Source organism: Ursus americanus, chromosome 22, assembly GCF_024610735.1.
Source record: "Ursus americanus isolate L20-20 chromosome 22, mUrsAme1.1.p, whole genome shotgun sequence".
NCBI classification, from domain to species: domain Eukaryota; kingdom Metazoa; phylum Chordata; class Mammalia; order Carnivora; family Ursidae; genus Ursus; species Ursus americanus.
This window is the reverse complement of record NC_142148.1, coordinates 4,632,590-4,767,504: the sequence shown is the minus strand read 5'-3', so window position 1 is coordinate 4,767,504 and position 134,915 is coordinate 4,632,590. Positions and strand designations below refer to the sequence as shown.

General features: G+C 50.8%; 1 protein-coding gene across 1 annotated transcript; it reads right to left on the bottom strand.

Annotated features, from left to right (window-relative positions):
- Nucleotides 1-13,646: 13,646 nt before the first annotated feature.
- Nucleotides 13,647-65,152, bottom strand: APCDD1L (APC down-regulated 1 like). The gene is made up of 5 exons (XM_045808408.2): nt 65,097-65,152; nt 64,443-64,602; nt 24,076-24,214; nt 20,662-21,214; nt 13,647-15,942 (listed from the first exon to the last, which is right to left on the bottom strand). The coding sequence occupies exons 2-5, from the start codon at nt 64,489-64,491 to the stop codon at nt 15,175-15,177; spliced, it is 1,509 nt and encodes a 502-aa protein (XP_045664364.2). The 5' UTR covers nt 64,492-64,602; nt 65,097-65,152; the 3' UTR covers nt 13,647-15,174.
- Between the last annotated feature and the right edge of the window lie 69,763 nt (nt 65,153-134,915).

Below are 134,915 nucleotides of genomic sequence, written 5' to 3'. Positions count from 1 at the left end.
CACATTGAGTCACAGTCCTCCTGAGCTTGGCCTGGGTGGAAGGGCCTTGGTTCTGGCCTGAGGACCTGATCAGGGACCTAGAGACTGGGAGCTGGGTGTCTGCGGCCTACGGAAGTAGCATCTGTCCTCATGAGAAGTGACTGTGTCCCAAGTGCTCCCAGGGAACATGGAGCAGAACCAGTTGGCCGCCACACGCCTGGTGCTCCGACGGCATTGAGTGCATGCACTTGGAGGGCTGCCGGAGTAGAAGTTCGTCTCCAGTGTTATGTTGTCCACATGGATCCAGGGACTTAGGGAACGAGGTGAAAAGACTGTGCCTTCTCCCATTAATTTTCTGTAAGTGGACTGCAGTCCAAGTGTGGGAGCTGCAGCAAACCCATCATGATAGCTTCCAGCCCCTCACAGCCTCGAAAGGACCAGGGTTAGGAGGGTCTTGGACTGTTCCTGGGAGTGCGGCATAGCCCCATTTCTCTGGAGCAGGGCTCTGCAGACTTTTTCTCAAGAGGTGTGGCTGTGTGTTCCCAGAAAACGTGATTCACAGAAACAGCTGGTGGGGTTTGGCGACTGAGGCTGGAACTTGCCCACGCTTGCACTGGGGCAGCTGAGCTCTTGAAAAGAGTGCCTCGGGTATCTGTTCTGTTCTAGGACTTGGGAAGTGACTTTGTGTTTGGTGTATATGCAGGAGATGGCATTCAGCTTGTCAGAAGATGTGGGCTTTTGTTTGTAGCTGAAAATCAGAATTTAAAATCCAGAGTTGTCTTCTTTCTAACTGATCATCCTGTAAAATCTTTCTCCTTTAGAGGCTAAGATTGGGTGAACGCATGTTAGTTTATGGAGCGTTTTGACTGAGCAGAAGAAGGGAACTCCCCAGGGAGAGAAGGAAGGTAATGATGGGGAGATTGGAGATTACGTAAATCATCCAGTCAGAAAGGAGTGTGCTGGGAGAGGGAGAGTGTACCACACAGCACTGCTCAGGGTCAGGGGCCGTTTGAAGAGCGACAGACACTCCAGATCTCAGACCTGGAGGAACTTGCACCTTTTGAGTGTCTGTCTTGGAATGAGGAAAGAGGAAGCATGAGAGTAAGGCAGAGGGGTAGAAGTGTGGTTCCGTCACGTGGCCTGGCCTGTCTCAAGAGGAAAAGAGTCAAATAATCAGAATAAACTGGCCCGTCATGAGCAAGGCTGACTCCAGCAAGGGTGCTGGTCAGGAAGTGAGCCCGAGCGGTCCGTGGTCAGGCCACCCTCCTGCCTGCCGCCTCGGGCACTGCTGTATAGCACCCCTGAGAGCAGTGCCTTTGTTTTAGAAATCTGCCACTGAGCCCACAAATATATAAGAGATGTAAGCAGTAGCAGAGTCCTGTAAATCTTTATTGATTGAATTTTTAAATTGATAATTTAAGCTCCCTCCGCACAATACAAAAAACTTCTTAAAGACAGCAGGCTGTATTATTTGTAGGTATGAAGACCCAGCTTTAATTTTTTTTTCCTTCTCCTAGTTTGCATGTTTTTCCCCCTCTAGTCTTCTAAATTGCTGGCACCAGCAGTAATAAATACTGATAAAATCAAAATTGATTTTTACCAGTGAACAGTTTATGCCCAGAGAGACGGCTTATACCTACATAACACAGAAGGGGGAAAAATGAGGAACCTCCAGTGATCCGTGAAAACCTAAACGCTTTCAAACAAATCCCAGGAACAGAACTGCTATCCAAAGATATCAGTGGGGACTTGCAGGCTGTGTTGGGTCAGATATAACTGAATGCGGTGATAGCTCAGCTAAATAGCCTTTCAAACTAATTTGAAAACAAACTGTGTGTGTGTGTGTGAGTGTGTGTGTGTGTGTGTGTGTGTGTAGCATATGTACCATATGTAAGTAGCTTAACATTTTTCAAATGGTGCCTATATTTTTTGCACACACAAATCTTTATATTTGCAAACTCAGAAATCTGTGTCAGAATACAATACCATTTGTCATTTTCAGTCCCTTCTCTAAACTGGACCATTTACAAGTTTCTGGTTATGGTTTGTGAAATTCTTGGTTTGAAAGAAAAAAATAAGGAGAGAGCTGGGACTCAGGCATCCTCATCACCGTGAGCACTGACGGTCCACCTGGGAGCCCTCCTCAGGTGAAGAGGCCGCTGCGCCCCCTGCTGGCGATGGCAGCTCACTGAGAGCGTCTCGCAGGGTCCCCCGGGTCCAGGGTGGCCTCCCCTGCCCCGGTCCGTGGAGTCCGTCTGGTTAGAGAAGGAGCAGAACTAGGTCCAACTCTGGAGTTATCCAAAGTGACCACTCCGAGGGGTCGTCTCAGTTAAGTGTGGCCATGTTTGCTGTTGCTGGGTGTGAATGCTTTCAAAGATCAGAAGAAAGGGACCTGTTCTTAGAAAGTCCCCTGATGAGTAGAGGGATGTCTCCAGTTCCTGCACCCAGATCTGCTAAGGCCTGTGATTACTGTCTGGTGCTTGAAGGTAGTTCAGGGACCACACGTGCCTCCTGTCGAGTGGGGCCCTCGGGGTTTCCCTGGCCTGATTGGGTTTGTGGAAGGCTTGTTTTCTTTTTTAATCTTCCTCAGACGGAGCTGCTTTGACAGGAACCTTTTAGGGAAAGTTGCTATTGTTCCAGTGCTCCCTCTGCCTTGTGCAGAGCACTTTCAGAATGTTCGTTCACAACAGCTGTGACCCGGGGGCGGGGAGCGGGGGATGAGGGCTCTGTTTTGCACAAGAGGAAATGAAGTCTCCAAGAGGTTACATTGAGCAACTTCTTAGAGCCTCTCATTCTGAACGAAGTCGGTCTCGGAGGAGGCTGTGATGAGGCCGGGATGGCTAAGACAGGGTCTGGACCACGGTCCCACTCAGGAGCAATGTGGAGGCTCTGGTGAGTGACCTTGCAGTCTCAGCCACTCAGACCACTTGTACCCCTTTTCTGTGCTTGCCTTCGTGCCTCGTACAGTTATTCTAAAGACGAAGTGGACAGAATCCGTACACGCATTGAGATGCTTTTTTATTTTTCTTTTTGAAACCAAACCACTTCAGACAGTGAAGAAAATGTGCGTTTTCCATTTTCTCGTTGCCTGAAGATCTCTGCCTGATGATCATGGGGAGTGAATTTGGGGGCTGCAGAAAGAGAACGCCCAGTCTGTGTCAGCGAGGCAGTGACGAGGATGCTTTCTGTGGGGCTTTACATAACTTGTAAATTAAACGTGAAGCGAGGGCAGATCATTAAAATTGGTATCACAGACGTGGCCTGCCCAGGTTTAAGAAGCCCAGCTGCGAGCCTCAGACCTCTCCCCGAATTAGCGCTGCCCTTCTCTGGGAAATCGTGGAAGGGAGCAAGTCCCAGCAGACCCTGGTGAGGAGCAACAGCCCAGAGGCGGGCCTGGGAGGCTGTGAAAACGGGCCTCCAGCGAGACTCCCAACCCTCTCACTCCTGTGCCCGAGTCTTATCTGCCACACACAGTCCACGGGCTTCACCTCCAAGCCTGTCATTCGGGGTACATGATCCCCCCACCCCCCCAGCCAACACCCTGCAGGGAGATCCAGACCTCTCTCCACGGGGTGTTAGCAACATCGTCTGTGCCCCCGGAAAATAAGGTTTCGTTTTACTTACTTTCATTACAGCGGTATTTTGGAAAATTTAGAAGACATGAACACACAGGAGCGGTTGTGTATAATAGTTACAAGTGAAACCCGTGGAGGTAGATGAGAGGTTGTCTTGAGCAATATAATTACTTCAGATTTTTTTCCTAATGGAATTAATTCATTAGAAAATGTCTGCATCGACTCCGTAGAAGAGGAAGAAAAAGCTAGCAACAAAAACATAGCTATTACCTAACTTGCCGTAGATATTTGCAATCATGATACCTTGGAATGTTGCCACAATATGGATTGCTTTGATTAAAAGATGTCAGTTGAATAAAACAGTACCATGGGATAATAGTTTTCTGCTGCTAGATAAATGCTAATGTTTATTTTTAAACCAGGAAACATTGATCCTGTGACAATGCCCTATTAGAATTACTTTATTATACCACAGGGTTGATGTATATTTAATCATTCGGCTAATGGACATGGGTGCAGGACTGCCATGCGCTCGCTGCATTCTGACGGGTGCCCGGAGCATGGCCCGGCTACCGCAGGCCGAGCCACGCGGAGTGTCCGCGTCACCCCTGCCCAGCACCGCGGCCGGCCCCAGCAGCACAGGAGACCGTTTACTTTTTGTTTCCCTTCAGGACATGCCAACTAGGGTGGACAAATCCCATAGCTCAGCACAGTTTCATTAAGGCTTAGTGCTAACAAGGATGCATAGCTTTTTGTGACTTAAAACAATGATAAACTAGCATGCATGTTTCTCACGTCGACTCGATGGTTTTCCATGTGATACGAAAAGGTCTGGTGCTTTCTATGAACCGGACACCTGCATTCCCATCTTTCTTTTGTACTTTGGACGTCAACTGCGTTCGGCTGTGGCCCTCCAACTGCGGCATTCATTGAAAGTGAGGTTTTTCCGTTGACTCTTCTAGCTGGATTCAGAGGTCAGAATTTATTGTCTGCATTCCCGACACCGTGTGTACAAGAACTGCTTGTCCTCAGCGTTCACGTATTTAGCAAACATTTATCGGTTTACCTTCTGTGTGTTAGCTACTGTAGACGTGGAGGAACTAATCAACAGGAGTGATTTGTTTTTGTGCGTTTCATTCGTAAGCAGCCTCAATAAAGTGATTCAAGCTTATGTGTAGAGAGCGGACTGCAAAGTACATTTGGTTCTCATTTCTGCTGCTAGTGTTTCCTTTTTAAAGAATTTATAAACTGCTGCGATTTGGAACTTCCTATAAGAAACTCAGTGATCTATTTAAATGTTCCCTTTACCTCCTCTGTCCTTTGTGAGTAAGGAAGTCATTTTCATGGTGCACACTGTCCCCCTCTGCTATACAGCTTTCTCCCTGTCTTGTGGTGGGGGGGGGAATCTCTGCAGTTTGTGGTGTGTGTTTTTATTCTGACTTCAATGTACATTAACATTTTGGGGATGGAGTCTTTTAAGAGATGTCTTAGAATGCTATCGTTTTCATAATTTTTCTTTTCTGTATTTTAAGTTGTATTTCCTGTTTTGACAGAGAATTCATTTAAAAAGTTGGTGCAGGAAAGGACTCTTTACCATCACCCATTCTGGTTATCTGATATGTAATAAATTCATGGTTTTATGGCTGACTTTACATTTCCCGGAGGGAAGGAGATGTATTTCTGCAGTGTCCAGATCGAAAGAGCCATTCAGAGCGTGTTCTCACATGTTCCGCCGTGTCGGCCTGATGAAACCCGCCCTGCCAAGGCATAAACTTTTGTACTAGCTGTCTCCGTATTCTGTTCAATAAATTCTGTGCTCTGAATATATTTAAAGGATGCTTCAGTGTAAAATTATTTTGAATGGATGGCTTAAGAGCATTTAGATATGCTTTAGAGAACATACCAGAGCCCATCGCTTTGCTCTGCCACTGATTCTTAGGAACATAAAATTGGTTTAAAACGAAACATCATAGATATCTGGCGTGACGGAAGCAGACCGAAGGGATGACTTAGGTCAACTTCCTCATTTTCCTGATGAGGAAACTTCTGCCCCCGGAGCCTCAGTGTGGGAGCCAGGCACGCATTCCTGTGCTTTCCTGCGTGTCGGTGGGGTGGGGAGGGTTTGTCACCAATCGATGGAGTCCTGACTGGTGGAGATGCTTCCAAGTTTGCAAGGGGGCGGCCTATCTGTAAGCAATGGTGGATAGTTCTCCATCTTACAGTGTTATCTTTGTAGAACGTTGATGACAACATTTTAACTTCTTTTGAAAAAGTAACACCTGCAAACGGTAAGACTTGACACCAGTCCAAAAGACGGCACAAAGACCCCCCCCCCAGGCCCAATCCCACTGCCCTTCCCCAGAGACTCCTGATTGTCCCGTTTCCTGTTTGCCTCTTTCCAGAGACGCTCTCTGCACGTGTGTCCGAGCATGCACAGCCCCGTGTTTCCTTACACATGCAGTACATGCAGCCCGCCCTGTCGTGAATGTTTTTTGACTTTGTAATATGTCAGAGATCATGTCCGCACACATTTTCTTAATGGCTCTGTCGTTTTCCTCTGTGACATGCCCGTAATTGACTTAACCAGCCCTCCATAGAGGTGCACTTCACCCGCTTCTAGTCTTGACTGCTATAAACACAGCTACAGCAATACCCCTGCACACAAGCAAGAATAATGTGGCACAGTTGCTAGAGGAGAAATGGCTGAGTCAAAGGGTGTCTGCATTTTAAATTTTGTCCCGTGACTTCCCCACCGGCTGCCGCGGAGAACATTCCAGCTCCTCAGCACTGTTTACCTCCCCCTCCCCTAGCACGTTGCCATGTCTGATTTTTGCATTTCTTTGCTCACATGGAAAGGGCACACAGTTTCTTGGTTTCAGTCCACAGTTCTTTGCATGAGGTCGAGCAGCTTGTACATGTAAAGGTCGTTTGAACACACGTGAAGACCTGGAATGATGGAAGTTTAATGGAAGGGGAGTCTTAACCACAGAAAGGGCCAGTGGTAGAACAGCAGAAATGCAGTTCTAAAGGGGTACATTTATGAATGTGGAAATAGGAACATACAGTATTTTACTCCTGGGAAAACTGCTTGCTGCAGAGGGTATAGAAATGGATTGGGCAGGGGGCGATAAATAAGGCTTTATTGCCAACTGATCGGATTCTCATTCCTGACCTCTGCTAGCGACGTCCCGATGGTGTTGGTCTAAATGAGTATATCCTCTTGCTTCCTAGGGGTCCTTATCACAGAGGGCAGAAGTGAGGCACATTTCAGTGTCTCAGACCATGGGGAGTTCTGGAAGAGGGACTAGAAATAGTGGTCATCCTTAAAGCTGTGAAGTACAGGTGTTTTCTACTCAACAAACGGAGTCTTTCTAGCATTATCTCTCATTATCGTCTCATTGTTAGTGCATCAAGAAGACAGATGCCGCCTGGGAAGTTGCTGGGGTCCTGCAATGGGGGAGACCTGCACTTAGAGTGGAGGCTTTACCTTGTCCAAGTAGAACTTCTCTTTCTGTTTTCTTAGCAATGCTTAACCACTAAAATCACTTCAAAGAAAAAAAGAGTAAAAATTTGGAGAAACACAAAATTAGTGTTACGGACTTTTTGAAAAATGTACCTTTATGCTACTTCAAAAATGTTAGGAAAATGTGTACGGAAGGCAGGAGGCTTTTAAAAGTCAGGCCAAGACCCCTTGTTATATTTCAGCCCCTGCCTTGCAGTCACATGGCCAGTCCTAAATGCGACTCCAAAGCACAGAAAGTGTTTTCTGTTCGTAATGATAAAACCATCAGAAGGTATCCATCTGGTCGCTGTGTGAGGAGGGGCTGACAGCTCACGGCCGGCTCTTTGGGCATTTTCTTCTGTGTTTCCCTCAGCCTCAGACCCTGAGAACGAGTCTAATTTGTACAAACCACTGCTACCCCCACCTCCACCCTGGGACGCCTGCACAAGGGCACCCTCCCTGCTCCACCACCCCTGTCCCCCAAGGACTTTGAAACCTCTCTTGCCATAGTCTGTCCTTACTGGATTGAAAGCAATTTGAAGGGAAGTTCTAGGTTTTGCTGTTGGATTTGGTTTTGCAGTGGTTTTTTTTTCTTCTGAGTTTTTATTTAAATTCCAGATAGCTAACATACAGTGTTACGTTAGTTTTAGATGTACGATACAGCACTTCCATGCGTCACCATACGTCATCGCGACAAGTGCCCTCCTTCATCCCCATTCCCTGTTTCCCTATCCCCACGCCCCCCTTGGAACCGCCAGTATGTTCTCTGTAGTTAAGAGTCTATTTCTTGGTTTTCTGCTGTCTTTTTTCCCCTTTGCTCATTTGTTTTGTTTCTTAAATTCCACAGATGAGTGAAATCATATGGTATTTGTCTTTCTGTGACTGACTTATTTTGCTTTGCATAATATTCTCTAGCTCTGTCTGTCGCATTGCGAATGGCAAGATTTCACTCTTTTTTTGTGGCCGAGTAATGTTCCCTCGTATATGTATATACCATATTTATCTATTCATCTATCGATGGACACTTGGGTTGTATTCATAATTTGGCTCATTGTAAATGAGCTATAACCATCAGGGTGCATGTATCCCTTTGAATTAGTGTTTCTGTATCTTTGGGTAAATACCTAGTGGTGCAATTGCTGGATCATAGAATAGTTCTATTTTTAACTTTTGAGGACCCTCCACACTGTTTGCCACAGTGGCTGCACCAGCTTGCCTTCCCACGAACAGTGTATGAGGGTTCCTTTTTCTCCACATCCCTGCCAACATGTGGTGTTTCTTGTGTTGTTGATTTTAGCCATTCCGACAGGTGTGAGTGAAGTGGTATCTCTTTGTGGTTTTGATTTGCATTTTCCTGGCGATGAGTGGTGTTGAGCATCTTTCCATGTGTCGTGTGTTTTGCAGCATTTTTATTTTTATTTTTATTTTTTTTTAAAGATTTTATTTATTTATTTGACAGAGAGAGAGACAGCCAGCGAGAGAGGGAACACAAGCAGGGGGAGTGGGAGAGGAAGAAGCAGGCTCATAGCGGAGGAGCCTGATGTGGGGCTCGATCCCAGAACGCCGGGATCACGCCCTGAGCCGAAGGCAGACGCTTAACCGCTGTGCCACCCAGGCGCCCCTTGCAGCATTTTTAATTTTACCTTTTACCAAAACATTTCGTGTGCATCGTGTAAAATTCAAAGTAGTTCTAGCAGGCTTGTAGTGAGAACCAGTGCCTCCCGGCACTGTGCCTCCCCTTCCTAGAGGCAGCCATGTTAGTGCTGTCTTCTCGTATTAACATCTGTATTTCTCAGTCCTGTGGCTATATTACTTTTCTTGAGTTTTCACTTCTAGATCTTATCTGTTGATTTCCTTCTAAGGAGGGTAAGGATTTGGCTTCAATAACCTTTCTCTCCACCTCTGGCTGAAGCACAGTCAGTCTCCTTCCCCTCCCTCTCATACTGTTATGGCACGATTTTTGGCTATGACAGTATCCTTTTGCTTGAGGAAGACTTAAATGTTGTTCGCAGCAAGGTATTTTATATTTCCCTTTTATACATAAGCCTTCTCTCCCTGTTTAGTTTCTTATATAGCTTTCATTAATTCAGCCCCAGACTCTGACAGAAGTGTAAGACCATTCACACATTTGGTACTCTGTGATTCTTATGTATTTTCTCGGGAAGGTCCGTCCTGGAGCATTCTGTTCTCTTGCTACTCTCTGGCCCGATTGGTCTCCAGACCTGCTGCCTGGCTCTCATCCCAGGAAGGCCCTTCCTTCACCATCATCTGGGGAATTCCCTTTGTTCTCTTCTGGGTGGATCTCCCTGTTTTCTGGATCTCTAGCTTCCTCTTTCTTGTTTTACCTCCTTGTTGTGGTGGAGTACAACCTTAAGCTGGTTTCTGAGAAAGGAGTGTGTGGGAGATAACTTTTCTGAGAACTTTACGCATCTGAACGTGTTCCATTCTGCCCTCCCACTTAATTGATAGTTGTGCTGGGTATAAAAAATCAAGGTTGGAACTCATGTTGAGGATTTTGAGAACATTTGCTGGTTGCCAGCTTCCAGGGTTGCCCTTAAGAAGTTTAATACCATTAACTCCTGATCCTTTTTTTTTTAAATTTAATTTCTAAAGAAATTCAGCTTGAAGTTCCAACTTTGTCTTGATTTGTCTGTCATCATATTTATAATTTTCAAGAATCCTTTCCTTTCTCAATACTATTATTTGTATTTAACAACCTGCTCTTGCTAGGTGTATACTTTTCACTGAGGATATTCTAGTTGCTATTGTTGTTCTTCTCCTCCTCCTCCCTCCCCCTCCTCCCCCTACTCCTCCCCCTCCTCCCTTTCCTCCCCTTCCTCTTCCTCCTCCTCTTCTTCCTCTTCTTCTTCTTCTTCTTCTTGTTCTCGTTCTTGTTCTGTAAGTAAGAGGGACTGAAAAATGTTGATGGTCTTTAAAAGGTTGACATTATTTTCACCAAGGTTGGTATAGTCCTTTTTGTTGTTCTGTCCCCTGCATCATCTGCTTCTTACTGGTCACTTTGGGGTAGGTTTTTGTCTCTCACATTTTGGAGGCTTTCTTAAATGCCCGCCGATCCTTGCCTGCCCTGGAATGGTTATGAGTGAAGCACTAGAGAGCTGCATCTGTGTTGGTGGGATTTGCTGAATGGTGGGTGTCTGTGCAAGCTAACGGGGTGGGGACCTCACAGACATCTCCTTGGGGGAACTTCAGCTGTCAGTATCTGAAGTTGGTTTGGTGTGGGCTCATTTCTCTGGAATCTTCCTATCTCCTGCCTGGCAGCAGAAGCCTGGCCACTATCTCTCAAGGAGAAGGAGGCTGTGCAACCCAACCGTTTAATGGGCAGAGTTTTCTTTGCTGCCACTGTTTTTAGCATGACACCTTGCCCTGGATGATCTCCAAGTCCAGACATCCCCTGATTACACTTCCGGTTTCATACAGGGGTTAGGAAGAGGATCTGAGGGTAAAACTCCTTTGTAGACTTTCAAATAGTCCTATTTCCAGCCCGAGTATTCTCCCGCCCCCAGGGTTCCTTAGACCACTGCTTCCTAAGCACGAGTGGACTTGCTTCTGACCCCTACCCCTAAACCGGCCTGGCAACACCTTTCTCTCCACTCTCTCTCACCTGCTGTCAGCGTGTTGCCCATCAGCCCTCCAGACTCCAGAAGTTTGCTACCATCTCTTCTTGACACTTCTCCTTTCCTATGTATCCACGTGACCTTGTGCCTCTTCGTTCCTTTCCCATAATTTACTGGGGGCTTGAGAAGGAAGTAGATGTGAAAGCGTGTGTTCCACCCAACCCACGTCGGGTACTCAGTACCTACATGTAGTTCTTAATAAACGGACCGTTGACAACAGCAGTAATGACCAAGAAAAATTAGTGTTTTGTTAATTATTTTTCTCTAGAGGGATTAAAAAAATACCAAGCGAGAGTAGTAGGTTATTAATTAATAACCCTTAGGAAGTAAATACGACATCACTGGAAGAAGACCCATGCTTGCTGAGATTTTTGTTCAAAGCCATTCGTCTTAGAATACGACATTGCTTCTTCTTAAATTAACTCTTACCAGGCATGGTCTTTCCAGGTGTTTCAGCTTGTTTTCCTGGTGAGGAAACTGAAGCTGGGACGTCCACAGCTAAAGATGGAAAGTCTTGGGTGCCTACATGATGCTGAGGGTCTCCCCATCTCTGGGACCTCGGTACGTGGGAAACCTGAGGGGGCTCTCAGGGGATCCTGCCCGTGTCAGGCTGTGTGGACCCCTGTTCTGGGACAGCAGTTGCCCCCAGTGCCCTTCTTAGGAAGAGCCTGGGTAGGAGAAAACAGATTTCCTCAAGTTCACAGTCTGGGCTCTGCTCTGCCCATCTTAATAATAATAATAATAATAATAATAATAATAATAATAGCAATGTCAAAATTCCAAGCCGGATTTAGAGTATGTGGCTGTCCTCCGGCTGCTTGAGTTTGGAGTCTCCAGTCAGTACTCGGAGGGTTTACTCATTCAGCCAGTGTTTGCTGAGCTCCTACTATTGTGTCAGGCATCTTCCAGATGCTGGGGGCATGGTGGGGGACAAGACAGACGGGCGAGCCGTCAAGGGACTCCTGGAGGAGAGACGCTGACAGTAAGGAAACAAAGCATAGGGTCCTCAACGGTGACTGGTGAAAGCCAAGGTGCCGGAGCATTCCAGGCAGGGGGGGGGTGCGAAGAGAAGACCCTGACGGATTGGGGGCCCAGCTTAGCCGTCAGTCCTCACATCCATCTAGTGGGGTGTGTGTGAGGAGGAACCGTTTCCACGCACTTAGGCCCAAGCTCACCCCCAGGGAGCAGTAACGCCCCCCATCCCTCCGGGGAGCCCACCGGTGGCCCTGATGCGCTTCCCTTCATCCTCTGCGTCAGGAGCTGCTGCTCCCGCCCTGTCCCCTCCAGCCTCCCTCACGCCTGAGTCACCGAGGCCCCCTGAGACCGGCCTGAGTGCGGCAGAGCCCGCGTCACTGTGAGCTGCTCTTTCTCAGGCCGGTAGCACCACTGGGAGATTAAACACATTCGCTTAGAAAAAGCAAAGAAATAGCTTCTTTTGATAAGCAGCATCTGTTAGTTAATGGGCCTCTGAGAGCTGTATACAATTTAAACTTTTTATTAAAAAAAAAAAAGCCTCATTTACTCTCCTGGGAGCTTGCACTATGAAATTATAAACTGCATGGTTTTTTTTTCCTTCCCTTTTAAACGTGACTGAACATAGAATGGAGAACATTAATTTTGTTTTGTTTTGTTTTGAACTGAACTATGGGTTTTACTTTCCCCTCTGTTGATTAAAGCTATCTTGGGTTTTATGCGGAGGGTTCTCTAAGGAGCAAAGAAAGGGGCCAGAAGGCTGGTGTCTGTGGGCTTCTCACCCAGCCCCCTCGGCCCCCCAGGCCCCCAAATGACGCCTTCTTCTTTCAGCCCTGGAGGAAAGGGCTGCTTGTCCTTTCTCCAGCCATAGTTCTTTCTGTCAGCGTCCTCTGCTCCAGAACCAAGAGACCCTGGAAGGGAGGGCACCTCGGTCCAGGCAGGGGGCCTTTAATTAGAAGTGGCTCACGCTTCAGCCCACAGCAGCTCTGAATTGCTTTCCCCAAATACAGTCACGGAACCCCACCCCTGTGAGGGGACTGGAACCCCGGAAGGACACCCCAAGACAGATGCTCAGCCCTCGGGTTCTGGGGCCCAGCTGTTGGCGATCTTGGGCAAAGCCCTTTCTCCTCTCTGACCCTTTAACATCCTCACGAGCAGAGTCACACCCTCACCTCCCGTGTTGCCCCCCCCCCCCGGCTTCCCCCCTCCCCCTTGCCCCCGTCCCCCCCCCCCCGCCCCCCCGCCAAGGGTTGCTCCGCCTGGTATGTGCATGTGGTCTCGTCACAGGTCTTGGCGTAAGGATTAACTGGGATTGTAAACATTTATTTCCTCGACTGTATTTACTGAGCATGTGTAGGCCCTGCTGGAAAAGATGGCAGGCACTGACTCAGCCCTTCCCTGTCCCGCAGAGCTTATGGCTGTGGTAGAGGAGGTAGAGAATAAACACGAACAAATGAGGTCGTCTCTGATGGTGAGCAGTAAGCATTATAAAGGAGAGACTGCATGATGGAACGGGTGGATAGATAGAAGGACAGAAGGGGAAGGGAGGCTGCCATTTTGGGTTGCTGATGGTCGGCCTCCCTGAGCGGGTGACATCTGGTCTGAGACTTGAAAAGGCCAAGCTTCTGAGGATCTGGGGGAAGAGAAGCAGCAGCGACACATGCAAAGGCCCTGAGGTGGGAAACAATTTGTTGCGATCAAGAGCCAGAAGGAAGGCCGGTGCAGCCCAGGAGGGGAGGCACAGCTGGGCCTTGCAGGCATCACTGACCTGGGAGCGGGGATTTTATTCTGAGTGCATTGGAAGCTCCTGGAGAATTTGTAACAGGGCAGGGCAGTAGCCTGAACCGAAGGGGTGTAACAGAGAGCCGGGTTTTATTTACCTCCACTGGTTTTATTCTCTTTTGCTCATTCCCTGGAAGACACTTCACTTCCTTTCTTTAGAGCCATAATCCCCTTGGTTGACTTTAATAACCAGCAAGAACATTTTTCAGGCTGTTTAATTTTATTAAAAGATTCAAATTTGATGACAAATGGTGTCATGGTTGCCTCGAGCCTCAGATACAAGACCTGCTCAGCCATGGACACATTATCGCCACCCACCCTCATCCCCGCCAGGAACCGCACCCCTCCCATGCAGTCTGAGACCGTAAATAATCTAATTATTTTTTGTACTTTGGTAAATATGCCAGGAACACTCCTAGCTCTCTGAGACCTACAGAGAATATTAACTTGGTGAGTCTTTTTTCTTTTTAAGAACAATGGGTAGGTAAGTTAGAGCAATTTCAGCGGGCTGGTGGAACCCCACAAAATCTAACGGAGGACAAGGGCTTCCCTCTGAAAGCATCGTTAGCGTCACAGACAATTGTTGTTCGAGATCAGTGATAAGAGCCAGAGATAGGGATCGGGTGGAGGAAGGGAGGGGGCGAGTCATAGGCACAGAGTCCTGGAAACCCTCGAGCCCACCAGGATGCCAGTCAATTTCGCAGTGTACAGATGAGGCCCGGGGAACATGGGTAGGGTCCCCGCAGAGGCACAGCCTGTCTCCACCTGGATGACAGCCTCCTCTGAGCAGAGGAGGACATCGGGGCGAACAGGCTGCCTCCTCTTCCAGACGTTGCCGAGTAGCCTGGTGACCCCGACCTCTCCCTAGGCTGGTCCCAAAGACACATTTGGAGGTCTGTCTCCCTCCTTGTCAGTTGAGCACAGGGAATCTTGAAAACAGAGGACGCCTGTACGGGGCTAATTACAGAGCCCCTTGGTGTCACCGCTATCATTAGTATTAATTACTTTCCAAAGGCTGGCAACGCGGCGCACCTCCAAAGACCTGCCCCCAGCAGCCAGCCAGGTGTGGGCGAGGGGGGCGCTCTTGGGGGCTCTGGTGAACCGGCTTCCTTCGCATCCTGGCCCTCGAGGGCCCGATTCATGCGTGTGCGGTGTTGACAGCTTGAGGCCCGACTCGCAGACGCACAGGCAAGTGCAGACAAATGCCGGCAGAAAACTGAGTTGCCCCCGAAGAGACAAGCCCTCTTCCAGAAACCCGCCAAGTACCGAAAGCCCGCAGCAGCATCTTTAATTCATGGCTCTGGTTTGAGTTTGTATTGCTAAATTCAAATTAATAATCTTTAAACAACAGTCCACAGGCTCGGCATCCCCAGACAGAGCCTCGCTCCTGCTCCATAAAGCGCCAAGGACGGGGCGGCAGATGGGGCTGCGGGCCGCCTACTGCCCAGGAAGACCGGGAGCCGGCGTTTAGAACCACGCAGCACTTGACCTTGCCGCTCCCAGGTTCACAGTCAACGCGCGAGCTGACCTGCTGGCCGTGGCATAGGCCTGGCCGGTGCTGCTGGACTCAGGCGCTGAGCCCCCAGGGACCCAGGCCGGCTGACAACTGCAGGGCCCTGTGAGGATCCACAGCGGGGCAGAGGGAAGAGCGGGCCCTTCTCAGGGATACGTGGGGGAGTCTGTGCCCGGGGGGAGTCCCCTGGGGCGGCCTAGAGCTCAGAGACCAATTTCATAACCACTTGAGGAAGGGCAGCCCTAGAGCTAGGGGCAGGGCGGGGAGAGGGGCCACCGGAGGACAGGGCCCCCCACCACGGAGGGGCTTCCACAGAGGCCTGTGTGGCGGGGGCCCGGAGCCTCCCTCGACCACTGCGTCACAGAGCACCAGCGGCGCTTGGTAGGATGTGGGACGCTTCTCCGGGGTGTCGGGACTCGACCCGTCTGTGGGCCTTTGTCCAATGTAGAGCAGGCTCTGCCCGAGGGGGTCTCGCTCCATTTTGAAAAGCTCGTACTCCACGTGGGGGAGCCTGATGCCCAGTGGCAGGCACCCATTGGTGGCTGTGACGTCCCGTTCGGTCCCCAGGGACCAGGCCCCTGGGCCCCCGCAGCTGCTCGGTTCCGAGAAGTTGAGCATGGCCGTGGTGACCTGGTCCATGGGAGTCACTCGGGCCCGCGTGACCTGAAACACCAGCTCGGTGCCGCCGAGGACCTTGTTAGAGGGTGTGGCCCCGGTGTAGTGGCCGGCCGCGTACACAGTGAATGTGGGCCGGCGGCAGGCGGGGTCTGAGAAGTGCCGGTAATACCCTTCCCAGGAGCGGTTGTGCCCGTGGAAGGTGAAGAGCCTGGTGAGGAACAGCACGGCGGGGCGCACCTCGCACCCAGGGCTGACCCACCGGCCACCCAGGCGCAGGGGCAGGGCCACCTGCGGGGGCAGCACGGGTGGGTGGTGCTCGTCGGAGCGTGCAATGAGGCCGCACGCTGGGCAGGGGCGGGCATGGTGCTGGTGGAGGATAGACAAAAACAGAACAGTGATTGTCCAAGGTGGAGAGGGGTCAGGGTGCAGCCGGGAACAGGGGTCTCGCGGGGCCCGCCCGTGGGTCACTCCCTGCCTCCCGCCCCAAAGGCCACTTTGCTCTTCTTGGATCTCAGTAAGCTCCTCCCTCTTCTGGGCCTCTGCACCTGCTGTCCCTCTACCTGGAAATCCCCCCAGGTGTGGCCTGATGGGCTCCTTCTGGTCCTCTGTGTCTCAGCCCAGCGAGGCCTTAGCGAGAACTCTCCAGATCATAGACCTGCCACTTCCTATGTCCTCTTCTGTCCACCCGTCCCCTTCGCAGGATGGTAGGCCGGGAGGCCCCTGTGGCTACTCCATCCCCAGGGCCTGGCACGGTGCCTGGCTCACAGCAGGCACATACTGATTGAATGAATGGATGGATGGATGAAGGAAAAATGGAGTGGAGGTGCCGTATGCCCTGGGGTTTGGAAGGGGCCTTTCTCACACCCATCCTGCTTGGTCCTGAGATCCGACCATTCAAGTTTATTGCCTTTCTCCTGGCCCGCTGTGACTCCCCCTCCCCCCGCCCAGCGGTCACATTCAGGAGCCTCCTAAGCTCCAGGCATTGTGCTCAGCCCCGCTCGGGCAAGTGTTACACATTCAGACTGAAGATGCTGGACCTCCATGGGCCTGGCGGCCTGCTACGATCTCCAGCCTGAAAGTGGCGGAGATGGGCTAGAACGTGCCATCTGGCCCCTCTTCCCCATCCCTTCCATACTGAAAACTCCGCTGTCCTCACAGCGGTGCCCTCCCCACCTTGTGGTGGAGAAGAGAGGCTCCTTTAGCTTCAAGGACCTCCCCCTGGGAAGGTGAGTGTTGTTCCCTCGCTGCCTTGGAAAGTGCATGCGGTGACAGGGACGAAGGTCCGTTAAAATACTCCTGCCTGTGGAACCCCACCGCTTAGAGTGTGCGCCGAGGGGATGGTGGAGAAGAGATGCAGCACAAAGATGTTCGCGGTAGTGTTATTTACGATGGGGGGACCCGCCTCCCTCCAGTGGTCAGCTACAGCCTCGGCCCTCCGTCGCCCCAGGCCGTGCATGGGCCTTGCTCTCTCTTTGGCCTTATTTACAGTTGTCCCTGCTTTCCAGGGTCACAGAACTGGGCTTACAGTAAAACACATCAACGGGGAACAGATGCCAAACCAAAGCGTGTGGGAGTAGTCGGTCTGCATTTTGGAGGGAAAAAGCTCCGCAGAGGCCAAAAAGGAACCAGATAGAGACATCTTGATGTGGTTTTTTGTTGTTCGTTTTTTTGTTTTCGCATTTGTTTTTGTTTTGTGTTTTGAAAGGGAGCTGTTGCCCAGAATTTAGTCCAGAGCATGACTCTGAAAGGTAAATGTCCTGGGAACAACCACTTGTCAAAGCAAGGGTGACGTGGGTACTGACCTAGCAGACGTCCCCTGCTTTTGCCATTCCAGAAGGAAACCTCAGGCCAGGGGTGCAGGTGGGACGGACAAGGGAAAAGAGGGGTGTCTGGAGAGCCCGGCTGGGAAATCAGCTCCATTTTTTTTTTTCTTGCAAAAAACAAACGATTTCCACAGATTGCTGTTGGGTGAGTTTTATGCCAAACAAGTGGCGTTCAGGAGTTTTCGTCTAGAAAGAAACTATCGGATGATTAAGAAACAGTTTGTTTTTTTTCCTTTTTCAGATTGCCACTTTTTCAACTCTTTTTATTTGTGTCTGAAATGAACCTAAACTTGACTTGATTTCCATAATATGAAAGATTATATTATTTTTGGTTTGGGGGGATTTTGACTCGAGGACAGAGGCCTCGAAAGCAATTTGAAATGATAGTAAATGGCTGCAAAAGTGTGATGGGAAGAAATGAGCAGGCGGGGTAGTTAGCTGAAGTGCCGGTAATTGGCAGGCTGGCTGATAAGAGTCTAATTTAGGCATTTTAACCCACATTCCGACTGTGGTCACACCGGTGTGTATCGACAGAGTAGAATGCATTACATCAAAACAACACAAGGGCCGTCCTTCCCTACTCCCCCTGCAGAAGAGAGATCTTCTGCAGGCAGGACATTTGAGATACTGGTTGGTAATTTGGGGCAAGTGGTTTTCTGCATAACAGAGACAAACAGAGAGCTAGCGAGCCTTTCAGGTGAGCGATGAGAGCAAACAGGCGTCCCCTCCTCCGATGCCTTTGAGGTGGGGGGAAGATGGAAACGCTTTCTGGCGTCTTTCTGCAGCCGTCCGGAGCTTCACGTGTTAATAAACAAGGCCCCAGCCAGCAGAATTCATACTTGTGCAGAAGCCAAGCTCTTACTGGTTCAAACCTGTTACATAAAGTTATTTCTCAAACAGCACATAACAGTTTCTAATTAACCCCCAGAGGTGACACCAGGCTTAGATGATTTTGGTTGAGTGTTGGCTGATTGATTAGGATTCTACATCCAGGCAATGAATTTGGGGATCAAATTGGTTTTAAATTAACTGCTAAAAATGTTCATGTTTACCATCTGGTTTGGGTCATGGGCAAGGCTCGGACCCCAGAGAGCATAAGGTAACGACTAATTCGTTACTTGGGGGTTTATCTGCAGTATTTTCTTTGAAATTCTCTATCTCTCTCTCTTTTTTTTTTTTCCTGGGGAGGGGGCAGTTGCTGAGCAGATATTTAATTTAATGTCTGCACATCTGGCACTGCTCACGTCGGCACACATTCCTGCCCTGGCTCAGTCGCAGTGCAGGTTGCATTGGTCACCCTGGCTGGTCAGGCAGCAGGAGAGCAGGAGTCCGCGGCCCCAGAGCCCTGCCTGGGGAGACATGAAAATTGTCATCCTCTGTGCCCCAGGAGTCCGTCCTCTCTGTGTTCAGAGCAGTTTGCCCTCCTAACGAGGTGGTGGGCACCGGTAATCACCCCACTGCCAGTGCCTTCTCCTCTCTAAGTAGAATTAACGTCAGACCAGCCTAGAACATTGGCTGCCAAAAAGGGAATAATTTTGAGGTCATGAAAAGAACTCCGGCTGATTTTCTGATTATGAGAACTTCTTGTGCTTCTTCTCTGCTCCCCAGATCCTGGGTTGGGAGGAGGGGGTGGGAGAGGAGAAGAGGGTCCCAGGGCTCATCCCTAGTGCCCTTCTTTGGGGTCCCAGAGGTGAGAAGGTACCCATCTGGTTTAGCTCCTTAAGTGCTGAGTACACAGCAGGCACTCAATACATGCTGAATGATGTGAGGCTCGCCTAAGAGCTCACTTGATAGGGGCTCCCAAACTTAGGCCTCCAGTCTATACATTCTCACTTTTGAAGAATACTCCTTGGTACCTAGTAGAGACATTCTGCACACGGCATCCTACCTGGACTTCAGTTTCAATGAACCCTAACTGATAAAAGTTAACTTTTCTTGTAGTTGCCCAAACCCCTGTGACTTCTGGAACCTCTGACCTTGTTGCCTGTCTCCTAGTAACAATGTTGCAGATGCTGGGGACATGTTGACATTCAGGGAGAATAAAGGATTCACAGTCCTAGGATTCCTGTGTCACAAATAATGCTTTAAGACTTGGGTAACTATTTTAATGGAATTGGTTTCTGTTTAAATTCTATGTATTTTATTTTATGCTCCTACAAACATTTTTCTGAGGAGGGGGGTGGTCCCGAGGCTTCACCAGCTGCACTGGAGAAGTCCTGAGCCTCCACCCCGTGTGGGCCAGGCTCTGCGCTACGTGCCAAGAATATATCACACAAGGAAGCCCAGGTCTTTCTGCCCGTGTGCCCATCAGGCAGGGAAGGGCTACCAGATCTTTCCCGAACGGGGCCGCTGTGTTTGTAACCGCTTAATTTAAAATCTAGGTTAAGCACTGCGAGTGAGATTCACATTGGACTTGGGGTGGGGGAAGGACATCTCCCTTTATAGGGCAGCCTCCAGCCCAGAGAGCAGTCCGTGGGCCACCTGGGAGCCTGTTGGAAATGCAGAGTCCAAGGCCCCACCCCAGACCACAGGACCTGACTCTACATTCTGAGAAGATGCCCAAGTGATGGCATCTTGAGAACAGAGTCTGAGAAGTGCTGCGTTACCCGGCATTAGTGTGAAGGGGTGCACTCAACATCTGGAGCTTCAGACAGCAGAGAGGTCAACACACAGTTTTGGGGGGCACCTTCCACGGGCTCTGTGGCCGTTCAGCAGAGCCCTGGAGGAGGGCTGCCCTCTCCCTTGCTCGTTGACTAAGATTTATTGGCCCTGACTGTATGCCAGACCCCGGGCCATGTGTGGGGACACAGGAGGGAACGGGGCCCCACCCTTGCAGAGTCTACTTCTAGAGGAGAAAGTGGCAGTTAACAGGTAAATAAACCATGCAGCCCAGAGCAAGCTGAGTGCTGGAAAATGTGCCAAGTGGGGATTGGAGGATTGGAGGCAACAGCTGATCTGAGAACTGAGAGAGACCTGCCCACGCCCATGTGCCCAGCAGGAGCAAAAGGGGACCCTGTGGGGCCCACAAGAAGGATGTCAGGAGGATCAGACACAGACAAGCTGAGCAGTGGTTCCTTTGGAAAAAGCCAGCCCTATAAAGACCCGAGAAAAGATGTCTCAAGCAGAGGGAACAGCATGTGCAAATGTCCTGAGGCAAGCAGGCCAGCATGGGGATGCAGAGAGGGTCCTAGGCAGGGACCAGACTATAGAGGGCCCCCTGGGCTGGGGCTCAGAGCTCGTCCTCCCAGGGCCCCAGACTCACCAGGGCACTCTGCAGTGGGCGCTGGTAGCCCGTGGGCCGGTAGTGCCGCCTCTCCACTTGGTCGGTGTGGATGTCCCCCAGGTATAGCTCCTCCACTAGCCGGGGCCCGGCCCTGGGCTGCAGCTGCAGACGGCGCTGCATGCGGACCAGGCTGAGCTCATGCATGGTGAAGCCCAGGGCTTCCGTGCAGTCCCGCTTGGCCCGGGTGCTCAGCAGCTCATACAGTGCCCCGGGCAGCCAGGCCCGGGCCGGGGGCAGCCGCTGGGCACAGTCCCGGCCCGCCCAGGTCTGGTTGAGGCTCCTGGTGACATCGAGCAGGGCGTGGCGGCTGTGAAAGACGATGCCCACCTTGTGCAAGTGGTAGTCGGCCTCGGTGGCACCTCGGGTGACCCAGGAGGCCCGGCGCAGGCGGACCTTGCCCTTGATGAGCAGGGAGTGGGCAGGCTCCCTGCAGAAGGGGTCCCTGTAGTAGAACTGGTAGGCTCGGAAGAGGCGGTTGGGGTAGAAGGTGTAGGAGCGGGTGAGGAACTCGGGTCCTGGGCGCACCTCACAGCTGTCAGAGAGAGAGATGGGGTTTGGGCAGAGCAGGGAAAACTTGCGCGGTCAGCCCCTCTCCCAATGGGCTGGGCTCCTGCTCCCGGAGCCTCTATTTTAGACCTTGGGTCAGAGCTGGGCCCCGACAGCCTCCGTTTCCCTGAGCGGTCTCCGCCCCACCTCTGAGGCCAAGGGCCTTCCACTTACCTTGTGGCCTCCACAAAAGCTGCCTTCTGCTCCCTGCAATCCTAATTGCCTTCTTCAGCCGACATCCTCCCTCGTGGCATGGGTCCTCATACCTACTGGCCCAGGAAGTCCGCAGACTTCGCAACCCGAGGACCTGGGTTCAAATCCCATTCCTGCCCCTCAGCTCCTTCCTCTGTGACACGGGGGCATCAGACCCACAGTCAGGGTTTCCAGGAAGCATGAGGCACAGTGCCCGGGAGGTGCTTGGGAAACAGACGCTTCTTTGCACCATTTGGGGGGCCCCGTGCCATGAGCTCCAGGAGGCAGTGGCATCCCCATTCTTTCCCCAGTGAATCCCTGGCCCCTGGCCCAGAGCCTGGCACACAGCGGACCCTCCCCGGGGCCTCACTGAGGGACTCGTGGTTGATGGGCAGTTACTTCCAGCCTCCCATTCGCTAGGTTGACTTCCCTGACCAAGTCTCATTCATGCCTGTGACGGGTTTGTTGGTCTAAACCAGGGGTCACCCAACTTTTTCTGTAAAGAGTCAGATAATAAGTATTTTTGTTTTGGCGGGACAGGTGGTCTCTAGAGCTAAAGCAGCTGGAGACAATAAGTAAATGGGGTGGGGCGGGGCATGCTTGTGTGCCAATAAAACTTTATTTACAAAAACAGGCGGTGGGCCGGACCTGGCCCCCCAGAATAGCTTCTGCTGGTGGTGAAGCAAGCACAGGGTGGGGATGGGCACAAAGAGAAGCTAAATGACTCCTGGACCCATGGCTGCAGCCTGGACTGGGGGCAGGGGAGCTGCTGAGACTTTGCGCTGGGGATGCAGATGGGGTGGATGCTGCGTGAGTTCCAGGGGGAAACAGAGCCGGCGGGGCCCCCTTCACATGCCCCTGTGAACACGTACCACTGTTACTGTTACTTTCTCAGTAGTTTTCATAGCAAGGCTGATGGAGCGAAGGAAACATGTTCTTACCCAGCACGAAAACAGTTCGCTTTTCTTTTCTTTCAATCTTTCTGATTATGTTAAGGAGAAAGTCTCTGTGGGAGCTAACGTGTCTTTAACACCAACCTCCCTTTCCTCCCAGAGAAAACAGACTCAGGACCCGAGGCAGGCAACGGATCTAGTGAGAATTTAATTATGTTGTTTTGTTTTCATTGACTTTCTTCTTACAGTTACCTCCTATTTATGGCAGGTGTGGCTCTGCTCTCCCTATCTGGGGTGATATTACGCTTCCTTTAAAAATAATTATAGTACGCTGTAAATGTGTGCAGTTTACTGTATACCAATTATACCTCAATAAAGCTGTAAAAATAAATGAATATATTTAGGTAAACAAAAGCAAGCTGGTTTAAAGAAAAATGGTAAGGAAATGCCAGTACAGGAGGTGGTGGAAGATGGAGAGGGGTGACTCACACACCTGAAGGTGGGCTGCAGTCCTGTCCTCACCTGCATCTCAGACAGGGCTGGGGGGGAGAGATTTGCCTAATGGGACGCAGCAGGCCACAGTGGACAACCTCAGTGATTCCTAGACTCTGGATCGATCCCTGCATTGCCTCCAGGAAGCAGCAAACGCTGTCTGGAGAGCACGCAGAGGAACTTTCTAGGAAGAAAGTTCTAGAAGTTTCTAGAAGAACCATCCTGGAATGCTGTCGCCTCAGGGCAGAAGCAGACTACACCCAGTTCTGACCTTTCCCATAGCCCAGTTCTGCCTCAGGGTGACCCACCCAGTGGCGCCTGGATCTTACCTGGACTGTGGAGTCAGGGTGGGGGCAGAGCCTGGGAACGCATCCAAAGTGCCTTTACAGAGCTCATGTCCCCTCCCTCCACCCAGAGTGCTAACAGATGTTTGGCAGTCGAGTTTCTCCCTGACCCCAGGAGGTGCACGGAGGACGTGGAGAAGCCAGTCCGTGACCCCAGAACAGGGCTGGCCCCAAGGGGATGGGGAGGGGGGAGGAAAGGATGTACTAGGTGTGGAGGAGGCCACTGCTTCCCTTCTCCCTCACCCAGGAGGGAGGACTCTGACCGCTGTTGTAGTTTGCGCCCCGCGGATGAGGGTTAGAGCACAAGCCCATTGCCCCAGAGCAGCAAACAGGACTCTGAAATGTCAGGCAAGCCTGTCCGGTTAGGAAGAGAATTCAGCGGACCAGCAGGACACCTGGACCCCCTCTGGCCTGCCATGTCCTACCTCAGGACCTTTGCATCAGCCTCTCCCTCTGCCTGGCTCTTCCCATGGGTCTCTGGACGGCTGACTCGTCTTTCAGCTCTCAACTGGATGTCACCACCTCTGAGAAGCCCCCCCCCGGGTCACTGGCTATCCCATCCTCGGTTCTGTGCCCTTCGTGGCAGAGCTTAGCACTATCTCAAGTTTACCACACTTATTTCTGTGTCAGTGTGTTCGGGGCCCGTCCCCACAGTGGCTCCCCCATACCTAGTGGGCACTCAGCAAGTACTGTATCCTGGGTGCTCGGTGTGCTGCACACACGGATCTCATCCATGGCCGCGTGTGGCGAGGGCGCGTCCTGCCTGCCAGGCTCTCACTGTGGAGGCGGGCGGCAAAACCACGTGTTTGGCAGGTTGCGAGCCTCTTGGACAACGGGATGAATCGTGCCGTGGGGACACTGAGGCTCGGAGAGGGTCAAGTCTCCCTGCCCAGGGGCCTGTGATCAGGGTGACCTCAGGGTCTTACCCGGTGGAGACCCAGGGCCCGTCGAGGCGTGGGGGCAGCAGCACAGTGATGGGTGCTCTGTTGGGCAGGGGCTGTTGGCAGCGGGGTTCCCAGTGTAGGCGGCTACCCCCTGCCGTCCCAGTCGCCTCTGCGGTACGGACTGCAAAGCAGACAGACACGGGTTAGTGATCCCGATGTGCTCCAGAAACTCTGCCGGCCCCACCTGCCCTCCCAACCCATCCTGGGCGGTCGCAGGGTCAGAGGGCCAGCCAGGGTCTGCCTTCGCCCCCTTGCCAGGGGCACCCAGCTCCTCCTCAGCCACACCCAAGGCAGGGCGCCTCGGTCAGCGTCTGGACTCACCATCTCCCGGACCTCAGTCATGACCAGCATGGAATACTAGCCTTCTGGAGGGAGACGACCCCAGACTCCTGAGCTGGAAAGCCTTCGAGATTTACTGTGCCACACCAGACTTCCAGAAGGCCAGACCTTCCGAAGACTCACCTGCTGTGGCCAGGCCCTGCCACGTGGTGGCTGAAGGACTCTGCACTCCTGGACAAGGGGCCCTCTAGACTCAGACCGAGGTGCTGGGGCAGTGGGACTTCACCCCCCCATCTCCCGAAGAGCCCAGGTCCTTCTTGACCTCTGCCCTATGGAACAGGCCAGAACTGCTACCTGCCTCTGGAGGCCACTCACATAACTGTCCCTCCTTGGTGCTGGGCTCACGCGCAGTCCGTCTGCACACCACGGGCCCCAGGCCAGCACCTGGCACATAGTGGGTGCCCAGTAAATGCATGGTGGGTACTGGGGCTGATGTGCACTGCTGACCGGGGTGGGGGGTGGATTGGGGAGCAATCACAGGCTCAGGGAGGATGGCCGTGAGCAGCAGGGGCCTCAGGACCTCCTGAGTGACCCCCACATGTGCTCATCTTCTGGAGACAAGCCAGCCTTGGCCTTGGGACTGTTCACAATCTCTTCTGCTTGCTGTCCCAAGGCGAGAGCACCAGGGTCTTCAGCTGCTAAAGAGCAGCGATTTCCCCAGAAACCGTCATCTCCACTCAGAGGGTTGGGCTTGACAGAGCCCAGATGGCGGGATGTGTGGGAAGCTTGGCGGCGAGCAAGGTCCAAATATTACAGCAACAGGCTGTGTTCAGGGGCGGCCGGCCTCGACCCGCTGGCTGGCCCCTGCAGCAGGCTTTCCAAAGGCACTTCCTCCCACCGAGCCTGTGGGCCAAGTGCTCGGGGGCCGGCTCGGGGACACAGGCCCTGAGGGGCCGAGGGGGCCCCAGAAAGGCCTGTGGGCTGTGCAGAGAAGCAAATGAAAGGTACACTCTGCCCCTTCTCCACCGCACACCACACCTTCCTGGCACCACCAGAGAAGGCCTGGGGAGGCCTGAGGTCCCCACAGTGTCCCTCGGCAGCTGTCTGGTGGGGCATGGGGCCCCCAAACGCACTGCGCCCCAGCAGCTTCTCAGGAAAATGAGGCTGAGTAGATCCGTCACTTCCTGGAGGCCTGGGGTCTCATGTGGAGACTCTTGGGGTCCTCAGAGACCCGCAGAGAAAGCGCAGGTGAGGCCGGCCAGAGCAGTGATGGGAGCCACGGTTTCTGTTAACTGCGTATCAGTCCCACGGGTTTTAGTCGCTGCCTGATCTTTGCAACAACCCTCGGAGACGGCGTGAGCGTTAGCTTCCTCTCACAGGGCAGAGAGGCTGCGTGAGCCGGCCTTTGATGGCAGGGCGCACTTGCTGCCCAGATGTGACAGATGACAAAGCCCAGGTGGTCAGACTGGCCCGACGGTTCCACCGTGGGCTGTCTTCCATCCCAGTGAGGGGGAAGGGGCTGTTGTCCAGACTTGGGGCGATGAATTTGCTGAACGAACGAATGAATGAATGAGTGAATGAATGAACGAACGAACGAAGAAGCGCATGGGTAAAAATGCTGGTGCAGCACTGGGTCCTTGCTGTATTCCTAGTGTGCCCTACAGCAAATTCTTGGTTTTAACCAAATAGGAGAAATGAAAACCACCTTCCAGCCAGCCAGGGCTGACCTGGCCCCACACGGACCCGTCGTGGCCACTCGGGCTGCCCGAGGGCTCCCAGGGCCACTTTGCAGGGTGAGGGCATAGCAAGGGGAGTCTTGAAAAAGAAGCTTGTGGGCAGTTCCGTAGTAACTCGGGCACATCTCATTTCTTGAGGGCCAAAAGCAGGACGTTGTGGCGTGGGGGTGGGCACTGAAATTGGGCCAAATTGCCAGCGTGGCCCCATCAGGGGTCCTGAGCCAGGGCATACCTCCGAGTCAGCATCTCGAACCTTCTCGTGCTCCTGCAAGCACCCTCACCGGGAGACACGGGGTCGCCTGGATTCAGTTCTGCAGGTTAATGTGAACGTCACCGGCGTCAAGGAAACCTATCTGAACGTGTTGAGTTGGAGAAGCAGAGGGAAGGAAAGGACAAAGGGGTCAGCGTTACTTGCCTGGTAGGAAAATCGAGCTTGTGTCTCAGAGCAAAATAGCAAACGGGCCCTGAAAATTATATTGACATTGTTTCCACAAAGCTCTGTTTCTTGAGGAAATGTTTTCTGTTGAAAAGAAAACAAGCCTTCTCCCCCGTACTCTCTGAAGGCAAGAGAAGAGATGGCCCTGGGTGTTACATTTTGTGGTGAGTCCTCAGATAGCGTGTTCCTGCTGAGTGTGTTTTAGCTTGTCTTGTTTTTCGATGAGAAATTAGGATTTAATGAAGTCAGGAGACTACACGAAATCTCACTGTATTCAGAACAGACACACACAAAACACGAAACACAACTGGAGACCTTCTTTGCGGGAAGACCAGAGCGGAGCCTACCCTTGCCTCTCGGCCGTGTGCAGAGCTTCCGTTTAAAGGTGACAAAAATTAAATTAACCAGTTACAAATGAATCCACACACGTTGTTCTGTTGCAGCGTTTGCAGTAGCTTTTTGATTTTTTTCTTTCTCTCCCCTCTTCCTGCCCGCCCCCGCCCCCTCCTTTCACCCCCCCTTTCACCCCCCCCCCCGAAAAGTCTCAGCTAAAGGAACATGGGAAGCAGATGGTGCTGTGGGCCAATTGCACAACTTTTCACAGGGACCTGTTAGACTGAGTTCAATGCATGGGCCAAATTGATTTTTATCAACCATGGATTTTTAATTAACAGCGGTGTCCACTTACGACCATCCATTATTTACTGTTTACCCACTAATTAAAAATTATGCTGCTTTTGCACTCGTCAGAGCAGGGACATTTGAAATTAGATAGCATCGTTCAAATTACCTGCCGAATTACATCCAGAGCGCCCAATGGCTCAGACCAAGCTTCTGGGGTTTAAAATATTATCTGCTCCAACCTTTACGTGTTACCGTGACTCAGAATGCCAGAAACAGCCTACACAGGCCGACGCCGTGTGGAGCCTGCCTGAGATCTTAAGGGGAAAGGATGCTTGCTTTACCCTACTGAGCACAGGCACTCGGCTGAGATTGTTTCCAGATCGGCTGCCACGTCTTTCTAGCAATCCCAGAGGGAGCAGCCTGTCCGTGCGTTCCACATGCCCGGCTTGTCTGTGTGCAGCTGGAGTGATAGGTTCTGTGCATGCCCCCATTCTGCAGATGAGGAAACTGGGTCAGAGAGGTGGAGGGACTTGGCTGGTGTCACTCACCCCAGGCAGACGCTTCTTATCCAATTAAAAAATAAAATTCTGGTCAAATACACCTAACATACAACTCATCATTTTAACTATTGTAAAGCGTATAAGTAAACTCCAGCAGCATTCAGGTCATTCCCCATGCTGTGCAACCATTACCACTGTCTGGTTCCAGAATATTCTTATCACCCCAAACAGAGGCCCCGTACGCATCAGTGGTCACTCTGCACTCTCTCCTCTCAAGCCCAGCAACCACTAGTCTGCTTTCTGTCTCCGTGGGTTTGCCTATTCTGGACATTTCATAGAACTGGCATTAAAACTATGTGCCGTCCTCTTATCTAGCCTTCGGAGCACTTCTGTTCAGTGGACGTGGTGGTCCTCATTTTAGAGATGAAACTGCCTGCATTTCAGGCTCAGAAAGGTCCCCACCCAGCTCCACAATGCGTGTTTTCTTCAAAGATCGTGACAAGAGTGGGCCCGAATGGTAAGGGTAGGAGGTGGGGAAAAGACACGGGATTTGTAGCCAGAGAAACATCAGGTCTTCGGAGGTCTTTCTTTTGGAGGCAAAAAGCAACAGAAAAGCAGTCATCTTTCCTGTCCTCGGCTTGTGCGGGGGTCCTGGGAAGTGTGCCAGGTGACCCGGGTGCAGCGGCGAGCTCTTACCCCAGTGGTTCCACACTGATTTTTAGAGGGTGTTCAAAAGCAGCCACAGTGACCATAGCAAACTTGTGCTGTGCCGTCCACATTGCCGAGGACAAGACTGAATTTTAAAAGGGGGGTTGGTCTGTGCTTGATTTGAAAATATGAAAGAATGCTTTAAGTGAACAATCTTTAAGAAGTAAATGCATAAGTGACTCATGGATAGCCCGGGGAGAGGCGCACAGAGCGAAGGGGGACAGGCGTGAGGTTAACTCATCACAGCACTTTCACGATGCAGGACAGTGGCTGTGTGTCCTAGAGCGGCCGGTTCAGAAAGACCACGAACAGGGTGACCTAAACAACACAACTTTATTCCGTCGGAGCTGGCAGACCAGAAGTCTGAAATCAAGGTGTGGGCAGGGCCACGCTCTCCTGAGGCCGTAGGGGAGGAACCTTCCGGCGTCTTCTGGCTTCTGGTGGCTCCAGCCATTCCTTGGCCAGGAGATACATCGCTCCAGTTTCTGCCTCCATCTACACATGGTCTTCTCTCCTGTCTTCCCAGTGTCATCTGACAGATCCCACCATATTTCTCTATGGGGTGTTCTAGAGAAGAACAGGGATGAAACTGTCCTGCCTCAGGGCCATTGTGCATGCTGTTCCTTAGGCAGAGCACTGTTCCGTCTGCTTTGTGCTGGGTTCTCCCTCTGCACGGAGGTCCACGGATAAATGGCAGCTCCTGGCAGGTTGATGCCGAACACTGCCTTCTGCTATTTTCTGCTCCCTTTTTGTTCTGTGCGGCACTCATTGCAGCTAACAATTATTAACCTGCTTTCTGTCTTTTATTTACTTTTATTTTTGGACTTTTCCGTTTGAAATAATTTCAGACTTATAAAAACGTTGCAAAAGCGATAGAAAGTGCTAGCATACCCTTCATCTGTTCCCCAAATGTTACTGTCCCCCACAGACATCTTACTTGAGCAAAACCAGGACATCGACATTGATAAAATGTTACTAACTAGCCTGCAAACGCTAGGCAGCTCTCACTGACTGCCCCATCAGTGTCTCCTGCTTGGTGGAGGATCCAATTCAGAATCACACGTCGCATTTCTTTTTCACGTCTCTCGTCTCCTTTAACCGGAGAAGTCCCTTGGTCTTTGTCTTTCACAGCCTTGACACCTTTTGGCGAGTACTGTCCAGTATTTTGCAGTGTGTTCCTCAATTTGGGGTTGTCTGATGTTTCTTTGTGATTTAATTCAGCTTATGAAGTTTTGGTAAGAACGCCACGGAGGTGGCGGTCACACCACACGTGGGGTCCATTTGTCCCAATACTGGGGGTGCACGGAGGTGGCAGTCACACCACACGTGGGGTCCATTTGTCCCAATACTGGGGATGCTCACTTTGATTACTTGCGATAGGAGGTGACGGCCAGGTTTCTCTGCTGTGAAATTACCACTTTTCTCTTTGTAATTAATAATTCTCTTACGGGGATAGGCTTAGATAATGTAAATGGCTTGTTTTTCGTTATACCTTCCCCCCACTAATTTTGGCATCTATTGATGACCATTGATGATTCTTGCCGACAACAATTATTACTGCAGTGTTTTCCAAATGGGCGTTCCCTAGTCCCATCATCCCTTCTGAATTTACTGACTGGAATTGTGCTGTAAGGGAGCACTGTCTCTTCTCCCATTTATCTCTTTATTTAATTGTTATTTGCATTAGTATGAACCCAGATATATTTATTTTATAGGTTACAATCCATTGCTATCATCTGTTCATTTTTATTTGCTGTCTTGTCCCTGATTTGGTCATGAGGAGATCCTTCAACCTAGCTCCTGGGTAACTTTCTACATGACCTTGTCTTTTTCGTGAGCATTTCCTCATTTTCTGGCACCGGAATATCTTCCAGTCTCATTTTGTACTTTCCCTGCCGTTGTCCTGGAATCAGCCGTTTAGGAGTCCTGTTTCCTTTTTTTGGAGGATGGTGTTTAGAAACCAAGATCAGGGTGCTGTGTGTGCTCACTGCTGCTGGGGGTATCCCTCTAGGTTCCTCAACTTTTCCTTCCTTCCTTCCTTCCTTCCTTCCTTCCTTCCTTCCTTCCTTCCTCTTTCTTTCTTTCTTCCTCCCTCCCTCCCTCCCTCTCTCCTTCTTTCCTCCCTCCCTCCTCTTTTCTTTCTTTCTTTCTTTCTTTCTTTCTTTCTTTCTTTCTTTCTTTCTTTCTTTCTTTCTCTCTTTCTTTCTTCCTCTCTCTCTCTTTCTTTCTTTCTTTCTTTCTCTTTCTTTTTTCTTTCTTTCCCTTCCCTATTTTCTTCCTTCCTTTCTCTCACTGTCTTCCCCATTAGTCTGCCTGCTCATGAGGACAGGTCTTTATCTCCCTTGCTGACTGCTGATTCTTTAGCATCTAACACAATGCCCAATGGATGCCCAGTTCGTATTTGTTGTGAAGACATGAAAGCACTGAGAAGAATATCTGTACATAGTAAGTGCTCAATAAATGCTAGCTAGAATTGCTCCTTCAGTTGAATGAATGAATAAATGAATGAATGAATGACTTGTGCACCATAAGACTGATGTGCATGAGCTCCTTGTTGACACTTTTCCCACCCTTTGGGGTTTCCCTCCTAAAAATCAGTTGGTGCACGAGTGGCTATTGGAGTCAGTCGGGAAAGGGAAGCTGAGAAAGAGAAGGCTTACAGTTGTTGGGATCACTAACAATCCGGCTAAGTGTGAATGGATGGTAGGTAAGGGAGTTCCCAGCAAGCTTGCGATCTTGGATGACCCAAGCCAGTAGAGAGGAAAGAGAAGTAGGTGGAGATTTAAGTGTGAGCATTGAATCCTGCTGAGAGCTTTGCGGACGGGCTAGATCCAGCGTCAGAGCCTGACCCCAGGTGCTTTGCTCGAAAGCCTCTGTTGCACCTTGGAACCCATCGCAGCCAAACCAGGGCCCTGGTGCGATTGCACACCCCAGGGAAGGCTCCACCTAGCTCACGGCACTGTTCAATGGAAACAGAACGGGAGTCAACGATTGTGAGCCAGGTATGTGATTTTACATTTTCTAGTAGCCACATTAAAACAGCTAAAAAGTAACAGGTGAAATGAATTTTAATGATATTTTTATTCAGCCCCAAATATTGTTTTAACATGTAATAAACATGAAAACTTAGATATATGCTTTTTCTTCCTCCATAAAAGGCTGGAAATCAGGTGTGTATTTACAGTCTTAACCCCGTTTAGACTGGCTGTGTTTCAGGGCTCGGGAGCTGCATGTGGCTGGTGGCCGCCCTATGGGACAGCCTAGCTCTGGCTCAAGCATGGAGTCTATGTGTCACATTTTGTTGTACTGGAGGTTTGCAAGCTGGTTTCTGAAGACCACTGGCATTTTTGGAGGGGAGAAAAGGGGGAGACCCAGTGAGGGAAGCTCTAGCCCCCACCCCACCACCCCCCACTTTAGCCCAAGTAGCCCCTGGTTTATATAGTGGGATGCTGATTAAGATCTCCTTTGGAAAAAAAAAAAAGTGTTCTGTTGCCTAGAAAAAAAAAGCCTGAAATCCTCTGGTTTATTTCAAAATCCTCAGCTTGAGGTAATTCACCTAGAATGTTTGGACTTGGAAGCCTATGCGCATTTTAAATACAAATCCCCACCCCAAAAAAGAACCTCTCTTGATTAGAGGTGGCCGCCTTCTACAAATTGAGATGTGCTGGCGTGCAAGGGTACGCGCTGGCTGCTTGGCCAACAAGCTTCGGAAACCGGCTGTTGAGATGGCAGCCGTCGCTGTTGCTACAGCAGAAGATGTGCTTTGCAATGAAGTCATCGCACAAAAGGCACGCAGAGTTTCCATTTAACTCCCCCGAGAAGGTTACAGATTGTCATGCTATGACAGTACCAGCAAATCGCAGAAATATGAAGACAGACTCTGAATTCTAAGGAGTCTAAACTTCCCCTCTGGTGTGGATGGCTGGTCCTCAGATCCCTCGTATGTCCCTCATTTGGCCATAATTGAAACTCATCATCCGTCTAATCCGAGGCCTTTGTGTTCAAGGCCGAGTGGTGGGGGCGGGGGGAGAGATGGGCTTTGCGTTCTCGGGAAACTCAGAGATGGTGCGCGCTAGAAAAAGGACACTCCACTCTCCGCTCCCTGCAGCCTCCTGGACTTCGAAGCGTGCCCTCCTTTGCTTGCTGAGCTCAGAGAGTGGCAAGTCGCCCCGAGGAATTCTGGAGGGACTGGGCACCTGGAGAAGCAGATCCCCAGCGGGCGGGAAGGGAGACGGCATCCGAGTCGGATGTCCGTGTGTTGAAAGGCTGGTGAAGGGCAGAGCTTGGTTTGTCCCTGTTTCCCCAGTTCTCCATGAGAAGTCCCGGGTCAGGCCGGACCATGGGGTGGGTGGAGAAGGTGGGGCTCGCTGGGGGCCACCTGGGGGAGGTGATTGCTCTGTGCTTGCTTCCAAAATTGAAAACATTTCATAATGGAGCGGCTGGTCACGCAGACATCCCCCCACAGCCTGTGCTGAGCGTTTCCTGTTTCGGGAAAAGGAAATGTACAGCTCCTGGGATGGGAAAGGAATGGGGGGTTTGGGAGACAAGGCTGGCCCACCAGGCCTGGCTCATCAGCCAGTGTTTTTTGTTTGTTTGTTTAGGAATGTTCCAGTACAAAAACGGTTCACATCGAAACTCTCCCTCGGCCCCATGATAATGCTAATTACTCCTCGTTCTGGCTGGGGCTCCCACCCAGATGAAAACTGGGAAAGCCCAGCCAAAGCCCAGCTGTTTCCAAACAGCCAAGGCATTAGGGTGATTGATGGAAGTTTTTGCCTTTTCATCCAGATGTTCTGCTGTCTTGGAGACAAGGCCTCGTCAGCTCGACTCTAGCGCCTGTGTTCCCAGATCTGCACGTTGGCCCTTCGATGTTCATAATTGATGACAAGTCCGGTCAGTGCTCTCCACTGATATCAGCGTCGCGTCCCATGTGTTGAGGAGGGAGCGAGGGGCATGGGGGCTTGGAAGGATAGCGCGTGAGCTCCCCCAGGGCTTCCGAGTGTGCCCAGGCCGGACATCCTGGTGCCTGCCATAAGGGTGTAGTTCCAAGTCAGTATTTGCTCAATAGAACGTGTGTCTAGAAGTCTCCCTTGCTCGCCCTCTTGGCAGAAGACTGACGCTTTCATTGTTCTACAGAACAGGAATTTGGTAAGATAATCACAAGGTTTTGACACATTCAATAAGAAAGAAGACGTGTGTGTCATCGTGGTGAAGGCTCTGGAAAAAGCAAAGGAAAAGGGATCTTCGGGCCGTAGGTTGAAGAGCTTAACTCTTCATGGGGCCTTGGGAGCTCTTCCCTGGAGGGGCCAAGAACGTTCTTGTCCCACGGAAATGTTAGGTCCCGAAGAGAGAAGGTTGGAGGTTGGTCGTTTCTGTTGAGCGTCTTTGGTCCTGAGACCTGCCCGGAGATGTGTGGGGTCGCGGGGAGCAACCCGGCGTTGGGGGAAGGACACCACTTACCCGGCTGTTCATGGGAGTCTCCACAAGGGGGCCCTCTTGAGCTTTGGTTGGGGCGGTTGGGCGCCCTGGGTGAGACAGGGCACCACCTCCTCCGGCATCGGCCTCCAGCCCTGGGGCCGCCAAGGCTCGCTGGTCCACCCTGGCGTCGGTGAAGAGCGAACCCATGGAAGGCCAGCTCTGGGCCCCATGCTTTCTCCCACGAGGCATCATTTCTACTCCCACAGAGAACGTATTTGGAGACTGAAGGACATGGGTAATGGGGTCACCTAGCCTTGCCTCCTTTCAAAGAAGTTTGCAGCACGGAACAAAAACTCCAATGCGAACTACAAGAAAGAGCATCTAGGAAGCTTCGTAAACAATAAAACAAAACATCCTGGCCCCTTGAGCCTTTCCCTAGAGACACAGATGGGGGAGGGGGACCTCTGGGTCAGCGACGACGGGAAGCACGGAGATTTTAAATGCAGGAAAATTATTGTAATTTCACAAATCAATTTTTCTTACATTGCGTTGAGATTAAGTTTGTGGTCTCTTCCATACATTGAAAATAACGAATTTCCCTAGAGAGTAATTTTGTGGGAAAACCTACATCATGTTTCGAAAAACCCATTTTGTTAGGAGTTACCAGATTTTATTTTAAGAGAAATGGTAATATTTAATTATGGCATTATTTTACCGTCTAGAAAATTAATGTGCTTTCAGAGTTTCAGGAGAAAGGCCTGCCGTAAGTCCGAACCCTATTTTTAAATTACCATACAAATAGAAACCCAAAGACGCAGATATTGGCTTAAGTGTTGCAGACAAGGTCCAGGAAAATGCGTTCGCTCCTAAATGTTAAATAAACAGCCCTGTAATTCTTGCTTTCCCTTGCGACCCTGGGCCAGGGCAGTCTCATGCCGGGGAGGCACACACGGCTCACGGCGGGGACGCGGTTGGTACGCAGGGGATGGCCATCGCCAATTTGGTGTCCCTGTCCTGTGACGGTCCCGGGAATGAACCCACGTTTCTGTAAAGCTCTAGGGTCTGCAAAGCCCGTGTGTGCTTCTCTGCTCAGTCGTGCTAACAAGCCTCTGGGGGTGGGAACTGTGATCGCCCCATCTTACAGGTGGGGAAACAGAGGCACGGGGAAGGAAAGTCCGAGAGTGTCATACAGGTCGGTGGGTGGAAAGGCTCAAACTCCAGACCAGGTCCGTTACCTGTACATTCTGGTTTCCTTCCATCTCACCATTTATTGAACACCTACTGTGTACCTGGCCACGGTAGTGAAGATGCTTGTACGACAGCGCAGGGTCTGATATTCCGAGCCAGGGCAATCGACAGAACCTTGGAGACGTTCTGCCCGATGCTGATCCCGTTTGCTGAAGGGAGATACAAGGAGGGGCCTCCAGGAGGGGCTCACCGCCCACATGCTCCTTGAGAGCCTTGCAGGACGAGGAGCTGCTTGACAGGTGGACGAGAGCCATAATGGGCACTCGGGCTGAGGCTGCGAAGGTGGCAGGGAGGTGTGAAGCCGCAGACAGTCTGAGGGAGACGTAATTAGTCCCTGTGACGCACGGGCCCGGGGTGAGGGTTGTCAGGGGAGCGGGGGGGGGGGGGGGCAGGCGGCACCGGGAGCGACTCACGGGGTCCTGTGAGCCGCTTCGGGGGGCTAGAGTGTTCTTCAAACAGAGGGAGCCATGTGGGGGGCTGAGAGCGGGTGGGCACTCGGAAAGGCAGAGCCTTCCAAGGGCGCTGTGCCTACCTGGAGGGCGCCGGCCAGGACGCGGGGGGAGCATGACGGACAGCTGACATCTGATTAGTGACATGTCCGTTTTGATTCGGTTCGATGACTGACACATCAGGCCTGGGATTTTGTTAGCACGAGGCGAACGCATACAGGGTTAGGTTGTTTTAAAGTAAGTGAAAATGAGTTACTAGCTTTAGAGAGAAACGGCGACCCAATTATAGGACAGTAGCGGTCAGATGTGGCCACATTGCCGCGGTGGCATAGGGTGACAGGCAGGCGGGGGCCAAGGCTCGAAGGCCTCCTGCCTTGTGTAAGGGTGATCTAGTGTGCGGGTGTGTGTGGCGGGGGCTGGTGTTGGGGAGGAAGGGCTTGATCCTGTGAGAACCCACCTCAAATCCCAGGCACGGAGGCGAGGCTGGGGCAGGCGGCGTTGAGGGGCTGGCGCTGCTGAGATGTGGGGTGAGGTCAGGGAGGGGAGGTGGCGTGGGTCTGTGGGTTCTCAGCCTGGAGCCTGGAGGGGATGGTGGGGCCTCTCTGGAGATGGAGAACTGGGGGACTCTGTGTCTGGGCTGTGCTGTTTGAGGAGCTGATGGGGCCTCCAGGAGGAGGCGAGGGTGGAAGTCGGAGAGGGGCAGCATCCCAAGGGGAGCACCCCCCAGGGAAGGGCCGGGCGGGGCCCACGGAGCGCCACCCGGAGAGGAGCAGATGTGCTGGGGGCAGGTGGTTTAAAAGTAGGGCTGCAGGTAAAACACAAGACGTACCCTTAAATTTGATTTCCAGATACATAACGCAACATTTTTTAGTATCAGCGTATCTCAAATATCGCACGGATGAGTGTAGGCGTTTGGAGGAGAGAGAGACAAAACCAGAGGGATAGAGAGATTGTGTTTTATGACTTAATTATTATTTTTATATAAGATCTTTTATGCCATACACAGGGCAAGCCAAAAATGGATCAGAAGGTACAGAAAAGCGTAAAAGGTGATGTTAAAGCTTGCCCGCGGCGCGTTGCCACGAGCCTGCTGGTCCACACTGCCCTTAGATTCGAGAGGCTGGCTGCAGGGAGCGGTGGAGCGTGGGGACTCTGGTGCCTTTTGAACTCCTGTCTCTGTAACGATGCCTGGCCCATGGCAGGCACACAATACATTTCTGCGGAATGAATGGATACATCTTTCTAGACTCTTTTTTCTTTTATACACAGATACATGCATTTATTCTGTTATTGTTTACAAAAACGGGACGATGTTATGCATATTATTTGAAATCTATGTTTTTAACTTCATCATAGATTTTAGAAATCTTGGAGGAAGGTTGGCTTTTTAGGACTGGAGGGACTAAAGCATATTCACAGTTTTCAAGGGAGGAACCACAGGAAATAATGAAGTGCCACAAGCAGGCGGTGTAATGACCAGGGGAAGCGGGTTCCCTAATCAAGCAAAGTCCAATAAAAACAGGCGGAACTCTTCACACAAAAGCAATACGTGGCTTGCAGTGGAATTTTCAAAATGTATAAAAAGGTATAAAACGAAAAGCGAAAGTTGCTTTCTACCCCGAAGCCCCGGTTGCTTTCTCCAACGTGAATCATGTTAAGTTTCTTGTGCATTCTCCCAGAAAATGGTTTCATGCTGATCTCTGCATGTAAATGTATATGTTTTTTATTTGGCTATTAAAACTTTGTTTTATGAATGCAATCTTTCTATACACATCGTTCTGCATTTTGCTTTTTACACTTAAATTATCAGGGGTATCTTTCCACCGTGGACGTATCCCTTCGTGGAAAAGGTAAAAGAGGATTCCGTTATATAGATGAATCTTGACTTTGCTAGCTAGTCCTCTGCAGATGGCCATCTAGATATGGTCAGGTTTTTTGGTTTGTTTGTTTGTTTGTTTGTCTGTTGCTATTGTTACATGCGACAGTATGTTGGACATCCTTTTAATGTTTATTTTGGTGCACATTTTTCATGTGTCCTTTGGAGAAATCCCTAATGAAGAAATTGTACATTTAATATTCCACTAGATTGGACCAAATGGTCCTCCAAAAATGCTATTTCGATTTAGCCTCCACCAATGGTATAGAGAGAATTTGGCCACACTGAATATTATCAAAATTTTCACTTTCTGCTATCTAGCGTATGAACAGTGGAAGAGAATGCACGTCTGTGGCTAATCACACGTTTTTGTGCCTGTAAATAAACAAGGGACACAAGTTACTAAGCAGATACCCCATTAACTTGGATTCACACCCCTCTGTTTATCTCACTGCCACCACTCTGGGTCAAGCCACTATCATTTCTCACCTGCAAACCTGGCAGTTGCCCCTCACTGTTTTCCCAGCATCCACTCTGCCCCCTATAATCCACTCTCCATGGAGCAGCAAGCGCAATCTTTAAAACAATGTAGATCAGCGTCCTGGTTCTGCAGTGTGGCTCTCTGACTCTTCTGAAGACACTCTCACTACGCACAAGTAGATTTGAGGTAAAGTAGAATTTTTCAAATAGTAGGGAAGCCCCTGAATTCCCTGATCCCCAAACCGAGTTGAAGCAGGACCAATGGAGCCCGTCCTGAGGGCAAATGTCAAAGCCAGCATTACTTATGGTAAGAACCAAGGGGCAAACCAGAAGTTAGGGTGGTCCCAGGTTGCTGCTGCCTCTTGGCTCCTGGGAGAAACAAATATGAATGTTCTTTTGAGAACAGCATGATCGCTTTTTCCAAGAGTTTCCACGAATTAAGACCAAACAAACATGAGTTCCCAATTAAAGATCACCAGATACACAAGTAAACAACTCACTATAGACTAGGAGTTAGCAGAAAGAAAAAACTTACATCCCAAGAGCATCAGATATTGGAATTACTATCACAGAAAAAAAAAAGTATGTATGAGACGTTTAATAAACTAAAACTTAGAATAAAAGAAATGAGCAACAAACATGAGCCTATTAAAAAATGACCAAGCAGATTTGGAAAAAGAATCAAATAGAAGCTTAAGAAATAAAAAAATACAATCGTTGATACAAAAACTTAGTGGCTGGATCACAGAGCGGATTAGACACAGTTGAAAAGGAAATTAGTGAACTGGAAAATAGATGTAAAGAAATTATCCAAAATTCAGGAAAGAAAGAGAGGGGGCTGAAAACTTAGGAGAGGAGGTTGAGAGACATAGCAGCTGTATGGAGAAAGTCTAATGTCTTCCAGAAGGAGAGAAAAGGCAGGGTAGCAGAGAAGCAGCAGGTAGAGAAACAATGTCTGAAAAATTTCCAGAAGTGATAAAAGACACCAAACCACAGAAGCCAGGAAGAGCAGTGAATACCAAGCAAGATTAATAAAAATAAATCAACCCTTGAACTTGCAGAACACTAACAGTAAAAAGAGGAGAAAAGAGCCATCAGTCCACATTTGTGCATCTAGCCAAATAGCCTTTCAAGAACAAGGCTAAAACAACGGCATCTTCATTTAAACAATACTGAGTGTGGTACCAAGAGGACCACTACACAAATGACATTTTATACAAGGGAATTAAGAAAGAAGGTCTGATTTTTAGGAAGATTTAATGAGCAAAGAATTTGAAAATATTGTAAATCTATACACACACAAAACAAATACACTAATAATCTCTAATTTTGTGGGGTAAAAAGATAGACATGACTATGATACTGGAAACCAGCAGTTTGTGATTTTGGAGAGGACTATTTAGGTTAGTGTTCTAAATTCTTTGTATCAGGAAAACAGTGAAGATATTAAGTGTTAAGATGTTATAATTTTAGGGGTAGCCTCTAAAGTAATAGAAATACTGTATAACTTCTAAACCAGAAGAAAGAAAAAAGTAATAGGAACAAACACAACCCAACTCATCTTTTAAATATATATATGTCATATATTTATAATATGATTTAGGATATATATATGTGTGTATATATAGAATATATATGTAATATATGTATAATATGTATACATATATATGTATAATATGTATATGTATAATATATGTGGCATATATAATATGTATAATATGTATAATATATATGGCATATGTAAAAGTATATATATATTTTATGTATATATAATATGTATAATATATATGGCATATATAAAAATGTATAATATATATGTATAATATATATGGCATATATAAAAAGTATAATATATAATATAATATGTATAATATGTATGGCATATATAAAAAGCAATACATAAAAAGCATATTTTTAAAAAAGGAAAAAAGCATACAAGCACAATTTGTAGAAAATAACAAGACAATAGAAAGAATTTGTAGAAAATAAGAAGACAATAGAAACAAATCTGATTTACTTGCCAGTTGGCAGACATTATCAAATTGGATTTTCAGAACTCCTGCTATATGTTATTTACATACTTGAAGCATAAGGACACAAAAAGGTTGAAAGTAAAGTGAGTGAAAGCCACCTACTAATACTAAATGAAAGGAAACTGATGCCAGATAAAACAGGATATACAATGAAGAGCATTATTAAAGATAGAGGTCATTCCACAAATGGTCCAATTTGCCAGGGAGATATCATTAAGTAACATCAAAATATAGAAAGCAAAAATTGCTATAGACATAGAGAACTATTGACAAATTCATCATCCTGATGGAAGATTATATAGCACAATGTTTTCAATTATTTATAGGTCAAGCAGACAAGTTAGTAACATGCAGAAGATTTAAAAACACAATGAACAAACCTAATTCCTTTTATATGTGTGTGTACACGTGTGCACATGAATGTGTGCATATGTCTGTGTATTGTATGAGTGTCTGTGTGTATAGAACTGTGCCTAACAATTAAAGGATGCACATTCTTTCCAAGCACACGTGCAACATTTATAAGAACTGACCCTGTGCTATGTCAAAGAATAAGTCTCAACAAATTCAAACAATTGGTGTCAGACAGGCCACATAACTGATCAGAACGCAACTAAATTTAAAATCAGAAATAAAAACATTTCATGAAATTCCATGCATCTGGAAGTTAAAAACACTTCTTCTCCTTCCTCTTCTTCTTCTTCCCTTCCCCTTCTCCTTCTTCTCCTTCTTCTTCTTCTTCTTCTTCTTCTTCTTCTTCTTCTTCTTCTTCTTCTTCTTCTTCTTCTTCTTTAAAGATTTACTGATTTATTTTAGAGAGGTAAAGAGAGCACAGTGAGGAGGGGCAGAGAGAGTCTTAAGCAGACTCCACAGTGAGTACAGAGTCCAATACTGGGCTAGATCTCACGACCCTGAGATCGCGATCTGAACTGAAACCGGGAGTCAGACGCTTAGCCAACTGTGCCACCCAGGCACCCCTGAAAACACTTCTAAAACACTCAATTATCAATGAATGAATCAAAATAAAAGTTAAAAAAATACAGAACATACAGCCAAGCAAAAATGGGAAATAGTACCTATCAAAACTTGTGGAATGCAGAGAAAGCAAGACTTTGAGTTAAGCTTATAGGCTTATAAGCTTATATTTAAAAGAGGAAGGCCTGAAAATTAAAGGTACTTATCCGACTTAAAAAGTTAGAACAAGAAAAATAGAATAAGACCAAATAAGGGAAAAGAGAAGAGATAATAAGAAAAAAAAAAAAAGCAGACGTTAATAAAAAACAGAATAAGTGAGGCTTAAGTTGGTTCTCTGAAATCCTTAATAAATTTGATACATCTCTGGTAAGACTTACCAAAAAAGAAAAGAAAGAAAAGAAAAGAACAGTGGATGGATGGGAGAGAGGAGAAGAGAAATAAAATCAGGAATGGAAGGGGGCATAACTACAGATCCAGCAGAGATATTTTTGTGAAAAGAAGCTTACGATTCAGTGTATGTAGCTGTGTGAATAGCCCCATAACTGAGAAATTGAGCAGTGATTTGAAATCGTCCCCTCCCCCAAATAAACAGAAAACAAAACAGAACACTAAACAAAATAAATAAATAAATAAATAAAAAGCAAATGAATGGAAAACCCAGGCCAGAGTGTTTTTACATGAGTTCCACTAAACTTTAAAAAAGAGTTTGTTGCAATTTTACATAAACTCTTGCCGGAAAGTAGAAAAAGAGGGGGCATGCCCCACCTCCTGCGTGAGTCCTCTCTACCGAGGGTAGAGCCCAAAGTGTATTCAATTTGGGAGACCCTCTTCAGAAAAAAAGTGCAAATGTATCAAATGTCAAATAAAAGTAGATATTGACTTCGAAGGAGAAAAATATCACAAGAAATTACAAATTTTATAAAGTCGAAAGAGACCACCAACATTACAACAGCCAGGAAAAAGGCACACTGTCTTTATCAATCAGACTGCAGTTTCTTCCAACAGTTTTTGGGATCATATCCTCTTCGATCACCTCTTCATATGACAAAGATTTTATACTTTCATTTTCTATGGCAAGAGTAGAAAGGTCATTCAGGCTTTCTTCTGCTTTTGTTGACTGAAACTATTTTTGGTTTTTGATAATTTAGAAACTTTTTTTTAGCCTCGTGAACTCACTGTCATAGGTCATACGTCTCTTGCGGTGTTATCAGAGTTTGGGAAATCTCTACCAAATTTCTTTCACAGATGAGCTATGTGATTCGAAATAACTTTGCATATGCTAGCTCTGGATCTCTGTTTCATGCCTTGTCTCAACACCACCTGTGTGGTTTTGGTGACTGGTACCAGAGGACAGGTCCAAACGCATGTCCTTTCATGAGAGTAGCTCCCACTACCGACCTGGGGATAAGAGTTTTCCTGAAGCCAGTTCCACACGGGCTCAGATAGCAGTAGTTAACTATACAGAGAAGTGGCTGCAAAGCCCATGAACATATCCCACTAAGTAAAAGGATCCCCAACTCACCTTCTCATTAAGCTGGATCCCCCAAATGCCCGTGGTCACTCCAACACTTTACAGCACGAGGCAGGGATGGAAGGAGGTCAGGGTGGACAGAGCCAGCAAGGAGCAGGGAGAGACCGTCTCCCATTTGCCTAATGTGAAAATAGTTTCCGTTTTCAAAGTCTGCAAATACTGATGTTCGTGTGAACACGTTGCTAGGGTTCCTGCCCCTCTCCGGGTTTTGGAAAGGAGCCTCACAAGAGAGAGACGCTGAAGCCTTTTGAAGACAGTGTGAGGAAGGAAAATTAAGGATGGGGTGAGGAAGGAAACTTACGAGACAATCTCATTTATGGACATGGTTGCAAAAGTCCCAAATAAAATATTAGCAATGGAATGCAATAGTATATAAAAAGACCGTGCATTCTGTTCATGTTGGGTCTATCCCAATAATGCAAACACACTTAATACTAAAAAAAATTGTTGGTGTCATTCATCACATTCACAGATTAAAAGAGGAAAACCATATGATCTACTACTCATAGATGCAGAAAAAGCATTTGATAAAATTCTATACCCATTCACCATTTAAAAAACTCTTATCAAAAGAGAAATAATTTTGAAATATTCTTATGCTGATCAAGGGCATTACTAAAATTTGTACATTAAGTGACATTTCTTAATGGTGAAATACTGAACTTTTGAGATCAGGAGTAAGAAAAGATGTCACCAGTTAGTTTCAGCATTTACTGAAGGTCCTAGGAGTAAGGGGGGAAAAAGGCATAAGGATTAGAAAAGAAATAAAATGATCACTATCTGTAGATGATATAATTATCTTTGTACAGAACTCAACGTCTACAGAAAAATGGTTGGAAACAATATGAGTGTTTAGCAAGATGACTGGATAAAAGAAATCAATGTAAAAAAATCAATTCCATTCTGTAACAGCAACAAATAGTTGGAGGGAAAAGACATCATTTATGATACTAGTAAAAAGTATAAGGTACCTAGGTATAAATCTCATAAAAGGAAGCAAGACACAGTTAGAGAAAATTATAAAAACGTATTGTAAGACAATAAAGATTTAAAAAAATTAAGTGACATATTAATGGATAGGAAATATTGAGAAATGTTTATTCCCTTCTGATCCATAGACACAAGGTATTCAAGTCAAAAATCCCATTTTTTTTCCTTAGGATCTTGACAAGGTGTTTACAAAATTTATATGGAAGAGCAAAGTTGTCAGAAATTGAAGAAAAATAGGATATGGGGGCATGCTGTATCAGAGATCAAGATTTATTGAAAACTTGTATATTCTGTGAAGAGATAAATTGACCAATAGAATAAAGAGCTCAGATACTGACTCATGAAGTTTATGAGCTTGAGACACGATGGGACTCCTGATTAGTGGGGAAGAGATGTCTGTTCAACAAGCAGGACCAGGACAATTGGTTATCCACAGAGAAAACGACAAGAAATTGGAGCCCTTCCTCACACCATACCCCAGGTCAATTTCCAGTGGATAAAAGACTTAAATGTAAATGCAAAACACTGGAACTTTTAGAAGAAAATGTAAGAGAATATGTTTAGGACCTCAAAGTAGCAAAGTGTTTCTTAAGCAAAATGCTGAGAGCGTTAATGCTGAAAGACAAGCTGATAAATATGATCACATTAAAATCGGGAACTTCTGTTACTCAAAAGACACCATGAAGAGAATGAGAAGGAAAGCCACAAACCAGGAGAAGATGTCTGCAACACAATAACCAGCAAAGAGTTAATATACGGAATATGTAAAGAAGTCCCACAAATCTTAAGGAAAAGGCAAACAATACAATAGGAAAAGAAGCATAAGGCGCGAGCCACTATTTCACAGGAGAAGAAATGAATAGTAAATAAAGCCGTGTGGAGACATTCAGACCCATGAATAGTCAGGGCCATGCAAATTGAGACCCAACGAAGTAACATTTTATACTCATTAGATTAGCAAAAATTATAAATTCCAAAAATAGCGAGTGTGGCTGGAGATCGGTGGGAGCCCTGCCAGGGGGAGTGTAAATTGGGATAATTCCTTTGTAAAGCAACCCTTGTAAATCAACTTTATAAAAGTTTACAATGGGAGATCATGGCTTACAAACCGTTTCTATGACTCGCAGTTAGAAATAGACTTAACATTAACACCGACCAGGCCGTGCACGACTGCACACACATGCACGTACAGACACACACGAGCATATAATGGAACTAGAAGTTTTAGGAAACAATACTGGCTCTCACTATGTCTATGCGGTAGCATTCTCTTCTCTTTCACTGAAGAAAACACATGGGTGGGGCCCCACTAATGTGATTTCCTAACCCATCAGTAAATCACCACTCCGATTAAATAACTCTTGCACACCTGTTACACACACGTTACCCATCCAGTGACAAGTACCAGAATGTTTGTGACAAACTTGCTTGTGATAGCCCAAGACGGGAAACAAATAGAATGTTTGTAGACCCAAGAATGGAAGAATAACCTGTAGCAGCCTTATGCACTGGAATATTATACAGCAGCAAAAAACTGATACACTGTGGCCACACCCACATCCTAGAAACATTCTAGAAACACACTAGGGGGTGACAAAAGTGGGTGCAGAAGAAGAAACACAAGCAGGTCCCCATCGCTCTGAGATAGCTGAAGTACAAGCATAGTTAAAAAATACATTCAGGGCATACCTGCCCTGAAGAGGCAGGGAAAGGACAAACAGAAGGAAGGGAAGGGAACTTGACAGGTGGATAAAGTCACTGGCAAGGTTCTGGTTCATCGTGTGAGAGGTGGGTTCCCAGGGGCACATTTTATGTTGTATTTCAGAGGACACAGAGTTTTGCTGTTATCGAGTACTGGATGATAAAAACATATATACGATCGAGTTGCTCTCCTATTCAAAACTCTTTGCACTTATAAGTCCTACAAAATCCGGTCTTTGCCTGGGATTCCTCTGCTTGTTTTCTGCTGGTGCTCTGTGCACCGCGCACGCTGACCTCCGGTGAATGTCTTATATCATACCCGGTGTGACACGCTGAGTGGTCGTGCCCTCCCCAAATTCACAGGTTGACACCCTGTTCCCCCGGTGTGATGGCCTGTGGCGGTGCGGCCTTGGGGAGATATGAAGTTTAGACGTGGTCTTGGGGATGGAGCCCCCATGATGGGATTAGTGCCCTTGCAAGAATAGCGAGACACCGGTGTGGGAGCAGCCAGAAGGTGAAGCAGGAAGTGGGCCCTGACCAGACCTGACCAGACCTGAGGATTTGTTGGCGCCTGGGGCTGGGGCCTTCTAGGCTCCCCAACTGTGAGAACTACACGTTTAAGCCTGTCTGTCTGTGGTGTTGCTCTGCGGCCTGAAATGACCGACACACCCATCTCGTACTCTCCCCAGGGACTTTGCACTTTGCACTTTGCTCTTTTTGGACCTTCTGGCTCATTCTCATCCTTCAGCTCCAGTGTCACCTCTTCGGTGAGAACTTACGCATGACCCGATCTCACGTTGGGCCTTCTGGTGCCCCCTAGAGCCTGTGCCCCCCCATCCCCCTCCCCTCATAGGGAACAGCGGGAGTGCTGGTCACTCCTTCCCAGCACTGAGCCGTGTTAGTGCAGGTCAGGCCTCTTCCGCTGACCGCGAGCTCGGGGAGGGCTGGGAGGCGGCGTGTCATCTGCCCAGCCTGGTGCCGAATGTGCCAGAGCGTCACAGCAAACATCGGCTGCCGGACCAGCTACGTGGTTTGCGGGGCCCAGTGCATATTTGAAAATGCAGGGTCCATGTTTTGAAACCAAGGAATTTCAGGACGGTGACAGTGGACCACTCAACCCGGCGTGGGGCCCTTCTCAGCCTGGGACCCTGTGGGCACGCCCAGGTCACACGGCCACCAGGCCGGCCCTCTTGCCGATAACTATGGGAAAGAATCGAAACCTTAGCACAACACAGGGCCTTGGAGTCACGGTGGGTGACCTAACCGTGAGCATGCGTTAAATCCCTGCTAAAGGCTGGCTTCTCCAAGGGGAGCCGGGCGGGGGCCTCACGACTTCCCAGGCCCTGGCACACACTGGTCTTCACCCTCCCTGTGCCTGCGGCTCCTTGAAGGCATGGGACATGGCCGTCGGGCCCCTGGCTGGAGCCCAGGCAGGGCCAGCCAAAGCTAGCTTGGAATCCAGCTTATGTGGCTTTGCGGGACATGCCCATGCTTTGCCCAGGAAGGCTCAGTTTCCCCATCTGTTCAATGGGTTCAGGAGCTTGCTGTGGGGAAAGAGGCAACACAGGGGAGGTGCTTCCTGTGGTGTCTGACTGTAGGGAAAGTGCGTGGGGTCCCGTGCTACACAGAAGGAGGAAGGTGTGGCCCCCTTACTCTGGGCCAGGGTGTGACACTCTGGGCTAGGGTGTGACCTCCCGGCCACCGCTGCCTCCTGGCCCTCAGCTGGCTCCGCGGGGGCCAGGACCCCCAGCGCAAAGGTCACCGCTTACGTGCCTGTGGGCTTCTGGCCCCCTCCCCACACCTGTTCCCTCATCCCGGGCCTGGGGCTAATGCAGCCCCATCACTCATTCCTAGAGCCGGGAGTGCGGACCACATGACAGAGGGCGGCGGAGAGCTGCTCACTCTTTATGACTATTTTTACGAGCAGATGAGGGCAAGGGGCATTTCTATTCAGTCCTGCTTCCCCCAAGGTTAATGAGTTCAGGTTGGTTTTCTGAATCCTGAAAAGAAATTTTAGTGTATGCAATTACAGCTTTTATTTAGCTGTAACCTGCGCCAAGCTCCGGGTCAGGCGTGGGCGGGCCACGAAGGGGGATAAGACACGTAGCGGCGCCAGGGGGACTCCCCGCCCTGCCTGGAAGCCAGACCCCAGAGAAATCGTGGCTGTGTGGTGGGGGAGCGGAGGGGGGTGCCGCGGGGCGGGGGCTGGGCTGTGTTCCCCACATGCAGGTGCCCTGCTGGGGGCCTGGTGAGAGCCCGTCTGCCCGCAGGTGTATAGGGGGACAGATGTTGTTCAAATAATCTCGCGGATCAAACACAAGGACAAATACTGGCGCGTACATGCAGATAAGAGCAGTTCCTTTGAGGAAGACGAGCCAGGAGGGCTCTCCATAGTTGGGGCCCTGGGAAGTACCTTTGGGGTGTGACACACGGGGAGTAAACCGGGGCTGCCCAGGTGGGGCCCAGCATGACCGGGGGTGCAAAGACCCTGAGAGGGGTCGGGTGTGCTGAGCCGGGCACGGACAAGGAAGAGAAGGAGCTGGAGGCTCCTGGCTGGACGGTGGGGCCTGCAGGGGGAGAGTGGGGCGAGAGGCTGACAGTGGCCAGGGGCAACAGGCCCTGAGGCTCGTGTATGGGGCAGTTTGCACTTTATCCAGAGGCATCAGAAGGCCTTGGAGGGCAGTATGAGCTGAGGCAGCCCAGAAGCCTGAGCCTACAGAGTGGAGGGTGCAGGGGCAGGAGACCCCTGGGGGCTTTCTGGTGAGCCAGACAAGGATGGGGGAGGCCTGGGCTGTGCACAGAAGAAACAGGGTGTCAGTAATAAGACTCTGATCTACTGTGAAGTGGGAAAAAAAAGTAGGTTACCCAAACACTATGAAACACAAAAGCCACTATTCGAATTGCGTGTATGTATTGTAATGCCTGAGCTCGCAGACTGGTCCTGAGGTCCCCCTGCAGAGCGACGCTGCAGGAGTGGCTCTGAGCAGGGGCTGCAGGGCCAGCTGCAAGGGTGGCCCTGGGTCACTGCGTGGGCTGGGCGGGGGATGGCTCAGGGGGCCTTGGAGCTGAGAGCCCTAACGGCAGAGCAGGTCTGGGGGGGGGAGGTGCGGTGATTGGGGTTTGGGGGGTTGAGTCCGCCTGAGGGGTGGAGGCTCGAGTGGCAGGTACAGGCCTGAGTCTGGCCTTGGGACTGACGTCTCTTTGGGTCTCTAGGGAGGCCCACTGGGGTGGGGTCCACTGGGAGGGCCTGAGGAATGGACTGGGAAGGACGCACCCGAGCCGTTCTTTCTCTGAGGCCAGTCTGGGCAACGTGGGTGTCCACGGGAGCAGGGAACAGTCAGGGCACAGACGCTCAGAGGCGATGGGGCCAGCTGGTGTGGGCACCTACGTCTGGCCAGTGTGACCGAGGAGCTGAGACTTTGAATTAGTAACAAACTTTAAATTGAGCAGAGTTTCAGATTTACAGAAAAGTTGGGAAGCTAGAACAGAGTCCTCATATACCCCCTTCCCGACCGTTACCGTCTTGCATTATATTGATACGTCATCATTAACTGAAGTTTATACTTTATTCAGATTTCCTCAGTTCTTACTTCAGGAATGGGATTTTAAATTTAATTTAAATTTGAAAACTAAAATTCGGTTCAGTGATCGGAGAACGTACATTTTGGGACCCCTTGGGTAGGTGCCTGTCTTTTCCGACTGTGAATTGCGTGAAAACTAGAGTATTTCTGATGGAAATCTTGTGTCTGAAGTGGGATGTGCTGTAAGTGGAAAACCACACACCAGATTTTGAAGACTTACTGTGAAAAAAGAATGCGAACCGTCTCAATAATTCTAAAATATCGATTACATGTTGAAATAACAATATTTTGGCTCTGTTGGGTTAAAGAAAATGTCGAATTAAATATATAATTAAACATGAGTTAAAATAGGTAATTATATAATTTCATCTCATTCTGTTTACCTTTTAAAAACGTGGCTGCTAGACCATTTAAAATGGCAGAAGTGGCCAGCATTCGGTGCCCGCTGGCCACACTGCTTTAAGGGGCAGCAGCCTGCAAGAGGAGCGTATTAGGAGAGTAGGAGCAAAAGCACAAGGAAGCAGGGGCATCAGAGCAGACGATGCGGAGCTGGGTGGGCCTCCGGAAACAGGGAGGAAGGAGGAGGGCAGGGCACGCTCAGAAGGAGCCCCACGGAGACGGCGGGGATGGGGTCAGTCTGGGGAACCCTTGGAGAGGGCACAGGAGGCTTGACAAATGTTCCAGGGATTTAAGGGTCTGTCCAAGGACTGAACAAGAGAAGGCAGAGAACGGTGTGGGTCTCTGAAATTGGCCAGTGTGGGTGAGATCTGGTGATACTGATCCTTCCCAAATCACTCACAGCATGTGCAGGAAGCTGGCCCAGTGGTGCTGGTGGGAGAGCAGGTGGAAGGGCAGGCGTAGGGCAGCCTGAGTGGAGGCTGGAGGAGGCGGTTGTAGGGGGACGAGCAGGAGACCTGTGTAGGGTCACGTCTGCGGCTCCGTGTCTAACTTGGGTCCACTCCGACACCCCACTCCACAGACGAGGAACCCGGACCTCCTCGTGGCTTACTGTTAGCTGCCCGGGGCAAAGCACCACGCACTGGGGGGTTCCACCACAGAAATGGATTCTCTCCCAGTTCTGGAGGCTGGAAGTCCCAGATCAAGGCATGGGCAGGGTTGGTTTCTTCCAGGCTTCTCTCTTGGGCATATAGATGGTTGCCTTCTTTTTCCTGTGTCTTCATATGCCTTCCAGGTGTCCCCTCCTCCTAACACCAGCCGTGGTGGAGTAGGGCCCACCCCAGTGACCTGTCTTACTCCATCAGCTCTGTAAAGACCCTATTGCAAATAAGGTTGTATTCTGAGGTGCTGGGGTTAGCGTTTCAACATATGAACTTGGGGGGGAACACAGTTCAACCTGTATCACTTGCCTAAGCTCACACTGCTGGTGGGAGGCAGGACCCTATCCGGCCTCCACTGATACACTCTCATTATTAAAAAATAATCCAACATAGGGAAGCAAAATCCCCTATTAGTACACTCAACATTCTTCCCCCTTCCTGGCAACAACCATTATTATTAGTTTGTGTATCTTTCCAGGCCTTTTTAAATGGAGGAATATACATAAATATGTATTGTTAGGTTGAGGGAGGGGGCAGGCTGTTTTTAAAATAAAATTTAAATCCTTGTTACAGTGAAAAATCTGGCTAATGAAAATTATGTTTCAAAACAGACTGAGGCATTCTTTGTGCTAAATATGGTGTTCTTTGTCTCATTTGCAATGGAAAAGTCCCTTGTTTCAAAAAAAAAAAAAAACATTATTAAGAGGCCTTACAATACAAACTACATTTTCCAATTCAATAGCGTACAAGGTCAGCCAAGCAAAGACAATGTAAACTAGCTTCAAAAGTGTCTTGTTCAATAATGAAATTTGTTCCGAGGGGCCAGCATTATAATCAGAGCCTGGTGTAGGCTGGCCGTGCGCCGCTCAGGTCTTAGCCTCCAGAATGAACGCCCTCACTGACCGGGAGCCCATGAAAGGCTGCTTAATGCTGTTCAGACATCACAGTGCCTGATTAACAAGGATCTAATTTCTTGGCTTTCAAAACAAAAGAAAAAGGATGCCGTTCACATCCCCCGTTTTCCTGAATTGGCCTCTGAAAACAGAAAGGCCACGTGCCACTGGTCCAGGTGGGAGCGGACGGGGACGCGCCTGACCAGGAAGAGGGTCCTAAGGGGCCGGCAGGACCAAGGGAGCACTTTTAGGAGAGCCCTGCGAAGTGGCCACCGGAGTTCTGTGCGGGTCTGGACGCCAGCCGAACCCGCAGCCCCGTCCCCGATCACCTTGGTCTCACCCGCGTGCCGCGTCCCCGACTGCAGACCCTGAGCTCCTGCAGCTTCTAGAATGTGCCTCCTCCTCTCTTGGCCCAAGGCACCTTGCCCTTGGAGGCGTCCCCCCACCCTGCCATGGCGTCACCTCCTGGTGGATGTCATCTCCAGCCACCGGCACGGCTCTCACATCTCCCCCCCCTTCCTTAGAGTCTCAGGTCCATCGCGTGTCCAGCTGTGAGGCCGGTCCCCGCCTTGGCTCCAGAAGCCTCTAATTCCTCCCTCCCCGCACCTGCTGTGCTCATGAGCACACAGCTGTGGCTGCTGTGGCGGGACGCTGAGGGGCCGTCGAGGAAGCCGGGTGGAAGTCTGTTTCTGCTCTGCCCCATGCCTAGATGTGACCGTCACCTGTGTGTCCCGCCGGACGGGCTCCGAGCGTGTCTGCCTCTCCATCAGGGAGGGAGGAGGGACAGGAGTGCCCGTCCTGTTAGTTACACACAGGGCCAGGCTGGTGGCCCGCCGGCTTCGAGGGAGGCTGGAGGGCGCTGTGCTGCCTCCGACGGCCACGAGGCCAGCAGAAGGGGCTCCAGAACAGGGGGAGGGAGGGGGAGGGGGGATTGGGGGCACCTCCCCCGCCGACCACACCCACACCAGCCCCCCGATTTCTCACTCTCATCGGCCACCAGCCTTCCCAGAGCCACCTGGGTGTTTGGTTTCATAAAGAGCGGTCACCGGACCCACCTTCCTTGCCCAGGAGCTGCTGGAGAAAAGCCCCCAGACGTGCTGGCGGTCGAGCTGTGGCCCCTCGGGGTCCCTTTCAAGCCTTCCTCACCTCCCAGAGCTGCTTGGCCCACTTTGGGGGTGACATCCCACCTCCCTCAGCAAGACACGTTCTCAGAGTCACGGAGTGTAGGGACCCCTGGGCTCCCGAGTCCCGCTTTCCCTGCCCCTCCCCCACAGCTCCTCTCCCAAGCTCTGTGCCCCTCTCCTTCTCCAGAACCTTCTACCACCTTTCTCTGGCCCTTTTCAGAGATACTCAAGCCTGCTAAGCTCTGTCAGCCACCTTGGCCTCACTCCCACCTGGCTACACCGTAATTCCTCCACTTAATCTTCCAACAGATGTTCTAGGAGCGTGCCTACTATGAATCCAGGCGTTTCTGTCTCTCAAGAGATCCTGTGATGGAGAAATCTGGTATTTTGGCTTTTAAACAAAGACAGTACCTAGTTAGAAAACAACAGAAAGCCTCCCACTTCGACCACGCAGGCTGTCAGAGTGAGCTTGGTACGAGCTTGCTGTGCCGACCCAAGGGTGTCGCTCCTGGGCTATGCCCTGACAGGCCCCCCGCTGGGATCGGATGGAACCCAGGCTCCTGCACCGGGCTGGGGGCCACTGCGACATGCCCTCTTCTGTCTGTCTACCTCCTACCACCGCTAGAAGCCAGAAATGATGGTGGTAGGGACACCCTTCCTCCTGTCCTCTTGGCCGACTCCTACTTGTCCTCCAAGACCTCACCCAAACACCTGTGCTCGGGAGGCCTTTTCTTGTTCTCCAAGGGGGGCAGCACGCTGTCTTAGAGTGTCTCTCACCTGCACTGGGATTTTGTAACTGCTGCCATTAACACATCTCTCTCTGCAGCCACCTCTGTGAGTTCTGTGAAGGGGGGACCATGGCTTCAATCAGGACACAGAGCCTTCTGGGTGTGCTAACATAGCTAAGAACATCCCCGCTCTTGGGTAACTGGAGCACCATACAGCCAAATGGGGTTCTTGATTTTCCCCCACCTCCAATCCAATCCACATGGGCTACAGCTAGCCCGTAAGGCTAGTAAGGAAGTTAGAAAGTGAGTTAGAAAAAGGTGACCCTCTGGTCAGGCACAGCCCCCACCAGAGCCCCTGGCTGGGCTTGTGGAGCACAGACAGCATTTCACTCTTGTAGAGTGAACAACCTACCCAACAGTACATGGTGGTCCAACCACCGCAGTCTTCATCCCCCTTCCCCAGGTTCCATCATCCTCCTAATATCAGACCACACATCTGGGAGTCATCTCTTTATCCCATGTTGTGGGTTGAATTGTGTTCCCCAAAAAGAGACAGCAAGTCCTAACTCCCAGGACCTGTGAATATGATCTTGGAAATGGGGTTTTTGCAGACGTCATCAAGCTAAGATGACGTCATGCTAGTTGAGGGTGGGCCCTGGTTCAGTAACTGGTATTCTGAGAAGACAGAGATTTGGACACAGACCCAGGAGACACAGAGAGCAATGCCGTGCGGAGACAGAGGCAGAGGCTGGAGGGACATGGCCACACACCGAGCAACACTTGGACCCTCCAGAAGCTGGAGGGGGTGAGGAAGGAGCCTTCTGGGGAGCCTCTGGAGGGAGCATAGCCCTGTGGAGACATTGACTTTGGACTTCCAGCCTCCAGAACTAGGAAGGAATACATTTCCGTTGTTTTAAGCCCTCTAGCTGGTGGTACCTTGTTCCGGCTGCCCCGGGACACTCACACGGCCCCACATCCAATCCAGTGACAAGTCCTGGTGTTCTGCCTTCGCATCTGTTGGGAGATAGTTCTAGCTCTGTCCCTCTCTGCCGGTACAGCCCAGCCTTCCTTGCTGCCTCCCAGCGATCCATCCTCCGTCCAGCAACCAGAGAGCCTTTTTGAACCCCTAAACTTGCCACTGAACTTGACCACAACCTTGTCTGAGGCCTTCCACTCCCACGCGAGCGGCCCTGCCCACCTTTCTGACTTGTCTCCGTCACCCTCTCCCACGCCGGCTGCTCTGATTTTCCTCTCGTTCCTTAAACTGGCCAAAGTGACTTTTTTTTTTTTTAAGATTTTATTTATTTATGTGACAGAGATAGAGACAGCCAGCGAGAGAGGGAACACAGCAGGGGAGAGGGAGAGGAAGAAGCAGGCTCCCAGCCGAGGAGCCCGATGTGGGACTCGATCCCGGAACGCCAGGATCACGCCCTGAGCCGAAGGCAGACGCTTAACGACTGCGCTACCCAGGCGCTCCCAAAATGACTTCTGTCTTAGGGCCTCCGCACCTGCTGTGCCCCTGACTCAGGTTCCTTTCGTCCCAGATCCTTCTGTGACCGACTTCTTTACATTTTGTCTTTTCGGAGCGAGCTTCAAAGTCACCTCCTTCCAGGGACGCTTCACCTGGCAGCCCCAGTCGATCGCACCACACCTTGCTTTTCTTCTTTTCACAGAGATGTCATCGCTGGTCATTTTCTCATTCGTTTTCTTATTTACTGCCTGCACCGCCCTCCCTGCCCCAACCCCAGCACCCAACTAGAATGTGGACCCCACGAGGGCCACGCCAGGCCCATCTTGGTCACTGTCGTGTCACCGTACCCCAGGGGGTAGAAGAGTGCCTGGCACACAGTATGCACCCCTGAATGTCTGTGAAGAACAGAATATTCGAATGGAGAAATATTTCCACCACTGAGCTGAAGTTACATGAAGTTATCTGAAAACCCAGTAGAAACATGCTCATTCATCTGAGCTCCTCGAATTAGGATTTGGAGGAGGGAGAGAGAGAGGTTTGTCTTTGTACTTAAGCGGGATTAAAAAAAGAAAAGAACTTTCCAAGCAAATTATCTCTGTAAACAGGGAGTATGTTCCACCCTGTTAATAATGAATCCCAGCAGCTCTGGCCTCAAACACGGGGAGGGATCTCTTTGGCGATGAATATGCAAATTCCAGGTGACTCTCTGTCCTTGGTGAATCCCTTACAGCCTGTGGGGGGGCTCAGAGTCCCAGCCTGTCTTTCCCAGGGCAATACTGAATGCAATAGTGAATGCCCTGGATAGGAACGGACTTAGCCCTTCACGGGTACCCTGCACGCCGACGTTTTGGGAAGCCAGACTGTCCCTTTGCCCCATCAGCACCAGAGCCACAGTTTCTGAGTTGCCCCAAGCAGGCACTTACAGTCCCTGAATGCTTGGGGTGCGGTTTGCTAGGAAACCTTCTCTGAGACGCCTGAGTTGATACCTTCTCTGAGATACCAATGGTTACCTTATTATTTTTGTCCCTGGTTACTTTAAATCGATCCTTTTTGTAAAAGGCAAATGAAGACGAAGTGTTGTGAGACCGTAGAAGACAAAACAAGTCCGAACGTCAATCACTGTAAAACGCCAGGCCCTCTTAATCACTGGCAAGTTGGTTTTCATTTCAGTAACTGTGGGTTGCTGTTAAGGAAATTAGAGCCCAACAGATTTGGGTAAAGCTGATGGGCTAAACAGTAGACCTTAGTTCCAAACTATCTAGAAACCACACCCAACCACCAAAAACACATGTTAAAACAACTCTAATTGTATATTTCAAAGAACAAGTAATTTAGCTTTACTGTGGTCACTGGCGATTCCAAGCTAAATATATCCGTGTCTTGCTCTCTGTTTTTATGCATTTTTTTTTTTTTTTTGGAAAGAGTGGGGTTGGGTGTGAGCTATTGCTTTTCTTCCCCTTCTCTGTATAATTTAATACTGAGTCTGGGGGACGGCAGCTCAGATTTTGTAATGCCCGTTGAGCTCTGGGGATAGCTAACAATGGGGACCAAAGCATGGACACCGTTTAGCAACTGTGCAAAGAGCATGGTCTCAAAATGGACACTGGAGGCTTTGGTTAGGTGCTGTGGTTGTAAGCAACAGAGGCCACGCCGGACTCACGTAAACTGAAAGGGAACTCCTTCGAAGGGCGTGGGTCCTCACTGACCTGAGGGAGGCCCTGGGAATCCAGGTGGTGGGAAGCACTCTTGAGTTTCTCTAGTACACCCTCTGTGGGCGTGATGCATTCAAGCTTCTCGGCGCTGCACGAAGATTCGAGGTCCTGGTGCAAGTATCGCGTACTTGCCCAGCCTGAGCCTCCAGCCCAGCTGGAGGGGAGGCGCCTTGACTGCCACGTCCTCTAGGATGGGAGTCAATGAGGGGAATTTTGCTGTTAGCAGAAGGGGGCATTTGTCCATTGCAATTTGCTTCAAGCCAAGAAGACTCGAGAAGGGGGTCGGGGTGTGGGGATTCCTCAGGGCAAAGGGACTGACAAGTAGCACAGCGACTCTCTCTGGTGTTGGTGAAGGGCCCCACATCCCCGGGTTCCTCTCTGTGGTCAGTGGTGGGTCTCCCGGCCCCTGGGTGGCCTGCGCAGAGACCGTCCACACCTCAGAGCCGCAGGGAGCCGTGAGCTCTGGGCTTATGGGGCCTGGCGTCCGCATGCTCTGGATGGGTCCTGAGCACCCAAGAGCCTGCCACGTTGCAGTCTTTCCATGCCTCTGTCCTTCTGAAGCCCCCTAACCCAGTTGCCTCCATTTCCTCGGCGGTCAAAGGACAATGACAGCGGGACCAAATCCCAAGGTGGCTGTGAAGCAATAACGTGAGGTCCGCTACGGAGCTCGATGAGAGCACGTGCCAGGGGACGTTAGCTGTTGCTGTCACTGGTCCGTCCAGAGCTCTGGCCTGGCCTCAGGTGCCCTAGATGGATGGACTCCAGTTCCCTGTCCTGAAGCCCCATCTGCTTGACAGGACACCTTTGGCATCCCCGTCGCCTTATAGCACAGAGGGGGCAGGGGACTGTCCAAATGTCTGGATGGTTCCCCAAATCAATTCCTCGGGAACCCTCGCCTGGCGAATTGCTGCTCTGCGGCCCGGGACCCTGGTGCCCTTCGGGGGTGAGTGTCCGGCCAATACCAGGACGCCCCACCCTGCAGCCAGGGCGGGTTCAGCCAGCCCCACCCCCCACACCTTCCTCACCAGACTCTCCTGCCGGGGTCCTGGCAAACCAGGGAGGGGGGCTGCCAGTCTGGGAGGCGGCGAACCCAGCCCACATGCAGCTGACCCTGTAGGACGTACGGGAGAAACAGGGAGATCACCCCTCACTGCCTGTGTTTCCCTCTAGTCTATTTTCTTGAAATGTTTTTCAAGAGAGGGCAGGAGGGGCAGAGGGAGAGCGAGAAAAGCAGGCTCCATGCCCAGCACAGAGCCCGACTCGGGGCTCGATCGTGACCTGAGCCGAAATCCAGAGTGGGACCCTTAACTGACTGAGCCACCCAGGCGCCCCTCTTCTAGTTTATTTTTACAGAATAAGGACTCCCCCTGGATATGGCTTGACGCTGCCGTCCCACCCAGCAGCAGGCACTCAGATGCAAAACCAGGTGTCGTGGGCTGATTTTCTTCCCTCCCCCCAAATACATTCAAGTCTTAACCCCCAGGACCTCAGGACGTGACCTTAGTTAGAAAGAGGGTCATTACAGATGTGAATCGTGAAGATGAGGTCCTGCTGGAGCATGACGAGGGTGCCCTCATCCAGGGAGCCCGGTCTCCATACAAGAAGAGGTGAAGAAGCAGACGCACAGGGACAGGCAGGTGCTGGAGGGTGCACTGAAGTCAAGCAGAGCCACGGATTGCCAGCAAACAGCAGAAGCTGCAAATGGGCTTCTGGCCCCCCTCCCTGTACTCTGCACCCCCATTTCCTCTGACCCCGTCCAGCCACCATTTCTGACCCTTCCTCCCCAGCCATGCTCCTTTTGTCCCAGAATGCCTTGCAGCTGGCCAGAAGAAGCAGTGTAGCTAGGTCCCAAGGCTGGACCCTGCAGGCAGCATCCTGTCCCTCAGTGATGGTGGGAGTGACCCCCACCAAGCACTGTGCTAACCTTCCGCCCACCCCGGATCGTCTCACCTACTCCTCACAGCACACACGGTGTAGGCGTTATTTTGTAAAGGAGGAAACTGAGGCAAGAAGGATCAAATAATTAGCAAGTCAGGGGAGTAGCTGGAGTTTGAATGTGGGAAGGGGCTTCCAGAGCCCAGCCCACATTGCCACCTTCACAGAGGGACAGTTAGGGTCCTTCCCGCTTCCACGACTCTCTGATTTAGCATGTAACTGGCGGATCTAGCGAGCTGTCCTGCTGGCATGGCTGCAGTCTCTGCCCTGTGCTCCCCTTGTCAGGTCATGCATGGAAACCACGGGCCCAGACACCTTGGGCGAGTGCATCTCCTGGTGCACAGACTTGGTGCTGAACCCTGGCTCTTTGAGGAAGGCAGCAGGGCAGGGATTCCCTTGCTGGACTTGGAGCTGGACCATCACTGGCAGGAGGCAGCTGAGGCATGAAGCTCTGTGGCCCACAAGTCTGGGCCCTGGGCTTGCTGCTGGATGGCCCTGGGTGCCTGGTCTTGCTTCTGTCTTCCGTAAAATGTGCCCATCGCATGGTGTGTGTGTGGGGGGGGTGGGTCACGAGAATCAAACAAGGGAAAGCGTTCAGTGCGCTTGGCACGGCGCCTGAGCTCTGCCCCTCTCCCCAGAGAAAGTCAGTCTGTCTCTCTCTCTAGCACATATACTCAACGTGTGGTCATTTATGTTAAGAATATCTTCCCATCTGTTCTCCCCTCTGGGGAAACATGCACATTAAGCTGATAGCATGTGTCGCTGCACAGGCTCCAATAGATGTGAGAAGGAGGAGGAAAGCTTGGGTGGACAAATGGTAGGCTGGAAAAAACTGCAATATACACAGGACACAATTTATTTTCTATATATAAAGAGCACTAACAAATCAACAAGAAGAAAAGAGTTTTTCAAAAGTCCAATACAAAAATGGGCAAAGGCTATGAACAGACAGACCCTAAGAAAACCAAAAAAGGGGTCCATAAAAATATAAGTAGATGTTCCTGTTTGCTCATAATCAAAGGATTGCAAATCTAAACAACCAAGATTTACTGCTGGCAAGATTTTTAAAGAATGATAATGATGAGGGTCGGCCAGGATGGAAACTGGCCCTTCCGTGGGCCATCTGTGGGGAGTGTTGACTGGTGCAACCCCTCGGGAAGAAGGGCCAGTGAAAGAACATCACACGCATTCTGCCACGGCAGTTCCACTCTTAGGAATTTATACCCAGATGTGCAGGTGAAGGGAAGGCTGGGGGAAGGGAACAGTGTTGTAAGCAGAAGGAACAGCATGTGTGTGCGTGGAGGCTGCAGTAGAAAGGACTTCCCTGTGACTGCATCACGGTGGTAGCTGGAGACCGCCATCTTCTCGGAGGTGCAGAAAGCTTGTCTGTGACATGTGTAGGGATGAGGGTCAAATGGAGACAGAGGAGCACCCGAAGGGGAGGAGAGAGGACAGAGATGCTAGGAAGAGGGTGAGTGGGGAACACGGCTGAGCTGGACAGAGCTCTGGCTGGGGCTGAGTCCCATACCTCATGAGGGACGCCAGTTGGTGCACTTTCCTACACTCTACATCTCAACAGAAAATGAGCATTTTAAATCTCAACGTGTCCCCGGGAAGTGGCTGAGAGATGGGTTGGCAGTGGGGGAGAGAAGGGATGAGGCACGGGGAGCCAGAAAACGGACCCAGGGGCGGTGGCTAGAGGGAGGCTGTGCGTCCCACCTGCTCCTCGCCCCGGGAATGCCATGAGGTGGGGGTCATGACGGGACTGTCTCCATGGGTCCTGTTGCTGACATGGGTGCCATGGAGAACATGAGCCTGCCGACGTGTGGGCCACTGGGTAATATAGCGCATCACCCTTAGCAGTGTGACCACCGAGCTCTGGATTTGGGGAGCGTGAGGGGGGCTGAAACAGCAGTCCTGGAATGAGGAGGTTGGCTCAGCTCCTTACACCCTTTCAGGGCTGGAATCAAATCCAGGCAACTTCCTACCAATGCTGCCCCCCACATCACTCAGTTTGCTCTTGGATGCCTCCAGGGATGGGGAACTCACTCATTCTGGAGGCATCCCATTCCTCCCCAGCCAAAAAGCCTTCAGCGGACGCTCCACTGCCCTTGACACAAAATCCAGCTCCTTCCCAAGGCCCCCAGGGGCCTCCATGACAGACCCCTGCTCGCCTCTGAGCTCACCCACATCCACCCCGTGGCCCTTCACTCTCCTCTCGCCAGCCCCAGGGCCGCCTCTGTGGTTCCCCCCCCCACATCACGGCTTTGTTCCGCACCTAGGCCTTTGCCCATGCTGGCCCCTCCCCCTGGATATTGTTCCTCCTCCAACTCCTCCTCCAGTTAACCCTTCCTCTTTCGTCGGGTTTCGGCTGCACGTCATCTCCCAGCCTAGGCCAGATGCCCCTGGACACACTCCGGGTAGCACTCATCACCCCCGTCATTAATCGCTCCTTTAGGATTTCATGGCCCGTTTGACTCAGCTTCCACGAGGACGGGGAGCTGCCTCCTTTGATTCTGTTTTTAGTGCCGCCGCCCGGCGAGGGACGGGTACACAGCAGGCCCCCAGTGCCAGCCGCTGAACCGGGCCTCCCGTGGGACCTCCCTGCTGGCCTCACCCGACGCTGGCAGTGGGTGCTGCCCGCGCTCCCATTCCACAGGGAAGGGGACTGAGGACGGCAGCTGGGGCTGCGGGATTATAGGAGGCAGCGTACAAGGACGGTGGAGCCCGGTTCCCCACTGAAGACGAGCAGTGACTCTATGTCACAGTCGTCAGTACCATTATAGCCGTCATGGTGTCTCAGGGACACACAGGACATCGGAGTGGGAACGAGACGGACATTAAGAGACTCACGCAAACTCGGGCTGAACTGGCGACAGAGAGCAGGGGCCTGCCTCTTCCCTCTGCGGGGCTGGGGAGTTTCGTGCAGGGTCCGGCTCTTTGCAGTAAGAGCATGGAGGACTCACCAGGTTCTCAGTCAAGCCCTGACCCCAGGTCATCTCACGTAACCCTTCTAGTGCAGCTTGAGGCTAGATCAAGCATCATTCCCAACTCACTGATGGGGATGTCAGGGGCAGAATGGGAAGGTGACGGAGCTAGGATGGGAACCGGGTCTTGTCCAGTTCCATGGTGCAGCTCTCAGGCTCCCCGGAGCACTCAAAACGTATTGGATTCAGCCCAGCCCGGCCGGCCTCTGGGCACACAGGTAGAGGTCTTGGGTGGGCACCGGTCCTGCCCCTCCCCCACCCCCTTGCTGTGTCAGTACCCGCGGGACCACAGGCTGCCCCTCCAGCTGGGAGCTCTGACATTCACGCCCCACTCCGGCTCTGCAGCTCACTCACCAGGGCTTGTGGTTTCCTTCTGGAAACTGTCTGAATATCCCAGGGGGACAGGGGACTGGCTTTGCACAAAGGGCTCCTGAAAGCCATTCTGGTTTAAGGAACGGCAGCACCAGCCCCCTGGTCACAATTCACCCCCTGGGGTGCCAACTTCAGAATTTAGGTCTTTCCCTATGGTCCCCCTAGCTCGGCTCCATTGTCCTCAAGTTCAAACTGATTTCCGTGTCCTCCCTTCCTCTGCACGGGGCTATCGATCTTCATTTTCTAGACTGGCTCTGGTGGTGAAAGCACTGTATCTTGGAAGTTTTATCGGACTCATTCTGGCTTGAAGCTTTCATTAACATAGTTAACTTCCAATACATTGCACAAATGTTTCTTCATGTGCGGCTTCTAACTGGTCTGCCATCCAGATGGTTTTGAAATTAAGGAAGCTGCTATATTTGCCTTGAGCTGGTTATTTGGAATTTGGAGATTAGAGCCCTGGTCAGGAGATAAGCTAAACAGCTGGCCACCATGACCAGTCCCCGGGAAGGGAAAGTTTCCGATGACAATTTTCTTTGTTTTGAATAACTAATTCAATTACCGATCTTTATTCACATTTGATTTTCAGATGAGCCTGTGTAAGTTCATTCTCTTCCCAGTTTTTATTCTCGGTTTTGAAACAGAGTCCCACATCAACGACTCATTTATTATGGAATAGCCTGTGACTTTCGGCTCGTTAATCTGTCTCGAAATGATAACTTGCCATCCCCAAGTCTATGGCTCGAGATAAAAGCAGGACTGAAATTAGCAAGAAGAAATACAAATGAGGGGGGCGGGGAAAAAAGAAGAAGCTGTGGTTTTTTCATTTTTCCCCCTCAAGCATAACTTGTTGAGTAAGGAGATTTTTAAAAGCCAGAAATTGCTGTGGAGCGAACCAAAGCCGGAGGCTGGTGAACTGGCACGAGACACGTCTGGCACCGCGAGGTCTGGGGGAAGGTCTGCTGCGGCGGGGAGCCAACCGCGACCACGGCCCCGCTCCCGTCATCCCTGAGGAGGACATTTTCAGAGACAAGAGGGAGGGAGAAATCAAAGGCCAAATTAGAAACTACCTAAACTGTGTTGTTTTGCTTGGGGCCCCACTGTGCCTTTGATTTCCTGATTGCTCAGAGCAAGAATAACAAAATTCATCTGACCCAGTGGTTTTGACAGATTCATTGGAAAAGCTACCAGTTGAGTCTGATCTCGCCACACCGGTGCGTCTCCACCAGAGGCTATTTTGCCCCCCCCCCCCCCCGGGGACACCGGGGCGGTGTCTGGAGACCTTTGTGACTGTCATAACTGGGAAGATGCTGCCGCTGGCATCTGGTGGGGGGAGGGACAGAGATGTTGCTAAACACCCTTAGAGGCACAGGACACCCCACAGCAGAGGACGATCTGGGCCACGTGGTGCTGAGGTTGCGAAACCCTGTGTGTGTGTGTGTGTGTGTGTGTGCGCGCGCGCGCGCGTACTCAGTAGGAATTCACTTGGTGGGGCCCCTCGTGTGCCATCCTGTACCAAATTCGCGCACCCGGAGATCTGACGTTCAGGCATGCCCCGGCGCAGGTACCTAAATTATGTAAGTATCTAAAGGATTAACTGGGTTCTGTTTCCTTTCACGAAAGCAAAAGGATCCGGTTGCCTGGTGATGCAGCCAGTGGTGAAAAGAACTTCTGAAGAAAGTGTTCAGTGGAAAATTGTGCCCGAGCTGAGAGCAGAGAACGTGAAGGCCGCCTGCACGGGACTGTCCCCCTCTCCGGTGTCTGTGTCTGCCTCGAGGGGCGGCGGGCTCTGCAGTGGCCTCTGTCCGCCCTCCCGGGGCCACCAGGCGCTCCTGGCCTCTCTCCTGTGGGATCTGTGGCACTTGCTGTGGTGAAAGGTCGCCGGGAGTGAAGCAGCAGGACGCAGCAGGGCTCCCCGAGCGCGAGCCGCGACGCTCAACTTGCAGTGATTTTATTGGCATGACGAGAATTCAGGGCCTGCCAAACACAACAGCCCTGTGCTGTGACCGAGACTGCAGGTTTCTGGGGTAATCTGCCCTAGTGCTCGTGATGGCCCCATCCTTGGGGATGCGGAGAAGCTTCCTCCCTGCCCTCCTCCCACCTCTGCGCCCAGAGGAAAGTGCAGACGTCCTTGGCCAGGCTCTCACCTTGCCCTCCGCCCTTTCTCACTCCCCACCTCTCTTGGGGACCAGCAGGGTGGCCCTGGGCTGCTTCTGCATTGATGGAGGCCTCCGAGGCAAAGGACAGCTGTGCGACTACTCCCTTCCAGCCCTGGCAGGAGGCAAAGGAGATCCTTCTGGTGGATGTCGCCGGGACTCCTCACACTGCTAACCCAGCCCTCCCTTGACCTTCCTTCAGACCCCTTTCATCTCTTCTTCGACTATCTTGCTTAGAAGTTTCGGGGTTGGGAAGCAAAGAGTGTGGTTGATGAGCTCCTGTGGGTAGATCGACTGTTCCTTGCCTGTAAATGGAGCAGAGTGCCCAGGGGGAGCGGACAGCCCCATCCAACTGGCTGCCACTTACTGAGTACTTCCCTGGTGCCAGGCAGCGTGCTAAGTGCTTCCCTGTGAACGTTCTTGTACCCCCACAACAATCCTAGGCGAAGGTGGGATTTTGTAAGCCCATTGGACAGATGAGAAGGTTGAGGCTAAGAGAGCTAATGGACATGCCTGCTCAAGGCCACATCAGTTGAGGGTGATCTGGGTTCTGAGCCAGGTGAGCCGACTCTAGGGCCAGAATTCTTAATCCTTCACCATGTGAGGGTGCTTGGAGCTGAGCCTGGGGCCGTACACACTTCCACAACTATGGTTGTTTTGTCCTTTTGGCCAATGGTGACACACTGTGGTCAGGTGGCCTTTGTAGAGAGTTTTGTCCATGCCCACCACCACGAAGAGCCAGCAGGAGAGTGGTTAGTGCCGAGAAGACACTGCCTCCTCTCCCTGGAGTCCTTCGGCTGCCCTCCCTCCACACCATCAGGCTTGTGGGACACCAGCGTGGGCTCAGGGGCACTGCACCCTCCCAGACTTCTCCCCCAAGCTCTGGGGCAGGGCACAAACCTGAGCGCCCGCCCACAGGGTCAGGATTCAGTGGGTGAGACCAGAACCTGCAGCCCTGGTCCGAGGATTTCGGGGCTTATAACTTGCCGCGGGGGTTTCAGGGGGCCTGGGATCCTCCTACATCTTCTTGGAGGTCCCTGGCGCCCCCCCCACCGGGGGGCCTGGCACACGGGGCTGCTCCAGGTGCCTGCAGACCAGGCCCCCATAGGCGCACAGCCCGGAGGGGAGAGCACGAGGTGCGGTGGCGCAAGACCCTGGAGGTGCTGCAGGTGCCGGCCAGGTGAGGCCAGAGAAGAGCGCGGAGAAGAGCGCGCAGAGCACAGCATCACCTGCCCAGTGCATAGGCCCACATAGCAGTCCCCACGGACTTCCCTAGGAACATCAGACGGCGAGCTCCCTCCCTTCCGAACTCAGGCAGCGAGCCGGTGGGGGGGAGGGCAGCACCTACCTCCCAGAAGCACCAGGACGCAGGCGTAGGGGAGCATGGCTGTGGGCATCCCGTCGTGGCTGGCAGGACGGCCCCCCGGGGCGCCTCCACTATGCGTGGAGAGGAGGCGCCGGCGCGGAGCTCTCCGGCGGCGGCGGACGCTGGCGTTACAGCTGGGGTCCTGCGAAGAAGTTGCAAGGGTCCTGAGCCCCCCTTGGCGCTCACACGCGCTCACCCGCCCGGGCTGTTGATAGTTGTAAGTTGAGCTGCGCACTCATAGGTCCAACTTGCCAGAAGAGGTGGAGACAGCCCCAGGCGTTGCGTGCACACCAGCGCAGCGCGCCCAGCCCTCTGGCGCAGCTCCTCCTGCCATTCAGACCCTCCAGCCGACCCCCCTCCGTCCCCTGGTCCTCGCCTCCCCCGGAGTCTTTGCAGTGAGCACAGAGGCCTCCCTCAAACTCTTGTCCTGGCCCAGCCGGCGCCGTGCGCTCCTACGTCCAGAGCACACCCCTAGCCAGGCAGATCCCTGGAAGGGCAAGGGGGTTGGTGGGCGACTCTTCTCTGCCCGGCTGGGTCCCAGGACCCCCGATGTTTCTATTCAGGCCTTTCAGATACTCTTGGAAAAGTTTCAGCTTGGAGCCCAGTGAGCGCAGGAGCACTGTGAAAGTGGCCAACCTGGGGTGCCCAGCAGCCAGCAGCCTCTCTGTAATTAGCTCGTCCTGCTCCGGAGAGCATCTAGGCAAACTGTGCAGCCGACCAGGGCGGGTTTCCTCCCCCCACCCCACCCCAACTCCTCCTCCAACCCCCCCTTCTCATCCCAGTGAGTCAGTTTAGGGTGGCAGTCCAGAGGCAAGGCAGCTGGGAGGAGGAGGAGGAGGAGGAGGAGAGGACAGACACTGTGTGCCCAAACTAGTCACCTCTTGCCCCCCATCCCAGGCCCGGGGCCTTCCCAGGCATCTCTCTGAGCGGCAGGCAAGCCTTGAATGAAAGTGCTGAGCGTCTGGGAAGGAGGGTCTCCACAAGCTATTGGATTTGTGAATGAAGCAGAGAGAAAGCGATTGGAAGGCTAATTTAGCCGGGTTGTTCCTGTCCTCATGAGCTATGTGGTGCCGAAAAGCAAACTGTGTGGGGCAGGCATGGGGGCTGGGGTGCGTAGATCTGGGATCCATTCTTCACTGGGTTGCCATTCACCGAGAGGACAGAGGAGAGGGAAAAAGAAGGGAGACCCCAGAGGGGAGGGAGGGAGGGAAAGAGAACTGAAAGGGAGAAAGGGGAGCAACAGAAACAAAGAAAGAGCAAGGAGGCAGGTCCAAAGAACTAAGCAGGAGACGCAGGAGAGAGAGAAAGAGGAGAAACAGAACCTAAGGGGGAAAGTTGGAGGAGGGAAGATGAGAGATGGAGGCTGTCGCCTGTGGTGGACGTGGACCTTGGGACACATCTGTGCCCAGGGCGCACACCCAAGCGGTCAGCCTGCGCTCCGAAGTGTTCGTAGACTCACGGATCCACATCTGTCTTGGGGGTTCCAAGACAGCACCCCACCTTTGGCTTCCTTGCCAGAAGCTTGGGTGAGGCTCCTGCGAGCCCTTCCACTAACTGCAATCTCAAGGGCCCCCAGTCCGGGGACCCCCCACCCCGGGCGGGCCATCACTTCCCTCTTCTCTGGAGGCCATAGAGATGGGCAGAAAGGGCAGGATGAGGCCACAGCACGATCTTACATGGATGGAAATGGGAGAGAAACGATCAGTTCCCTTCCTGAAAATGACATTCTTCTGGTCTTGCGGAGGCCAGCATGAGCCCAGAGGGCCTTGCCCACACCGGGCCCGTCCAGCCTCCCTGCGCAACTCGGCTACAGCATAGACGAAGTTGGAGTGGCAGGGGCAGCTTCTGTGGCGGGAGGGGACTTGCTCGGGGTGGTTATTCATAATTGTGTAATTGTGATTATTTGTGGCAATTATTTATATCTGCAAAACTTACACCTCCGGATAGTTGCACGGCCTGCGTGCTGTCCTTCCATCCTGTGGGAGACTGCACTCCGGGCTTTCTGAATGTGGGCGTTTTCAAGTCCCAGACTGCTGGCAGGGTTTGGCGCAGGGAGGGGCTGTGACATTGATGTCGCAGGTGGGGGATAATTTGGTGCTTCTAGAACTTACTGTATTGCTCTTAGACATGGGAACTTCCCCGAGAAGTACGGTGCCTGTTTAGGAATTGTTGGATTGGCTTGTTTATAAATGAGAAATTGCCAATTGTCTCGAGAGCCCAGTGAGGACCAGGTGCTTTAGACACACCGTACCTTACATCCAAACGACCCGATGAGAAGTAGGAATTATTGTGGCCCCATTTTACAGAACAGGGAAACTGAGTTTGGAGAGGTTGGGCCACTGTCCCAAGGCCACACAGCTGGAAGGTGGCAGGGGTCCCTGCTTGTGACCAGGATGCATTGCATCGCCTTGAGGGTGCCCTGTCTCCCTGCACTGTTGGCTCCATTCCAAGCCTGAAGATCCTAGAGGGGAAAGCCCAGTCCCTAATAACAGCCTTTCTTGGAAGAGGCTTCGGGGGGAAGGGGAAGCACGATGACAGAGCGCTTCCAGAGTCTTAGCTAGACCCCACTGTGAAGACTGACAGTGAGGGGTGGGAGCCAACCCTCTTCATGGGAATGGCAGGGTGGCCCTCAGGAGAGGACATCTGGGGAGGACAGGTGCACGCTCCTCTTCTGCATGAGAGGAAACAGAAGTGAGGGCAGCAAGCTACCTGTTCTGAGGCAGATTTTACTCCCATAAATTAAAAAAAAAAGGAAAGAAAATGAACGGTGTTTGAACAAGGCTCTGCTCTCGTTACAAGATCAAACAAAAGACAAAGAAGGAACCAAAGCTAAAACTTGTTGGCTTCAAACATATATTTATTTTTAACCAAAAAAAAAAAAATTATACTGTCCAGACTGTGCATTTTGCCAGAGGAAGGATGGTATATGCCCGGTTCCTGACCCCTTTCTTGCATACAGAACAATCCCCTGAGAACATCTGAAATGCTAGTAATTATAAGGCTGTTTGGGGGACAAGCAAATTATTTCTGAAGCCCCCACTGTGCTGGCTGTGAGTCACATCCATGGGAATTATCACATTTGGGCTTCTAGAGCTGGGCCTTTCTGGGTTGTTAACTGCAGGGACCCTCTCTGGGGGAACAGAGTCACGGGGGAGGGGGACACAGGGCACGTTGCTCTGGGGCCATGTACAGCCAGTGTGAGGGAGGCGGCCAGATGTCCATGATGGGAGAGGAGGAGGCCAGTCTTCTGTGCTCGGCTTTTCTCTCCCACCCACCCTCTCCCCAAATCCAAGTCTGGGGGTGGGGGTCAATGGAAAGCACTGTAGAACAGAGCCTCTTGCTTCCCTCCCCACCAAACACCTACCTCCTCATCCTTCTCTCTGCTAAAAACACCGTGGGAAGGTAACATCGCCCCATGAAATCTTGCTATAAAACGGTCTGTTTCCTCTGCTTGTTATCAGGGGTGTCTGATCAAAGAAACAGTGCCCAGACCTGGTTACCTAATAACCAAATAAACAACCAGGTTGGCTTCCCCGATTGGGACGAGTGGGGGCGGGGGCAGCTCTGGAAGAAGTGAGGGGGAGGCCGGAGTGGCTGGACCCCTCTTGATGACCATTCCTGCCTGCAGAATGTCACACTGGCCAGATCCTCACAATAGCTCCCATGTTCCAGGTGGGGACACTGAGGCAGGGAACCCATGTTCCTGCCATCCAGGGGAGCCCATGGCCATCAGGTAGATGACACTCATTTGTCCCCTGTGGTAATTGCCATGGTGTCAGCCTTCCTCCCCCTCCTACCACGCACGCCCGCGCTCCGTTCATGCCTTGTGTCTAGTGGAGGCCCACTACGTATTTGCTGAACGCGTGAATGAGCAGATCAACTACACAGAATGAGCACTGGGTTTGCCTCAGAAAATGTGGTCGCAACTTGCTGGGGCTGGGGCAGGGCTAGGGTGAGGCATGCAGGGCTCAACGCATAAGGGGTCACTCACTCTCAGATGCCCACCCTGCACCTATAAGAGCCTGAGAGTGAGTGCCCCCTCATGTGTTGAGCCCTGGGTATCTTGCTTGGCCCACCTCAGCCCCGGCTCTGCCCTCACTCTGAGTCCCAGTTTCTTCTCTGGAAATGGGGATGATGCTCATGCTGTCTGGAGGGATTAAGGAGTCAGTGTCTGCAGACATAAGCTTAGGAAGAGCACCCAGTCTTCAGGTCCCGAGACTCTGGAGAGGAGCTGAAGGTCACACAGCTGGTGTGAGACGGGGCCTGGACAGCAATGTGGTCGGGGACTTGAAAGTCGGGCTGCTCAGCCTGACTCTAAACTGCTTGGGTCCTGAATGGCTTCTTGTTCACATGCCCCTGGGGGAGGCAGGTTGAGAAAATTCCTCGAGTTTCCCAGAAACTTCCCCCACCAGTCCTCACACCTGTCAGTCTTCATGCTCCATCAGGCTGTGCTAGGACCTGGGAGGCATGAGAGGGCTTAACCCAGCACCTGGCACCTAGGTGTTTGGTGAACACGTTGTGGGTGGATGGGTGGGTGGATGGATGGATGGATGGGTGGGTTGGTGGGTGGGTAGCTGGATGGATAGATGGATGAATGACTAGGTGGATGGGTGAATGGATGGATGGATAGATAGATAGATAGATAGATAGATAGATAGATAGATAATATGGATGGATGGATGGATGGATGGATGGATGGATGGATGGATGGATGGATGGATGGGATGGATGGATGAATGACTAGGTGAATGGGTAGGTAGGTGGGTAGATGGAGGGATGGAGGGATGGGATGATGGATGGATGGATGGCAGGCACAGTGGGCAGGTGGATGGATGGGTAGAATGATTAGCATTGCAGTTGTCACGGTTGTTCTGGGTGGGGCCTAAGCTGAATGGTTTGCTCATTTTATCATCATATTTATTAACTTATTAGTAATAATCATTAATGCATTCCCTCACCCTTGGATTACAAATTCCCAAACTGTGGAGATACAGCATAGTCCCTGCACTGAAAGGGAGCTCTTCTGCAGGGCGGGACCCTGTGTTCCCACGGGAGTAGCCACAGAGCTGGACAGAGTGGGTGAACGCTTGAAACCTTTGCTGAGTGAAGAGCAGATTCCTGTTTTTAGGTTGCCAGGCTTGCTTGCCTGGGAGGCTTGGGGTTGGCTTTTCTTCTAAATCTCCGGGTCCCCCACCCAGCCCGGCCTCTGTGATGCCAGGGCTGCCCATGCGTGGTTGTGGGATGACTGGATGAGCCACCCAGTCTGGATGCCAGTAGCCGTGTCCATAGAACGCCCGGTCAGTCATCACTGCTCGGGACTGACAGACGGGCTGGAGCTGTTTAGACACACCAGGCTCACAGGCAGATTGTAAAGAGCATGGGTTGGTTTAGTCCATTTTACGTGAGAAGCAAGAATATTCAGTGTTGGGGCGCCTGGGTGGCTCAGTCGGTTGAGCGTCTGCCTTCAGGTCAGGTCATGATCTCAGGGTCCTGGGATCGAGCCCCGCATCACACTCCCTGCTCAGCGGGGAGCCTGCTTCTCCCTCTGCCTGCTGCTCCCCCTGCTTGTGCTCTTTCTGTCTCTCTGAAAAATAATTAAAATCTTTAAAAAAAAATTCATAGGAATCATCCCTGTTTCATAATTGTTAAAAAAAGAAAAAAGGACATTGAGTGTTGCTACCAGGGTGGAGAAGCGGCTGCCTGCGTCAGGGGAGAAGGGAGGCTTTGGGTGTCTGAGGGAGTCCGTGTCCTGGCCTTGCCATTCACGGGGTGCATGACTTTGGGCCACTTTCTGAGCCTTTGACTCACCCAGAGCGAGAATCCTCAGAGGCTTTGAGGGAGGATCCTGGGAGGCAATGCAACGAAACTCGCAGTGTGGGGCCTGGCGGTAAGGTCCTTGGTAAGGGGGTAGCTGGTACCATTTGGGGATGTGTCCCCCAAACACAGAGATGCGTGACTCCTGTGCACCCAGACCTCATGCAGGGAGCCGGAGCTGGAGGGCCTCAGGAGGTCATCTAGCTCACTCCTTTTCAGATGGTTCCTTGGGGGCCTCGTCAGGGGCAGGAGCTGGGAAAGGCGGCAGCTCTCCCTCCTCCCCGGGCCTCAGCCGCAGCCGGGCGCTCTGTATGGGGAGGGGAGTGGCGATGCTCCAGGTGTTTCTATCAAACACGGGCTCCTCAGAGCTCTTGGAGCCACAAAGGAGACACACACAACATGGAGACATCTAGAAAGCATAGCGTCTCAGGAAAGAAGGGCTCATGCATGTAAACTGCGAACACAGGTCTGCACGCAGCAGGCGACACGTTTTCCAGGTGTGTGTGTGTCTGAGGCAGGACATCAGCCATGTTTGAGAGGATGCCCGTGGGAAGGAATGGGCACGGACGCTGGGGGTGGGAAAGGGGACATCTCCGCAAATGCACATGAGGGTCCTCACACAGGGGTTATCAGCGCACATAAATTCAGTAATATTATTGCAACTCTCTGCATCTGAGCAAAAGAGGTGGGAAACCACTGACTCCCTCTTCTTGAACAGGGAGAAACTGAGGCACTGCAAGGGGCAGAGGGATTGCCAAGGTGGCGGTGGGTGAGTCCGAATTGTTCCCTCCGTGCCGAGACCCAGCAGGCTGGGCTAGCTTTGTCCTCATTCCTGCAGGTGTTTCCAGAACGGGTTGCCCAGAGAGGGGGGGGGGGGTCTCCCTTTTTTCACAGACCCAAACCTGTTGGCGATGATTCCTCTGGTCTGAGGGGCTTTTTGTGGAAGAGGCAAATAAAAAAAGAAGGCAGGGGACATGCGTGGCTTCCGACTGTTGATTTTTTTCCTAGCGATGTTTACTGTTCTCTTCCCATTATAAAAAGCACCTAATAGAGCTAATTTATTAGCTAATATATCTAATACATTTAGAAAGCACAAAGTTTATTTCTCTCCCATTATAAAATTAACAGCGCTCCTAATACACTCTTCGGAAAATGCCGAGAGAAAGGATGCAAACGGAGGTCACGCACGATACCGCCCCAGGACAGAGCCCTGCCGCCGTGACTTTCTTCCTCCACTTACATAATTTTTTTTCCCCAACCTGTGGTCCAATTTAATCATGTGAAGGTCTGAATAAACCACTCATTCTCCCAATTTCATCTTTGGGGCTCATTGACCAGCCTTGAAGGACCGGGCAGGCGCCAGGCCATGCGGGGAGGGGGCGCAGAAGGGCAGAAAGCGAAGTCATTGTCTTTTCGATCCGCGTGTCCTCCTGGGGGCTCTGCCCCCGTGTGTTCTGTTGGAACCTTCCGCCGTACTAGGCAGCGAACTTTCCTCTGCCTCTGATTTCAGGCTGGAGGCCGCAAATTGATCCTAAATAGAAACACCTGACAGGCGGGGCGGGGGGGGGGGTCGCTTGGGAGTTTAAAAATCCGCCCAGAGGCGCCCCCACCGTCCACTGAGGGTCCGTAGGGAGGTTTGGTGCCCCGGGCGGGGAGGAGGTGAGCTACCTTGAAGGGGAAAGATGGAAACCTGGGGGCAGAGGACCCTACAAGTGTTCACGGCACAACGAAGGGAGAAGACCTTTACTTATTTTTTCTTCCCTTCTTTTTTCCAGTTGACAATTACCATGCAGGGTTTCGCCTGCACCCTCCCTCTTGAAATGGAATTTTTATCTCTTGATTCATGCTACAAGATAAAATCCCTGTTTATCCAGTTGCATGAATAATTGATAAGCTCTTTCCAACTCGCCAGAAGCAACTTCGCAGTCTCGCCCTGCGGCCTGGAACCCATGGCAATTTCCTGAGCGCCGGCGAGAGACCTTTGCAGTTTCTGCTTGGAGCCCACCGACTTTCTGTCTCAGGGGTGGGGTTATCTCTTGATCCAGATTCAAGAGTTACAGATTCGGCACTCGGGGTTCTCGCGTGGGGGATGCGGGGATGGGGGGGGGCACGCATCCGTGTCCACTTAGATTTTCTAAATCGAGCCTGTGACAGGTGTGGATTCCGACGGGAGCCTCCCGGCTGGCTGTTCAGAGTTCACGGCATTAATTAACTCTAATCTGTTCCCTGATAGTTTAAACCAGACCCGAGATGTGAAGGCATTTTCTTTCCTACATATTTAATGGGCTTAATGAGATAACAGTAAGAACCGGTGTTTGGCGGTGTTTATATGATAAAGCGCGGTGGGGGGTTATTTATGTGCTTAGCTGGGGTTTCTCCTTCTTAAACAGGTCCGGACAGATACCTGTTACATTTGGCTCTTGCTAAGCTTTAAAAAAAAGGGGGGGGGGATTTGTAGGCTGTACTGTAGAATGTCCCAATTCTTCAAGACCAAGGTAGATATGTGTTGTGATGGTGGTCATGGTACAAAATGCTCCAAAGAGAAAGGGTCAACAAGATATTGTTCCTTCCTCCTCCTTCTTCCCCACCCCCACCCCCCACTCCGAGATTCTTCCCACCTGGGTTCAGGGTGGTAAACACTTGGGTCTGATGCGGCTGAGCTTTGCACGTGCCTCTGGGGCCGGCAGGGTGCTCCTACGGAAACCTGTTGAGAGAGCCGGCGTCCGAGTCCCTTGGGAGCCCTGCAGCCCTCTCTCGCCATGGGGACCGATGGGCTTTCATTTCAGCCACTCAACATTTATCAGCCACAGACACTCATTCAGCTTTCTCTTTGGTTTGCAGAAGGTGGCGAGAAAATGAATCGGAGTCTGTTTTTTTTTCCCCCCAGCCTGTTTTCCCCAAAGCTCCCGGAAATTAAGAAACATGCCATTGGTTTTAGCAAACACTTTCAACAAACTAACACCAGATATCCCGGCGAAGGCCTCGGATCTCCATGCAGACCCTGCTCTCTGTGAGCCTGGCCCTCCGTGCAGGGACGGCTGGCCCAGGCACGGCGCGGGGGGACGGAAGGGTAGCCACGGCCTTGCGGAGTGCTGTGAGGGACCCATCCTTCCCGAACCTTCTCCACGTTTCTCATAGCTCTGACGTTCATTTGTGGCCTCCTGGCTACAGTGGAGGGGAACGGAAGGGGCTTCTGGGGCCACATGACCAGACCTCAGGCCTGGCCGTGGAGGGGAAGCTGGTGGGCATCTGTGTGCCGTGACCGACCGCCTGCAGACCCCTGAGGCCAGCGGGCATTTCCTCGGAAGCTGGTCCCCAAGGTGGCGCTGCGTGGCCTGCCCCCTGTACCCCACCTAAATCCCCTGATTGCTGCTGTGTCTTCAAGGTTGTGTGGTTTGTGGGGAAGCAGAGTGTGTGATGGGTTTTCATTGTCTGTCCTCTCCCAGCAATGCCACAGCTGGGGAGGGGAACCACAGAAATCTCACTAGTGGTCCTGCCTCCTGCGGTGAGTGCTGCCCCAGCACAGGTGCGGTCCCTTGGGCCCCTGCTGGCGGGGTAGTGTGCCACCAGGAGTGGGCTTTGCGTGTTTCTCAGAGGGCTGTTCTGGATAAATAAGATGTGTGTGAAGCCATAACCCAGTGCGTGGCACAAGGGGAGCGTTGGGTAAAGTTGGCTTCGGTGAGGAAGAGGAGGAGGACGAGGAAAAGGAGGAGGAGGAGGTGGGAGTCCCGGCTCCATACTCGCTGAACCACTGACTCCACTGTGCCCTTGGCAGGTCCCTGTCCCTGTCTGGATCAGATTGCTCATCCATACATCCAAAGCGCATTGGAAGGAGGTGTGAAGTGTAAAGCACAGTTGCCGACCTTGAGAAGCTGACACCCCACAACTTCCAGACGCCTGGGGTGCGGGTTTCTCTCCTCTCTTTTTTCCTAATTCCAACATAAAACACGTTCCCATGATGGAAAACCGAGAAAAGCATGCACAAGAAGGGCAGAGGGTGTCTTGTCTGCACTGGCCATTCGTGCAACAGATGCTTGGGAGAGGGCGAGACAGAGCCCGGAGTCGGGCAGCACTTCGAAGTCTGTTCCCAGTGGTTGGCAGGTGCCGTGCAGACCAGGAGTGAAATCTCATGGCTTCCTTTCTCAGGTGTTCCATCAAAGAGAACGTCTCTGTTGGGTGCTGGTGTGTCTTCAACACCACTCCAACACTTGCGTGCTCTCCATATAACCAAAGGAAAGGAGCCTTCGGTTTTAACTTGCGTTTCCCTGATGACTAATGAGGTTTAGCACCTTCTCGTGGGCTTCTTTGGAACCCATCTGTTTTCTTTCATGAGGTATCTGTTCAGATCTTGGCCCATTTTTTATTTGGGGGGCCTGCTTTCTTTTTATTGAGCTCTGAGTGTTCTTTATATTTCTGGATATAAGTCCTTTCCTAGATATGTGACTAGAAAATATTTTCTCCCAGTCTGCAGCATTCCTATTCATTTTCTTAATGGTGTCTTTTGAAGTGCCTAAATTGTTAATTGTGACGTACACGTCATCAGTTTTTTTCTTTCGTAGATTGTACTTTTGGGGCCATACCTAAGAAATATTTACCTAATCCAAGATCACAGAGATTTTCTTCTATGTGTTCTCCTAAAGTTTTTTTTTTAATAGTTTTAGTTTTGCATTTGGATCTCTGATCTATTTTGAATGAGTTCTTTTATATGGTATGAGATACAGATTGAATTTTTTTGGATGGATGTCTAATTGTTCCTGTAACATTTGTTGAGAAGACTATCCTTTCTCCATTTAATTTTCTTTGTGACTTTAACGGAAATTAATTGACCCATACGGATAGGTTTGTATCTGGACTTTCTATTCTGTGCCATTGACCCATCTATCTACCTTTTCTCCAATTAATTTCTCTACTGTCTTGACTACACTAGCCATTAGCTGTATAGTAAGCCTGGAAATCAGGTCGCGTGATTCTGTTCTCTAACATTTGTTATTTTATTCTAACTTTATTCTTCCTTTTCAAATTTGCTTTCATTATTCTTCCTTTGCCTTTTCATATACATTTTAGAATTGACTTATCAATTTCTACAAATAAAATCCTGTTCATGTTTTGATTGAAATTGTGTTGATTGTAGGGATTGGTTTCGGAAGAATTGACATCTTAACAATATTGTCTTCCAAATCATCAACACGGCATATCTCTGTGTCTGTTTGGGTCTTTGATTTCTTTCATCAGTGTTTTTTGGTTTACAGCATATGGAGTATGCATGTACTTTGTAAAATTCATACTTCGGTATTCATGGGTTTGTGCTATTGTAGATGGTACCCTAAAAATGTAAATTTTCAACTGTTCATTGCTAATACATAGAAATGTAATTAATTTTTGTATGTGGACCTTGTATTCTGTGACCTTGCTACACTCAGTTTTTATGTCTAGTAGCTTTAAAAAAAAAGACTTTATTTGAGAGAGAGAGTGAGAAAGAGAGAGAGAGCACAAGCCGGGGGAGAGGCAGAGGGAGAGCAGAAGCAAGCTCCCCGCGAGCAGGAAGCCCGATGCGGGACTCAATTCCAGGACCCTGGGATCATGACCTGAGTCAAAGGCAGACACTTAACCAACTGAGCCACCCAGGCATGCCAATGTCTAGTAGCTTTTTAATAGATCCTTTGGAATTTTATATGTAGACATCATGTAGTCTATGAATAGTGATAGTTTTATTTTTTCCTTTTCAATGTGGATGCCTTTTTCCCCCTTTGACTTAGTGCACTAGTGCAATATTGAGTAGGAGCGAGGCTAGCCAATATCTATGCTTTGTTCTTGATCTTAGGGAAAATGCACTCAAGCTTTCACCATCGTATATGATGTTTTTTGTAGGTTGTAAGTCCTTGCTTTCTTAAAGTTTTTATCATGGTTGTGTGTGTATAAAATGCTTTTTTTGTATCTCTAGTGATGTTAATATGATTTTTCTTCTTTAGTCTTCTGATATGGTGAATTACATTGATTGATTTTTGAATGTTGAACCAGCCTTGCATTCCTGGGATAAACCCGACATGGCTCTGATGAATTATCCTTCTTATACATTGTTGGATTTGATTGGCCCATATTTTGTTAAGGATTTTACCTATATTCATGAAGATTATTGATCTGTAGTTCTGTTGTAATGTCTGTGATTTTGGCATACATGTTGGTCTCATAAAATGAATTTGGAAGTATTCCCTCGTCTTTTGTATTCCAGGAGAGTATGTATAAAATTGGTATTCTTTCTTTCTTAAATATTTGGTAGAATTCACCAGTGAAGCCATCTGGGTCTGGAACTTTCTTTTTTGGAAGGTTTTGAGAATGTATTTAATTTCTTTAAGAGATAAAGAATTATTCAGGTTATTTATTTCTTAGTGAGTTTTGGTATTTTGTGTCTTTCAAGGAATTTCTCTATTTCATTTAAGTTGTCAAATTTGGGGACATAGAGTTGACTGTAATATTCTCTTACTATCTCTTAATCTTTGCAATGTGATCTCTGATTTTTCATTCCTAAAATTGATCATTTCTGTTCTCTTTTTTCTTGGTTAGTCCGATTAAAGTTTAATCAGTTTTATTTATCTTTCTTCAAAGAAGCAGCTTTGGGTTTTATTTATTTTCTCTATTATTTTTCTGCTAACAATTTCAATAATTTCTGCTCATTATTATTTCCCTCCTTCTGTTTATGATTCTTCACTATTGGCTTATTATTTATATCTCTTTAAATATTTTTTAGTAGTTGCCCTAGGTTTTACAATATGAATCTTTAATTAAAAATTCTGACTTCAAATAATAGGATACTGCTTTGTGTCTAGTCTAAGAAACTTACAACAATATGCTAATAATTCTTCCCTCTAATGCTTTGTGCCATGGGTGTCGTATATTCCACTTTTGCATATGCTACAAGCACACAGCAGCAGCTTGCTACTGCCTTTGCTACTACTCGTTTGAAAGTCAGTTATCCTTTAGAACAGGAGTTGGCAGACTCTGTAAAAAGTCACGTAATACAACTTTTAGGTTTTACAAGCCATATGGTTTTTTGTTACAACTTCTTGACTCTGCCGTTGTAGTGTGAAAGCAGCCATAGACAATACATATCTGAATTTTATAAATTCAATACAACTGTATTTACAAAAATGGACAGCAGTCTGCATATGGCCCACAAGCTGAAAATAAATTTTGAGTTGATGATTGTTTTCTTTTGGCACTCCAAAGACATCATTTCCATCGTTTTTTGGCTTGTCTAGTTCTTATGAGAAGTCTGACATGATTCTTCTTTGGTCCTCTGTAGGTAATGTATGTTTTTCCCTTTTCCTACCTCTGATTTTTCTCCTTGTCCTTCATCCTTGATTTTCAGCAGTGCTGATATGGTAGCTTAGGTGTTTGCTTTTATTTGCCTTACCCTGGTGTTCTCTGAGCTTCTTGGATCTGTGATTTGGTGTCCCTCATTAGTTTTGGAAAATGCTTATTGTATAATTTCAGTTATTTTAAGTATTTAAAAATCTTAACATTGTTTTCATGGTCTAGAATATGATTTGTCCTGGTGATAATTCCTTGTGTAGTTAGGTAGAGTTTTCTATAAATGTCAGTTAGATGATTATTTCTTCAAATCCTTGTTTTTTGCCTTGTTCTCTCTTCTCCTTCTGAGAATCCAGTTATATTGCTGTTACACCATTTATTATTGTCCCACAGTTCTTGAGTGCTCTGCTTCTCCTTTAATAAAAAATTCTTTTCCTCTTTGAGTTTCAGTTTGAATAATTTCTATTGACCTATCTTCAATTTTATTACCTGTGTTAAGCTTACTGATGAGTCTGTCAAAGTCATGCTTTATCTTTGTTACTAGGTTTTTATTTCTAGCATTTCCTTCTGATTTTCTTTTATAGTTCCTACTCCTTTGTTGAAATTACCCATGGGATGATTCATGGTGCCCTTACTTTCACTAGAGACTTCAACGTACTAATCTTAGTTATTTTAAGTTCCTGTCAGATAATTCCATCATCTGTACCATTTCTGAGTCCGATTCTGTTGATTCTTTTGTCCCTTGACAATGTGTTGCATTTTCTCACTTCTTTGAGAGACTCACAATTTTTTATGGAAAGCCAGACTTCTGGTATAGGACAGTAGAGGTTGAGGTAAATCATTTTTATATCTGGAAATGGAGAATGCCTTTATTTCTGCTAGACCTTTAGTATGGGGGACTTGAGTCAATTTACTTAGGAGTCAAGCTGGGTTTACGTTTTGTTGTAGCTATGGTTACCCTCAGTGCACTGCTAGCTTCAAAGTCCTCTTGTCTGGGCTTTGGTTTAGGTTGGGGGCTGGCTTGCTAGAGGGCTTTGCTCAATGTTTGCTCCACTCCCAGTTTTAAGTCTTTCTTTATTTTAAATTTTTTTTATTTTGCACTTTGCCCAAATGAGTGTCTCCACACTTCTGCCCCTCTGCCAGCGGTAGATGCTGGTTCGCCTAGTGAGGAGTGTTCTCTGCTGTTCTGAATATGCCTCAATCTCATCCAGGCACTATGTGATCCTGTCCAACCCTCAGCTGCAGGTCTGGGCTCAGGATGTCTTCCTGCCCATCCCGTCCACCCGAGGAATAGAGGGTTTTTGTTGTCGTTTCCTTTAGTCAGCTGCATTGGTTTCACTGATACCCTATGGGGGAGAAGAATCTCGGTGGGGCTTTGCTTTGTGTTTTTCCTATGGCGGCTGCTGTTCCCCTCCCTCAGGCATACACGAGGAGGGAACTTTCTCGGGATTCTCACCCTGCCCTTTCTTATCTTTTTGTGAGTGTCAGTTCAGCCATGGAAACAAATGCATGTATAGAATGAATTCCTCTTGCGTGTGTGGCTCTCAGAAGTGCTAGATTGCCTCACCAGCCCACACTCAATATTTAGCAATTTGTTAAATATTTTAGCTTATTTTTTCCTACCAGTGTCCAGTGGCATTTATCCCAGGTAAGCAAGTGCTCCTGTCTCTCCTTGGAGGCACCCATCTTTCCTTATATTTCAGGGTAGTTGGTTGCCTGGCAACCTCAGCTCTCTGCTGGATTAAAAAAAGTTGCAAGATTTCAAATTATCTGGTCTGTTTTCTTGTTGTGGTGGTAAGAATGGGAGTGATGCTCTTTCCAGCTTTCCACATCTGACGTTGCCTGATTTAAAAAAATAAATTGTTTTTCAGTAAAAATAATGTGTTTTTTAAATAATGAGTTAATGATACAAAGCAAAGGAAAAGTACAGGTAAAGATAGTAGAGGTGATTGGTGAAGCTGTGATCTGGGGAAATGTTGGATTAGGGACAAGAGCTTTGGAACCTGTGTGTGTCCCCCCCCCCCCAGCCCAGTCGCATGCTGTCCACATGACCTTGACTAAGAGCCTTGACCTTGTTGAGTTTTAGTTTCTTTTTCCTCTTTTGTACAATGGAGATCAAATGTAATCTACTCCAGAGGAATAAAAGAGCTAATATATAAACAGTGCTTGGCATGGGGCTTGGCTCATGTTAAATGCTCTATAAATGGTGGTTATTAATTTTCATAGATCTGAAGACTATCTCTGTGGGAGAGGAGGCAGTTCTAGATGTACAGAGGTGAGAAAGGAGGTGTTGTTGTTGCTGTTTTTTTTTTCCCCCTGTGTGATTCCCCCGTCTCCTGGACTCTGGCTGCTGTGTGTGTGTGTGTGTGTGTGTGTGTACGTGCAGCATGTGACTTTGAGGCTTTGATGGAGTTCTCTGAATCTCTTCCACCTTGGAAGCATATCCTAAGGCAAAAGAAAATGTATAGATCAGGAAATCTTGAAAGAGAGCAAGAGAGAGTGGAAGTATTTATCCCAGCACTGGGCACATAGGAAGCACTCAGTAAACAGTGGCAAAATGACAAGAAAGAAATCCACAGATAGAGAGGGCCGGGATTGGGAACAGACCCCCAGCAGCCTATTCTCACTTTCATCAGCCGTGTGTCTGGTTGACCTTGGGTGAGACCCTTGACTTCTCTGAGCTTCAATTTCTCACCAGCAAGATGGCAGAAATCTCTGCTGCCCTCCCTCACCTCATATGATTGTTACGAAGTTGAGACAAGAGGATGTCCGTGACCATCTGAAAACTCTACAAACTTAGGCCTTAGTGTTAAAAATGATCACTCAAATCCATTCTGAAAGGTTGAAGGATATGTGAAAAGCGGACCTTGGGGCCTTTTCAATTATGGCTTCAGAAATAGTTAAGGTAAAGTCAGGCAGCAAGTGATCAATTCTTCTAGAAGTTTCTATCCCAAGGAGGCACTCAGATTTTTGCGGCTGCCCGACATGTTTCTTAACAAGTTACCTCCAACTGGAGAAACATCAGTAGTTGTCGAGGCCGCAGTTTTTCTGGCTGATTTATACAAATCGGCGAAACAATATCTCCAGCCCGTTCTTTGATCTTGGTTTGAAGCAAGTCAACTTAAACGCTCGTGGGAGCTGGAAGGAGATCCTTCATATAAATGTGTCCACAAATCTCTCCCGGATGCTCAGGCTGAGGCCTCCGCTCGTTGCTTCAAAGGCCTCATCCATCACAACAGGGGGAATAAAAACTCAAGTTGTGCTTTATTAATCTTATTGATTGCCACCCTTGACCCAACTCAACCCGTATCCAAATGCGGCAGGAATTTCTAACTCAACTTTTGTGGTAGTAGAACTTCACTTACTTTACCTCAGTCCCCTCCTCACCCTCTACCCCCCCCAGAGGCCATCCCTTTCCTTATCAAGAGGGAGAATGGGTGGGGATGGAAGGTTCGGTGCTAGAGGTTGAGGACTGTGGTGGGTAACGGCGCGGACTCTGGAGCCTGACTGCCTGGGTTCCAATCCCAGCTCCAGCATATATACACATACACGTATGTGTGACCTTGGACAAACTATAGAAACTTGCTGCTGCCTCAGTTTCCCTGTTTAAAGTTTAGATGGTGTATTGGTCAGAGTTATACCAGAGAAACAGAACCAGTAGGATATATACATGAGGAGATGCATGTTAAGGAAGCAGCTTATGGGGTGGGGGTCTGGCCAGCTAAGCTGAAATCTGCAGGGCAGGCCAGCAGGCCGGAGACCTCCAGGCAGGAGCTGAGGCCGCTGTCCACAGGCAGAATTTCTTCTTCCTCAAGGAAACTTAAGTTTTGCCTTTCAACTGATTAGATGAGGCCCTCCAAATTACTAAGGCTCGCCTGCTTTATTTAGAGTCATCTGTCGATGCTAACGTACCTATGAAATAGCCTCATAGTAACACCTCGGTTCGTGTTTGATGGAATAACACAGTCCCGTACCCCAGCCATGTTGACCCATGATACTGACCATGACGGATGGCATAGGATGGACACAAAGAACAGAAGAGGTATTATATGTAAGGTGTTTAGGATAGGACCTGGCATAGAGTATGCATTCCCATAAATGTCAGCCATTATTGTCGCTGAGAGGATTAAATGAGAGAATATTCACAATAGCTTGGCACTTCATAAGTGCTCAAAAAACATTAGCTACTTATGATGTCTCCAAAATCTCACTCAATATGTATGTATTAATCTTCTGCCGTGTGCCAGGCATTGTTAAGTTGGGGATATAATGGTGTGGTCACTGACTGGGGCCTATGGTAACAAGCAGTTGCACACACACACGCACACACAGAGCTGATGACAAACAGGGACTTCATAGGGTGACATGACTGCTTATGATGGAGGACCAACAGAGTCTGGGGGTTTGGGGAGGCTTTCTTGAAAATGTGAGTTGGGAGCTGAGATTTGAAGGATGAGTGGGAGTACTAGGGCATGGGTGGTGGGGTGGAGGGGGTGAGCTGTGGAAGCACATGTCGGGGAGAAGGACAGGCATAAGCACAGACCCCACTCCGGGCCCCGGTGCTGCGGTGTGTTCCCAGCCAACGCATGCGTATTGGGTCCCAACGATGGATACTTGATTCCTTTGGTTTTATGTCTGTATTCCTTTTCTCTCTTAGGCTGCAATAATTTGAAGAATTGCTTATTGGCTCTATCTACTTCAAAATGACAATACCAATGTTATTACTAACAATACTATTATTCCTAAAAGCAGTTTAAGACTTCTTATCCATTCTGTTTATCCCACCAGGAATGCACACCCATATTGGTGCATTTTAAAAACACTGGAAATGATTCTTCTTGGATTGGTTAAATGAGGAATTAGCAAACCTTTTCTTAAAAGGCCAGAGAGCCCAGATACAAAACAGGCTCCCTCTTGAAAGAGATGAGGAGGGCAAGGTACTTGGCATGCATAAGCCCGGGTGCCGTGCTTGGCCCCCTTTGCTGGCACTGCCAAGTCAGGTCCGTCTCATCCGGTCCATGTTCACTCACCCACCTTTTGTCTCCCTGCCATCCCACCACAGCCCGAGCCATCCTCGCCTCTCACCTGACAAGTGCCACAGCTTCCGAGATGGTCGCCCTGCTCCCATTCCTGCCCAGGCCTCACCCACATTCTGCCTCCCACCAAAGCCGAGGTAAGTTTTCTTTTCCCCAGTTGAAATGTCACATTATACAGAGACTACAGGTCCATTGTGGGGCGGCTGGGGGCTCTGCTCCTCTGCGGACCCTCAACCTGGATCATGAGGTCACCTTGCTCCATCTTTGAACCTTACTCCCCAAGGAGAACCACTGTCTTGACACCCAGCACCATTGTTTCATTTTGCCTGCTTTTGGGTTTTCTGTAAATGGAGTAATTCAGACCCTGTTCTATTGCATGCGACTCCTTTTGCATAACATTTTTTTTTAAGTAGGCTCCACGCCTGTTGTGGGGCTTGAACTCATGATCCTGAGATCAAGAGTTGGATGCTCTACTGACTGAGCCACCCAGGCACCCCTTGCATTACATTTTTAAGATGAGACTCAAGCAAGCTATTGTGTGTGGCTCTCATTCTTTCCTTGTTTTTGCTGGATAGTATTCTGCTTATGAATATGCTATAATTTGTTTATCCATGTGCTTGATGGATATTTGGGGTGTTTCCATTTTGCTACACCACCAGCACTTACATAAACATTCTCGTATAATTTTGTTTCTGATGGGTAGAGGTTGATTCTCTGTGTTATGGGGTATGGTATGTTTTTACAGACATTGCCAAACAGTTTAGCAGAACAGCAGTCCTATGCTATCCTCCTGCCTTCAGGGGTAACAGTTCTAGCTGTTCTAAGCTCTTAAATACTTACTGTTGTCCAGTGGTTTTGTGTCTGTTTTATTTTTTTATTTTTTATTTTTTTTTAGTTTGCCATTCTCTGGATGCGCAGAGTATCTTACTGTACTTTTAATTTGCATTTCCCTGAGGGCTAATTAGGTTGAGTCTCTTTTCGTGTGCTTTTGCCATTTGAATATCTTTTTGTGAAGTGCCTGTTCAAGTCTTTTGCCCATTTTTGTATCAGGTTATTTGTATTTTCTCCTTGATGTGTAGTGATTCTTCACCCAGACATGTCTTTTATCATTTACATGTGATTTGATGATCAAAGTGAATCTGCTCAAAAGAGAAACCTGATCCTGTCACCCTCGGGGCTTGTCCTTCTTTCTATCAGCACACGGAAAGACCCGACACGCTCTGGCCTGCTTACTTCTCCAGTCTCCCTTAGGGCCACTCCTTCCCTGGCTTCCCTCCTTTAGCCACACTGGACTCTCTTGAACACTCTGCTGCCTCTGCTCCAGAATCCCACAAAAGGCCGAGTAACTTAGAGGCTAAGGGCAGAGACTCTGGAGCCAGATGGCCTTGGGTCTCATTTGTCATGTGTACGTGGTGTACACGAAGATGATGATGATGATATTGCCTCTCATAGAGTTGCCGTGAGGTGCTGATGTGCAGGGGAGCTTAGAACAGTGCTTGGCTTGTGGTAAGGGGAGTGTGAATATTGGTTAATGTCATTGATCAGTTGTTGAAAATCTGCCTTCTCAAATGTCCCTTTCTTTCATCCCCCATGACTCTAGTCCCCCTGGACTAGTCCCCACCCACCCTGTAAGTATCAGGTAAAGATCACATCCTCAGAGAAGCCCCGCGTACCGGTCAGCACAGCTCAGTGAAGCTCTCCAGCACCCGGAAGCTCTCAGTGGCTTAAAACAAAAAGGATTTATTTCCCACTCAGACTGCATGTCCATTGTGGGTCGGCTGGGGGCTCTGCTCTCAACTTTTTACATCCTTGTTCCAGGTTCTGGTCCTGTGGATCCACCAGTACCTGGAACATCACCAGGCATAGGGGCAGAGGGAAAGGAGGGCTCTGGCAAGTCTCACACCAGAAATCAAGTGCTCAGCCCAGAAATGACACTCATGCCCCTTCTTCTCTCCCCTCATCGACCCGAATTTGTCATGTGGCCACACTACCCTCAGGAGGCTAGCAGATTCAGTCCTGCCATGTGTTTAGAAGGGGAGAGAATTGGAATTTTTGGAGAGCAGCATCAAAGACAAATGACGCCCTGCCTCACCCCTGCACAATCAAACCAGGCCACTGTACTGTGTGCTCTGGTCCTCTCCTTTCCTTTCCAAAACATACCTCAGCATGTAGTTGTGTGTCTGGGTGGTTCTCTGATTATTACTTGCTTCCTGCACAAGAATGTGAATTCCACAAGGGCAGGGACCTGTCTGAATTGTTCCTTGCTCTCTCTTGGTTTCTCTTATTTGCTCCCTGTAGACAGTTGAGTTTTCAATCCCTTCTATGGGGATTGACTTTGTACCAGTCAGTTTTTGGGGTACATTCAGGAAGAGTAGAATAGATTCTGGATTCTTCATCCTGCCATCTTTAGATACCTTTTTTTTCTTTATTCATTGTCAAAATTTTTGGATCTATAAAAAAGTAGAGAAAATAGTATAGTAAATCATCATGTACCCATCACCCAGCTTCGACAGTTACAACATGCCAATCTTGGTTTATCTAACTCCTTCATTTCCACTCCACCAATTATTTTAGAGGGAATCCAACACATAATATGATTTCATTCAAAAATAATTTTCTATGTATCTCTAAAAGATAAGGACTTTGTAAACATAATGTGATATTATTGCCGTACTTCAAAAATGAGCAATGATTTCTTAGTGTCACGCAATATCTAGTCAATGGCCCAGTTCCATTGGTGGCCTCATAAATGTCTTTTCACAGTGCTGTGTTCAAATTAAGATCTAAACAAGACCCACACATTGTATTTGGTTGGTTTATCTTCAAAAATCTTTGACGAGTCTCCCTCCCCTTTTTAATTTTCTTGCTTTTGTGGTTGTTGAAAACCATGTCATTTGTCCTGTAATACGTACCATTGTCTGGATTTTGCTAGTTCCATATGCATGATGTCCTTTGACATGTCCTCCATTCTCTGTGCTTCCTGCAAACTGGTAGTTAGCTTTCAGTTAGATCTAGAAGTTTTTGAGGCTCATTAGATTTCTTGACTAGAATGCTTCAGAGTGGAATTGCGAACTTCCCATTGCATCATTCCTGGAGGCATGTGGTGTCTGCCTGTCTGTCTTTCAGTGATCAGGGACGTCAGGTGTTGTCAGCCTGGTCCATTCTTTAACAAGTGGACCCTGAGCCTCTCACATCATGGTTTTATCCGCCAGTAAAGATCATTACTGACATCCATCACACCACTAGGGATTGCAAAACGGCAGTATTCAAATTGTACTATTCTTTCTGCATTTGTTAGCTGGGCTCTTCTATAAAGAAGACCATTTCCTCGTTAACTGTTCAGTTACCCTGATATATAGTTGGTACAGGAAAGGCAGGATAAATGCTTTAGTCTTTCTCTGTATTTACCAGTTTTCAGAATAATGAGTTTGATCCCTAGCAACCTCCAACGGTCACCAATGTTTTTTTTTTTAATGTAAGAATCATTATGAGCTTATATTTTAACATATTTGATGTGCATTAATTAATTGCAGTGATTATCCTTCTTGATGTTGACACCGTCCCATCCTTGGTCAGTGGGAGCCTCTCAAAGTTGCTTTCTGTGTTCGTTTATGCCCTCTCCCTACCCCCAGGAGTCTGGTGGCTTCCTTGCATCCTGGGGTGACAAGATGTTCCAGGCCCGTGTTGTGCACGGACCTGTTCCAGGCTTGGAACTAGACATTTCTCCAAGGAGCCCTGGTTCTCTTTAGTGGAAATTAGTATTTAGAGACTGCAGTCTGTGTAGTGTGGGTGCTCAGTGCGACCAGACTGACTGTCGTTTCTAGGCTGTTTCTGTGGACAGAGCTGGAAATAGATAAGAGGAAAAGACAGCATGTGTTCATACTGATACTTTCATTTCAAACTTAAGTTTGAAAACCTAAAAACAAGGTTTTTACTTGATTACTTTCATTTTATATTTGTATTTTTCTCTTAAGCTGACAGTCATCACAATGATTGCTTATTGGCTGTGTGTGTGTGTGTGTGTGTGCGTGTGTGTGCGTGTGTGTGTGCGTGTGTGTTTCAAAGTAACAATACCGATAACATTGCGAACGATAGTATTATTCGTAAGAGCAGTTTAAGATTTCCTCGTAGTTCTTTTTGTCCCATCAAGATGTACATTTAAAGAGGAAATATTTTCAGCTCTGTGGGCTGTACCGTCTCCCAGTCTGTTGCAGCCACTCAACTCTGCCATCTTAGCACAAAGACAGCTACCTAGACTAAATGTAAACGGGGCGGCAGGGCTGTGGTCCAATAAAACTTTATTAATAAAAACAGGGGGCCAGCCAGCTCTGGCTAGCTTGCGGGTCCGATTTTGCAGACCCCCCGTCGCAAACCATAAACCCCCAACTTGACGAGCAGCCTCATGTACTTTCTCTTTATTTGCAATTATTTCCATTTCACTTGTTTGCTTTTTCACTTAAATTTTCCCTGTTTTTATAATTTTGTAAAGAATTTCATTGTTTTAAAGCCAAAACTATAAAACAAGGTACATGTGATTAAGTCTAGCTTCTCTCAGTGCTCTTTTGACAGCATGTCTGGGCTTTGCTGAGAGAGAGAGATCCCCTGTAGATGGGTCAGTCTCATCACTGGGTGATTCTCCTCCAGCGAGGACCTTCCGGCCACTCACTCCTTTTATTTTTGGAAGGTGGTCCTGGTGCTTTTTACTCTTCCCCGTCTCTCCTCTTCTGGTGCGTGTGAAAAATACCCAACTCTGGCTGGCTTAATCCATCAATCAGCAATACACTGGCTTACTTAACTGAGGATCTTAGGGTCAGAATACAAATCCAGTTGTATTCAGGCCAATACTAGCCTCTATGATGTTTTTGTATGAATTTGAAGAAGTTATCCCCTCTGAGCAGACATAGCCCTCCGGGTAACCCCCTTGATGAGCATCTCATGCCTTCGAGCAAGTTGGAAAGAGGTGCCCCTCCACATATGTGGCTTGGCGAGCAGGGTGTGGGCTAGCTTTTGGTCCCCGCTTGCCCCTTCAGCTGGAAGACCTTGTGCAGTGCACACCCTGCCCAGCTGTATGTGGTGGCCCTGGCTCGTTCTCAGCTCCTGGATTTCTCCAGAGTGAGGAATAGTGGCTCTATTCCCAGAAGACTCTCCCTTTTGGTGTCAACGATGATTTTTAGTGGTACCAGGCTTCTATCCTGCCAGTTTTACAACTCTCTGAAAAAGACAGCACCTTGTTCCCAGTAATTGGAGCGGGAAATTTGCGAGAGAATAACCAGGCTGGGTTGTATGTCCTGCCAGGAGGCAGGGAGGGTGGCAGGGGTGGCTGCAGGGCTACCTCACATGAGCCTCACGGACTGACAGCCTTCAAAGTAAAATCGAGGGGCTATGACTAAGAAAAAGGGTGAATTAATTCCAGGCGGGAAAAAACCACCAGCTACCCGTCCGTTTCCTTACCCCCCTCCAGGGCACCCCCCTCCCCGTTCAGTTTGGTTTTGCCATGTGCCACTTTCTTACAAAGTGTTCATTCTCTGCCTGGAAAACCCATCCAGTCGTAAATGAACACCAGACACGGGTCTTCATCCGTTATGAGCTTAGTGGGCCTCAATTTTATCAGCAGCCCCCGTCTTTAATCAAGGAATTACCCAGTGGCGAGGCATTCTAGTTTTCTTTTATAACTGGCTCGTTAAAAAAAAATTAATTTCAGTTCAACTTTTAAGCGAGGGAAAAGAAAGGATAATTGTGCCACGTTTCCTGAAAAGTTATGAAGACAGGCAAGGGGCCATTTTTCAGGACTCTGCTCCTCACAATTTATAATCATCAGGCTTGCATCCTTCCTGCATCTTGCAGCTGAGCTGGGAGCTCTGGAATCAGCTGACTGGCTCTGCTTCCAGGATGCCTCTCAGCGGAGCCTCCTGTTTCTAGAGAAGGGGTCTGAAGTGAGGGAAGAAGCCCGTGTGTAGGATGGGGAGATGCTCCCCATAGGGCTGATGGATCCCACACCCTCCCATCTGCGACTGCTGGGAGCAGACCCTTCCCACTCCCTCCCTCCCCCCCGCCCCCCTCCGGCTCAGCCCCTCCTCCTCTCCTCTCTTCCATCCTTATTTTTATTCGAAGCAGGGGTTGTGTGCTCTCAAGCCTCAACACTGACGCAGGGAGTTTTCAAACTGTCATTTATCATGTGGATGAAGGCTTTATCTCTTATTTGGTGCCCATGACATTGGGGTTCTAATTTCTACCCGGGACCGGTTCCCTGTGACCCAAGGCAGCCTTACCTCACCTTCGGTGGTGGCTCCATCCCCTGGAAAATAGAGTTAATAGAGTTAATATCTCTCCTGCTCTCACCAACACAGGTGTTAGTCACTGTTTGCAGGGCGCTCCTCCCCACCTTTGCCGGCAGAAGGCAATTCCACCAACAGCCCCCAAATTATATCTGAGATCGCAGTTGCTGATGGGCCTTTTTTCTTATCACCATTTCCATTGCGAGGCTCCAAACTAATACTTATGAGGTCGCCACTTAATTCATAAATCCGAGAAGCTGTCAGCCTCCCTGCGGTGAGTGGGGTTCAGCGCTGAGGGCCACTTTGAAAAAATCACCACCCACCCCGGGGCCAGCCTTCATCTGAGGCTTGGGCAGGCAATCACAAGGAAAATTAGAAGGGTCACAATGGGATGTGGCTTCATCCCTTTCAATTTCAGGCTATGATTAATCTCTTCTGATGTTATTTTATTTGAGAGAATAATCTAAAACCAGCCTCAGACAGAATAAACTCTCCTGAAAGGGGAAATCAACGGGAAAGAAGAGCGTGTTGCTCGGGGAGGGGAATGGGCGTGAACGCACGGGGGTGGGGGGGGGTGGGGGCGGGGGGGGGGGAGGAGGTAGGAGGCTGCGGAGGACAGAGAGCGGCCTGGTCCTTAATTTATGGCTTAGAAATGGAGAGCCCTTTCTTCTTGAAAGTTGGTGATTCATGGCCTCATCTGGGTCTGGCTCCATCAAAAATATGTCCAGTTGCAAGAGTTGCCAAAAAAGTGGGTTTTCTGCAACCAGCGAGACCCCACACAGTGTCCCCTCCAGCCCGCAGATCCGGGTGTATGGTCTCCTGGGAATCTGTGAGCCCCCCCCCCCCCCGAGCTCTCCTGTCCTCTGAGCTGTAAAGAGTTCACAAGACAGACCCTTCAAGAGGCAGGCTGCTTGGGTTGGGTTGGTTCTCTAGGGCAGGGTTTCTCAACTGCGGGGCTACTGACACGAGGGACCGAATCACTCAGGGTGGCGGGTCGTCCTGTACCTAGTAGGGTTGTGGGCAGCATCCCTGGCCTCACCCCGCTAGAGGCTGTTCTCAGCCCCTTGCCCCCTGTCGTGACAACCTCACAGATCTCTCGCCACTGCCAGATGAATCCAAGGGAAAAATATCACCCTGGGAGCAACGCGTGGAGCTGCGCGTCCCACGAGCCATCTCGGGGCTGTCCCTTGGTGCCCCCGCAGGTGGACAGGCGAGGTTAGAAGCCTCAAGACCTCCAGCTGGGTGAGCAAGACCGTGGGACCGCAGAGAGTGGAGCTGTTCTGACTCAGAGCACCCTTTTGTCTTGTGCACACATCTGTCTGGGCACCGCGCTACCAGGCCTGTAGCCTGCCCCCCAGACGCCCATTTGAATTGCGCCTGCACGCCAGGTGGTTAATCAGCTCTCCAGCGCTGCTTGGAAGTGTCACTGCCTAAGCGAGCATGTAATTACAGCTTGCACCCTCAGCCGCAGGGCGCGGGAGAATAGTGGGAGACATGGGTCGTGCATTTCTGCGATGGGGTGGGGGTGGGGGAGCTGGAGAAAGCCTTTGAAGCAGGAGGAGCATGTCAAAGATGATGGAGACAGGAAACGTGGAGCTGGCCTCTGGGTCCTTGTTGGTGGCTTGTGCTCCTGGAGCTTTCCAGGTGGCGGTCGGGGTGGGGGAGCGGGGCCCCACACCAGGGGCGACACTTGCAGAATGCTAACGTCAGGGGCTCATAAAGCCCTTTGTAAGCCCCAGACGGTCTTCCCTTTGGAGACCACGATCCCCACCATCTCCAACAAATTAAATCACACCCACACTTTACTTTAACTATAATTTATTTGCAGTAAAAATATTTGAAAGGAGTTTAATGATTTTGCTTCTTAAATTATCTGGCGGTGGGTAATTCATCAAAGGCGTGATTACCTGTGATTTCCCCCCACAACCAATAGCATCCGTAGGAATTCCTGCAACTGTTTTCTCAAATGTAATGAAGTTTTGATGACTACTGCATCACGCATACTGCAGCCAACAGCGGCTAGCAGGCCTCATTGCTGCATTTGGCAGGCGTTTAATGAAGCATTTATTAATTTTGATTTTGCTGCTTTCTTGTTGAATTTTGGAGCCGATAATTTTTCTCCACACTGCGCACACTTGCACAGGCCCGGAAAGGCCCACGCTTACGGCTGTGAGGAGAAACCCTCACCCGCAGCAGAGGTGAGAAGTTTCCAGAGGCTACCAGGCTGTCGCTGTGCTGTGGGCGGCCCCCAGGGTAGGGGTGGGGGTCTCGCCTGCCCTTGGGGGTCACTCCCAGCTTTTTTTTTCTTAGTTTTTATGGTGGTAAAAATTAAGTCGAAACATCTGGCAATCCACATATGCGATTTGCAAACATCACACATGGGTGTTCATTCCTTATTTCTTGATTAATTTATTGGACGTCAACTTTCTGATCAGCCCGATGCTTTAATCACGGGGAAATTGCCTACCAGCTGGGGATTTTACTTTTCTGTGTTACAGCAAATGAAGCCTAATTGCCGGGATGCGAACCAGTCAGAAAAACAGTGAGAAATTAGGCGTAATTGGGCGGCATTTCCTGACGCGTGAGAACACTGAGCCCAAAATGGGATTAGCTGGTGTTTTATTTTCTTTTTTACAAAAGGGGACCTCACCATTATTTACAGTTCAGAGGTCCCCTCCCCGCCGCCAGACGGGTGGGACCCAGGCGTGAGAGCGGTTTCCTCCCTCCCCAGCCGAGCAGCGGCTCCCAGAAGCTTATGGTAATATTTAAAGATATAAAAAGGGACAGGACAGTTAAAAATGTGCACGAGTAGCTTTAGGGCTGACGTTATTGATGCCTTTGTGATCAATAGCGCTGTTTTTACTCGGAATGCCGGGTAAGAACAAGCCTTGGGAGGCTCAGGCCACGGAATTGAGAGAGCTTTAGAGAGGGGCCGGCAGAGCCAGGCCCTGGACGGGGCTGATTTAGCGCTTCGGGGGGATGGAGGGAGGAGGGTTTCATCAGCGTCTGCCCAGGAGAGGGGATTACATCTGCCCGGCTTCCAGGCCCCAGGTGGAGCGGAGCCGTTTATAACAGAATTTGGCCGCATTTGAATTTTAATCTGGGGATCCACTGGCTGCTTGAAGGGTGAGCTCTGGAAGCCCCCATTTGTTTTCCAGCGCCTTTACCCACCAGACGGAAGAAATCCCCCCCAGCGGCGGCGGTCGCGGTTGTTTTTGTGGCAGGGATTTGCAAGAGAACATTTCATAAGCGGGAGCCATGAATCGTCACCCTGTCTGGGTGAACCGTGGGGACCCCGGCTTTCTGATGACAGGCTCAGCTGAGGCGCCCTGGGCGCTAATGACGCTCGAGGGGGCTGCTCCGTGCCTTTCACTGCGCGTGTATGTGACAACCCGAAACAATGGGTGAGACTCGGTTCTCGGGCCCCTCTGCCGGGCCCGGGCCATCCCAGGAGGCAGCTGCTCACTGCCCTGGCAGTGTTGGCTGGTCCATACTGGGAGGAGCTGTCTGTGGGAACACACCAGCTTCAGACGGAGGCAAACCCAACCGAACCCAACCAAACCGAAACCTGTTTAACTGAAGATTTTCTCTATTGATTACATGCTGGAATGTGGAATGATACCATTTTGGACACATTGTGTTACATAAAAATGTGTCCTTACATTGTATTTGTACTTTGTGCTTTTGTGTTTACTGTATGACATTTATCTGCTAGGAAACAAGTGCCAGATGGGACTCCCATTTTACCTCTATTGCGTGGTGCTGGTCTACAGGAGGAAAAGAGGCACAGAGAGGTTGAGTAACTTGCCCGAGGTCACACAGCACACTAGCGGCAGGACCTTTTAGATGCTAACAGCATCACCCCCAAAGGGGACTCGTACAGGGGGGTCTGCTCTTCTCGATCAGTTTTCTGTCATCAGCCCTCCATTGAATGGCCCTGGTTGAGTTCATAAACCCCTCTGTTCTCAGTTTCCCCACCTGGGTCACCAGGGAGTTGGGCTGTATGATGTGTGTGTGTGTGTGTGTGTGTGTGTGTGTGTGTGTGTGCGCACACGTGTGTGTTTGTGTGTATGTTTCCCAGAGAATGACATTCTCAGTTTTGTATTCTTTGGGCACATAGTGGTGTGATGTGTGGAAGAGAGCATCAGTCTCTCTCTTAATGCTTATTTAATTATATTTAATTAGGAATCTTGTCATATTTTAGCTTGCAGTTGGTCTCCCGGGGCCGTCTGCTGCGAAGATTTTTGAAAAATCCAAACTTTATTCCTCGTTATCGATCCATGTGGTTAATGGGCCTGAGTAGGACTGATTTCATATGTCCTTCTCACTCAGAATGAGAGGCAGGAGAGACCAAGCAAAGACAGGCTGGGGGCTGGGTGTCTGGAAGCACCCTCCTGGGAGCCAGGATGACGTCTGTCCTGAAGTCTCTACTGAGCGTTCCCTTGCTGTGCCCACGCCAAGATCCTGGCAAGACCTGGGTTCTGGCATCATCTGTGCCCTTGTTGACACGGTACCCTAGAATTGATGCCTGCCCCTGATGGTAGAGAGGGGGTCTGCAAGGCATCGGCGCCAGTACTTGGACCCGCCACCTGTTCCCTGGGCTGCCTTTGGGAGGGCCTGCGTTATCTTGCTGCCCCGTCCCCTCCTGCTGGGTTGGGCAGAATTCGTCTAGGAGGAGAGGAGGGTGCTACAGAGAAGGGGGCCCTTCCTCAGCACTACCGTCAGGATCTTCGGTGGAAAATCGAGGCAGATTTCGAAAGTGAGATAGGCATCACCCATTCCATCCCCTCCCAGAACTGAGCTGAGAGCCGACCTCCCCGCTGAGGGGTCCCAGTGCTCCTCTAGCTCACCTTCTGTGCCCTCGTTGGGTGTTTAATCAGTGTAGTTGATTAGTCGAAACACACCACAGAATGGTCGAGGACCCTGGCTGGCAGCCCGCCACTGTCATTTATGGCTGGGTGATTTGAGGCCAGCCTCCCCACCCCGCTGAGCCTCCGATCCCTCATTTGCAAAATGAGACTCATCATATCTGCCCTGCCTCCCCTCCCCGAGTTGTTGAGAGGCTCCGACAATGTATGAGAGAGTGATATGAAAATGTGGGTAAACAGGAGAGTGGTATTTAAATGCGTGCTATTACCATAATTGCCTTGTATTGTGTGTGTATATCTCATCTCCCCAATTAGATGCGAGATCCTTGGTGACAGCCACCATGTCTCGCCCCTTTCGATGTTCCCCACACAGCCAGGATGGTGCTGAACATATGGCCAAGGCTCAATAAATATTTACCGAATGGAATTGAATTTCAGATCGGTTCCAAATCATCCTAAAAACTTGGTCAGGTGTGGCCCAAAGGTTTTCTCAAGGAGAGGGCAGAGAGGGAAGCCCCGCGGCAGGTGTCGCGGAATGGCTGTGGAATGAATGAATCCGTGAATGAATGAATGCCTTGTGGCATTTGCTTTACTCTCCCAGCCACGGCTTCTGACAGTCGCTGTGAAATCTGCCGACTCTGCTCAAAAATGACTTCTCCTTCTGTCCTTCGGGACACGCGTTCCGCATGGCGCCTCGCTGTGGTTCAGATTTCTATTAAGTAGTCAAACATAATATAAAATTGCCAACAAAAAGATCGTTCCTGGATTAATTAATCTCCCCTTCACATAGGGAAAGACATAAAAAAGAGCATAAGATAAGAAAAGAAAATGAAATTAATCTTATACTTTCTATGGCTGCCTGTTAATTTCAAGCTTTCCTGCATCCGGGCACCCGTGCTTCTGCTCAGTTTCTAGATTGCTCGGTCCTTAAAAAGAAACATCTTGCTAATCATTTCCTGGGAATGCTGTGCAGCCAAAAAGAAAAAATAAAAAGGCATTCAGGAGCCACAATGAGTTTAGTTTTATAGTAATGCATACCGTATCATCAGGTGTGGCCAGTACATCAAAATGATAAGCCAGATTTGTATACTATCTCACACTGCTGTCGATAAATCCCGTTAACGCCACGCTGCCAGATCAATTCTGCCCTGACACCAACCTCTCCTCCGAGGAGAGATTTGAGAATAAATGTGGAGGTAACCAGGGAATAAAACTGTCTGAGAAGTTTCACAGAAGAACCCGAACTCTGCTAATCAGAAAGTCGATGCATTTTTAATTCCGGAACAACCGACCAGCAAATCAGCAGGTCCTGACAGCAGGCAGAGTGTCTCAGCCCCAGGGTTGAAATGCACGGCTTATGCATCTTTACTCTGCCAAGCCTACATCCTTAGATTTTCCAAAATGTCCATTAACCCCAGAGGACATTCCAGCTGGCCCCTCACCCCACCGAGACGATGTAAATATAATGATTAACCAATCCGCACCAGCATCAAGATTTCTTGATGCTCTTCTTCACTGAAAAATGCATTAGCTCCTGGCAGTACTGTCCAGAAATTAATTCACAGACAACCGAGCGTCATTGCCCATGATCTGCCCTGGCTAACTGCTCTCTCTTAGTGAATTTGGGGATGGAAATAAGCTATTTCCATCCACTTTATCATCCAGAGACCTCCGTACGCAGCATGTCTCTGGTGAGTGCTGTTGTTATAACCTGTTTCTAGAATTGCCGATGCTCTTAATTCTGCAGAAACAGGCTCCCATCCAAAGCCGTCAACCAGGTGCCTTTAAGTCTTAAGATCAGCCTTTAATCTCTATTTTGAAGTTGTTGGCAGAGACAAGAGTTTTATTTCAGCCTGATGACTGAGTGTTTTAATTTTTTTAAGTAGTGAGCCATATCCCTCCAAATGCTAAGTCCAGAGGCTGTTCTCCAAGTGAAGCCCAGCTTGGGAGAAAGCCATTGCAAGCAGCCCGGCGTTGCTGCTGGTATGGTAGGTACGATGAGGGTAGAGAGGTACGTAGGGGCTCCCCGAAGGCAATAGAGCTAGCACGAGTCACCTTTCAAAATGCAGAGTGAGTGAGCAGTGAGTCAGTGAATGGTAGAAAACCTACAGGGAGAATCCCCTAGTCCTCTGGAAAGGAAACCTCCTTACTTTCCTACCACAAAGCCCCCTCCCCTGCACCCTTCCTGATCCCCTTGACAGTGCTTCTGCCTGGTCCCCCCCCCCCCGCACACACTCCCCCCCTTGATTTGCAGACCATGGTGGCCTCCAGATCCCTGATGCCAAAGCTCGTTTCTCTTCTGAGCCCCAGACCCCCCTCACTGGACTTCCTGTCGAACGTTCCTCCCGCCGCGCGTCTTTCTCCTCCCTGTCCCTGTGACATCTCTTCTCCAGATTTTAAAGCCTTGCTCTGGGGGTTACTTCTGAAGCCCCTTCCTTCCTCCCTTCCCCTGGGGTCCTTCCATTGGAGCTGGTGTGTATCGGATCTTTGCACTTGATACCCACATTTGTTTCTGATTCCTCAAGGAGATCCGAGGGCCCCGAAGCATGGTCTGCTCCTGCTTGACACACAGTAGGCCTCTGCAGATATTTATTACGTGACTGCTTGTGTATTCAAATCCAGGGGATGGGGGAGAAAGACCAGAAGGAAGATTTGCTCAACCAAAGGCTGAGAAGTAGCTTCCAACTCAAATCACAGCTGATCTATTTCATTGCAAGTGATTAAACCAAATGACAATTTAGACAAAAAAGAAGAGTTGGAGAGACTGTCGGTATTACGTGGGCCATCTTGGGGACGTGGCAATCATTATTGTCATCATGGCTCCCACGGATGAAGCGTATAATCCCTACTGAGCTCCGTGCCGTGGGCTTTCCACGTATTAGCTTGTTTTGATCTCCTGCGAGCCCCCTGAAGCCGGTTCTGTCCTACCCTCGGTGGCAGTGAAGCAGCGGAAGGTCAGAGAGCCTTAGCCACCCTCACACAGCCCAGGACTGCCTGAGATGGGCCGTCGAGTCCATGCTGGCGGACTCGAAGCCCTCCCGGCCGCCCGCTGCCAGGCACGTTGTCTCTGGGCTTCTCCAAAGCCTGCGTGACGTACAGGTCCCGTTGAGGACCCATTATGAAAAGGGCATGTTGTTTGTTTTTGCCATAGTGCAGAGAATTTTCCACCCACCTCTGTCTTCCATTCAAACTCCAGCATGGTCACTAATATGTGTTAGTCAGAGGTTGGCGTGGGGGCTGAAGCAGGAACTTTCCCTCTAAGAGAAGCTAATGGGCCCAGTTTGGGGGGGGCACGAGCCCCTGACCTTGGTCGGATATAAGCCCCACGCGCTAATCAACATTGCCGAGAACGTCTGTGCACTAACAAAGCATAAATATTTGTTCTCTATTGAAGGCCTCTCGGACAGTGGCAAACAGCAGCCTGAAACATGCCTAGTCCACCTGCCTGTTAAGAAAGAGAAAACACACAGGAAAACAGCCCTTTGAATCCATTCTTCCCCATAGAAACAGAAACGATGTCCTCATCATTATGTCTAAAAAAGCAGTAGATACGAAAATTGGATTTGGTCAGAGCCGGATTTTAGCTGCAAATGGGTGGTTTTTAATAAAGTGCCTCATAGCAACGGGTCTGCGAGAAGCCGCTGCTTAAAAGCAAGTTCATATGATCTCGGAAAATGGCTCATCCAGACAGGGCAGTCTGCACCTGTTTATTTAGAGCCGTCTGCACCAGATCAGATAAGCTGGGGCTTGTGGAGGTGGGGGTTCCAGAAAGTACCATCCTCAGACTGCTTATGTGGTCAGGAAATGGATCGTCAGCTTGCACTTCTGCAGGCAGGGCTCTGGTGGGCTGGGAGACGGGGGTAGGTGGGCTCTGCCCTTGGACAGATGTTCTCCGGGTGCCGAGAGCCGAGGGCCGTCTGTGAGGCCAGTGGGGCCGAAGGGCGAAGGTCCTCAGCTAGCGGGCCCGGATTGAGACTTTCTGGCTCTGCAGTCTTCCCTTTGCTTGTCTGTCTCAGTTTTAAACAGCTGTATCTTGGCGCCCCTGGGCGGCTCAGTCGGTTAGGCGTCTGCCTTCGGCCCAGGTCATGATCCTGGGGTCCTGGGCTCAAGCCCCACGTCGGGCTCTGTGCTCAACGGGGAGCCTGCTTCTCCCTCGGCCCCTCCCCTGCTCGTGCTCTGTCTCTTAAATAAGTAAATAAATAAATAAATAAAATCTTAAAAAAAATAAACAGCTATTTCTCTAGATATCACTCCCATACCATACAGCTCAACCATTTAAAGTGGAAAGTCCCTGGTTTTTAACATATTCACGGATGGGTGCAGCCACTACCGCGGTAGATTCCGGAACGTTCTTATCACCTCAAAAAGAAACCCTGTATGTACCCTCTCGCTACCACCCCTGCCCGCATCCCCTTCAGCCCTAAGCAACCTTTGCTCTGCTTTCTGTCTCTATAGACTCGCCTCTTCTGGGCATTTCATGTAAATGGATCCTACAGCCTTGCTGTGCTCACATCTGGCGTCTTTCCCTCGGCTCCGCGTCCCCATGGCTCATGTGTGCCGTGTCTCGGACCAGTACTTTGTCCCTTCCCACGGCCGGCCCTTTCTGATCCTCAGAGTCCTCGTTGGTCAAAGGGGTCCGATGCTGCCCCGCAGGGCGGGTCCAAGGGGGTGCTGCGCGCTCCCTGCTAGAACCTGACGGGAGTGAAATGCATCCGTGATTTCAGGGGGAGGTGGCGCTGTGGAAATTCCCCAAGGGACAGGAGCTTCCTTAGCTCTTTTCTCCCTCGCCCACCCCCACTTAAAATGGTAATAGTTGAAGCGACTACATCTCATCCATGAAAATAAAGTGCTTCCTTCCGTTCCCCTCCAGGGTTCCTGTTTTCCCCACGAGATGCATCAATTTGCATTCGTCTTCATAATCACAGTAACGGGACTTGGGCGTATTTATTAAGCTTTTGGGGGGGGGTGGTCAGGCCTCGTGCTTGAGCCTTACTTACAACAGCTCATATTAACCCCAAGAGGCTAGAGGATTGTGACCTGTGACCCCCATTTTGCAGATAAGGATATTGAGGCTCAGAGAAGGTAAATGAAATGTTCTGGGTCTTTTGCAGAAACCTTCATTCTCACACAAATGCTCCGGGGTTCAAGGAATGGGGTTTGCCTGGACCTGCAATTTGTAACACATCCCTTTTGAGTGGGTCTAACGATGCCTGGGGACACCGGGAGGCTGGTCTCTAAGCCCTGCACCTGCTACCCAGGCGCCCAGACCCTCACAGCTACGGAGAAGTCAGCAGAAAGCCCAGCAGAACAGTATGACAATAGGGGTGTGTGCGAGGGGGGTCCTGGCAGGCGCTGGATGGGGTGGGGGCTCGGGGAAGGTTTCCCCAAGAGGCCATGCCTGAGTGGCGTCTTGGAACACACAGTGAAGTCACTGAGGCGGGTGGGGGGAAGCCCTGCGCACATTGTCTGATTAACTGCACTTAGAGGGGTGGGTACGGCCTGTCGTGGGAGCGCGGGGGCGGCTGTGATTAATCCTCCCATCATCTGTTGGCCGCAGTTTTGCTGTTGCAGGAGGTTTTGCTGGAGAGATCGATCGGGTCTTAACAGAGTGGTGAGATGGGGCCGCCACTCCTCCCAGCACCAACAGAGCTTCACCTGGGGCGAGAGCTCGCCTCGCAGAGCCACGCGGCCCTGGGGACTCAAGCTGGGGTTTCTCCGGGTGGCCTGGGGGAAATTTTCCCCAAGACCCCGTTTGTATGATGTAGGAAGCGGGGAGCACCAGGGGAGAGGAAGGGAGAAACAAGCTCCTTGTTGGATCGAGTACTAAACAAGTAAGGGTGCTCCCCGCTTCCGACCACGCACCTCCTTTCTCCCCGCCCTCACCATGGTCCTGTGAGTCAGGTTATGGCCCCTCATTTTACTGGCAAGAAATTTGGGAGTCTGAGAAGTAGAGGGCTTGCCTGAAGTCACATGGGCAATCAGTGCCAGATTCGGGGCTTAAACCTCAGACTCGGAACTCCAACGGCAGCACTCAGCCAGAAGCAGAGCAGGAACTAGAGGTGCCCAAATTGTCCAACATACCCTTGGAGGCCCTCCGATGTGGGCTGCTGCAGGGGCTGTACGGAGACCGTTTTGCCACACTGGGCTGGAAGACAATTTGGGCTGTGTGTGCTGGCCTATGGAAGCACAGAGAAAGTCACCCAAATCTGCTGGGGCAAATCAGGGAAGGCTCTTGGAAGGGGGGATATCGAGGTTGGGTTTTGATGGATGCATAGGAGTCCTTGAGTTCAGGAAAGGGGCAGCTCTTTCTGGGGTAGAATATATATGCAAAGGCTCAAAGCTGGCATTGGGGTTTATGTATCTAGGGAACGATAGGACTTGCCGAGTGACTGATATTTAGGAGATGGGGCTAGCCGATGAAGAGAGAGAGCTGGAAGAAACATCATGGTGCCCCGCTCCTCGTTCAGCCCTGCGTTGTCAGAGTGGGCACAGGTCGCCTTTTTCCTGGGATGGGATTTCACTAGGGCTCAGGGAACTGATAATTGCTTTGAAGATTTTTATGCTTAGTGCCCTTACCCCCTTCTGGAAGCTAAAAATGGATTCTCCAAGGAGTGAGAGCAAAGCCACAAGCAGAAAAGCCTCCCTCTGTCATTATCTAATTAAGGAAGGGTGGGGGACCCCCAAAGCTTTGAAGTAGCAAGGGAGAATTCTGACATGGCTCCAGCCCAGTCCTGCTGGAGGGGTCTAATTACAGAGCAGTGCTCTCTAAGGATGAAGTTACTCCATGGGCAGCGGGCAGGATGGGGGCGTGGAGCGGCTTCAGCGTCCAAGCCACCGGGACGGAGATACCTCCAACTGCAGACCCAGAGGCCACGACTCGGTGCGCACTTTCTCTCTCCTGAGTAATTGCAGTGAACCCTGGACAGTTCCACGGAGAACTGCACGCACGTACCGCGTTGGCCCAGAAGGAGCCCCACTGCTGAATATTCTGCTCCAGCCTCTTGTCTTGGGTCTGGACAAAGGGCATTTTCTTTTTCAGGATAAAAGTAAAAATTCTTCCAGGAATGAATGTTCAGACCCGTGGCTGGTGAGAAAGAAGGGGAGAGGAAAGCTAGGTTATCGATACAATGACCTCGCCCGGCCCCATAAGTGACCTTGATGGGAGAGATGGTACTGTGTGCAGGTAGGTTTGTGAGAGCGGATGGGTGGCGCCATCCTGAAGATACCGTCCTCTCGTTATACCTGGAAATGCCACTTTGTGGTAGTTACCAATTCAGCATATCTTTATTAAGCACCTATTATATGCTCAGCACTGTGCCAGGGGCAGGAAGTGCATGATGCGAGGTCCAATAGCTAGAGGTCTGGGCATCCTGAGAGTGTGGTCTGTGAGGGCAAAACCAGAGGCAAATCAATGGAAGAACTCCGAAATGGATGAAACTCTGTGACGGCAGGAAGGGAGCAGACAAGGGTGGTGAGAGTGAGCATGCCTCGGAGGGGACAGCTGAGCTGACCGAGGGATGCTCAGAGGCCACTCTGCCCAGTGCAGGGAAGGCAATCCAGACGGAGGGGTGGCATGAGCAAAGGCCACGTGGGCATAAGGTCCATGTGGCTGGAGGGACTGAGGCAGAGAGGGGCTGGGGGAAGCGCTGGAAGTCCAGCGTCCCTGTTTCAGGATGGGCACAGTGAGGACCCTCCCTCGCAGCGCCTGCCGGTGGGGGCTGCAGACCACCTTCCCCCCTTTATGGGCGGCGGGGAAGGGGGAGACAGGTTTCTTCTGCAGTCTCTGAGCCTTTGTGCCTTAGTTGTTGTATGCTGTAGCCACTGGAGCGGTTGGAGAGCTTCAGTCTGAAATGTAAGATGATTTCTTCAGGAAAAATGGTCAGATTCCTCACGACCTCTTGTTCCAAGGAGAATAGACAGTATTTTATCATTGCGGCATGGTATCATAGCTACAGCTAAAACCATCTGAATGCTTGCCAGCGTAACAAAGGGAAGATAAAGTGGGATGACTCAGTTTTGGGTCGTGAAAGCTCAGGAAAGTGAGACAACAACCCCCCCCCACCACCACCACCACAGCCTGGGGGCAGGAGTAAGGAAGACGGGCGGGAACAGCTTCTTCCCTAGTCCCCCTGCCTCCATACTGCAGACATTCAGCCAGCCGGCCCCAGTCCTCGTGCCTGGGTCTTCACCCTCTCATTCACTTGCTTGGCATGTTAACCAGCTCTAAAAAGCTTGGATGAGGGCTGCTCTGTGAATGAGTTCATCACAAAGGCTTCAAGCCAATATTTAACAAAGTATGCTGAGCTGAACGTGTTCCCTTGCTGCAGGACTTATCAGAGCTATAGTACACGCTAATGGACATCATGAGCACATCAGAGGGCACTTACAATAAGTAATGTTTCTCTAACTTATTTAAATTCGGATGCTTACTTTGAGGGACATCTTTTGGACTAGGGATTTCGTGGAAATCCCTTTGGGATACACTGCTTTAAACTGACATTATTGTCCTGTTGCCTGGTTGTCCTCAATAATAACTTTAAAAAATGGCAGTGAGCAACCATTCATCCATCTGCTCAACCACTTATTCAACTAACCATCTGCCCATTTGTCTAGTCACCCATCTTTCTGCCCATCCACCCACCCACCCAACAACTCATCCATCCATCCATCCATCCATCCATCCATCCATCCATCCATCCATCATTTGTACATCGAAGCAAGCAGCATTCAGCCAAAAAACATCTTCCAAATGGGCCTACACATACTCTGGGGACAACACCAGGGCTTTGGGAGATCTAAGATGTCTTCAGGGAGTTTCTAGTTTAATGCAATCTATCTCCTGCATACAAGTAACCAGACTTATGGGTAGAAAACAATTTTAGTCCTTGGGGAAATTAAGTACTAGCATCTCAAGAAGGGAGAGAGCTCCTCTCCTCGGGTGAATCCTTGAGGGCTTTGTGGAGGAGGTGGCATTTTTACTTGGAGGAGGGATTTGCATGGAGAGAGAGAAGCCGAGGGCCAGGGATCCCTGCAGGTGAGACAGGGCAGGCGGGGGAGCCAGCCTGACCACGCCTCCTTCCCCGAGTCTCTGCTTGGCTGAGTCGTGACTGCAGTGTGGATAACAGGCCACTGCCCAGATGCCTCGTTGCCAGTGAGAATGTCCTTAACGAGGCTTAATTCTTTAGCTGGCAGCCTGTCCTTTGGGGCTGGCTTCGGAAATGTGCAGCTCCACTCGAAACAGAGGCTGACGTGCGTTTGTCAGCACAGCACCTGCCTCCAGGTGCCCTGGGGTGGGACGGTGCCGCCTGGCGTCACAAACCTTTCACCTGGGCCCCTGATGTGCATTTTCCAGAACGTTTTACCACGGGCCACAGAGTTGGCGACATGCCTGTGCAAGATCCTTGGTACTCTGCAGAGAAATCCCGCATTGGCCCAATAGACCCATTCGCTCGACATTCCATGGACAGTTAAGGAGTGTCCCGAGCTTGGGGCACAGAGGTTGACCAGACAGCCAGGCACCCATTGTGCCGGAAGCTACATAGTAACTGGGGGAAGACCTCGAGCCGCCAAATAGCTCAATAAGATAATTACATGTGGCAATACGTATTTGTGGAATCGACTGGAGGGTAACTTCAGGGGAGGGTGGTTTTAGGTGGGGTGCTCAGGGAGGGCTTCCTGGGGAGGTGATATTGGAGCTGGTACTTGAATGACAAAGGGGCAGCCGAGGGACAGGAGCAGCCAGTGCAAAGCCCTCGAAGCAGCTGGGAGCTGAGGTGTTCAGAGAGACAGAAATGTCAGTGTGGTGAGAGGCTCACCGGCAAGGTGAGGACGGTCCAGAGAGTCGTGGGAAGGCGGGCGGGGGTCAAATGGTGTAGGGTCTGCTGATCACAGGAAGGAGTTTTGAATTTAAGAGCAGTCAAAGGCTAACCGTGGTTCATTTTGAAATCTAGCTCTGACTGCAGAGCAGAGAGGGTGTTGGGTGTGGGAGTGGAAGCTGGGGGCCAGCAGTCAGGGAGGGACCAGATGTCTTAGACAGCATGGTGTGTAGGGAGGGGGGGCGGCGGTTGTCAGGGGGCTGAGGGCAAAGGAGCACCTGGGATCTGTTATGAAGGTGCCGCCAGCAGGACTGGATATCGGATACTGGATATCAGATGCTAGCAGAATGAGAGTGAAGGAGTCCTCACAACAGGCCTGAGCAGTTGGGTGGATAGGGCCCCATTTCCTGGCTGGGGAAGGTGGGGAGGAACAGATCTGAGGACAGGAGAGTCAGAGAGTCCCATGTGGCCATGTCGTCAAATGAGAGATGCATTTTAGATATCAAGGAGGCAGTAGCATATTTAAGTCTGGATTGAGTAGGGATATTTGGGGCAGGAAGAATGGGAACCAGGGGCAAGGAGAAGCAGAACCAATTAGAGTCAGGACATGGTAGGGTGGAGGGGAAAGTGTACAAATTTGTTTGAGCTCCTGGATCTAGCCATACCTGAAGCTTGACCACCTTGACTCTAGTCATGTGAGCCAACCATTTCTTTTCTTTTTTTAAAAAAGATTTTATTTATTTATTGGTCAGAGAGAGACAGCCAGCGAGAGAGGGAACACAAGCAGGGGGAATAGGAGAGGAAGAAGCAGGCTCCCAGTGGAGCAGGAAGCCTGATGCAGGGCTCGACCCCAGGATCCTGGGATCATGCCCTGAGCCAAAGGCAGACACTTAACCACTGAGCCACCCAGGCACCCCAGGCAACCTGTTCCTATTCCCTTTGTTTTTACTTGGTCAGTTTGAGTGAAGTTGTCACTTGCACTGAAAAGAGTCTTGACCCAACACAGGAGACATTTTCAGTGTTTCAGGCTGCCTTTCCTCTGCCTTGGGCTGGATTTATAGCATGTGGGGCGGGCTGGGGGTGGGTGAGCGTAGAGGTAGTAACAGGGTGGTAGAAAGAGTAGACCCTTTTTTTTTTTTTAAGATTTTATTTATTTATTTGTCAGAGAGAGAGTACAAGCCAGGGGGACGGCAGGCAGAGGGAGAAACAGGCTCCCCGCTGAGCAAGGAGCCCGATGTGGGACTCGATCCCAGCACCCTGAGATCATGACCTGAGCTGAAGGCAGACTCTTCACTGACTGAGTCACCCGAGGGCCCCAAGAATAGACCCTTTGGCATCAAGCAGACCCAGGAACCAGTCCCGGCTTTGCCTCTGGCTGCCCGTGTGACCTTGGGCAAGGAGACGGGCTTCTCTGCCCCTCCATGTCCTTGCACGGAAGGTTGTGCAAGGACAAGATGAAAGACAACAGGGAGAGCGTCTGGCGAGCGACTGGGCGGCCGGTGCTTAGTAAGTGTCGGCATTTTGGCCCCCTCCCCCCCCCCACACTGATTAAAAGCTCAGGTTGGCAGTTATTTATTCCTTTGATTAATTAAACAATCGGGAAACAAATTAATTATTACTTAACAGAGGCAGTTGGGGCGACACAATCTTTGCAAACACGAGGCCTGGCGGGGAAAAGAACAAAAGTGATGCCGGGCAGCCAGGAGGGTGGAAACCACTGAAGTGGAAAATCTTCAAGGTCCTTCTCATCTGGAAAATTCGCCTTTTCTAGACGTGCAGAATGTGGCTCCCTACAGATAAATGTTGACTTATGGTTTGAGTGGCTTATTATATGTCACGGTGCCTTCAGATGGCAGCCAGGCGATCACTCTGGTGTCACCTACGTGGAGTCCATCCAAGGCAAGAGGCGGAGAAATTGGACCTGAGCCACAGCCACGTGGCTGGTCACTGCCGTCATTCTGGTTAAATCTACCTCTGTCGCTGTTCTCCGCGTGGCCAGCCCCCCAGTTGTCGGATCTGGGCTGTGGGCTGAATGAAGCATCAGTGACCACGGCTGTAGCCTGTGCCCTTGGGCTCCATCGGGGTGAGGGGGGAAGGCGGGGGCGGGGGATGGAGGGAGTGGGGGGAGTCAGGGCGGGGGGATGTTGGGTTTGAATTTCAAAACCACCCAAGCTTTTCGCCCCATTAAGTTATCGTTTGCTTCAAGGAAAAGTTCCCAGAGTCCAAGGGGCTGTGAATTCAGCCCCCGCACCCCCCACTCCTGCCCTGTGACTTCCTTGCTCTGTACACCCCCCTAGGCTGCGGGGCTTGCTGCCTAGCTCCTTCCGAGCAAATCGTGGGTCAGGCATCCCTCAGTCCGCCTAATGCCAGTGTCGCTTGACTGCGTTATCTCATTTTTTGAAGGCACCACAGTGGTTTATGGCTTTCTCACCTCCAAACCTGCCCTCACCGAGTGCAGGAGAAATTCCGATTTGTCAGGAACCTGTCTGGTCATCCAGAACCTTCCCCAGGGCCGGGAAGGTCAACTCCTGCCATGAGTCATATTGACTTTATTGGATTGCTTTTTCCAAAGGTGTCGAAGAGCAGCAGAGCCAGCGGGGAGGGGGTTCCTAGCTTTGTCTGGGAGCCCCCACCTAGCTGCTGGGTTTTAAACAGCTCTCTTCCAACCCCCTCATGGAAACCCCCCCAGATTGGGCCTCCCGCCTTACCAGAGGGGCCGAGCCAGCCCGTCTCCCTGAGTTGCTGCACGAGCTTGGTCCCTGTGTCCCTACAAAGCAAGCCGCCTCCACCCACCCACCCACCCACAGAGTCTACTGGCGTGGGAGCAGCAGCAGTTGCCAAGTGCCCCCAGTAGCCGACGAGGAGGATGCTGCTGGCCCCCATGAGGAGGGAGTGGCAGTGCATGCTAGCCCTGAGTGTGCGTCAGGAGAAGCTGGAACAGGGAGACGGAGGGCTGGGTTTGGACGGGAGCCTCCTGGGCCTGGGCTCCCTCACTACCTCCTCGGGGAGGCTTTTATGGGCGGAGTGCAGGCAAACCCATGGAGGCCACAAGAGGTGATGTGACCTGAAAGCCAGAAGCAGAAGCGGGTCTGGCTCCAGAGTCCTTGCTGGGAACAAAGAGAGTCGTGCTGTTTTCCCCAGGGTGCACCTCAGAGTCACAGAATGCTGTTTCCCAGGCCCTCCTGCCAATCCAGGGGGTCCAGAATTCCTCAGGTCGCCCCATGGGGGCCAAGTGAGGATCTGAGTGTCTTGGTGATGGAAGGTTATCTTCAGCGATGGGCCAACAGCTCAGAGGCCTTGTGAGCGGGGCCATGGCTCAGAGGTAGCAGGCCCCCTTGTTGCAACTTTTGACCCCTCTGATTTCTCCGATCCCTTCTGACTCACGCTGGCACCGGGCCGGGGGGGGGGGGGGGCGGTGGAAAGGCCAGCACGGATGCTGCCTCCTCAGAGACACATCTGTGTTTTGTCATGCAACAAAGACCACCTGGCCGGCAGCAGGAGGCCTGCGATCCGTTGGTGTCTGGGGGATGCAAATCAGCTGATGCTGCTGGAGGGTCCAGTACGGGATGGGAGGTGAAAAGACAGCGTTTGGGAAGGTCAAATTTTTTATCTCCCCTTTCCCTCCAGAGGTGACAAGAAGCTCCGTAAGGTGTCTTTTTTTTTTTGTAACTATTATGATTTTGTATCCAAATATAATTAACAGACAGTGTTATAGCAGTTTCAGGAGTACAATAGAGTGATCTGATAATTCTATACATTACTCAGTGCTCATCGTGGTAAGTGTGCGCTCAATCCCTGTCACCAATTTCACCCATCCCCCCTCCCCGCGCCCCCCCCCACCCCCCCGCCAAGGGGCCACCAGTCTGTTCTCTGTCTGTAAGAGTCTGGTTTTTTGTTTGTCTTTTTTTCCTTTGTTCATTTGTTTTGTTTGTTAGTTCCGTATATGAGTGAAGCCAGTCAGGGAAAGACAAATACCAGGAGGGTTTTAATCAGGCGAGTGACCAGACCTGTGGGTTGGAAGGCTCGGCCTGGCCGCAGTGTGGAAGGCTGAGCTGTGGCCGACGTGGTGGTCAGGTGGTTATCACAGAGGAGACTTTGTGTGGTCCAAGCGACACGTGGGGAGAGGCTAAACTAAGGTAAGGGGAATGGGGAGAAGGGGACAGGTGATAGGCCTGTTAGAAGATGCCTGTTTCTTCAGGAATCCTCCCAAGCACCTCCCACGGGACTGGCAGGCTGGTAGGTGCCGGGGAGAGAGAAGTCCGTGCCTCTTGGGACTGGCGTTCTTGCGGGATAAGCAAAGAGCAGTCACACATCACGTAGAATCTGTGTTCTTCGAAGGAGAGGTGTAAGATGTCGTGAATGGATATAACGGGGAAAGGCAATTGATCAGAGAGGTGAAGAATGAGTAGGAGTTACCTAGGTGGTGAGAGGAGGAAGAGTGTTCTGGGCAGAGGACCAGCATTTTCAAAACCCACAGAAGGGAAGAGGGGAGGGGGGGGAGTGAGGGCATGGGCAGGGGTCCGTTCAGGCAGGACCTTAGGGGAAGTGGTGTGGACTGTGGCCTTTATCTTCAGAATGACGGAGAGTATGTTGAGCAAGAGTTAAGCATGATGTGATTTAACCTTGTGGAAGATCAAGGTCACCTTCTGCCCATGGTGGATAACAGGGGCTAAATGGACAACCAAAAACCTGGACAAAGCAAGTGAAACAACAGTTGTCAAACATTGGACAACGGGCAGCCAGGACTGTGACCACAGAGAAGCAAACAAGACGGGTGAACCCTACAGTCCCCCTGGCTTTCTGCTTGAAGCCACTTTGCTGTCTGTGACGCAGTAGGGGGGATCCCAAGCAGACACGGAAGACCTGATAAGTTGAGGAGGCACAGATGGGAATTGGGGGAGGCCAGAGAGCCTAGGATGTGTGGGGCAGATTACACAAAAGAGGGGGCTAGGCAGTAAGAGAACTCCAGAAATGTGTGTCGCTCTTGGATCTTAGCTGAACATTAAGATACGTGTGTATAGGGTGACATTTCATGAAGCCATGCATGTAACAACTCAGGAGCTCTGAGCCAAACAGTTCCTAGGACTAACACAAGGATATGTGTGTGTAGGGGGGGGGAGGCATTCGAATTTAGATTAACCAGAATAAAGAGTCCTCATTGACCACTTAGGGCACTCAGGAGAGAAAGCAGAGGGCCGCACCTTTGTAGTGGCCTAAACTGATCCTCAAATAAAGTCTACATTAATCTATCCTAACAAAGATGAACAACGAGCCTCGAAAGTCACACTGAACTGTAAGTTCCGTTTGTCTGAAAAAGTCTGTCCACAAAAGTCTTTATTTTGCCACCTGCCTGCCAAAAGAAAGCCCCACATGCTTTAAAGGAAGACAACCAAAGCTGGACTCAACAGAGTAATAATCATCATGTCCAACATCCAATCAAAAATTACTAGATATATTAATAAGGGGGCAGTGTGACCCATAACCTAGAGAGAGACAGCAGAAATAGTCCCAGAAATGACAAGGATTATGGAATTAGCAAACAAGAACATCAACCCTTAAATATATATTCGGTATTTAAGGAAAACAGTCAATATTTAAGGAAGAAATTTAAGAGAGCAAAGGAACCACATAGAATTTCTAGAGATGAAAAATACATTATCAGAAACGTAAAAATTTACCACATGGCATTAACATCAGATTGGAAAATGTAGTCAAAAGAGTAGTCAACTTGAAGACAGAAATGATCTGAAATGAAGCAAGGAAAAAAGACTGGAAAAAAATGGAACAGACTTTCAGTGACCCGTGGGACAATACTAAGCATGTGGGATGGGGAGTTGCGAGGAGAGAAACATATTTGTGGGGGTTGGGGAGGCAGAAATTAATTAGAAGCAATAACGATGGAATATTTTCCAAATGTTATGAACGTAATAAACACTTGTATCTAAGAAGTTGAGCTAGCCACAAACAAGATAAACACCAAAACAAAACAAACAAAACCAAAAACCAGCCTCCCCCAAAGCCGCACTGCCATATATCATCATGGACGTGCCGAAAAAACAATGACAAAGCCATTAAATATCCAGAGAAAAAAGACACATTATGTAAAGAGGAACAAGAAATCCACAAAAATATGTATATAAGCCAGAGAATGATGACGGGATGACGTCTTCAAAGTTCTGAAAGAAAACAATCTGTCGTCTATACCCAGCAAAAATATTACTCAAAATAATGGCAGAATAAAGACTTTCTGGACAAGAAAAAATAGCAGAGAGAATTGGCAGCAGCAGATCGGCACGGAAGGAGCACTGAGGCATGTCCTCCGAGCAGAAAGAAAATGGAGCCAGGTAGAAACTTAGCCCCAAAAAGCGATGAACGGCAACTACGTGAGTAAATAGAAGAGACATTTATTTCACATTCAAAAATCATTTGAAAAGATAGTTGACCGGGGCGCCTGGGTGGCTCAGTCAGTTAAGCCTCTGACTCTTGATCTTAGCTCAGGTCTTGATGTCAGGGTCGGGAGTTCAAACCCCACGTTGGGCTGCACGCTGGGCATGGAGCCTACTTAAAAAAAAAAAAAAAGTAATTGACTACTTCAAACAAACAGTAGCAACGTGCAGTGGGATTTATATCACAGCAAAGTAAAATATGTGACCACGAAAGCACAAAGGATGAGAAGGGCAATGAAGTCTATTGTGATAAATTATCACATTGTATGTGAGTGGTGGAGACGAGGATGAGCTAAAGATGCAAATTCGTAAAAGTCAAATAAAGAGCTGTAGCTTGTGAGCCAATGGTGGAAATAAAACGGAATCATTAACATATATCAGCAAGATGGTGGACATAAACCCAACTACATGAATAATAATATTAACAGGAAATGCAATGGTCAAAATACCCTCAACGAAAAGACAGAGATGATGGGATTAGATACAAAAGCGAGACACCCACCACATGCTGTCTTCCAGAAAGCCACTTTTACTGTGAAGACCGACGAGTCAGAGTCGAATGCTGGAAGATGGTCTGTCCAGATGCCAATCCGAAGGAGGCTGAAGTGGTGTATGGGGTAGAATTCAGAGCAGGAAATACCACCAGAGCTGAAAGGAGACGTCCTCTAATGCTGCAAGAGTCACCTCACAGGAAGGAGTGACGATCCTGAACACTTGAAACAAAAGTACTGGAAAGAGAAACAGACGAATCCAGAATTATAGTTGGAAATGGCCACATCCCTGAATTCATAGAAGTAGGAAGAAACCTGGTGAAGATTTGGAGACCTGAACAACGTGCTCAACCACCTTGGTCTCTTTGGCGTCTTTGGGCACAGAACCCCCACAGCAGAGTGCACTTTCTTTGAAATACTGTGTGGAACATTCACCAACATAAATCAGCTTGAACACAAAACCCAAAGATACTGACTTTATCAAGCGCTGGAGAGCATGAGGAACGACTGGCGTTCCCATCCTTTGCTCATGGGAATGCCATACGGGACGGCCACTTCGGAAAATCATCGGGCCGTTTCTTGCAAAGTTAAATATACGTGAACCATAAGACCCAGCCGTCTCTCTTCTAGGTATTCGCCCCCAGGAAATGAAAACAGATGCATGTAAGAACAGGTACACGCCTGTTTAGAGTGGGTATCTGTCAACTGCTGAGTGGTCGGTGCATGTACGCAAAAGGAATGCTCGCAGTGCTGCTACTTAGCGGTAGGTAGTGTGGGACAGAGGCTGGGACAGCCCCTCAGGCAGAGGTGGGGGCATCGAGAGGAGGACGTGGAGCTAGTCGGTAGGCTGCACGATGCATAGATTCCATTCATACAACATTCACATTCCGGAAAAAACAAACTCACGGATGGAGGGAGGGGATTATTTAAAAAAGGTCATGGAGGAACTTTCTGGAATGAAAAAAAGAATTTCTGACACTATTAAGTAAACACAAAGACAAGACACAGCCTAGGAGAAACTATGGAGAATGGGTACCTGATGAAGGACTTGTCTCTACAATATGTAAATAGCTCTTACTGCTCAATGAGAAGAGCAGCCACCTAGAAAATGGAGAAGGATTTGAAAAGACACATCACGAAAGAAGACACGTCACGGCCAATCAGTGCACGTAAGATGTCGAGCATCACTAATCGTCAGGAAAATGAGAATTAAAACCACCAAGTGTTACCTAACTCACTAGACTCATCAGAATGGCTACATTGTAGAAAGACCAAGGATGCCAGGTGGTGGTGAGGATGGGAAGAGTGAGTTCTCCTACGCTGTTGGTTGGGAAAGAGGTCTAGCAGTTTCTTAAGAACTGAAATATATTATCATTTGACCCAGGATCCCGCTCTGTGCCCTGGCGCCTGACAGCTGGGGGGATGGCTGGTCGTACACTCCGTCCCCCAGGCGGGTCTGTTGGGGCCGCGCTGTGGTCCCTTCAGGGTCTAGGGCCGTGTTTGCCCGGCTCCGTCTCTGATGGCCGGGTCTTCTGACACACTGGTGTCTGATTTTGATTGTTTTTCTGGCTGGCCTGCTGTCGTCAGCTGCCAGAGTGATTTTTTGTTAATGTTCCTATCTGTAGCAGCCTTTCTCCCGCGGTGCCTTCTAATCTGCTGTGTTTTTCATAAAAGCAAGGATACTGTCAGGATTACTGTTTTCCCGGCTTCTCACACTATCTCATTTCATCTGCCAGGCTGGAGAGTGTCACTCTCGTTTACCGCAGGGGGCTCGGGCTCCAGCACAGCACTGGGTCTGTGACCCCTGAGCGGGTCTGGGTCTGGCTCTGGCGTGTTCTCAAGCACTAAGCTGACAGCTCGCCTCTCAGCCCCATGTGGTGCTCACACAGACATGAGCGGGGGAGGGGCGGGAAGGGGCTGGGTGGTCCGGCGGGCTGCCCGGAGCAGGTGGAAGGGGATCCTGACCCCAGAGGTTCTGTGCAGGCCGGGCTGGAGGTGCCCCGGCGGCCCAGCCTGGTGGTAACCTGGCAGGATGGTGGGAGAGCCCACGACAGATCTCGTGCCAGATTGTGCCCGGCCTTGAATGCCAGTGAAGGTGTCCCATCGGACCACATGAATGGGCAGCGGAGGGCACCATGCCCAGGCGCCCCGCCGTGGCTCCTGCACTCAGTCCAAGCTCTGAGAATGCGGACGGCCTGTGTACATGAGGACATGCTAACTGGCCTAGCTCCCTTGCCTTGCGGGAGAAATGAAGGGGGATCGGGGCTCAGACATTGGACAAAGGGGGCCCCTTAGGCTCTCTGGTTTCGGGCTCTTTGCCTTTCTGCAGACCTGAGGGCTTCTCTGAAGCCTGGCGCTCTTTTCCTCCCCGTCCGCTCCCTTTGTGAGGCGCAGACTTCCTCGGTGGGAGTAAGTGGCCACAATTAGTATTAACGTTAGCTAGGTGACAAAAGCCAGGAGGAAATGTGCTCCGCCGGCTCGCAAGCACGTCCATCCGCAGTGTGAAATCGCGGGTGCCGGCTGAGTCCACACTTAACCGCAGCTGCACCGGGCGGCGCCGAGCAGATGGTGGGACCCGGGCTGCCTGAGCGCACGGCTGGCGTCCGCCCCGGGGGGGCGTCCTGCTTTGTCCCCTGCCTCCCATGTAGAACTGGCTACGGAGTTTGCAGGGCCCCGTGCAAAGTGAAGATGCGGGGTTGTTTGTTCAGAAGATATTTAAGAATTTCAAGACGGCCACAGCAGAACCTTCAACCAAGTGAGGGGCCGTCCGGAGTGCGAGGCCTGTGTGTCCGCCCAGCCCCCTCGCTCCTCACGAGAAGCTGGCTGTTTGCATCAGAATCACCCACTGGGCAGGGGGAGCAGGGCACAGCCCCCCGGCTCATGTGGGCAAACCCAGCCAGCTGCCAGCTCACCCTGACTCGAGGGGGTGAGGATGTGTGTTCCAGATTCTCCTTCGGCTTCTCTTCCCGCTCCCCCGAGTTTCCCTTCTATGTTTATTTTGGCTGAAACACGTGCATCTTTTTCTAGCTTCTTAGAGTGGGTTCTGGATTCCCAGCTTTCCCCCACCCCCGATTTTACAGTCTTAATGCACTGTCTTCCCTCGCAGCGAGCCCTTCTCCAAGGCCGTCGGTTTCCGTCGGTTTCCGTCGGTTTCCTCCCGAGCAAGGCCGGCTCACGCCCCGTCGATGGGCTTCAGCGCATCGCTCACGTCCCCGAGAGCGGCTCGACGCTCCTTCCACACGCGCTTCACCTCAGGCCACCCTGCTTCTCAGTCGGGCCGGCAGTGAGTTGGGATGGACCTCTTCTTCTATGGGCTCTGAAGGCTCTGGCACGAGCGGGCTTCCCATCCGTCGAGGAGCCTGTTTCTGTCGCTCAGCCCAGAGCACCAGGGCCCAGGAGCAAAGGCCCAGCCGTCCCCCAGAGCAGTGCTGCGCATTCATTCCCACCCGCACTCCTTCTCTGACGGCACTGGGTGCTGGAGATCCAGGGGTACAGGCAGGAGGAGTCCGTAGGCAGGGCTGTCTCTGCAGTCCCAAAGTCTCGGGTTCAAATCCCAGCTCTGCCACTTATTAGGTTTATAACTGGGCAAATTTCTGAGCCTGTCCTACCCTTGGTTTCCCCACCACCTACCCCCAGGGGACTGTGGAGGCCATGACAGGGGCAGAGGGTTACTAAGCCCAGACCTGATGCTGCTGCATATGGGAGCTCAGAGGACGATACTCTGCGGCCGGACCAGGACCCCTGACGCCCCCAGGCTCCACCCAGCCTCCTCCCTCTTCACCCCAGGCTTGCCCTGGGATCTACCTGCCCCTCCTGCCTCCAGTTTGGTCACCCTTTAGTCCCCAGAAGTCCTTTCCCAGGGGCATGGCCCCCCACTCTCAAAGCAGGGTCTCTCCAGTGCTGTTCAGTCCTCCTGCACTTTTCTGCACTGGTTATCTTTTTATAAAGATTTTATTTATTTATTTATTTATTTATTTATTTATTTATTTATTTATTTGAGAGAGAGAGAGCGCACGAGCAGGGGGGAGGGGCAGAGGACGGAAGAGAAGCAGACACCCCGCTGAGCAGGGAGCCCGACAGACGACAGACCCTGAGATCATGACCTGAGCCGAAGGGAGACGCTTCACCAACTGAGCCATCCAGGCGCCCCTGCGCTGGTATTTTTAAAAACACATACCTATATAGAGTTTTACATTTAAAGTATTTGTGTGATTATTTGGTTAACTTCTCGCTGGAAGCCCCAGGAGGACATGCTCGTGTCCATTTGTTCACTGTTACATCCTTTCTGGCAGCACGGGGCCAGGGAGAAAGGCGGCGCTTGAGAAATCTTTGTTGCGTGAATGGGTGCTTCTGGACGAGAGACAGACAGAGGACACGTGCGGGGGGGGGGGGGGGAAGAAGAGAACTCCAAGAAAGGTGGTCTGCCGGGGTGGAGACAGCCGGAGTGGGGGCCCCGGGGGCTGGCAGTGGTGTCCGGGTATCTCCCAGCCACGGACCGCCTGGCCCTCGGCCGGGGCTCAGGATTCAGGTCCTTCTCCCGAGGGCGCTGGCAGCCTCTGAAGGGCATCACGTCGCCGCAGGGCGGCATCTGATTTGCATTTCAGGAAGATGAACCGCAGCTGTGTGGAGAGTGGATTTATGGTCTGGCTTCTTTGTTCAAATCCCCAGAGTCATTTTCTTCTTCTTTATAGGATTCTGCTTGTTAGGGACAGAGGAGGAGCTGATCGTTCCTTGCTAACTCACTTTGTGACCTTGGGCGAGTCCTGGCTGCTGTGCAGGGAGCTGCCGGTGAGCCCCCGGCTGCTCCTCCCAGCTGCGCAGCTTGGGGCTCCCGGGACTCGGCTCCCTTCCCAGCAACCCCCACTTGCCACCGTCCTGTGCCACTGAGATGTCCCCTTGGCCTCGTGTGGCTGCAGGAGAAGGTCTTCAGTCCATCGAGCGTGGTTTTCATGTTGTGATTTCCCCAGGAGGGGCGTGCAGCTTAGAGGACACGTACATCGCACCAAATTTCTTCCTCTGCCGCTTGGTGCTATTCCGTTGGTGAAAAATACACCTTGGGCCTGCCCTGTTGGGTCCCAGGATCGGGCACCGTCATGTCGACCCGTTGCCTCTCGGTTTCTGTCCAGCTCCTGTAAGCCCCACATTGCCGTCCCCTCTCCTGCTCTTTGCTCTTCCTAGTGGGTGCCCTGGAGTCTAGGAGCCTGAGTTATTACTTCTTCGCTGTCCCTTTACCCCTGCAGGGAGGGGACCCGCCCAGCCCTCTGTCTCCCCCTGCTACTCCACCGGGGCCATGGGAGGCAGGGCCCCTCTTGGTCCTGTGCCGACAGAAAAACCCATTCGACTTCTTACCGCTGCCAAAATCAGCTCTCCCTCGAGATTTATAAAGTTTGTCTAATTTTCGTTCCGCCACCCAGGAGGGACATTTGCTGCACTTGAAAAAAACACCTACAGGTTTTTTTTGTGTGTTTTTTTGTTGTTGTTGTTTCTCTGAAAAACAGATGAAGGTTTTGGCTGGAAGTCCGGGAGGGTTGGCGGGGGCGGGGAGGGGGGAAGGGGAGAATAAATGTAGTCGTGGTTTATTGCCCTAAGGAAAACATACTTCGGTTATGAAGTATGCCCCCTTGAAATCTCACTTGACATTCTGTAAAGAAAGAGGAACGTTTTTAAGAAGTTGGCTGAGCCACCTAATACCTTGCCTCCAGAGCGAAGCCTTTTTGAAAGATTAATACAGAGCTGCAGACAGTCAGTCACTGTAATTGTACGTATCCTGGCTGGTTCCTCTGCGCACATTGTCTCGGTGCTGGAAGCCGCATGAAAGCCCCATCCGGTGTGTGCCCGGGGCTGGTCAGACCAGCTTAGTTACATGAAAGCCTGCCAACCCTAGGCTTCGGGGAGCCCTCCTCGCGGACCCCGGGAGCCTGGCAGATCTGAGCGGAAGGCCTCTCCTACCTCCCTTCCCCGAATGGGGAGGAAGGGCCAGATGCTGCGTTTGGGGTTTCTGGGCATTTTTAAGTGGGATTAAGGATGATTCCAAACACCATCTACTCTTCACACAGCTGCCCTCCCGCATCCTTCTTGAGAACTGCGACCCTGGCAGTTTTGCGTGGTCCTCTCCACCCACCTGGCTGTGTCCCTTTCATCGGAGACAAGTTACGTGGAAGGGAAGTTTCGGGGGTCCTGGGGGCAGGGCTGATCGTCTCAGACACAAAGTACCCCCACAGGTGCTCCCCGTGTGCTGTTTGCTGCTTACAGTTGTCGAAACTGTGAGTTGTGGTCCAGGTTGCTGTCAACAGGGCTCCCTGCACCAGGGCCTCGTAGCTGGGGTGTGGGTTCACCCTCTGGCTGAGCTTAGACACGTCGCCCTGGATGGCCCCGGGGGCCCTTTCATGGCGTTAGGATGTGTGGCCTTAACCAGAAACGTCAGGGGCGACCTGGAAGTTACCTGTTGGTTTTTCCTTTTACCTCTGCCTGACTGATCATAATAAACTGTCCCCAGACTCCACCTTCGGCACTCTTGGGACGTCAGCTTGCATACCAGGGGCTGGCCTTGGAGATGTTTGCTGTCTTCCCCACACTTACCAGCTATGGGGGAAAACAAAGACGAAGTCCCAAGCTAACTGATTTTTTAAAGGCGTCACTCCATGGAGAACGGATTTCTAGGATTTCATTTGGGAGTGGGGCTAGGATCAAAACTGTAAATGTTTTGAAAACATGAGTTCTTCATCTGGAGGGGATGGGGTGGGGGGGATGGCGGGGGGTGGGGTGCAGAAAATCTGCTCATGGAGAAATCAGACCACTGTGAGGCCGGGTTCCCCTCCCAGGTTCCGGCGCGGACTCACGGACCCGCTGTGGGCTGAATGTGAATTAACTTCACCGGGAGTTTCCCTTTGGTGTCCGAGGGTAACTTCTGACCCGGATGAAGTCTGTTCTAACCGCATGACCTTTACAGACAGGCAGCTCTGGGTCCCCTCTGGGTCCCCGAAATAATAAATCACCCAAGGGCTGCTTGACGAGGCAGACGAAGGACAAAGAAGGGACAATTACTCTAACTTCCAGGGAGCAGTCATTTTTTTGAAATGTAATTATGATCCAATGATACAAATACCAACATCTGGAATTCTGCGATCTAAGCCCCTGTCTGTTCGGTATAAAAATGGAATGCTAATCAGGCACCAGTTCTTTCCCATCGTGGGCTGATAGCATGGCACGTGGGGAAGGGCAGGTACAGGGAGGGCTTAATTCTGTTGGTCCGATTGTCATATGAGACACTCCAGGGGTCTGCCAGACCCTGTCCTCACCGACTCACAGTCCAAAGCAATGAGCGTTCAAAACCCAGACCGGCAGAGACACTGCAAAAAACTCTCTCAGGACCGACTTGGTCTAAAAAGCACCAAGAAAGAAGCCAGACTTGGTCAAATATCTGCACTTGTCCCTGCATTTCTGCCCTGGACTAGAAATATGAATTCTACACCCGAGTTTGAAGATTTTTTTTCCTTCTGAAATTAAGGTCCAAGGAAGGAGACGCTCTCTGCCCACCAAGGGACAGGAATGGCAGTGGCGGGCCCTGGGTCTCTGTTATCAGCGCCAGCCCCCGCTGGAAAGTCTCTTTTTTGTGTGTTTGGGTTCTTTTTGCTTCTAAACATCTCTCAGACCACCAAAGAGGTACGGACAAATGTGTTCGCCCCTTCCTACTCCCAAATCCAAGCTCTGGAAAAAATCCAAAGTCTGTCCATTTTCCTGATTTGATGAGCAAAGACAGATTGAACTCAAAAAGACAAAAACAGAGTGTTTGAGAATACCTCGCACTTGTTCTCTCCAACACTGTAGGGGAAATGAGTCTGGCGTTTTCTTCCAGTGCTGTTGGAAAGCAGAGACCCTCTCCTGGGAGAACGAAAAAGCTCCCTCAAAGCCCTCTAAGAGGTGATTAATCCCCGGTGGTTATTAATTTTTAACTTTTGATAGTTTTTATTACCCAAGCTATTACCTCCTACCCCAAAGGCCCCAAGACAGGAAAGATGGAGCAGAAGAGTTTTGCAAACACTTTTGTTTAAGTAGGCCCCCTGCCTAGCATGGAGCTCAACATGGGGCTCAAACTCACGACCCTGAGATCCAGACCTGAGCTGAGATCAGGAGTTGGACGCTCAACCAACTGACCTACCTAGGTGCTCTGCAAACACTTAAAAAAAAAAAAACAAGCCAACCAGCTACAGTTTTCAGACCCATTGATCTGACCAGCAGATTTTAGTGTCCTAAAGGAGCTGACGATCCCAGAATTCTGCAGCGACCGGCTTCAAACCAGGGGCCCACGTAGGTCTAATGACCAGATGTTTTTCCAGCCAGAATTCCTTTAGATGCGTATTTTATAAGCCGCCGGTCAAAACATAAAGTAGCTGAAGCCCCCAAACCATCACTAAGGTCAGAAATCTCAAGCGCTTTGTCAAGCCCCAGAAGTTTTTGCCTTGGGGGAAGCAACTCTGTATTTTTCTTTAGATGATGTCAGTTGGACAGAAGTCATAAAATAGGCCAACAGCAAAGCTATCGTGATTTGCAGCTTCCCTCCCTCGTGCAGGAAATCACAGACTGAGGGTGGGGAAATCAGGGCGCCCCCCCCCCCCCAGAGGGGAAGGCCTGCCAGGCGGCAGGACGGGGCTGCTGTCGGGGGTCAAGCGTTTTGTTCTTACGGCCTTCATAACTTGTTTCTCACTCGACATCTTTACTGAGAGCTAGCAAGGAGGCCCGGGCCACCTCGGCTCCCCCAAGCTCAGTTTTGGGTGCTTGCATTTGTGTGGGAGTTGTTAATTTTCCGTTTTCTGAGCGGGAATGGAATGTCGATACTGTGTGATTGTTTTATTTATTTTATACGTTTTCCTTGGAACGTCTACGTGCGGCCGCTGCCCTGGCTTGGCGGCCTCTTGATTTACGGTAGTTATAAACATTCCAAAGTAGACATGTCAGTTAAATGATACAATAACATTATACAGTTACAATTCTGTTATAAATGTGCCGACAGTGCCCAAAAAATCCATTTTTGGTGCCCCCTCTCCCACTCCCATTCCTTCCTGCTACCTACGCATTGGTGATTTTGGAAGCCACAGACTCCGTGGAAAGAGGGCAGAAGATCTAAGGTCTAGTCATAGAGTGGCCTCACCACCCCCAAGCCTACCCTCTGGAAAATATTTCTAAGACAGCTCCGTACTGGTGTCCAGAAGCAATATGTTCATCTGAAGAACACATTTGAATTTTCTTTCCACCAGAAATCACATTTACTCATATAACAGTGTATTCCCGGGAGAAGCACAGGTTCAAGATGGTGGCCGGTTGAGTAATAGAGATGACTTAACTCTCTGAGTGCACTGCTGCTTTTCTTCCTCACCCAGGCAGAAAGACTGGTTTGTTTTTCCTAAAACATGCTGAAAGAGGGAAAGAAAAAGACCTCTCTATGGAGGCAACAATTTGGAGGCTTAGCGTTTAGTCAGAAAACCCACCTCAGTATCTCCCACAGAGAAATATCAACAAGAGGTTCCTTATACATCTTTTCACAGAAAATACTGGGGCCCTCACACAGACTGCTGTGACTGCCCATTTTCTAACTCTTTGATGTGTACGAATCAGAAAACTGATGTTTGAGGTAAAATGGGCACCTAAAGAATTCCCATTCTCTATCCTGAAGCAGGGGTCACCAAACTACCACCCAGATTACTCCAAACCATCCAGTCTGTCTATCAGTTTCTCCTTCCAGGTCACCACCTTCTCTCAGTTAAGACTCTGGTTTCCCTAAAACCCATCCATCCACCCATCCATCCACCCACCCACCCATCCATCCACCCATCCATCCATCCACCCACCCATCCACCCATCCACCCATCCACCCATCCATCCATCCATCCATCCATCCATCCATCCATCCATCCATCCATCCATCCTGTCTATCCCTCCCTCCGTCCATCAGTCCATCCATCCCTCTGCTACACGTGTGTTTAGTGGTTTACTATCACCCAAGCACATTGTAGGTAGAAAACTAAACAGATGCTCTGCTCTCAAACAAAATACTTACTTCAAAGTAAGACACCCCATCTGGGAAAATGGCAGGGGGGCTTCCTAAAGAAGGTTTTGGGGAGCAGCAGTCCTCACCAAAAGGCGATGTATTAGCAGAAAGAACATGTTCAAACGGAGACACTTTTGAGGATGAGAAGGGAAGCTATTGAAAATTATTCCAGGGTGACAGGCACAAACCAGGACCAGCTCACCTGAGAGCCATGGTCACCCTGGATGCCGGGATTCAGAGGCGAAGCTGAGAAAGTTAGGGGCGTAGAGGAGGGAAGAGTCTCCTTTTCCTTGGTGAGAGGGCTCCACAGCACGTAAAGGGGAACTAGGAGAGGAAGGAAAGGGTGTTGGGGCAAGAGTGAGGTTTGTGGAGGTGAAGTGAGTGAGGTGTTGGAAGGAGGTGTGAACGGGGGAGTAACAGGGCACAAGAGGCGTTTCTCAGGTCCCTGAGGGCCAGCAAGCGCTCACTGCAGACCAACATTTTTATTTCAGGGCAAAACACAGACAATGTCAACTCAAGTCCACCAGGGCTACTCGTGAACACCAGCAGCGATGCCAAGATGCACGCTCATCTCTGAGTTTCTCTCACTGAAAAAAAGGGTCTGAAATTTCGTTCACCCATCTTTCTTACCTGTGATGCAATCTGTAATTTCTTGTGGACGCATTAACGTTTCAGAATCTATAGCTGTCTCAACCCCAAATTCCACTCTGTCGCCATGATGATCTCCGCTAGACCCAAAATGTCTACACACATGTCTTAGACCAAGAGAGGGAGGAGGAGAAGGAGAAGAAGGAAGAGAGAGAGAGAGAGGGAGGGAGGGAAGGATGGAGGGAGGGAGAAAGTCAGGTTTCCTTCAGTGCCACTTTTATTGTTCTATCAAAAGATGCAAATTAGAGTGGCATTCTTTTTTAATTTCTTGGAGAAGCTTTGGCTGTTTGGAATGCACATCCCCGAGAAGGTCTCCTCACAGGGCCTGGACCTCGAGGAGCTGGGGACACTGGGGTTCACAGGCTTGCCCTCTTTGGCTCACCCTGGCTCGAGTGGGACCTCAGCCTACCGGCTATGTTCCGCCGTCGGAGGACTGGGACTCCGCTTGCCTCTGGCCCCAGCGCCCAGTACAGGGCTGGCACTTAGCACGTGCTCCGATGTTTAGTGTGGACAGAGCGTGTGAATCTCAGAACGCTGAGCGGCCTCCCTGAGATGCCTTGGAGGAACCGTGCTCCGAGCTCGTGCTTCGCTTCGCGTCCCGCTTCTGCAGAGACAGAGCAGCTGCTCCGCTCGGGGTGTTCAGTGTTGGGGTTTCATCTTCCCCACGCCAGCCTGGCCTCTTCTCTGCCTCCATCAATTCTCCAAGGCCATCGTGGAGCCTCCCGAAAGCAGATCTCTGCCGATGGCGCGCATGACCAGTGATGGGCACGGAGCGTCACTGCCTCGCGGGCTGGCCCTTCCGTCGGAGTGGCGTCGGCGGGCCGGGCAGGCCTCCGCAGCGCGCTGACCTCACGGGGCCCCTCCTCCAGCCGCCTCTGCCGCTCTGGGAGGGAGCTTTGTCACCTCTGGCCCCCGTGAATGCTTCTCTAAACTGAGACAACACGGGGCCGGTGTCGTAGGCGCTCGACGGCCCGCAGGGAGACTCAGCGCCGCTGTGCTGTGATCGAAGGCGAAGCCTGGGCTCTGAGGACTCACGTGCTCCGAGCAAGGCCCTTTCCCGGTGCCCGATGCAGGTGTGGGCGGCGGGTGCTCCCTTCGCTGTGGCCGTCGTCGTGGGGGCAGGCAGTCGCTCACCTGGGCCCGGCGGCCTGGCCTCGCCGCCTCTGTGACAGCCTCCGCGTCTCACCCCGCAGAGGCTGTGCCCTTGGCGGAGCCTGCCTGTGGCTCTCTGTGGCCGTGTTAAGTACCTGATGACAGGTGTGACTCCCTCCCAGAGGCCTGGTAATGCGCCCCGGCCCCGCGTCCTGACAGGATTTAAAACACGCTTTGTTTATGCTCTTGCGGGGCGGGTGAGACTCGCATTGAAGCGGCCTGGCGAATTCTGGGCAGGAAGGGGTACAGTTTGGGGATGGAGGCGTTTCTGGGGCCCAGCTCTGAGTCTGCGGCGGCGGGAGCGGCAGTCGTCAGGGGCTGGGGGTGCGCACCACAGATGACCAGCTCCCTTGTGGACTCGGTCTTTGGGAGAAGTCCAGAGAACACGGAGGCAGCAGTGCATTTGCTCCTTCAGTGACCTGCACGGAGCCCCCACCACGTGCCGGAACCATGGGTCAGAGTTAGGCGAAAATGAAGGTCCTTTGAGGAGGTTTGATGGGTGACTCTTCACAAGGTCTGGGGTGTGGGTGGGGTTCAGGAGAAGGGAGGAGGCCTGCTGTGGTGCTGGAGGTCTGGTGACGGGGGAGGGGGGCTGTTCTCACCCCGAGCCACAGGGTAGAGGGGATACAGGGAGGACCAGAGCCCTAGGGGGGCTGCTTGGCAGGAGATGTGGCCGAAGGAGGGCCCAGAGGGTCAATCCCCCCGCCCCCGCCATCCGGCCTCCTGTGGGTGCCTTCACTGGCTGGACCACCCTGAACCTGGGGCAAGCATGGCCCGTGAGGAGCAGCGTCCTGGGGCCCAGAGCAAGGCAGAGAGGGCAGGTGTGGCTCCAGGGGGGCCCTGCTCCCACAGAACTGTCAGCACCTGGTTTGGGGGTTCAAACACAGGGGCCTGAGGGGCTGGCAGGCATCATGAATGGGGGGAGCCAGATGGGTGCGTGAGGATGCGGGAAAGGGAGAGAGCATGACCAACTAGTGTGTTCACCCCAGAGGGAAAGTGCCTAGTCAGGACTTCCGGTGATTCAGGAAAAAGAAAATCAGGGTATTTATGAGCTCTTGGTTTTACATGTTAGCAGGAAAGTCAAATTTTTGAAAAGGAAACCTTTTGCAGGCAGGACGAACGAAATTCCTCTGTGGGCTGGATGTCACTCCTGAGCAGCTGGCTGGGGACCCCGGGTCAGTGAGGGCCGCGAGGTGAATGCATGCGAACCACCAAGCTGGGCGTGTGGGGATCTGGGGGGCGCCGCCGGGTTGGGGGCTGAGCTAAAGCCTCCCTCGTGGACTGGGGACCGGGCATCACCGTGTCTTCACGCCCACGTCTGTCGCCCTGGCCCCACCCCACCCTGTACACCTGTGCTCCATCCCACCACTCTCTGCTTTTTGGAGCATATATCCCAATTTATGGTCGCGCACTGCTTTACTCATTGACTTGCTCTCTCCCTTCCTGTCCGAGGATTGGGTGTGTGTCTGTTTGCCACCTAACCCCCCGGCCAGGCAAACAGAAAATCACAGACTGATGTTGGTTAAGTAAGTGCTACTGCAACTGTTGGGGGTGGGTATTGTGATTGTTACAAGCACTAGTGCTCGATGCTGTCACCGCAGTCATCACCCATAAATGGGGACACAGAAGCCCCAGGTGGCGAAGAGACTTCATGAAGATTGCACAGCCAGGAAGTACTGGAGTGGGGACTCAAGTCCAGAACTGACAGATCCTTAAGACCCTTGCTCAGAGCTTGAACACCAGCTTCTCCCTAGGTATCCCTTATATGTGAGCATAGATCCTGCCTCCTCCAAGAAGCCCCCCCTGACTTACCCACCAGCTGGGGTAGGTGTTGCCTCTGGGCTCTCCAGGCCCCTGGATTCTTTACCCAGGATTTATGTCTCCATACTGCCTTTTCCTGTTTCCCATTTCTTGTACCCCAGTTGTAAAGTCCACCTTGAAGGGAACCCAATGAGGGCTTAAACTCATAACCCGGAGAATGAGACCTGAGCCAAGATCAAGAGTCAAATGCTTAACCAACTGAGTCCCCCAGGCGCCCCCAGAGAGCCTGTTGACTCCCAACCCCTTATAGCCCAGTGTCTGGCACGGACTAATCAGAACAACCCTAATAATCCTACAGAAAGGAGAGGACAACCATTCATGAGTGACGGCCAGGCCTCCAGATTTTCTTTGATCTTTGCCATGTCCCCCTTTTTTGGATCAGAAGCTGGGACTCAGAGAGGAGCTTGCTGGAGGCTGCACAGCTGCTCGGAGGTGGAAATAGGATTCAAACCCGTGCTGCCTGTCCCCGGAGCCGCTGCACGGGCTCTGAGCACCATGTCGACAGCTCCCACTGCAGGACTTGATAAACACCAGATGGAAGGGCTCATGACCTTGTTCTGTAAATGCGTTTGCAGGCCTTACAGTCTCTGTGGCCGCGACTCAGCTCTGCTGCCAGCGTGCAAGAGTGGCCCCGGTCAGTACCTTAACACACGGGCCTGATTGTGTCCCAATAAAACTTTATTTATAAACACAGGCAATGGGCTGCATTTGGGCCAGGGGCCTTAGTTTATGGACTCCTGCTGAATCAAAAATATCAATGTTGCAAGGCATCCTGGTGTCAAGGAGATGATAAGGTGAAAAGTAGGCTTCGTAGAGTGAAGGAGATTTGGTATTTGTTGGGCAAATGCGTGAATGTTCGCTTCAGTCGTGCTCCCGAGTGCTCCGCAGGGAAGACGGATAGCTCACGGTGAGTCCCGTGAGTGTTCCGTGAATGTCCTCGGAGCAGCCTTTACTCCTCCTCAGGGGACCGGCACCACCCCACAGGACCTCAGTGGAAACCGAGGCCCCAGGAGCTCAAGGATTTGCTCAGGCCCGGTGGCCGCCGTGGTTCGGGCAGGAGCCAGGCTTCCCGAAGGCTCCCGTGCCACCTGGGCTCACGGACCTTCGGAGGCGGGAGAATGCCGCGCTTCATCATCCTAGGAAGCCAAACCCAAAGTCATAGCAAGTGCACCAAGAATAACTTTCACTTCAATTCCATCCAGATTCATTCAACGAGAGTTTGCTGCACACCTTCCATCACGGCTGGACGGGGGAGAGGGACCTATAAAACATGACTCCTGCCCTCAGGGAGCTTAATCACATCTAATCTTATAAACCATCCAGATGTAGAGCCAGCCGGAGAATTTGGAGGCCCAGGCCCCGTCCTGCCCCCACAGAGCCTTCTGAGGTCTGTAACGCAGATATTTTCCAGGCAGGAATTAATCATCGCCGCGTCGGCGCTCCGAGCCAGCCCCGACTTCATGCCTTCTCTAAAGAGCCTTATTACACGGGAACGTTGTATATTATATTCTTCGCTGCACACCAGCCATGCATGTGGGCTGCTCCCTACGTCCCTGGGCCAATAAATTAGATTTCGATTACAAGGGGAAGAAAGGCGGCCCAGTGCGTGAATGCCTTACGGTGGCTGCGGACTGAGACGTCTTGATTTAGACACAGCCAATGGCCCAGCGAAGAGGCCAGGAGAGCGCAGGTTAGCACATAAAAGGCTCACAATCTCCATAAGCAGACCAGCACCTGGAGCAAACGGGCCCGCCGCCCAGGGCCGGGGCCACAGGCTAATTGACAGCTCGGATCCAACGTCACGTTCATTTCCCAAACCCAAATCATGTCCAGCTACAGGGTATGGATCCCGCTGAGGAGCGTGGTCTGCCTTTGACGCAGAGGCCCCTTGTCTGCCTCAAAAGTTTCCCAGCTTGGGGCATTAATATTTTTCAGGCACCTCCGTGGGACCAGAGGGAGGAAAGCAGATGCGAGGCAGTAGGGCCCCAGCAGGCCCCAGCGAGGGCTGTGGATGCAGGCCAAGCGTCTTGCCTGGAGCAGAGGGGATGCACGCGGTGACAGCTGGAGTGCAGGCAGCTGCTGTGTGGCTGATGGCTGCGCTCCCCAAACTGGCCTTGGGGAGGAATCCCCAGGCTGGTGATTCTGACTCAGCAGATTTGGGGTCTGGCTCAGGATTCAGGAGCTTTAACAAGCCTCCCACGTAATTGTGGGTGTCCACGTGTCTACTGGGGGCTCTTCCAGAGCCTTCTCCCTGGAGAGCATCACTGAATTTGATGCTCTGGAGGGCGAAACGAGGGATGGTCCTGTGGTGGTGGCTGGTGTCCACACTGGACTTCCAGTTTCCTTTGGGGGAGGTGGCTGGGGGCTATGCAGAGTAAGCCTCAGCGAGGTTAGCCACGTGCGTGAAGGCGGAGAACATAGGGGGGTGACAGGGCCCCTAGAAAGGCCAGGATGCCTGGAGGGATTGACCACGGGGAGGAAAGGCAGCGAGCATGGAACTCTCTGTGGACACAGGACACGAGTGTGAGCTCTTGTCACAAAACATTTCCCCAAAGAGTTCAGAGTGGAGATTTCCCTTCATCCTCCCCCTTCACCCTGCCCCTGCCCCAAAGGTTGCCCCGTTTATCACGCGTGAACTGTTCGCATTTCAAATACTTTTGAATCATTTTCTTCCATTAACTGGACCATAGCGTCGGCGTTATCCTGCAACTGTGTTTTCCACTTACACAGTGTTCCATGTCAGCTATACCTCCATAAAGCTAGAAAAACAAACACACGAACGAACCAAAAAAACAATGTTTATCATAGCAGAACAGCAAGGCACCTCGATCTCCATTGACAGAGAACTGGGGAAACGAGCCCCGGGGAATACGGCCTGGAATACGACGCAGTAGGTAAAAAGAATGCAGGCTTCCTCCGTAAGTTCCTGCGTGACTGGCAGCTCCCCTCCTGGGTATAACCCCAAAGAGATGAAGACAGGTGTCCCCACAAAAACCTGTACATGAATGAAGCTGAGAGCTGGAAACGCTCCAGAGGTCCATCAGCAGAGGGACGGGTACACAAAACATGGCACGGCCGTTCGCTGGGCAGCTATTCAGTCATAAAGAGGAAGGAGGTATTTACACGTGCTATGACGTGGCCGTCACGCTCAGTGGAAGGAGCCAGACACAAAAGGCGACATCTTGTAGGATTGCATTCACGTGAAATGCCCGGAACAGGCAAATCCGTAGAGACAGTGGATTCGTGGTTGCCTGGGGCTGGGGGGTTGGGAGTGGGAACGGGGAGGGCCCGTCTCCTGGCACGGGGTTTCCCTTTGTGGGATGAGGGGGTGGTGATGGTTACACAGCCTGAATGTACTTAATGCCATGAGTGGCATATTTTGATTATGGCAGTAAATTTTATGTTATATGTATTTTATCACAATTTAAACATGATAAAGAACACAATAAAAAAGAATCAGTGTGCTTCACTTAAAAAAAGAGTGTGGGAAGCCTCTTGGTCCAAACTTGGGGAGACCTCCAAGACACCGTAGGGGTGAGGAAGCCTGTGTTCTTTTTACCTGCTGCGTCGTATTCCAGGCCGTATTCCCCAGGGCTCGTTTCCCCAGTCCTCTGTCGATGGAGATCGAGGTGCTTTGCTCTTCTGCCGTGACCAACATTGCTCTTTTGGTTCGTTCCTGTGTTTGTTTCTCCAGCTTTCTGGAGGTGTGATGGACACGGAACGCTATGTAAGTTAAGGCACACAGCGTAAGGATTGGATATACATGCATCATCCTTGCTCTGTGCGCCTGTGTGAACGCTTCCCTGGGATGGCTCTGTAGACAGAGAACAGCTGGTGGACCCCAGTGCACATCTGAAGTTTTACTAGGTGTCCCCACACCGTCCCCATCCAGGCTGATGGGACGTGCCATCCCAGCAGTACACAAAGTGCTGCCACCTTGTTCAAGCTTGTATTTCTATGTGCCGAAAGGAACAGGTGTTAGCCGGGGTAAGAAGGAAGCAAGGACCCTTCACCAGGTGCAGTGGGACTAGCTCAGTGTTCAGGATCGCACCGGTGGCTCAGGCTACAGAGACTGGAGGAGGGGACAACTCAGGTGTCCGTCTGCAAGTCAGAAACGGGGCCAGTCTGTGCACTTGCTCAGTTTCCCAGACAGGTGGGGCCCCCGATTCAGAGAGATGGTGGTGGGGGGACGAGCGTGCAAGGTGCAAGTGTTAGCTCAGGAGCCGGACCGCCTGCGTTCAGATCCCAGCTCTGCCATGTGCTTGGCTGTGTGGCCTCAGGTACTTGCCTTACCCTCTCTGAGCTTTAGTGCCCTCACCTGTAGAACAAGGAAAGGGAGGCTCTTATTCACGGGCTTGTCATGTTAGGTGGTGCCATCAGGGAGGAGGAGAGACTGGCACCCCCGGTCCCGGAGGGTAGAGCCTGTTTGCTGAGAACCAGTGAAGAGCAGAGCAGAAAGTTTTGAGAAAGGGAGGCAGCCGGACTCCGGAGCCAGGCGTCTTCATGCCTCACTCTTGCTGCGGCCGAAGCAGGGGCGAGCATCCCGGGTCACTCGGAGAGTCCCGTGGCCCGTCGCAATGGTCTCCCATTTTGCGTCTGCTGCCTGGATGCAGGGAGGCAAGCCGGAGTCTGTCATCTGTCACCTTGTCCCTAAGCCTGGGCATTTGGGAGATTTTCTGCCCCTCTCATGCTGCGTGGTGGTCTTGATTTTTCTCTTTCTGCTTAACAGCCTTTCCATTTTATCTGTCGTTTATCGTAAACCACCTCAAATCCTTTTTGGAAGCAGGCAGGGTATAAATTATAAATAGATTTAATTTAAAAAAACTCAATAGGGCAGTTTCTCTGTAGGGCTCCTAGCAATTGCTTCTGTTGACATTTCCCTCATTACCCCAGCGGAGGGGGCAAGGGGCAGGTGGGAGCTGCCGGGAAGGGGCCCAACCCGCGGGGCGCCACGGCCCCCCCCCCGCCACAGGTGCGCACGCGCCCTTATGCTGGCCTTCCCTCTTTCCTGTCCCCTCACGCCTCACACCTCCACAGGGCGACACATGCCGTCCAGTCGCCAGGGCATAAATCCTGGAGAGAAGCTGGCAGAGCCGTGGCCCCGTGCCGGTGGGCTCCAGGGGCCTGCTGGTCTTACCCGGGTTCCCAGAGCCGCGTGAGCAATTTCACTTCCAGTCACTTGGCTCTCAATATAGGCCAGTCGGGCTGGGGTCACGCCAAGAAGTCGGGTGAGGCATCTTTGTGGAGGGGCTGTGGTTGGACCGTCCTGGGGGGAGGCGGACTAAGGCGTGAGCATGCCCAGGGCTGTGTGACCTCAGGTGACATACCCAACCTCTCTGTGCCTTAGCTTTCTCATCTGTACAGTGGGTATATGAATAGAACCTACTTCAGAGGGTTGTTGGGAGGACGATTTGCATGATTACAATATATCCGAAGGGCTCAGAATGGTGCCTAGCACATTTTAAGAACTTCACCCAATCTTTGCTCTAGTTCTGTACTTCTGCTTTTGGGGAACACGCCCACACCCGCACACGCGCTGATGTAGGTCGTTTTTATAATTTTGAGTTCCTGGCTTCACCCAAGAAGCCCACATTATGCAATGGAGGCAAAGTCAATGATCCTTCCCTCCCTTCCTCCTTCCTTTCTTCTCCCCTTCCTTCCCTCCTTCCTCCCATCATCTCGGGTGTTTGTTGAACAGTTCCTTTGTTCTCTGTAAGGAGGGACACAGTGGCAAGCAAAGACAGATGTGGTCCCTGCCTTCCTAGAGACCCATTCTAGGCAATACTTAAAACAAACAGAAAGAATTTCTTTCAGAAAATGGAAGAGCTTGGAGGCTAGATTGCAAGGGGTGGAGTTTGCTGGTCGGGACCCCCAAGGAGGGGAGTTGGAGCTGAGGCCTGAATGATGAGAAAGAGCCTGCAGGTAAAGCCCTGGGGTAGAGCTTTCCAGGTCATGGGGGCGGCACGTGCAAAGGCCCTGAGGCAGGAGCAAGCTTGGTGGTTTGGAGGCACAGAAAGAAGGCTGATGGGATTCAGGAGGATTGATCCCGGGTAGAGTAGAGGGTGGGGAGGTGGAGATGCATGCAGGCAGGGGCCTGGTGAGGAGTTTGGATTTTATTCTAACGGGTTAGAGCAGAGAAAGAGACTCTAGGGTCTTCTTCTCTGCCTACCCCTCACCCAGCCCCCCCCCCACCTTGTACGAAGGCTCCCAGGCCCTCTGGCCATCATGATGGACTTAATGAAGGTCAGATTTAGGGGGATGGCAGTGGTCACAGGCCCTTGGTGGCCTCACCTCCATGACCTGTCGCTGACGTCAGTCATGCTGGGGCTGGGGGCCCGGGCCTCCCAGAGCACTCTATTCTCCAGCGCTGGGGCCACGTGCAGCTCCAGCGAGAGGCCAGTGGCTCTGCTGACATCATTGGCTTATGTTCCATCTGCACAGAAAGTTTGTACTTTATTAAATATACATACGCCTCACATTTTCCAAGGGGAGAACCGTTCTTTCCCACCTGCCCCAAGCCAGCTATAGAACTGTACAGCTTAAAGAAATGGTGAATTGATTCATTTTCTTCTCGGGGAGATTTGTTTTGTTTCTCCTCCGCGGGGATGCCGGGCCTGGAGGACACAGAGCGAAGAAGAGGTCATCATCTCTGCCCTACAGCAACCGGCAGCAGGGCAGTTCTATTAGCATAAGCTGAAAAGTCAAGAATGACTGAGCGCAAGTTCGTAATGCTGGCAGGACCTGTGTGCTTGCGATCGTGGAAAGGCCCTTCTAGAAGCAGCTGATAGAGGCCGAGCAGGGCTCATGGTCAGATAGGTTTGGATTAAGAAAAGTTAGAAAGTGGCTCGTCCTGCAGGACTTGTCAGAGCCTTCACACTGTCAGTGACCTCCTATCTCTGGTCCTTCTGCCACTTTCTTGTCAGTTCCTGGGAGCTTTCACTCCCAGGGTCCAGCACCTGCATCTCTCTATTGAAGGCCCCACTCAGGCTTCCGGAAATTACTTTGTCTGCCAACAGAGTGAGCAGGAATATGCCTGGGAATTCACAGCCCTGGGGGCAGCCTTTAACTGAAGACTGGGACATATGAGTGTGAGGGTATATATACCTTGCTCCCTACTCTGGTGGGAACAACCCTGCGGCTGATCCCCACTGCTTTCCAGAGCCTGCTACAGGAGTGAGTCATTTACCCTCCATAGGAGAAGCCCCCATTCCCTGTTAGTCCCTCCTGAAATGTTTCCTAACAAATCCCTCTTCCTCCATCCCCATCTCAAGGCCTGTTTCTAGGGACTCAACCCAAGACAGCCATGCCTCAGAGTGGGGATTAAACACGGCTCTAAGCAAGGTAGACAGCTGTCTACACTGCAGGACTTGCCAGCGCCTTGATTGTGTATGTGCACGGTGGTACTACACGAGGGGCCGGGGGAGGCTGCATGGTGCTCACACTCACTTGCCCAGAGACTGCTGTCCCCTGGGAGCACCCCGGGAGCATGCTTTGGATACTGGGTTGCAGAGAACAGGGGTGACTGTGGGAAGAACATCCAGGGTCCAAGGTCGCACTGAGAATAAGCAGAAAACTAGTGTCCAGAATTTGAACACAAGTCTTTGGGCTCTAAATCCACACCCTTAATGGCCGCCCGTCCCCGAGCCTGCCACTTCTCACGCCCCGCCAGGCCACACTGAATGCATCTGGGCTCCCTGTACCCACACTCCCAATTACACCTTCTGTGTCCAAGTTAGCCGTGGCAGTTGACTAAAACCTGGAAGGTTCAGGGAAACAAACCCAGTTGCCTTGATTCCCTGCACAGCAAGCATGGCTGGGCCCCTGGCTTTTCCTGCCCAAATGCGCACGTCACCCCAGCCGCCATGGGCTGAGGGCTCCCTCTGTGTGCCCCCCACAGCCCTGCCAGGAGGGATGATGAATGCCCCCCGACAGGTGAGGCGTAGGGAGGGGTGGTGCTCACAGGACTCAGAGCAGGGAGATGGCCTTTGGACCTGGACCATCTCGCTAGGGAGCTGGACCCGCTCTCGCTCCACATCTTTATTTCAGGGAATTTCAAGTCTGTGTGGAGGGAGAGGGAAGAATGTCCTGAGCCTCGGTGCACCCGTCCCCTGCCGGTGCTGGCCGTGCTCGGTTCCTCTCTGCCCCTTTCTCTCCGCCCTGCTGGTGCCCTCCCTACTCTACCATCTCTCTATCATCTCTCATTTCTATCTGTCTATCATCTATACACGTGTTTTAAATGAAAATAAGACCCTTCTAAACATGCTGTCCCGTGACTGTCTGCTTTCCCGTAACAAATTTGTTACAGCCATGGCTCAGTGTCGATAAATACGGGTCTCCGATGCCCCCGCGTTTACTGCCCGCACAGCCTCACATCGCGTGAATGTATTGTCATTAGTTTAACCGATTTTCTTTGGGACATTTAGATTGTTTCCAAGTTTGCATTATCGTCAGCAACGCTGCCGGGGCTATCCCTGTTTATGGGCCTTTGGGAACATCCACAATGATTTCTGTAGAACCAGTTCTTGGAAGTGAACAGCTGGCTCCGAGAGTGCGCACCTTAAAGGGGTGGCTTTAGTCTTTTAAGTACATTTTGATGGCTCTTAATGATGGACGGTGACCCCCCTCAATAAACAGTGACACCCCCCCCCATGTGTGATTTTTACCGCGAATGCAGCGTAAGCAGGTGGACGGGACTCTGGAGCCACCGTGAGGCTGGTGGCGAGGAGAGGTTAGCTGATGTAAGCAGTGTGGGCAGCACGGGTCCTGCTCCGGGCCCGCTGTCGGCGGACGGAGGCCAGGCGCACGGCGGCACTCGTGTCTGTGTCCGCTGCTCCCGCCGCAACCCCACGTGGCTCCCCACCAGCCTGCAGGGTCTTCACTACCTTTTACTCTGACCCTTTCAGAGCTTCTTTGTTGACACACGGTCCCTCTGTTCCAGGTCCCTTTGCTTACGTGGCCCCTTGTCTGTTGACAGGACCCAGGTCCCTCCTCTCAGGTCAGCTGGCGTCCAGAGGCCATGTGGCCTAATGGTTAAGACCATGAGCTTCTGGAATCGGGGAAGGAGTTGGAGTCCTAACTTTACTACTCATTTGCGGTGGGGCCTGGGCAAGTCATTTCACCTCTCTGAGCTTCAGGTATAATCCATCCCTGCCCCCGGATTGGTGGGAGCGTCAGCACAGGGAAGGCCCTCACTGCCTCACAGAACGTATACTGAGCCACGTGCTGGGCTGGGCCCTGAGCACTTGGGGCTGCATGTGTTTGTCCTAAGGCCAAGGAAAGGCATTGGGGTTCTGGGGGACTGGGGTTGGCATGCCCCCCCACTGGCATTGCACACCCCATGGAGCGGGCTTTCCATACCCGTGGTTTGCATGGAACCCCCAGTGCCCAGCAGGGTCTGGACACAATGCCGGAGGCAAGAAGTATCCATGAGATGAGTGAGCGAATGGCAAATGGCTGGAGACCTGGGGACAGTCACATCCTCTGAGCCTGTCTCCCTGGAGAGAGGCAAGGGGGCTCAGATTTACCTCCCGGTAATACTCAAGGCAAATAAAGTGGGAGGGGCCAAGCCCACGGCAGAAAAGGGTGATTCCTTTTTTGCAAAAAGATGCCAGTTGGGACCGTGGGGACGGAGCGCAGGTTTCTGGGGCAGCCAGGGAATCAACACGGAGGTGACAAGAATCCAGTCTACCCGGCTTGCTAGGCCCAGGGCCATAGATGGAATCGAGTGGTCCTTGGGGGGGCCGCATGTCTGTGCAGCTGCAGGCTGGAGAGCCGCAGCCTGCAGAGCTGTCCCTGGGTCCACGGGCTGTCCACGCTGCGGTGGGGTGAGGGGAAGGAGTCAGACGGGGCAGGGCTCCAACACCCAGCTGTCCCCCCACTTTCAGCATGCACTCCGGGCAAAGCGTTTCCCCTCCAGCCCCGGTGCCCCCGTCTGATCTCCCTGCCACGGCTGGGAGAAGCCGTGACCTGCCCTCGTGTGTGCAGAGCGCAGCCTAGCTTCCAAAGCACGGTGCTCGGGGGGCTCGCCGTGGACTCAGGGTTCACGCTCTCTTTCCCCATCCCCTCGAGTAGCTACTGCTTGGCATGTAAACCCGGCCCCTAGCCCAGTGCTGGCACACGCTAGGCTTTCAATAAGTCAATGTGGACTGAACAAGCGAATGAATGAATGAATGAGTCATGATCTCCTTATTCTCCAGCTTCCAGTAAAACCGACCTGTGTCGTTCAGGATCTGGATCATGCAGACCTGTCCCGGCGCCGGACGGCTGCTGGCCACCATGCTCGGCCAGAGCACTAGGTGCCCACCAGAAGCAAAGGCTTGGAAGTAAAGCCACTTGGCTACTGTTGCTGCCCCCTCCGAGCCCCTGGCGTGGGAACGGAATGACTCCCCAGGAGGCTGGAGAACTGAGTGGCCCTTTGTAACGTGCTTGGCAGGGTGCCAGGCGCAGGGTCAGTGCTGACAGTCGCTGGCTGTGCTGTCCCGTGTTGCCACGGGCAGACAGACAGTGGGCTCTGATGCTGGTTCGGGAGGTGAAGAGAGGCTGGACTTCTCGGGCTGTGCTATTAACCAGCGTTCACATCTCTTGCTCACGTCTGCGGTATCAGCGGGCCTTCAGTGGCCCTCTGAAGGAGGAGACGGGGTTGAACGCCCCCATTTCACAGATGAGGACATCAAGGCTCCCAGCGGGAGCGCCTTGCCCTTGAGTCCAACAATCCCTTAGCACAGAATAATTCGTTC

Coding starts and splice junctions, on each gene's coding strand:
- APCDD1L (XM_045808408.2), bottom strand. CDS start 64,491: ATGCCCACAGCCATGCTCCCCTACGCCTGCGTCCTGGTGCTTCTGGGA. Junction 21,215..24,075: donor GGGCCCTGGGTCTCCACCGG/GTAAGACCCTGA, acceptor TCTCTCTGACAG/CTGTGAGGTGCGCCCAGGAC. Junction 15,943..20,661: donor GCCCACTGCAGAGTGCCCTG/GTGAGTCTGGGG, acceptor ATCCTCCACCAG/CACCATGCCCGCCCCTGCCC.